The sequence below is a fragment of the Cervus elaphus genome, chromosome 20 (genome assembly GCF_910594005.1).
Source record: "Cervus elaphus chromosome 20, mCerEla1.1, whole genome shotgun sequence".
In the NCBI taxonomy this organism is placed as follows: domain Eukaryota; kingdom Metazoa; phylum Chordata; class Mammalia; order Artiodactyla; family Cervidae; genus Cervus; species Cervus elaphus.
The window spans coordinates 44,904,285-45,016,265 of NC_057834.1; the positions used below are offsets into that span (position 1 = coordinate 44,904,285).

Sequence of the window (111,981 nt, forward strand, 5' to 3'; positions counted from 1 at the left end):
TTGATTCATGGGGTCCATTATATATATTTTGGTAACTCTTCTGTGTGTCGTCCTCCTCTCAGTTACTCTGTGCAAAAATCCAAGATTCCTTGTTTTTTTGTTTGTTTTTTAACTCAACAGTTTTCCATGCCTTTTTTGTTTCTTCCCTGTGCCATATCCCAGAAATTGTCTCTAAGAAGAAAACTTAGGTATGGTAGGTTTCACCTTATTTCTTTCAGAGATCAGAGTTCAGAGCTTCCTGTTGCCCGATGTCTGAAAAGTTTTTTTCTATATTTTTTCCGGTTTTCTAATTGTCTATTCCGGCAGCATAATTCTGGACTCAGTTTCTGATCAGAAGCAGAAGATGTCTCCCAGTTTTTGGAGCTATTTCTCGTAAAGACCATCTAAGAACTTCCACCTATATTATTACTAGCCAGAACATGTTATTACATGGCTGTTTCTAACTGCAAAGTCCACTGGAATGTGTAATTGTTTAATTGAATAGATTACATGCACACACACATACATTCCCCAATAAAACAGTATTCTGTTACATGGAGAAAATAGAGGAAAGGAAGAATTAATATTTTGGCAACTAGTAGTTCCTGTTATAACTCTTTATCTTGTTTGTTTTTAGCAATAATATAAAGCTTTTAAATGGCTGCAAAATGTTTTACAATGTGAATATTATCATTTATATGTCCATCCCTCCTCTGTTAGTGGATACTTGTCTGTAGTTTGGGTTTTTTGTTTTGTTTTTGTTTGGTTTTTGTCACCACAAACCTAATTTACATACATACATACGTACTCTCTCTGTCATATATATACATGTATCTGAGATATTAGTGTCCAAACTTACAAACAACAAAATTCTTGCCTGGAGAATTCCATGGACAGATGAGCCTGGTGGGCTACAGTCCATGGGATCATAAAGAGTCGGACACAACTGAGCAACTAACACTTTCACTTAACTTTTACAGCAAAAAAGAAAAGGGATGATTTTCATGAAAATACTAATTACCAAGACCTTGACCTAAAAAGAAAGAAATAAAAAGCTAGAATAAACAGGACTAAGAAAGAAGAAAGAAAGAAAGATAGTGCTAAGTCATGTCCGACTCTTGCGATCCCATGAACTGTAGCCTGCAGGCTCCTCTTTCCATGGGATTCTCCAGGCAGGAATACTGGAGTGGGTTGCCATTTCCTTCTCCAAGACTAACAAGACTAGACCATAGGAAAAAAAGGTAAATAGAAAAAAGAGCAAGTCTAAGTGGTTAGCAAATACATAAAAAGTCTCTGCCAGCACTGTATGTGTGTGTGTGAGAGATGTGCAAACTGCTGGCAGTAGACAGGATCACTCTAATTTCTGGTGAGATTATCTTATAGTGTTAGTTGCTCAGTCATGTCTGACTCTTTGCGACCCAATGGACTGTAGCCTGCCACACTCCTCTGTCCATGGAATTCTCCAGGCAAAAATACTGGAGTGGGAAGCCATTACCTTCTCCAGGGGATCATGACGACCCAGGGCTTGAACCCGGTCTCCTGCTGTGCAGGCAGGTTGTTTACCATCTGAGCCACCAGGAAGATTTTACTGGGTGATGTTAGAAACAATAGTAATCAGTATGACATAAAACCCAACCAGCCAGAAGCTTTGCTAACTCTAATAGAATAGATACCAGATGTACACAAATGGTATGATCATTCTAGTGTTCAGTGACGAAAATCATCTGTGCATACACATATGTAAACATATCATTATGTATTTGTGCTCATATCTATGTAATCAGTTCCACGGATTGGGAACCTGCAGTATGTTGGGTGTGTGTACAGATGAGAAGTCTGACACAAGTCTCATCTTTTCATTTTAAGAACAGTTTGATTTTTCTCTTTGGGAATTTATAAGATTTACCTTTGTGCCTGGTGTTCAAGAATTTTAGCTCAGATGGTAAAGCATACACCTGCAATGCAGGAGACCCAGTTTCAATCCCTGAGTTGGGAAGATCCTCTGGAGAAGGAAATAGTAACCCACTCCAGTATCCTTGCCTGGAAAATTCCATGAACACAGAAGCCTGGCAGGCTACATTCCATGGGGTCGTGGAGTCGGACATCACTGAGCGACACACACACACACACACACACACACACACACACCCCTTTGTGCCTGGAGTTCAAGATTTTTATACTAGAATGTATGCCATCTTTTAATATAATACCTCGAGTTTGGAGTATTTCTTTCACTTGATCTTACAGGTCATCCTATCCTTTAGTCTCATCCTATCCTAAAATGTATTATAAAATTTCAGTCCAAAAACCATACTGTTAGTTCCAGGAAATATTTGGGGGGTATGCCATCTTTTAATATAATACCTCGAGTTTGGAGTATTTCTTTCACTTGATCTTACAGGTCATCCTATCCTTTAGTCTCATCCTATCCTAAAATGTATTATAAAATTTCAGTCCAAAAACCATACTGTTAGTTCCAGGAAATATTTGGGGGGTATTCTAATTATTTTTATGTTCAAATTGTTGTCTATCTCTTTTGGCTGTTGTAGTTAGTAAGGGGCTTATTCAGAATGTTTACTTATCATTCCCTCTCTCTGGCTGCTGGTCCCTCATAGGTGTGGTGTTACTTCTCTTGTCTCCTTAAATTAGCTGTGTTCATCTGCCTTAAGTGGTGGAATAGTAGAAGGCCTAAGAGTATCTGTCCCTGTGAGTCAGTAAGACAGGTTGTTTGTCTGATTCCAGTCAGGTTACTATGAGGAAGCCTCTTTACCTTGCTTTCCTTAAGCTTTCCAAGTCTTAGGTGTGGAAAGAAATCAGTAACTCAATCACTCCAATTCAATAGGCACTCAGCTCATTCTTCTTCATTAGTTGAACTAGTTTTTAAAAATTTTATAGCTGCATATTATTTCATTGTGTGGTTGTGCCATAATTTTTCATCCTGTATTCTATGTATGAATATTTAGGTGGCTTCAGTATTTTGCAATTAAAAATAATGATTAAATAAATCATGAGCATTTATATTTTCTTCAGACATATATATTCAGGGAATATTTCTAGAAGTGGGATGAATTGGTCAAAGAGTAAATGAATATGTAGTTTTGTTAGATATTGCCATATAAGGGGAATTTGTATTCCCACTAGCAAGATAATAATAGTGCCTATTTACTTATCTCTCTAAAAAAGCTTGTCAGTAAGCATTTGAATTTTTGCCAATCTGGTAAGTGAGAAATGGTTTATAAGGGAGTGTTGAATTTCACTAATCATGCATGAAGTTGGATATCTTTTAGGATTATTTTAATAAAATTCTTGTAAGTTGTCTGCTTATATCTCTTGTCCATTTTTTGCCATTTCTACCCTGGTATTTAAGTGTTTTTGGTATATGTCAGTCCTCTATTTCACAGGTATTAATAATATTTTTCTGCCACTTTATCCCTTGATTTTGCTTATTTTTTGTCATGAGTGGTTTTAAGTATTTGAATTTATCAATATTTATCACTTTTGGATTTTGAGCTATAGTTAGGCTTTTTCAAAACCCAGTTTACAGAGGAATTCTCTCAAATTTTTCTAGTGTTTATATATTTTCATTTTTTTCTAGTTTTATTAAGATATAATTGTTATATAACATTATATAAGTTTAAAGTGTTCAGGATAATGATTTGATTTACACATATCATGAAATGATTATCACAGTAAGTTTAATGAACAACTTTCACCTATTATAGATATAAAATTAAAGAAATAGTAAGTTTTCCTTGTGATGAGAACTCTTAGGATACACTCTGTTAACAACTTTCATGTATAGCATACAGCAATGTTAATTAAATTTATCATGTTGTACCTTACATCCATTGGAAACAAAAATATGCTGAATTAAAAGATGCCTGCTCCTTGGAAGGAAAGCTATGACAAACCTAGATAGCATATTAAAAAGCAGAGACATCACTTTGCTGACAAAGGTCCATATAGTCAAAGCTGTGGTTTTTCCAGTAGTCATGTAGGGATGTGAGAGTTGGACCATAAAGAAGGCTGAGTGCCAAAGATTTGATGCTTTTCAACTGTGTGGTGCTGGAGAAGACTCTTGAGAGTCCCTTGGACTGCAAGGAGATCAAACCAGTTAATTCTAAAGGAAATCAACCCAAAATATTCATTGGAAGGACTGATGCCAAATCTGAAACTCCAGTACTTTTTCCAGTGATGTGAAGGGCCAACTCATTGGAAAAGACATTAATGCTGGGATAGATTGAAGGCAAGAGGAGAAGGTGGTGGCAGAGGACAAGAGATGGTTAGATAACATCACTGATTCAATGGACATGAATTTGAGCAAACTCTGGGAGATAGTGGAGGACAAAGGAGACTGGTATGCAGTCCACGGGGTTATAGAGTTGGATACAACTTAGCAACTAAACAATAACCTTACATCCATAGTATTTATCTTATAACTGAAAGTATATCTTTTGACTCCCTTCACCCAATTCCCCCTTCCCTCACCCCCATCCTGCTATCCCTGCCTCTAGTAACCACAAATCTGATCTCTTTTTCTATGAGTCTGTTTTTGAAGTTTAAGTGACCTGTAGTACTATGTTAGTTCCTGTTATACTAGTGATTCGATTTCTACACATTTCAAAATTATCACTTTGATTTGTCACCATACATAGATATTATACAGTTATTCTGCACACTACATTCCATACCCATGACTCATTTATTTCATAACTGGAAATTTGTACATCTTAACCTCCCTCAACTATTTCTTTCCTTCTGTCACCCACCTTTCCCTCTGGCAAATCTGTTTGCCAGAGGGACGGGTTCTGCTTTGTTGTTTGTTCACTTGTTTTTTAGATCCCACATGTAAGTGAAATCATACAGTATTTGTCTTTTTCATCTAGATCTGATTTTTTTTTTCTTGAGTGAGATACGCTTCCAATTTTCTTTTTCCACGTGGTTACCTGGTTGTCTCAATACTATTTATTATAAAGTTCATCATTTCCAGTAAGTTGAGATTCTACTGTAATCATACACATTTTCATTATATTTCAAGGACCTATTTTTAGACTTTCAATTCAATTGTCCAGTAACAGTAGGACACTTATTTATAGAAACTTTATCCTATACTTTTAAATCTGCTTTTCTTATTTAGGGCTTCTTCACTAAGTACTGTGAAATTCAGTATGAAACTCTAGGTGAAAATACATGGTATTTTTATTTGGATTGCATTTAATTTCTCAGAGGACATTTTTCGTAAACCTGCATTTGGTAACTTAGATGGTAAAGAATCAGCCTGCAATGTGGGAGACCCAGGTTTGATCCCTGGGTCTGGAAGATCCCCTTGAGGAGGGCATGGCAAGCCACTCCAGTATTCTTCCCGTGGAGAACCCCATGGATAGAGAAGCCTAGAGGGCTACTGTGAGGTAGCCTGTGAGGTCACAAAGAGTTAGACATGACTGAAGTGACTTAGCATGCCTGCACCTATGCATAACTGAGTATTTAGGTAAACTCTCATAATACCTTTTAACATAGATAGTCTCACATCATCTTTTCCAATTCTTATGTCTCTAATTGTTTTTGCTTTCTAGTTACATTTTTTAATTGAAGTATAATTGCCTTACAGGGTTGTGTTTCTGCTATACAACAACATGAATCAGCTACGTATACAGATATTTCCTCCCTCTTGAGCCTCCCTCCCAGCCCTACTCCCTACTAGGTCATCACAGAGCACCAAGCTAAGCTATCTGTGATATACAGTAGCTTCCCACTAGCTATTTTACAAATGGTAGTGTTAAAGTGCTGTACTCAATATGCCAGCAAATTTGGAAAACTCATCAATGGCCACAGGACTGGAACCAATCAGTTTTCATTCCAATCCCAAAGAAGGGCAATGCCAAAGAATGTTGAAACTACTACACAATTGCACTCATTTCACATGCTAGCAAGGTCATGCTCAAAATCCTCAAATCTAGGCTTCAACAGTACATGAACCAAAAACTGTCAAATGTTTAATAAGCTGGACTTAGAAAAGGCAGAGGAACCAGAGATCAAATTGCAACCCCTGTTGGATCATAGAAAAAGCTAGAGAATTCCAGACAAAACATCTACTTCTGCTCATTGGCTTCTCTGATAGCTCTGTTGGTAAAGAATCCACCTGCAATGCAAGAGACCCTGGCTCGATTCCTGGGTTGGCAAGATCTCCTGGAGAAGGGAACAGCCACCCTCTCCAGTATTCTGGCCTGGAGAATTCCATGGACAGTTATAGTCCATGGGGTTGCAAAGAGTCGGACACGACTGAGCGCCCTTCACTTTCACTTTTCTGCTTCACTGACTTCGCTAAAGCCTTTGACTGTGTAGATCACAACAAAATGGAAAATTCTTAAAGAGATGGGAATACCAGACCACCTTACCTGCCTCCAGAGAAACCTGTATGCAGGTCAAGAAGCAACAGAACTGGACATGGAACCACTGGCTGGTGCAAAACTGTGAAAGGTGTACGTCAAGGCTGTATATTGTTACCTTGCTTATTTAACTTAAATGCAGAGTACATCGTGCGAAATGCTGGGCTGGATGAAGCACAGGCTGGAATCAAGATTGCCAGAAGAAATATTAATGACCTCAGATATGCAGATGATACCATCTTAATGGCAGAAAGCAAAGAGGAATGAAAGAACCTCTTGAGGAAGGTGAAAGAGGAGAGTGAAAAAGCTGGCTTAAAACTCGACATTCAAAAAAAGAAGATCATGACATCCAGTCTCATCACTTCAGGGTAAACAGATGGGGAAACAATGGAAACAGTGACAGACTTTATTTTCTCGGGCTCCAACATCACTATGGATGGTGACTGCAACAAGGAAATTAAAAGATGCTTGCTTCTTGGGAGAAAAGCTATGACCAACCTAGACAGCATATTAAAAAGCAGAGACATCCCTTTGTCAACAAAGTTTGGTATAGTCAAAGCTATAGTTTTTCCAGTAGTCATGATGGATGTGAGAGTTGGATCATAAAGAAGGCTGAACACTGAAGAATTGACACTTTCAAATTGTGCTGTTGGAAAAGACTCTTGAGAGTCCCTTGGACTGCAAGGAGATCAAACCAGTCAATCCTAAAGGAAATCAACCCTGGATATTCATTGGAAACACTGATGCTGAAAGCTGAAGCTCCAATAATTTGGCCACCTGATTTGAAGAGCTGACTCACTGGAAAAGACCTTGATGATGGGAAAGATAGAAGACAGGAGTGGAAGGGGACAACAGAGAATGAGATGGTTGAATGGCATCACCAACTCAATGGATGAGTTTGAGCAAGTTCCGGGAGATGGTGAAGGACAGGGAAACCTGGTGTACTGCAGTCCTTGGGGTCACAGAGTCAGACACAGTTGAGTTACCGAACAAAAACTACAACTATATATATATGTGTCGATACTACTCTCTCAATTTGCCCCACTTCCAGGACAATATTAAATAGTAGAGGGAGGAAATAGGTATCTTTCTTGGTTCTTGACCTTAGTAAAAATGGCTTAGTGTTTTCCCATTTAGTAAAATATTGGCTGTAGGAGTAAGGTGTATATATTTTATCATGTTCAGGCTGTATCTATCAGTTCTTAATTTGAGTATTTTAAGAGTCTCCTATTCTGTCCAGTGAGCTAGCAGGAAACACCCTAATTTGAGTATTTAAAAAAATCAGAATGAATAGTGAAGTTTGTTAAAGATTTTCTTGGGATCTCTGGTAATAATCTTATGTTTTTCTCCTTCAATATATTGTTGAAGGATATTCAATATTGTTAATATAGAGACAATAACCTCAATCTATGCCATATATATAATTTGGTATAGTTCATCTTATTTCATGTGATGTTAGGTTTCTCTTTTTAAAATTTTTACCTTATTGAAGTATACTTGACATAAAAACTATAATATATATTTATATAGATATAGCAAGAGAAATAATTTGAAATTATAGTTGTAAGTACAAAACAGTTAAGGACAGCTATATTTGTGTTACACCAATTATCAGTGTAGTTAGTTTTCTTTGATGCCTTTTCTTGAATACTATTCAATTTAAAATTAACATTTGCCAATCCCGATTCTTGCTATATTTCCTTGGCATGTATTTTCCATGTATTATTATCTTATATATGTAAGGGAGGTGGTTGGCCATTTAATGCATTGTTGTTCAGCACCTGTGCAGTTCTTGCTAACTGACAATCCAAATGTTAGTTGACTTTATTTCCATGTATGTGCAAATGATATTATGATTCTGGGATAAAATTTATGAGAGAGGTAGACACTTAATTTTCATCATATATACTATCTCAAGTGTTAAAATGAAATGGCCGTTTTCTCATTGTGTTTGTTAACATGGTTTTATTGGAGAATTATTGGTTTATAATGCTGTGTTAGTTTCTGCTGAACAATGAAGTGCATTGGATATATGTATACATATATATATTCCTTTTGTCTTGGACCTCTCTTCCCCATGCCACCCATCTAGGTCATCACAGAGCACTGAGCTGAGCTCCTTGTGCTATACAGCTGGTTCTTACTAGCTATCTGTTTTACACACAGTAGTGTATTTCTGTTAAATCTAATCTCCCAATTTATTCCACCCTACCTTTCCCACACTGTGTCCACATATCTGTTCTGTACACCTGCATCTCTAATCCTGCTCTGGAACTAGGTTTATCTGTACTATTATTCTAGAGTTCACATATATGCATTAATATATAGTATTTGTCTTTCTCTTTCTGACTTCACTCTCTGTGATGGCCACTAGATCCTTGCACATCTTGCCAAATGACCCAGTTTTAGTCCTTTTATGGCTAAGTAATAGTCCATTGTATATGTGTACTACATCTTTATCCATTCATCTATTGATGGACACTTCAGGTTGTTTCCATGTCCTGACTATTGTAAACAGTGCTGCAATGAACACTGGGGTACATGTGTCTTCTAGAATTATGGTTTTCTCAGAGTATATGCCCAGTAGTAGGATTGCTGGGTCATATGGTAGTTCTATTTTTAGTTTTTAAAGAAACTTCCATACTGTTCTCCATAGTGGCTATATCAATTTACATTTCCACCAACAGTGCAAGAGGGCTCCCTTTTCCCCACACTCTCGTTTTGATTTGCATTTCTCTAATAATCAGCAATGCTGAGCATCCTTTCATATGTCTTTTTGCCATCTGTATGTCTTCTTTGGAGAAATGTCTATTTAGATCTTCCACCCATTGATTGGTTGTTTTTTGATACTGAGCTGCATGAGCTGTTAGTGTATTTTGGAGATAATACCTTGTCAGTTGCTTTGTTTGCAAATATTTTCTCCCATTCTGAGGGTTGTCTTTGGGTTTCCTTTGCTGTGCAAAAGCCTTTAAGTTTAATTAGGTACATTTGTTTTTGCTTTTATTCTCATTACTCTAGGAAGTGGGTCAAAAAAGATCTTGCTGTGATTTATGTCAAAGAGTGTTCTTCCTATGTTTTCTTCTAAGAGTTTTATGGTTTTTAGTATTTTAGGTCTTTAATCCATTTTGGGTATATTTTTGTGTATGGTGTTAGAGAATGTTCTAATTTCATTCTTTTATATGTAGCTGTTCAGTTTTTTTTCCAGCACCACTTATTGAAGAGACTGTCTTTTCTCCATTGTATATCTGTGCCTCCTTTGTCATAGATTGGGTGACCATAGGTGTGTGGGTTTATCTCAGGGCTTTCTGTCCTGTTCCATTGATCTATATTTCTGTTTCTGTGCCATATTGTCTTGATTACTGTTAACTTTGTAGTATAGTCTGATGTCAGGGAACAGATACTGAAAAATCCTTGCATCCCTGGGATAAATCCCACTTGATCATGCTGAATTATCCTTTTAATGCAGAGTGTGCTGAACAAGAGGCTGCTATGGCAGGCCTCGCCCCTCCCTTCCGTCACAATGGGGCATCCGTGGTGGTGTCTTGCCCATGGTGAGCACACAAGGAGTGAGGCTCCTATGGTGGCCCCACCCCTCCCTCCACACCCCTTAACCTGTGTGCTTCCCTTTTATAGCAGGCATTGGCTTCTGTGTAGGCAGAACGAGATGTGCATCTCAGGCTGGGGAACTCAGGGCAGTAGCATGGAGCATCTATGCAGGTCTCTCTCTTTTCTGCCACAAACTGGCCGCTGTACTCTGTTTGAGCCTCTGAAGCTGTCTTGGCTGATCTCCCTACCTGTGAAGGGGCTTCTTAGGGTGCAGGAACCTTTCTTCTTTACCAGCTCCCTCCCAGTGGGGTAGGTCCCACCCGAATTCCTTTCTCTTTCATCTTATCCAGTTATGTGGAGATCATTCTTGCATCTTTGGGTGTCTGAGATATTCTGCCAGAGTTCAGTAGGTTTTCTATAAGAACTGTTCCATGTATTGGTGTATTTTTTGATGTATTTGCGGGAGGAGGTGAGTGCTACATCTTTCTATTCTGCCATCTTGATTCCTCCCTGTGATTATGAGAAAGTGGTCTCTATCATTTATTTATATTTAATTTTTACATTTATTTATTCTTCCATTTCCTTTTGGAAGAATTCCTCAGTTTGTCTAACTTTTTAAAAAAACTCTAAGTCATTCATCTGCTCTACTTATTCCACTATTTACCCAATCTTGAGTTCTTTTTTTCATCTATTTTTCATATGTAATATTTTCATTTGACTTCTTCAATATAATTTCAATTTCATATTGCTGATAATCTTCCTTGAGGTCTCTGATATTTCTATTTTGCTTATTATAAATTCTTAGTTTTTCTGTTCTAATAGTTTTTAAAGTATTTATTTAGTGGCACCAGGTCTTATTTGCAACATGCAGGATCTTTGATCTTCACTGTATCATGTGGAATCTTTAGTTGTGGCAGACAAACTTAGTTGTGGCATCTAGTCCCTTGACCAGGGCTCAAACCTGGGTCCCCTGCATTGGGAGCACAGAGTCTTAGCCACTGGACCACTAGACCACTAGCTAAGTCCCTGTTCTAATTTCCTTTAATGTTATGAATGTTTTCCACTAAGGCTGTTTAAACCCTCACATATGCAGTTATGAGCTATATTCCCCTAGGGATATTTGACTACTCTATATGTTAACATGCAGTGGAAAAGACTAGATGTCCAGCTCTCAGCCCAGAAGTTTAGATCCTTAAGAAGAGAGGAGGGAAATAAGCCCCAGGGCAGAGAGCCTCAGGCATCACAGATCCACGGTCATGCTTTAAAATTTTTTTAATTTTACCTAGTAGTTCCTTAAGTCTGAACTACATCTTTGAACTTCCATATAGAAAAACAGTATTGGGGGGAGGGAGCACTCCCTAGATTGTTCTCTACTAGCCCTGGAATTCAAAGGGAAAGGATAGATGAGTAGATACCCAAGGCTGTTCATTCCCAGTCTGTGGGCCCCAAGAGGTTTTTGCCCTGCCCTGATTTTACCCCAGTTGGGTATCTGGGTCCTTGTGTCAAATTTCTGCAGAGAGGTGTCAGGAAAAAATGGATCCAAGGCAAGGTCAGATTAGGAGGCTGGTGGCACGATTAGAACAGCTCTTCCTGAACAGCTTCCCACAACCACGCCAGTCATCAACTAACTACCCCTACACACCAGTTCAAAACACTTTCCACACCGCTGGGATTTTTTCAGGTCTATGTTGTTAGTTCTTAGATTCCATGCTTCCATTTTTAGTTCCTCCAGGGTTGATTCTGGAAGGTACCCAGGCTAATTTGACATTTTGGCAGGAACTAGTATGTCCTCTCTTTTCAGTCCAAATTGTTTGGAACTTTCAAATGATGGATTCATAATATTCATACTAAGTTATATTAAGGATTTGGGGTTTTACCCGAAGAACAATGAGAAGCCATAGTAAGTTTCAAGATGAGTGATGACAGGATAGATTTTATTTTGAGAAGACTATGCTGGCTGTGAACAGTCAGAGTGGAGAATTAAAGTCAACAGAAGGACAGAGTCAGAAAGCTTTTGTGGTTGTCCAGGTGAAGTATAATTGTTTACACTAAGGTGATGGTGGAGAAGGAGCAAAGTCGATGAATTCAATAGATACTTAGGAAGTTAAATTGCAGGATCTTGATGATAGGTTGAATTTATGGGGGATGAAGTATCAAAGGTCACCCTTACACGGAATAGATATATTTGTTTGGAAGAATGGGAAAGGACTGATATTAACTTGACTTGGGGTATGTAAATTTGTGGTGCCTTTGAAATATTCAGAAGAGATGTCAAGTAGGCAGCTGAGTATAATAGACTTGGAATTTAGAGGAAACAGCTGAGCTGGAGACCGGAGAAGCTAACTCACAGATCCAAGTGGATGAAATATCCTTGATAGAGAGTTCAGAATGGAGAGAGGAGAGTGGGGCCTGGGAATTAGCCTTGAGGAATTCCCATTTAACCACTGAGTGTTTTGGGCTAAACTGTGTCTTTCAAAATTCGTATGTTGAAGCCTTAATCCCCAGTACCTCAAAATATGACTATTTGTAGACAGTGCCTTTAAAGGGGCATTAAGTTAAAGTGAGGCTATTAAGATAGGCCCTAATCCAAACACACTCTTGGTGGAGTGAGGATGCAGAAAGTCAGAATGATCTGGGTTAAAGAGTGAATGGGAGGTGAAGAAATGAAAACACTGTAGATGAACAACTCTTTTAAGGTTTGGCTGTGATGGGGAGGGAATAAGGATTTAGGGAGTTCCTTTTAATGAGTGACTTGACCTTGTTTATAGTCAATGGAAACATTCTAAGTCAAAGAAGAAACAGTATGTAAGAGAAAGAGTAATTGGTAGGATAATATTATTGAGAAGGCTGGTGGGGACAGAATTCACAGAAGAGACGGGGTGGGCGTGTGAGGCAGTTGACCTTTTTGTTAACGTAAGGAAAGGATAGAAGGATGGCTGCTCATTTTCTAGCTGGTGAAGATCCTAGGTTTTTAAGCAATCTTTGTTTCCTAAAATGAAGTCGCAGTTCAGCTTTGCCTTATAACTGGTGTCACTTCCTCTCATATTCTGGCATTTGACTGGTTGGTTGGTTGGTTGTCTTATTTTCAGTGTGATTGTGAGTCTTCACCTTAATGCCATTGATATTTTAGTGGGAAGTTGGGAGAAGCTTCAAAGGGCAGTTGCTAGTCAGACACCCTAAAAATGACAAGTTTCTTTCTACATTCTCAAGTTTTACAGTTAAGTACTTAAGCCATCTGGAGTTTACAATGTATTCAGGAAGTCTAATATTCTTTCCAGTTGCTAGCCAGTTACATTCCACTTCAATTCAATATCTGAGTACTTACTAATTGATTTGTGTGATATGAAAAATAAATGAAAAAATCACTTTCTCAAAGGCCTTAGGATTTAGCTGAGAACTAAATAAATATACCAATGAGTAAAATATGAGGTTAACAAATTAAGTGCCACAAATCCAATTATCATTAGTAATTCAAGTACAGAGAGATTAGATTTTTCTGGATTCTTAAAGAATTAGACTGGACAGGGGACAATAGGGTGCTGGAGATAAGGGAAGAGGTTTAGAGGATAAAGATGGTCCAGAAAGGGACTAGAATGAGCAAAGGCCCAAGGAAGCAACTGTGGGATGTCTTTGGGAAATAAGATTAAGTTATGGAGGAAGACAAGTAATGCTAGAGTGAGTTTATTCTTCACTTAGTAGCAAGCAAAATACAGAAAATACATTGGCCCAGAGATGGGCTGGGCTCTAAAATGGCTGATTCAAGCTCTAATTCAAGGATTAATTAATAGAATGTAGTTTAGGTTGATGGAACAAAAACTAAAGTCACAGGCATGTTACAAAATGAAGGAAAGTTTATTAAAAATTGAGAAAATATATAAGATGGTACACACAGCAAATTTCAAAGTTAAGCTCCTCACTATCTCAATAAGCAGGGAATTTTATTGATGTTTAGGGTATAAACTTCTCCACAAAAGCTCACCAGGTGAACAAAATCTTATATTATCCTCATGGCCCTATCTTGGTCCCCTCAGAGGGGAGGGCCGGGTGGTGTCAAAGACATTGCAGAAGGAACGGAACAGAACCCTTAGGATAAAGTAGTAACTTCTCTCATTCTTCCTTCCCAGACAGTGACACCATCTGATGAGAAGAGCAAGGGGATTATGAGACAGGAAAGACATATAGAGATAAAGCAGAGCAGCATTTTTGACTCTGAGCTAGGAGAGGTCGAAAGGGAAACCAGGGGAGTGCCACTAACAGGGGGCCCATGTTTAAGGGAGTGAGTTTTCTGATCTACTTCTGTGTTGTCTCCTCCCTGCCCCCCTCAGGGAGCAGACAGTCATGGCCAGAGCCTTGATCCAGAGAAAAACCCCATGTGGCTAGAGCAAGGGGGACAGTATAGGGTGAAAAAGAAGCCCCTGTTTTTTCAAAATATCGCCTGTGTCCCTGAAAATGGTCAGCTATGCTCCCTTTGGGAGTGAGTTCCCTGCTCTGGTGCCCCTCTCAGATGCTCAAAAACCTCCATGGCTAGCCTTACACACTTTGCTATCTGAAGGAAGTACAGCTCTTCGGGAGGGTATACAGCTTTCAAATAAGTGTTTTCTTTGCATCTGCTTATACCTTACCTGTTTGGACTTTGGCTGCTTTTGAATACCAGGCAGCTTATTTGTGCATTAGGTTAAATTTCCCTATGTTCTCCCTCGTTGGAGTTCCAGTTCTCCTTCTAAGACTTAAGATGCCAGTCAAGAGGTTAAAGTTATCATAATCACCCAAGTGTCAAGGACTGGTGGTAAGAGTAATAGATTCTTGTTGTTTAGTTGCTAAGTCATGTCTGACTCTTTGCAAACCGCAAGGACTGCAGCACGCCAGGCTTCTCTGTCCTTCATGATCTCTTGGAATTTGCTCAAACTCATGTCCATTGATTTGGGGATGCCATCCATCCATCTCCTTCTTTGTCACTCCCTTCTCCTCCTGCCTTCAATATCTCCCAGTATCAGGGTCTTTTGCAATGAACTGGCTCTTTGTATCAGGTGGCCAAAGTGCTGGAGCTTCAGCTTCAGCATCAGTCCTTCTAGGGAATATTAGAGTTGGTTTCCTTTAGGAACTCCTAGTTGTCCTAGGGACTCTCAAGAATCTTCATCAGCACAGTTCAAAAGCATCAATTCTTTGGCTCTCAGCCTTTTTTATGGTCTAACTCTCACATTCATATATGACTGCTGCCAAAAACCATAGCTTTGACTGTATGGAGTAGAGTAAGAGTAATAGATAGGCAATAAAAATGAAACTAAAATATTTTAGGAAAAAAAAGGAATGGGGTGGTCCTAAGATGGCAGAGGAATAGGATGGCTGTGAACAGTCTTTCTGTTCACTTTCTCTCCCATAAATTCATTGAAAGATCATGTGAATGGTGAGCAAATACCACAAAACAACTTCTGAACACTGGCAGAGGACACCAGGCAGCCAGAAAAGGCAGCCCATTGTCTTCGAAAGGAGGTAGGACAAAATATAAAAGATAAAAAGAGAGACAAAAGAGTTAGGGATGGAGACCTGTCCCGGGGAGGGAGTCGTAAAAGAGAAGTTTCCAAACACCAGGAAACCCTCTCACCGGGTCTGTGGGGAGTTTTGGAATCTCAGAGGGCAACATAACCAGGAGGAAAAAAATAAATAAGTAAAACCCACAGATTATGCACCTAACTGCAACTCCCAGCAGAGAAGTAGTCCAGATGCTTGTGTCCACCACCAGCAAGCAAGGGCTGAATAGGGAGGTGTGGGCTGCATTGCTTAGGGTAAGGACCGGGCCTGAATGCCCTGAGGGCAATCTGAAGGAGCTAATGTGAGATAGCAACCCAAATCATGGGATAGCCAGAGAGGGGGGAAAAAAAAAGAGGAAAGAGAGAGAGAAAACTTTGCCTCGAAAAGCTCTAACCTAAGGCACTGCCGGCCCGCTCACAGAACAAAGGACTGACTAAATACCAGGGGAGAGCTAGCCAGCAGCGGACTGGCCCATACCCCGCCGAAGGCAGGGAGGCGGGCAGGCGACAGTCAGAGCCGGAAGGCAAGGGGCATCCTCTACCAAACTGTGAGCAGGCTCCTATTGGTCCTTTAATAATAATAATTGGAACCTTGTGGTCCGGAGTCAACGATAAGAAAGTAAGAGAGAGAAAGAGGGTGATATCCCCTGGTTTACGTGGAAGCCAATAGAGTCCTATTCTTAGGGCTCGCACTGCTGCACGTAGGCACCAGGCGCCCTCTCGAGTGGGTGAAGGCACAGTGTGCCTTCTCGAGAGAGTCTTAGAAGCCCGGGCAACAAAGTGAGCTCAGCGGGCCTCCGTGCTCCAAGGAATTAGCCAGAAATAGAGAGAGAAAGAATAGAAAGAAAGACACAGGGACTCAAGCTCTGATGGAGCAAAGGTGTTTTAATCAACGTGGCGTGTGCATATATACTGCCTTACAAGGTAGTTATTCTCAGCAAAGATAAAGATTAAAATTCCAGACTTAAAAAACATAAGATCCCTATCAAAGAGAGTTGCAAACAATCACCTTTTACCATATGGTTCATAAGAAGGAAGAGGGTACTTATCACCATAATGAAAAATGCCTGGATCCCTCAGCCCCGGGAAAGGCATGCCTCTCCTCTTAATTCCTGAATATTCAGGAATTAATAAGGGCCAGAGGGTTCCTGACAGATCCAAAACAGCACACAGGAAGCCTCTTGTTAAATGCTTCCTGACAGGCTCCCAGTTGCTAACCAAGTCTTCCTGGGATCCTGGATGGTTGACATCCGCCAGAAGGGTCACACTGGAGGAGAAACACAGCCCACCTGAGACGGCGCTCCTGTTGCGTACCCAGGAAACCAAGCGGCTGGGATGGGGGAGGTGATAAGACACACCGCACCTGGGGAGATTGTGCTGGCCAAGCACTTGGTCGCCTGAGCTGCTGGGACCTGGGAAGGGCACAAAACGCAGGCCCAACCAAATCTGCACCTCTGTGGAGTACCTGAGGACCTGAACCTGAGTGGCTTAGATCTGGGAAGTGCACGCAACCCAGGGCCCGCCTTAGACAGTGCCCCTGCAGAGCAGCCTGTAGCCCGAGCAGTGTAGACAGGGGAAAGCACACACGCCATGAGTGGGGCGAACACAGTGCGGCCCAGTCACTGCGAGCACTCCTCACACACACCAGTGACATCTGTTTGCAGTGTTCCTTCCTCCCTGCAGCACAACTGAACAAGTGACCCTAAATAAGTGACCACCTTTGTGTCAGGGCAGAAATTAGATACTGAAGAGACTTGCAAACCGAGGAAGCCAAAATAAACAAAGAGGGAACTGCTTTGAAAGTGACAGGTGCAACAGATTAAAACCCTGGAGTTAGCATTGGCTACACTGGAAGGGACATATAGACATTGAAAAGAAGTAAAAGCTGGAACAAGGAACTATCTAAACTGAACTGACCCCACACTGCCCTCAACAGTTCCAGAGAAATTCCTAGATGTATTTTACTATTATCATTTTTTAATTAAAAAAAAATTTTAATTTTTAAGTTATTACTTTTTCATTTTAAAACCTATTACGATGCAAAAAAGAAAAAGACCCTATTTTTAAAGCAAATTTCAAATTCTTTTTTATAACTTTTGCGATTTTGTACTTTTTAAAAATATTGTATTTTTGAGAGCCTAACCTCTATTCTAGATTTTTAATCTTTGCTTTTTGGTATTTGTTATCAGTTCTGTACCTTTAAGAATCCAATCTTCAGTACCCATTTTTACTTAGGAGTGTGATTACTGGCTTGACTGCTCTCTCCCATTTTGATTTTCCTTTCTCTCCCCCAGGTCACCTCTATCTCCTCCCTCCCCCTTCTCTTCTGTACTTAAGACTGTGAATTTCTTTGGGTGTTCTGGGCTGTGGAGAACACTTATGGAACTGATCACAGGCTAGATTGGTCTTTCTCCTTTTGACTCCCCCTCCTCACCTCCTGGTCACCTCAATCTCCTTCCTCCCTCTTCTCTTCCCTATGGAACTCTGTGAACCTCTCCAAGTGTTCCAGACTGTGGAGAGCAAATAGGGAATTGATTACTGGCTAGATTGCTCTCACCCCTTTTGATTCCCCCTCTTCTCCTTCTGGTCACCTCTTTCTCCCTCCTCCCTCTTCTCTTCTCCATGTAACTCTGTGAACCTCTCTGGGTGTCCCCCACTGTGGAGAAACTTTTCACCATTAACCTAGATGTTTTCTCATTGGTGTCATATTGATGGAGAAGTTTTGAGGCTACTGTAAGCATAAGGGTGAAAGCCAAAACTTGAGAACACCAGAAAACTCCCAACTCCAGGGAACATTAATCGACAAGAGCTTATCCAAAAGTCTCCATACCTACACTGAAACCAAGCTCCACCCAAGAGCCAACAAGTTTCAGACCAAGACATACCAAGCTAATTCTCCAGCAATGCAGAAAAATAACCCTGAGCATTAAAATACAGGCAGCCAAAAGTCACACCAAACCCCTAGACACCTCAAAACTCACTACTGGACACTCCATTGCACTCCAGAGAGAAGAGATCCAGCTCCACCCACCAGAACACCAACACAAGCTTCCCTAACCAGGAAACCTTGACAAGACACTCATCCAACCCCCCCCCCCCCACAGGGAGGAACCTCCACAATAAAGAGGAACCACAAACTACCAGCATACAGAAAGGCCACCCCAAACACAGCAACCTAAAAAAAGACGAAAAGGCAGAGAAATAGCCAGCAGGTAAAGGAACATGATAAAAGCCCACCAAACCAAACCAAAGAGGAGATATACGGAGTCTACCTGAAAAAGAATTCAGAATAATGATAGTAAAAATGATCCAAAATCTTGAAAACAAAATGGAGATAAATAGTCTGGAGATGAGGATTGAGAAGATGCAAGAAAAGTTTAACAAGGACCTAGAAGAAATAAAAAAGAGTCAACCAATAATGAATAATGCAATAACTGAGATCAAAAGCACTCTGGAGGGAACTAACAGTAGAATACCTGAGGCAGAAGATAGGATAAGTGAGGTGGAAGATAGAATGGTGGAAATAAATGAAGCAGAGAGGAAAAAAGAATCAAAAGAAATGAGGACAACCTTAGAGACCTCTCAGACAATGTTAAATGCCCCAACATTCAAATCATAGGAGTCCCAGAAGAAGAAGACAAAAAGAAAGGCCATGAGAAAATATTTGAGGAGGTAATAGTTGAAAACTTCCCTAAAATGGGGGAAGGAAATAGCCACTCAAGTCCAAGAAACCCAGAGCATCCCAAACAGGATAAACCCAAGGCAAAACACCCCAAGACAAATATTAGTCAAATTAAGGAAGATCAAACACAAAGAACAGATATTAAAAGCAGCAAGGGAAAAACAACAAATAACTCACAAGCAAATCCCCATAAGGATAACAGCTGATCTTTCAATAGAAACTCTTCAGGTGAGAAGGGAATGGCAGGACATACTTAAAGTGATGAAAGAGAAAAACTGACAACCTAATTTACTGTACCCAGCAAGGATCTCATTCAAATATGAAGGAGAAATCAAAAGCTTTACAGACAAGCAAAAGCTCAGAGAATTCAGCACCACCAAACCAGCTCTTCAACAAATGCTAAAGGACCTTCTCTAGACAGGAAACCCAGGAAAGGTTTATAAACTCAAACCCAAAACAACAAAGCAAATGGCAACGGGATCATACTTATCAAGAATTACCTTAAATGTAAATGGGTTGAATGCCCCAATCAAAAGACAAAGACCGGCTAAATGGATACAAAAACAAGACCCCTATATATGCTGTCTACAAGAGACCCACCTCAAACCTAGGGCCACATACAGACTGAAAGTGAAGGGCTGGAAAAAGATATTTCAGGCAAATGGAGACCAAAAGAAAGCAAAAGTAGCAATATTCTTATCAGATAAAGTAACTTTGAAGTAAAGGCTGTGAAAAGAGACAAAGAAGGACACTACATAATGATCAAAGGATCAATCCAAGAAGAAGATATAACAATTATAAATATATGCACCCAACATAGGAGCACCGCAATATGTAAGACAAATGCTACAGGTTGAAGGGGAAATTAACAGTAACACGATAATAGTGGGAGACTTTAATACCCCACTCACACCTATGGATAGATCAACTAAACAGAAAATTAGCAAGGAAACACAAACTTTAAATGATACAATGGACCAGTGAGACCTAATTGATATCTATAGGACATTTCACCCCAAAACAATGAATTTCACCCTTTTCTCAAGTGTACACGGAACCTTCTCCAGGACAGATCACATTATGGGCCATAAATCTAGCCTTGGTAAATAAAAAAAAACTGAAGTCATCTCAAGCATCTTTTGTGATCACAATGTAGTAAGATTAGATGTCAATTACAGGAAAAAAACTATTAAAAATACAAACATATGGAGGCTAAACAACATACTTCTGAATAACCAACAAATCACAGAAGAAAACAAAAAAGAAATCAAAATATGCATAGAAACAAGTGAAAATGAAAACACAACAATCCAAAACCTATGGGATTCAGTAGAAGTAGTGCTAAGGGGAAGGTTCATAGGAGTACAAGCCTACCTCAAGAAATAGGAGAGAAATCAAATAAATAACCTAACTCTACACCTAAAGCAACTAGAAAAAGAAGAAATTAAGCACCCCAGGGTTAGTAGGAGGAAAGAAATCATAAAAATTAAGGCAGAAATAAATGCAAAAGAAACAAAGGAGACCATAGCCAAAATCAACAAAGCTAAAGTTGGTTCTTTGAGAAGATAAATAAAATACACAAACCATTAGCCAGACTCATCAAAAAAAAGGGGGGGGGGGATCAAATCAACAAAATCAGAAATGAAAAAGGAGAAATCACAACAGACAACACAGAAATACAAAGGATCATAAGAGACTACTTATCAGCAACTGTATGTCAATAAAATGGACAACTTGGAAGAAATGGACAAATTCTTAGAAAAGTATAACTTTCCAAAACTGAACCAGGAAGAAATAGAAAATCTTAACAGACCCAAGACAAGCACAGAAATCGAAATTGTAATCAGAAATCTTTCAACAAACAAAAGCCCGGGACCAGACGGCTTCACAGCTGAATTCTACCAAAAATTTAGAGAAGAGCTAACATCTATCCTACTCAGACTCTTCCAGAAAATTGCAGAGGAAGGTAAGCTTCCAAACTCATTCTATGAGGCCACCATCACCCTAATACCAAAACCTGACAAAGATGCCACAAAAAAAGAAAACTACAGGCCAATATCACTGATGAACAGATGCAAAAATCCTTAACAAAATTCTAGCAAACAGAATCCAACAACATATTAAAAAGATCATACATCATGACCAAGTGGGCTTTATCCCAGGGATGCAAGGATTCTTCAATATTTGCAAATCAAACAATGTGACACACTACATTAACAAATTGAAAGATAAAAGCCATATGATTATCTCAATAGATGCAGAGAAAGCCTTTGACAAAATTCAACATCCATTTATGATAAAAACCCTCCAGAAAGCAGGCATAGAAGGAACATACCTCAACATAATAAAAGCCATATATGATAAACCCATAGCAAACATTTTCCTCAATGGTGAAAAATTGAAAGCATTTCCCCTAAAGTCAGGAACAAGACAAGGTTGCCCACTCTCACCACTACTATTCAACATAGTTTTGGAAGTTTTAGCCACAGCAACCAGAGAAGAAGAAGAATCCAGATTGGAAAAGAAGTAAAACTCTGTTTGCACATGACATGATCCTCTAGGTAGAAAACCCTAAAGACTTCACCAGAAAATTACTAGAGCTAATCAACGAATATAGTAAAGTTGCAGGATATAAAATCAACACAGAAATCCCTTGCATTCCTATATACTAACAATGAGAAAACAGAGAAATTAAGGAAACAATTCCATTCACCATTGCAACAAAAAGAATAAAATATTTAGGAAGAAATCTACCTAAAGAAACAAAAGACCTATATGTAGAAAACTATAAAACACTGGTGAAAGAAATCAGGACACAAATAGATGGAGAAATATACCATGTTCATGGATCGGAAGAATCAATATAGTGAAAATGAGTATACTACCCAAAGCAATCTATAGATTCAATGCAAACCCTATCAAGCTACCAACGGTATTCTTCAGAGGAGTAGAACAAATAATTTAACAATTTGTATGGAAATACAAAAAAGCTTGAATAGCCAAAGCAACCTTGAGAAAGAAGAATGGAATTGGAGGAATCAATCTGCCTGACTTCAGGCTATACTACAAAGCAAGTCATCAAGACATGGTACTGATGACAAGACAAGGTATGGTACTGGCACAAAAACAGAAACAGAGATCAATGGAACAAAATAAGAAGTTCAGAGATAAATCCATGCACCTAAGGACACTTTATCTTCAACAAAGGAGGCAAGAATATACAAAGGAGAAAAGACAATCTCTTTTAACAAGTGGTACTGGGAAAACTGGTCAACCACTTGTAAAAGACTGAAACTAGAACACTTTCTAACGCCATACACAAAAATGAACTCAAAATGGATTAAAGATCTAAATGTAAGACCAGAAACTATAAAACTCCTAGAGGAAAACATAGGCAAAACACTCTCTGACGTAAATCACAGCCAGATCCTCTATGACCCACCTCCCATAGTAATGGAAATAAAAGCAAAAATAAACAAATGGGACCTAATTAAGCTTAAAAGCTTTTGCACAATGAAGGAAACTATAAGCAAGGTGAAAAGACTGCCTTCAGGATGGGAGAGAATAATAGCAAATGAAGCAACTGACAAAGAATTAATCTCAAAAAAATACAAGCAATTCCTGCAGCTCAATTACAGAAAAATAGGCGACCCAATCAAAAAATGGGCCAAAGAACTAAACAGACATTTCTCCAAAGAAGACATACAGATGGCTAACAAACACATGAAAAGATGCTCAACATCATTCATTATCAGAGAAATGCAAATCAAAACCACAATGAGGTACCATCTCACGCCGGTCAGAATGGCTGCCATCAAAAAGTCTACAAACAATAAATGTTGGAGAGGGTGCGGAGAAAAAGGAACCCTCTTACACTGTTGGTGGCAATGGAAACTAATACAGCCACTATGGAGAAGAGTGTGGAGAATCCTTAAAAAACTGTAAATAGAACTGCCATACAACTCAGCAATACCACTACTGGACATACACACCAAGGAAACCAGAATTGAAAGAGCCACGTGTACTCCAATGTTCATCGCAGCACTGTTTACAATAGCCAGGACATGGAAGCAACCTAGATGCCCATCAGCAGATGAATGGATAAGAAAGCTGTGGTACACACACACAATGGAATATTACTCAGCTATTAAAAAGAATGCATTTGAATCAGTTCTAACGAGGTGTATGAAACTGGAGCCTATTATACAGAGCGAAGTAAGAAAGAAAAACACCAACACAGTACATTAACGTATATATATGGAATTTAGAAAGATGGTAACGATGACCCTATATGCGAGACAGCAAAAGAGACATAGATGTAAAGAACAGACTTTTGGACTCTGTGGGAGAAGGCGAGGGTGGGATGCTTTGAGAGAATAGCATTGAAATATGTATATTATCATATGTGAAATAGATCGCCAGTCCAGGTTGGATGCATGAGACAGTGTTCAGGGCTGATGCACTGGGATGACCCTGAGGGATGAGTTGGGGAGGGAGGAGGGAAGGAGGGTCATGGCTGATTCCTGTGAATGTATGGCAAAAACCACCACAATACTGTAAAGTAATTAGCCTCCAATTAAAATAAATTAAAAAAGAAAAAAAAGTTAAGGAATCATGAAATTAGTCTTCCAGCTAAATTGGTTTTCAACACAGATTCTAAATTGTTGACGGGTGAAGAGGCCAGGGAGGAAGTCAAATAGAACAGTACAACCCAGATGCTAACAGCATTGCTTTCCTTAGAAGGTCAAGGCCCCAGTTCTGAGACCCCCCAGGAGGAAAGGTTCCCTGAATCAAGGGCCCAGGCCTGAGGCCCAGGTATTAAGGGCCTCAAAGCAGCAGAAACCAGGTTGGTTGAGGACAGCCAGCCAAGACTGAGACTTCATGTATAAAAATGTGAAAAGTCGCAGCTTCTACAGTGTCTCCTCCTCCGACTCCTTCTCTGGTGGTTCTCAGCCCTCTGCCCTCCCCAGTCTGACATTTGCTGTCAGTTTTGTGCCACTTCCACAATTCCCTTCTTTTTATTTTTTTTAAATTCGTCTGTGCCAAGTCTTAGTTGCAGAACATGAGATCTTCCACCTTCGTTGTGGCATATAAACTCTTAGTTGTCGTACATGGGACGTGGTTCTCTGACAGAGATTGAACCTGAGCCCTCTGCATTGGGAGCACAGCGTCTTAGCCAGTGTACCACCAGAGAAATCCCCACAATCCCCTTATTTCTTGAAGCTGAACTGAATTTAATGGGAGGGGGAAAGCTGATCCTTGGTTTCTCTGAAGCCACATATGTTCCTCTGGATCTGAGTGCTGAACTGTATGAAGAGAAGGCAGGAGGGACTCTGGTTGTCTGGATCAGCAATCTCTCTTCTCAGTCTTTCCCCTAGAGACCTATCTTTCCAAGGCATGAACTGACTAAAGGCATTTCCTTCCCCCAGAACCAACCTGTTCTATTTCCCTTCCTTTCTCCTCAATGCACTTACCTTTCTCACCATAAAGAAATCAGTCTGAGAGGACGAAAACTAGATTGAGGAGAAAACAAGCAAAGACACCTTTAGAGAGAGAAAAGGTATTTATTATTATACAAATAGCTATGCATACTGGGGCACTGGCAAACTGCCAAAGAATTTTCCCAAATAACTTTTGCATAGCTGTATTACAGGTATTACTCATCAGTAACACATTCAGGAGAACAAAATTAGAATTCAGAAAACAGAGTCTCTCAGAGCCCCACCAGATTCTGATTCCTTGTTGAAATACTCTATTACAGTGGCTTTGAGCAACTAGCTTTTCTTTTCCCCCAGCTTTTTCAGCTGGTTGCTGAAGGCTGGATCTGATGCTGAGCTGATTGTTAAGATACTAGCTGTCCTGAGGATGAAGATGAGGCCTGTAGATGAAGGACAGCAGCTTTGTTTCTAGGAAAATAGTAGCTGAATAGGGCGGTCAAGGAATACTTTACATCACTTTAAAATCAACTGTACTAAAACTACTAGTTCTTTAGTAATTACTGAAATAATCACTCCAGAGGTGTATGCCTTAATTTCCTTTTACCATATAATAAATCTTTTCAATATTGTTAGTACTTATTACTGTAGAATTATGACGATATACTAAAACTCTTCTGAAACTGTCTGAATTGTGCAAATGTATAAAACCTAACTTCTGTGCTAAGTTTTAATAGTGATTTAAATAAACCCCCACCAAGTGAATTAATTTCAGTAATTGTCTAAGTAAAAGGAGGAAGTTTCTGTATAAGTATAGCACTTGGTAAATTCAGCTTCTTCTAATAATTCTGGACTCAGTATTGTGGTTCAAACAATGCTAACTTACAGCAAGCAGATCACTGGAAGAAAATACTAGTCTAGCAAAACTAGATTATACACTCATGGTCAAAATGAATTTCACACTGCTTAAGAATACACTGAATTGGTTCAGAAATAAAACAGGTCACTTGTTTGCTTGCTTATTTTAGTGAACAGAGTGAAGTTCTTAGAACTAGGCCTTGGTCTGTGGACCTAAAGGATCTCCAGAGAAGTGATGTGAAACAGATTCAACATGAGGGCAGACGGCAATTGTTCAATTAATTTCCCCTCTTCATGTATCTTTTAGCTGTTGGCACGTAGAAATGCTGGGGTGTGTTTATCTCCTTGGATATAAACATGGTAGAAAATGCTTCTTAGTTTTTTCTCATTGAAGTGGGGGCAGAGTGAAAAACATGGCAGAAGAGGACTTGGCCTTGGATTAAAAAATGGCATCAGAAAAATGCAAGACATTTTCCCCTTCTGAGCTGAAAGTGTACACCATTAAGATAATAAAAGGATACATGTAAGTTGGGATGCCTCTTGAGGCCAAGTGTTTCCTAATAAGTCGCTCAGTACCATACCAGTTAAAACCTTTCGTGGCATGTCCAATGCGTGGAAGATGGACACTTGCTGTTGAAAAAAAAAAGTTCATGATGTCGTCATCAAATTGAGTAATGTGTATAAGATATACATAGGAGATGATAGTGTATTCTGAGTCACTTTGCTGTTTCCAATGAATAAAATGTATATAATCTTGGTGAGTGACACTCAAATCATATGATTATTATATGAGGAGTGACTGTAACATGGGAAAACTAATTCTATAGAACACGAGGACCTACATACAGGCTCTGGTAATAAGTAGGTACAATGGGAACAGAATATGATTGATGATTGAGATGTAATTTAAAAAGCAAAGATTCTTTAACAAGTCAATCAGTTCGACAAACTCTGAGACATGCTGGGTTTGGAAACAAAATTAAACTCAGGTCTTTTGGCAGAGAACTGTCTGCTAATGCAGACTGTGACTCTCCGAGAGGGGACAGGATAAAAAGCGTTTCCCAACAGCGTGTGAGCGGTTTACCCCATATCTGGTCCTCTGCTTCCTTGTCTGTAAAATCATGATACAAATACCCAGAGGATGCAGGTGGTCCAGAGACAAAGGATACAAAAGTGATCAAGAAAGGAAAAGGGCTTTGAGAATACAAGATGACGAAAGTGTTACTTGTGTGGGCTCTCATATTGGGGCTTCCCTTCACCACACATACTGAATGGGATCTTGGCATTTCTCACCTCCCTTTAAAAATCACATCCTACGCTTGGAAACAGAAATTCATCTATTCCTGAGCACAAATGGAAGGACTTACCTTTCCTTTTCTTTGCTGCTAAAAATATCTTCTTCAGGGCCTCTTCTAGGGCTGCCATCTTAATGCCAGACAGGACATTGGTGCGATCTCGGTGCTGGGCCACAATCAAGGCCAACTACGAGGAACAATCATTTACTGAGTGGGAGCAGGAGCAGTTTCCAGAGGAGGTGATGGGAGTCAAAGTTTAGCTCCAACAAATTGATGTGGTTTTTTTCACTTACCAAATCTTGCCCTTCGTTTCTTGACTCTTTATCATCAATAGGAAATAAAAGGACACCTCCCAAACTCAAATCTGAGGTAAAACAAAAAGAAGCAACAGAAAGAACATAAAGTTCACTACAGAATGAGACCCCTGAGGAAGGGCTACTCTGAACCGTCCCTATGCTGTGCCTTTTCCAAAGCTACTCAGGTATATGTAACAGTGGTGCCCTATCTTGTTCCTGATATTAAAGGAAAAGTTTTCAGTTATGTGGAATATAATACATGCTGTGGGCTTGCTGTAAATAGCTTTTGGCTCAGTGGTAAAAGAATTGGCCTGCAATGCAGAAGATGCACAGGAGACTGGGGTTTGATCCCTGGGTCAGGAAGATCCCGTAGAGAAGGAAATGGCAATCCACTCCAGTATTCTTGCCTGGAGAATCTCATGGAAGAGGAGCCTGGTGGGTCCCAGGACACAACTTAGCAACTGAACAACGAAACAAAAAACGTACTGAGGTATGTTCCTTCTGTAACCAATCTGCAGAGGGTATGTCATCACGAATTTGTACTCTGTCAGATGCTGTCTCTACATCTATTGAGAGGATCACTTTTATCTTTCATTCTGTTAATGTGATATATAACATTTATTGATTTGTGTATGTTGAACCATCCCTACATCCCAGGGATAATTCCTACTTGGTCATGTGTGTAATCCTTTTAATAAGTTCCTGAATTAGGTCTGCTAATATTTTGTTGAGAACTTTTGCATTGAAGTTATCAAAGATATTGATCTATAGTTTTGTTTTCTTGTAGTGTCATCTGGCTTTGTTACCAGGCTGAAACTGGCCTCATAGAATGAATGAGTTTGGAAAGGTTCCCTCCTCTTCAATTTTTTGGAAGAGTTTGAGAAGGACTGGCGTTGATTCTTCTTGAAATGTTTGGTAGAATCAGCCAGTGAAGCCATCTGGTCCTGAAATTTCCTGTATTGGGAGGTTTTTAATTACTGAGTCAATCTCTTTGCTCATCACTGGTCTGTTCAGATTCTCTAGTTCTTACTGGCTCAGTCCTGACAGTTTGCAGATTCTATAAACTTATCCAGTTCTTCCAGGTTACCTAGTTTGGTGGTGTATGATTATCCATAGTAGTCTCTTATGATTCTATGTATTCCTGTAGGGTCAGTTATAATTTCTTTCCTGGTTTTATTTGGGTCTTCTCTTTTTTATTCTCACTAAAGATTTATCAATTTTATCTTTTTGAAAAACTCTTAGTTCTATTAATCTTTTCTATTGTTTTTTTTCTGTCTCTATTTCATTTATTTCTCCTCTGAACTTGATTTCCTTCCTTCTGCTAGCTTTGGGCTTAATTTGTTCCTCTTTTCTAGTTCCTTAAAGGCTAAAGTTAGGGTGATTATTTGTGATCTTTCTAGTTTCTTAATATTTGCATTTATTGCTGTAAGCCTCCCTCTTAGAACTGTTTCTGCAGGGCCCCATAGGTTTTGGGGTGTTGTGTTTCCATATTTTTTTTGAGATATTCTTTGCTTTCCCTTTAGGTTTATTCTTGACCATTGTTCAGGAGTATACTGTTTAGTTTCCACATCTTACAGATTTTCCAGTTTTCCTCACTTTATTTCTAGTTTCATGCCATTGTGAGCAGAAAAGATTACTTGGTATGATTTCAATTATCTTATTTTGCTAAGACCTGTTTTTTGCCCTATTGTATGATCTATTCTTGAAAATGTTCCATGTGCATTTAGAAGAAGTATATTCTACTGTTGTTGGATAGAATGTTCTATAGATGCTTGTTAGGTCCATTTGGTCTACTGTTTGGTTCAAGCCATCATTTCCTTGTTCATTTTCTGTCTGGATGATTTATGTACTGCTGAGAGTGGGATACTGAAGTCCCCTATTATTATTGTATTGTCTACTTCTCCCCTCATATGTATTAATATTTGCTTAATATATTTAGGTGCACCAATGTTGGGTGCACATATATTTACACTTGTTACAACTTCTTGATGAATTGATCCCTTTATCATTATATACTGACCTTCTTTGTCTCGTTACCATTTTTGGCTTCGAGTCTATTTCGTGTAATACAAATATAACTACTTCTGCTTTCTTTTGGTTTCTACTTGCATGGAATATGTTTTCCCATAATTGGGTCTTGTTTTTTATCCATCTAGACACTCTGTGCCTTTTGACTGATAAATTCAAACAATTTAAAGTAATTATATGTAAGGACTTACTAATGCCACTATGTGCATTCCAGTTGTTTTGTAATTCCACTGTTTCTTTTTCCCTGTTTCTGCCTACCTTTGTAAATAGATTATTTTCCATGGTGGTATACTCTGGTTCCCTTTTGTCTTTTGTGGATCTGATCTAGGTTTTTACTTTGTGGTTACTATGGGGCTTTACATGAAACATTTTATAGATAGAACAGTGTATTTTAGGAGGACAGCAACTTATAACCAATTGCCTATAAAAGCTCCACCCTTTTATTCCTCCCTTTTATATTATGCATGTCACAATTTACCTCTTAGTATGTTGTGTATTCATTAGCAATTTATAGTAGCTGTAGTTACTTTTACTATTTTCCTTTAAGCTTTATATTATAGTTGAGTGGTTCACAGACCATCTTAACACCAAGTTGGTTTTCTAAATCTTACTGTACATATTTTACCTTTACCAGTGTGTTGTATACTTTGACATGTGCTCATATCACTGATTAGTGCCTTTTCATTTTGACTTGAAGAACTCCTTTCAGCAAGTCTAGTGGTGGTGAACTCCCTCAGCTTTTGTTTGCTGGGAAAGCCTTTATTTCTCCTTCATAGCTGAAAGATAACTTTGGTGTATAAAGTATTCTTGGTTGGCAATTTTGATCTTTCAATACTTCAAATATGTCATTCTACTCTCAGGACCTGTTTCTGCTCAGAAATCTGCTGATAATCAAATAGGGGTTCCTTTGTACATTACATTCTTTTTTTCCCTAGCTTCCTTTAAGATTTTTTATCATTGAAAGTCTTGGAGAAGGTCTTTTAACATTGAGATAACAGGGTGACCTATTAGCTTCATGGACATGCATGTTTTGTCTTTCCCCAGATTGGGAAAGTTCTCAGCTACTGTTTCTTAAACTCTTTTTCCCCTTCTCTTTCTAGAAGCCTAATTACTCTGATTTGTGTTTTCTTGATTCAGTCTCATAGCTTACACAGGCTTACTTCACTCTCTTTAAATTTGTTATTTTAAAATTCCTATCTCCCACAAGTCACTTATTCTTTCTTCCATATGGTCTCCCCTGCTATACATGCATGCTCAGTCATGTCCAACTCTTTGTGACCCCATGGATGTTAGCCCACCAGGCTCCTCTGTCCATGGGATATTCCGGGCAAGAATACTAGAATGGATTGCCGTTTCCTACTCCAGAGAATCTTCCCAGCCCAGGGATTGAACCCACGTCTCTTGCATCTTCTGCACTGGCAGGTGGATTCTTTACCACTGCACTACCTGAGAAGCCTACCTTGTTCTCTATTGTATTCTTCATCTCATCCAGTGACTTCTTCAGCTCTACAATTTGTTTGGGTTTTTATTTTATTTTTCCTCTGTAAAATCTGTCTTTTTGGAATTTTTAAATTTCCATTAATTTATGTATAGCAAAATTAATCAATTTTAAGTGTGCAAGTTTGTCACATACACATAGTCATATAACCACTACCATTCAGTTCAAAATAATTTTTAATTTCTCTTATGACCTTTTTCTTTGACCTGTAGATAATTGAGAAAAGTATTGTTTAATTTTCAAATATTTAGAGATTTTCTAGATATCTATGGTTGAATTCTACTTTAATTTTATTGTTGTTAAAGAACATACTTTGTGATTTCATTCATTTTTAATTTAATGAGAATTTTTTAATGACCCAGAATATGATTCATCTTGCTGAATGTATATATTTGAAAAGAATGGGCAGTTTGATCATTTGATGGAGTATTAATAGGTAAAGTGAAAGTGAAGTGAAGTCGATCAGTCATGTCCGACTCTTTGCGACTCTATGGACTGTAGCCTACCAGGCTCCTCCCACCATGAGATTCTCCAGGCAGGAATACTGGAGTGGGTTGCCATTTCCTTCTCCATGTTTGGGTTTTTAAAATTTCAATCTCTTTGAAAAGAAGTCACTATGTTAACATATTTTCGTCTTGAATTTATTGAGTTGCTTTTCTGAATCTTTTTGTAATTCACTGAGTTTCTTCATAACTGCTATTCTGAATTCTTTGTCAGTTAGATCACAATATTCTGTGCCTTTGAGCATGGCTGCTGGAGAACTGTCATTTTCTTTCTGTGATGCCATATTTCCTGATTTCATATTCCTGGTACTTATGCTCTGGTGCTTTTGCATTTGAAGTAGCAGACATCTCCTTAACTCAGTGCTCATTACCTTTAGCAGCAGACAGGGTATTATGTTATATAGTATTGGTATCATCTCAGTTTTTCCTGTATGTTTGTGTTCCACTCTTCTTGCTCTGTCTTGTGGCCAAATTTTTAAGCTTTTGTGTATTCTCTGATTTTTACAATTCACCAGGCTGGCTGGATACCGTTTTTCCCAGAAGGTGGAGCTATAGCTCAAGTCTGTGGTTTCTTCCTTGCCTGCCAACATGACCTGTTTTGAGTAGGATCCTGGTCTACCAGAGTTCACTTTCATGGATACACCAGGGAGCCTGCACAGGGAGCTGACATCAGAGCTGAGGGAAGGTGTGGGTTTAACACTTAGCGTGTTGGGATTGCCACACACCTGCAGGGAAATTTTCAGGTACTTGTGCATGAACTTTCTACTGAGCACGTGTCTTTGACATCATTTGAAATTCTTACCTGCCTCTTTCCCAATATCCTTCCTCTGCCCAGGTGGGGAGCTACTACCTTAGTACTCCAGATGCTGGCAGACAGAAACAGGTTTTTCCAGCTGCATTCCACCTGGTGATGGTAGCTGCCAGAAAAATCAGCCCTTCGCAGTGTTTTCCTTGGCGGGCCAGGGCTGGGGCTGGGAAAGTTTCCCTTACCACCTATGCTGCAAAAAAACTCATATTTTTCTCTTTCCTCCAATGATGTGCCAGATCTCCCTTCAGGAAGGGTGGACTTCAGCAAGTTCCATGTATGAGTACCTGTGAGGGCAGCACTCACCTGTTTTTTCCCCTACTGCAGTGAGAGGGGTCTAGGCAGTTTCACAGGCTCTGCTGGTTCTTGCCTGTATGGAGATTTATCTGTGTCTTACCAGTTACAGTGGTGGGTGAGACTCCACTTGGAGTCTTTTAGAAGACCCACCAAGGCACTTTTGTTCAGGTGGGGATGTCTAATCCATGGGGTGAAAAAGAGGGATTAAAAGCAGGAATGTCTTTTGCTACCATGTCACCCCCTTCACTCCTCAATTTTTATGCTCTTCTACTTCAATTTTTATGCTCTTCTACTCCTCAAACATTGCCTATGAAGTATTCCTGTAGGCACTGGAGAGTGAATGCAAAACCCAGAAGTATCTGGGCTGGGAGCGGGTGGGTCACTATGAACTTAAAATTCCTTTACAAGAGTCTGATGTTTGTTTTAAATTATTCAAATACTGTATTCTACTATACATATTTGTATTTGTATATTTTCCTATCTCATCCAAATCAAATTCTCTACAGAAATGTGTTAATTCTAGACCTTGCATATTTCAGTTTGAACCTATTCTCCTCTCAATCCATCCTGCATACCCCAATCTTTTTAAGTCACTCTAAAATACTGGGCTGGCCAAAAAGGTTGTTCAGGTTTTTCCATATGATGATATAGAAAAACCTGAACAAACTTTTTGGCCAATCCAATATTTGCTCTCCCATGTCATTCTTCTACCCAAATCTCCCATGTCTAGCCATTAGAATGCCATCTCCCTGGACAAGCCATAAGTCATGTGCAGTCTTCTATAATGTGGCCCAAACCTCTCTTCTTTAAAACCTAACTTTATTCTTCAGCCTAAACTTTCTACTCCAGTCTGTCTGGCCTACACACCATTCCCCTAAAATATTCACTGTGTAACTACCTGGGTCATTCAATACCCCATACTGGGAATGGTGGGGTTACAGGAGATACCAAGAAGAATGAGATATGGTTATGGACTCTCCTACCCTTTCTCTCCACCTATTTAATCTTAACCTATCCTTCCAGGCCCAAGATAACTTTCACCACTTCCATCAAGCCCTTCCTGGTAATTCAAACCCACATTTCATCTACCCTGCTATACCCTATTCCAGTCCTCCTTCAGAAAAGAGTGCACACTCCCATCTGTTTCCTTACTGACCACTTACACCTTAACTCTATGCGGCCAGGTTTTACTTTCCACACTTTCTTCAAAATGCTCCAGGGTGATGTGACTGCCCTTGGGGGGAAAATCCAGTGGCCTTTTCCCAGTGCTCATCCTCACTTCAGTGTCTGACACTACAGACCACTTCTTGACACCTCTCCTCCCTTGTACCCCAAAATACTACATTGTCAAGGTTCTCTTATTTTTCTGACAATTCCTTCTTCCCTCTTCTCCTAAATGGAGGTGTGTTCTCTGTTCTGTTCTCTGCCCTCCCATTTCTCCATCCTCTCTCTTTCAGGGTTTTAAACAAGGATCCAAATGGAGACTCCTCAGTCTGTATCTCTAGCTCCAACCTCCCCTGAATTCTCTCCTTTTCAAACTGCCCAGTCAGTATCTAGATTGGGTTAATTATAGCAACACATATTAAGCCCTGTAATGCATTTTAGTAGACAGACCATTCACTCCAAGACCTTACATCCCTTTCTACGTTAAAGAAGTGAGCAAAAAAACCAATTTCGAAGAAATCTGAAGAGCTCTTCTCTATTGGACAAGATCCTTTAACCTCTCAAGTTCCACAGGAAATAATCACAATAATCATTTTACTCCTCTTGCCACTTTGTGATTTCACACATAAAAAGGAGGTGTCTGGCCCTTTCTCTCTGCCGAGAGAACACCATTCAGCCTTCAAGTTTCCCCAGACAGCTCTGCTTCCGTCTCCAGGGAGTGTTACACCCCAGTCTGTGCTAACTTCATAAAACAACCTCCTTCCTCTCAGCACCCAGCTCCTGTTAGCCCTTCAATGGCATATCTGATTTCTTTCCCACAGGTGTCTGACAGTTCCAGGAGATATTCCCTCAAGAAGAGAGTGTGAACTGGGTAAACAGTGAAATGAACTTCAAGCCAATACTTCAACATGCATGCAGCGATTGACATTTATCAAAATACTTACACGTTCATTATCCTCATTATAGTCCCATGAGGTGGATGGAAAAAGTATTATTTTCAAATTACAAATGAGAAGACAGGTACAGGGAGGGGGAAGGGATTGCCTCAAATTCACGTATCAACTAGTTTTAACTAATGACAGAATTCAGACTCCAACTAGCTCTTCTGACTCCTCATCTAGTGCTTTTTAACACATCTAATGTCCTCTCCCTCTTATTCCATCCTTAACCCTTCTCTCTGCGTTGCTCCTTACCTTTCATTTTCCCAGCCAACTCATATCTTTTTCTTGGCTCAGCAGATCTTGTTTCCAGAGCTGTGAATAAACCACCTCTGCCCCAGCGACCAGAGTCATCTGATAGGAGAAAGAGAAGATTTTCTTCTATAGGAGGCAAAATCAAGTCCACAATTAAAAAAAAAAAAGGTATGCCAAGTATACTTGATTTTTCAAAGGGCAAAAACAACTATCTAACCTCCAAGCATATTACACACTGGACTTGTCAAGTACGTTTAGGTTTTCTGGAGTATACCTGGCCATCATAATAGAAAAGCATCAAAAGAATCAGTGTTGTGAAAGAGCAGAAGCTCTGTAGTCCTTCTGTAATTCCTGGAAGATGGCTAAGGAAGGATGTAGAGTAGATGTAAAACCAGAAAGAGTTGAAGCATTGATAATACAACAGCTTACAGCTCCCATTTCATAGGTAAGAAAGTGGAAAGGTTAAATGACTTATTCAAGCTGGTACTAACACAGCTGGTTAATACTCTGTATTCAGTCATTCATTCCATCATACTATAAATATTTGTCAGTACTACATGTCAAGAACTCTTTTACGCTCTAGGGTTACACCAGTGGGGGGAGGGGGGAAATCACTGTTCCCATAAAGTTTTGTTTTCTAGTTCAGTGAAAGTATGAAAACTTAAGTGTTAGTCACTTAGTCGTGTCCAACTCTTTGCAGTCTCTTGGACTGCAGCCCATCAGGATCCTCTGTCCATGGAATTCTTCAGGCAAGAATACTAGAATGGGTTGCCATTTCCTATTCCAGGGGATCTTCCTGACCCAGGGATTGAGCCCAAGTCTCCTGCATTCTAGGTAGATTCTTTACAGTCTGGGCCACCAGGGAAGCCCAGTTCAATGAAACACCACATGATACATTATGTATATATTTGCTTGTTTCATTGAAACAAACAAGCAAATACATACATAATATGGCACGTGGTGATGTGTCATCAAGTAAAGTAAGGTAAGAAAGTAAATAGAGAAAAACAGGGGTGAGTACGGGGTGTGGGAAGTCAGGGGAGACCTCTCTCTGAGATGCAGACATCTGAACAAAGCTTGATGTGGCTAAGTGGGGAAAGAGCATTCCAGGAAGAGGAACTTGCCTGGAAAAAAAAAAGTGCAAAGGTCATGAGGGAAGAACATGTTTAGAGTTCTGTTTTTTCTCAAAGGATTCATTTGGCTTATAGATGTAGCCTCTGTGTGCTCTCTTAAAAAGTTTGTGCAGGGAACAAGGCAGGTATTATCCCATGACACAGATAAGGGAACTGAGGCCTGGAGAAGTTGGATTCGACTCTTACCTTTCTTCTTTACCTGGTTGGGCAACCCTAGTCTCCTGGTTCTAAAGTTCACACTCTTTTTGACCACACAAGGCTGCCCTAAGCCCATTAAGCACCCCTAAGACAGGGTTCTGCCTTGTCTTCCTTCCCCAGTTCTTGGCACCTTAAGGATTGAGGCCCCACCACTTCTACCTACCTACGCAGTGCACAATGACAGCATCCTCCGCCCCAGCCTGGGGGTGGGTGACGTCACCGCTGACATACTTGATGGAGGTTGAGTCTGGGTCCTCATACTCCAGTTGGGCAGAGCTCTCATCTTCCCCGTCCTCTGGTTCGCTCTCCTCAGAAGGCAGGCAGAAGGACTGGTAATTGTTGGACTCCCACCAGGCCATCCTTCGAGAAACCAGAGGGCAGAGGAATTAACTGGGCCTATCACCATTTCCCTCGAAGCACATCCTGGGCTGCGATTCACAAACGGTGAGTACCAAGTGAGATGCAATTAGAAACTCACCCTTGTCCTTCTGCCTGTTTGTAAATAAACAAGAAGCCTTACTGATTAGCCTAACTGCCTCCTGACTACACTTCAAAAATGAGCAGCCACCAGATGTCACTGTTTTTAAGAACACGTGACTAAAAGGAACTGTTCAAGTAAACTACTCTTGTCAGACAGCTGCAATCAAGTCCTAAAATGTTCTCGCTTCAGCTGAATGCATCTTCTCTGCCTGAGGCACTCGGGACTGTTCTCTTAAGTAGATGGACTGCTAAGGTGAAAGTTTAATCTTTATAAAAGTATTCTGTTACCAGTGGGAACTATCAGCATTACAGACACTTTCTGCAGTTTTAAAGTGATGTTTGACGGTGGGCTCACTATGCAGTAATGATCCCTTTACCAACTGTGACCTTCAGTTATATTAATAATACCAAAATAACACACACGTACTTTTTCTTATGTTCTGCTTCTTCCTTCTTCTTCCTCTTCTCCTCTAACAGTCTCTTTCTCTTGGCCGCTGCTTCTTGTCTTTTCTTCCTTCTGTCCTCCAGTTCTTCTGGGCTCAGAATCCGCTTCCTTTTGGTGGACCCCTCCACAAGGCCTGGGATAGGAACCTGCAGGAAGAACAAGCTCATAACCAGGGAACTGGGGTCTACCTGTTCCTTCATGAGTCTCATTCATCACCTTGATCAATGTGCTCAATATTTCACCATGGGTGGTGGGAAGTGCTGGCAAGATACTTCAGTTTACACATCTGGTAGGCATGGTAACCAGGATACTATGCTCTAAACTCAACCAAAGCACTGGCATGTCAGTATAGCAATATGTCGTTTTGATTAGTTTCATTAGGAATAAGGTACTTCAGAAAATAACTTGTTTTTTAATCGAAATGCCAATTTAGGTTTAACTAATTTTAATAGAAATATTCCCTAATGTATTTTATCCTTCAGTCTTAAACACAATATTCCAACATCATGATCACCTTAACAATAACTAGCATTTAATGTATCCAGACTAACTGCCAAATGCTATGGACGTTACAAACATCGTTTATGATTGCCATCCATCCTTAATGACATCGGGTCATGACTGTCAGCAGCAGGGTATGGAATTTTGATGTAAGACAGTGATCCCTTCAAGGGTGGCTTACTATCACCTGCATTAAATGGTAAAATATAACCTCCTTGTTATTATTTTTAGGCCATCTTCTTATACTTTTTTTTCAACAAATAGTTACATTCTTATTTCTTAACAAATCATTCTAAGCATCACTTTCTGTTCATTTTTGTTGAAACTTCGGAAGAATTTATCCTCACATAAATTAACAGTTCTTACACTGCCTTTATTTCGGAGTAACCGGCCCTCTTGACTAGTCTTCTCCAAAAGGGTTTTCTGAAGATTCACCAGTTGCTCAAATGATTCTCTGTCTTCTTTACTAGGCTCCTTAGAATAATCTTTACCTTCAAATAAGTACATGTGGTTTTCTAAAAACATAAAACACAGAGAGAAATGTTAGATACTAAAGAAAACTAGATTGATTCTAGCCAAAGCAATAAGGAGGGTAAACAAGAGAATGGTATGTATTCTAAATGGGCCAAGAATAGCTTGTGATGAAGGTACTGGATTCCCATCCCACTAATGCTGACGGATTTGGGATCCACCTGGGGATTTCATATATTTACTTTTTAAAGGAGCAAGCATGGTTAAAGCCCTTTTGGTCCATCTTCAGGTGATCTGTAAGTCTCAGTTTGATGCCTGCCAAGTCCTGGATCACTCATCACTCATTCATTCCACACTACTCCCCAGCACAAATCTCACTGACATTAAGATCACCTAACTAAGGGTAACCAACAGCGCATTTTTTTTAAATTACAAACAGACTTTTAATAACCACAAAAATAATCCCTTAGATTTACAACTTTCTTTGTAGAGCTCATGAAGCCTCTTCATGACCCTCACCACAGTTTTGGTATGATTAACCAAGAAAAAGAGAAAATTGAGGGCTTCCCTGGGGGCTCCATGGTAAAGAATCCACCTGCCAAAGCAGGAGGCACAGCTTTGATCCTTAGTCCAGAATCAGAGAGTAGCCCTCGCTTGCCACAACTGGAGAAAAGCCTGTTCAGCAACAATGACCCAGCACAACCAAAAATAGATAAAATTATAAAAAAACAACCCTGAGGTTCAGAGAGTTATTAAGCGCCTCCCCAGTTCAAATTGCTAATAAGTGAAGAAGACAGGATTTTCTGAGTCTGCTGTCAATGTGCTCTTTTCAGTATACAACTGTGTCTATAGAAGGATGGAAAGAGAACAGGCCAGCAAATAGAAACTACAGTAATAACACGAATGGTGATAGTGTGAACTTGAATAGCAGTTTATGCTGTCAGAGCACCTTTACATTTATAATCACGTCTGATTTTTGCAACTGTGTAAAAAGGTAAAGTATACACTACTAGCACCACTTTACAGATGAGGACACAAAGGCTCAAAGAGGTTGGGTAATTTGCCAACATCGTGAATCACATGCTAGAAGTCATAACAAGCCAAGCCTAGTGACCAGAGAGAGGTAAGACAACGATTCTAAATTGAAGCATATTTAACAGCACACGTTACCAAAGAATGTATTTTCACAGCATTATAAAATCAGCTATGAATATAAGTATGTTTTTCCCTAGAGAATACAGAAGCAAAACATTTTCATTCTCAAGAGATCAACTGCTTCACACTTGTACCCAAACCCAACCAGCTGTAATTCTAATTGGCATTTACTAATTAAATCAGCAGGGGGCTTTCAATGAGGTGCTCTATCAACAAGTAGGGAAAAAAGAGCCAAGAAGAGGCAAATACGATCACACATGTAGCTGCATGCGATTCTCAACTTACAAACGTGCTTTAAAAAAAGACCCTGGCATTCATGATAAAAGCCATCCTGCTTTTTAACTTTCGTAGGGGATGCTGTAGTTATGAGTCTTTCATGTTCATCTCTATTCTTTTAACCATGCTCTGTCTTCACTCTGCAGCCAAGAGAAGGTTGGAGACCACAGGCATGGACACTCATCTATATCCTGCCAATGGAACCACCTACCACAGACTAGACCTGTACTCACTGATCAAAGACAAAACTCCAAATTTTAATACAACTGGGAAATCTTTCCTGGCAGCTGGACTGCCTGAAAAAATATATATAATTTTTTTGGGCAGTTAGACTGACTGAAAAATATAATTATCTTTCTGGAAAACAGTGCAATTTTACTTTGTTCTACTAAACATTAGCAAAATAAGCTGAAATTAATCTAGATGAGTGCAGAAATGAGTGCAGGCTTCAGTACTTAATGTAATCAAAATGCAACTTAAAAACATACATCTATTTCTCCTCCCACCTAAAACCTACATGGCAGTAAAGGGAATTTTAAAAGATATATTACAGTGGACAAAAAGTTCAACAACTTTTTAGAAAATTGTAAGTGGCTCAAAGGATAACAGAATTAAAAGAACAGTGGAAGAAAAACACAGGTGCCTGGTCAAGGGATGATTATGAGAACAGAGACCCTTTCAATCCTCCAAAAGCTCAGAACTTCCACAGACAAGGAACCGCAGGGAGGGATAACTGAGAGAAAGTCTGCACACCCACCAAGTAACAGGAGCTAAAAGAAATATTGTACATTAATGCATATGTGCTTCTAGGAAGCACAGTGGTAAAGAATCTGTCTTCCAAGGCAGGAGATGCAAAAGGCACAGGCTCGATCCCTGGGTCAGGAAGATCCCCTGGAGAAGGAAATGGCAATCCACTCCAGTATTCTTGCCTGGAAAATTCCATGGACAGGAGCCTGGCGGGCTATAATCCATGGGGTTGTGACTCAGCACACACAACACATGTATGTGGAATCTAGAAAAAGGCCTAGATAATATGTATTTGCAAAGCAGAAATAGAGACAGAGATGTAGAGAAAAAACATATGGATACCAAGGGGTAAGGGGGTGGTGGTGGGATGGATTGGGATTGACATATATACACCACTACATATAAAATATTTAGATAACTAATGAAAACTGACTGTGTAATACAAGGAACTCAGTGCTCTGTGGTGACATAAATGGAAAGGAAATCTTAAAAAGAGGTGATATATGTATACATGTGGCTGATTTGCTTCACCCTAACAGAACACTGTAAAGCAACTATACTCCAATTTAAAAAAAAAAATAGCAGGAGCACCCTGAACCCCTTCATTCACGTTGTCTCCTCAATCTGAGCAAACAGGCTGCTGCTGCTGCTGCTGCTGCTAAGTCACTTCAGTTGTGTCCGACTCTGTGCGACCCCATAGACGGCAGCCCACCAGGCTCCCCTGTCCCTGGGATTCTCCAGGCAAGAACACTGGAGTGGGTTGCCATTTCCTTCTCCAATGCATGAAAGTGAAAACTGGAAGTGAAGTTGCTCAGTTGTGTCCGACTCTTAGCAACCCCATGGGCTGCAGCCTACCAGGCTCCTCCGTCCATGGGATTTTCCAGGCAAGAGTACTGGAGTGGGGTGCCATTGCCTTCTCTGAGCAAACAGGTTACTCCAGACCCTATTCATCTCTTACAGAAAGATATTGAAGGATTCATCTTTGGAGAAATGGAGTTGCCCAGAGAAAAGACTCCAAATACAGACATCTGGGAGGGCCCCTTCAGTGAGAAGGCCAGCTCACCAACCAGTGATGCTGGAATAAGACCCAGGAATCCACATACCTGCTCAGGCCAGACCTGCCCATCAGCTCTGCATTTCACCTGCATACATGAACAGACAGCCAGGGCACACCAGATATTTCAGAGAAACTACCAACAAGGACAAGACAAATACACAACACGGGGCATAAAGGAATACTTTTTTAAAAAGCTGTAATAAAAGTCCTCAGAGAGGATATTCTATTCCTGCAAACAGAACAAGACAATTAAAACAACAAGCAGAGAATCAGAAAGGGTTCTTGAAGAATAAAAATGGGATGCTAATATTCAAAAATGTAAAAGCTAAACAATGAGAAAAGTTAAAGAGCAGTGTCTTACAGAATAATGCCAGCTGTCTACATTCTGATCTTCCCAAACATCCTATAAAAACCATAGGGAATAACAAGGACAACAAAGCCACCCTGAACCCACACCTTCTAAAAAGCTAGGAGTCGGAGAGTACTACAAACTTCAATTTGCAGGAAGGTAGAGAAATGAACATCCCAAATGAGCTGAATTAGCTCCCACGTCCACAGTGGAGTCAGGCAGAGACTGCACGGAAAGGAGGCGGCAGGGTTCTAACATCAGACACAGATCAAATTTGTCCCCCGTGAGGAGGACACATTCCAAGTGGGAAAATAATGAGGAAAGGTCTGCAACCAGGAAGATCAGAGAAGCAACTGCTAAGGAACTGACAGGAAGGGACTAGAAAGTACTTGAAGCTAGCAATTTGGGAAGGCACTGCTTCCAGAGGTCGTGCCTTGACAGTTTGGTGGCAAAGGGAAAGAATGAAGCAGGTGATGGAAATTCAAGGTCCTATGGAAACGAAAAAGAATCACAAAACGAGAAGTCATGCCAGCCTACTCTCTGCTCAAAAAAACGAAGCTGCATCAGGTAAAGAAACTGCCCTTCTCTGCGTGAATGGAATAAAGTACTCTCGAATCAAGAAGCCTAGTAAGACTAGCAGACCTCTCAGCCCATTCCACACTGAATTTGTGCTGCCACTGGTACAGACAAATAAATTCATTACAAAATAACCCTAGGCCATCAAGGAACATCCTTACAAAGCTACCATGTGGAAAAAAACATTTCAAATCAGAAATCCAAATACTACAGAAACAGAAATGGGGACCTGCTCTAGCTTGGGGTGGCCAGGCCATTAGCTGTGTTCTCACCCACCACTTACTTCCTTCCTCTGGCTCTCTGCTTCCTTCTTCTGCTGTAGTAGGCAGGGCATCAGAGACCCAATGGCCATCTTCTGTTTCTCCCAGGATAGACTCCAGGTCTATTTCATCCATGGTGCTCCCCTCTGAGGACAGCAGTTTATCCAAACCAAATTTGAGTATCTCGCTCAACTTGAATGAAGAAAACAAAAAAGTCCAGTTGGCCCTCATGAAAACAAATACTGGGCACCAGTGATTTGCAAAGTGGCTTAGACACCAGGGGTACCCCTGTCCTGACGCTCAGCCTTTCTTCCCTCCCTGTGACAGATGACACCATCAGGGCTGTTCTGTAGTTGGCTGATGGATGAGCAGAGAGGTGATAAATGACAGTCAGCGCCTAACTTTGACAATTCTCAATAAACAGAAAATTTGACCCTCCAATCTTTATTCTGAAGAATAACAGTCACTTCTGGCATTATCTTAGCACTTCTCACAGAGTTTTTCACAGGCATCCTCAGCAGTCACGTGAGATGTCACAGACCCTGTTAGCTACTCTCCCACCCCTCCTACTGCCAAACTTCTTGGAATGAGAAGGCTACACAGCATATTTCTTAAGTGACTTTGCTTTGGCAGTTTTGTTCCTACCACAGTGCTCAGTGGAAACCATCTTCACTAAAGACCAGTGACAACTCCTGACCACTAGACGGGAGAGCCATTTCTCAATTCTAACGTTGCTTGCTGGACATGCCTCTGGCATTGCACTACCCTGCTTCTCTTTCCTGCTCTCTAACGAACCCTCAGCCTCTCCCTAGGCTTGTAGGAACCACCTAAAAAAGTTCAGATCATCTTTCCTGGCTGTAGTTTCCTCATTTCAATTGCATACTTCCCGAAGTGCTAACTCTGAGGCTCTGAACCAAGCTGCATTCACACTTTGGCTCATTTGCATCTTGTCTTTTTGGGTTAGCTATCTCTAGCTGGTTTATTTTGTGTGAAATCTTACGATACTCTGCAACAACTGGAAAAAAAATTTAGATAGATAGCTCACTGGAAGTTTAACCTTGATATATACAAAAAAGCGACTGACTGGCAACTGGCTTCCCCGATAGCTCAGTTGGTAAAGAAAAAATAGCGCTAAGTTGTATCCAACTCTTGCCATCCCATGAACTGTAACCTGCCAGGCTCCTCTGTCCATGGGATTCTCCAGGCAAGAATACTGGAGTGGGTTGCCATTTTCTTCTCCAGGGGATCTTCCCGACCCAGAAATTGAACCCAGGTCTCCTGCATTGCTGGCAGATGCTTTACCGACTAAGCTACATGGGAAGTTGGTAAATAATCAGCCTGCAATGCAGGAGACCCCGGTTTGATTTCTGGCTTGGGAAGATCCCCTGGAGAAGGGATAGGCTACCCACTCCAGTATTCTTGGGCTTCTCTGGTGGCTCGGCTGGTAAAGAATCCGCCTGCAATCTGGGAGACCCTGGTTCAATCCCTGGGTTGGGAAGATCCCCTGGAGAAGGGAAAGGCTACCCACTCCAGTATTCTGGCCTGGAAAATTCCATGGACTGTATAGTCCATGGGGTTGCAAAGAGTTGGACATGACTGAGCAACTTTCACTTCAGCAACTGGCACAAAGATAGAAGGCACTATTTATGAAAAAGACTGGTCCATACTGGTATACTCCCTTCAGTCTACCTTTCACTTGTGATGTGTCTCAGTTATCAAGGGACCACATGTATTTTTAGAGAAGAAATGTGTGTGCATGCTAAGTCCCTTCAGTTGTGTCTGACCCTTTCATGACGATACTATGGACTATAGCCCGCCAGGCTCCCCTGTCCATGGGATTCTCCAGGCAAGAATACTGGAGTGGGTTGCCATGCCCTCCTCCAGGGGATCTTCCCGACTGGGATCGAACCCACATCTCTTATGTCTCCTGCATTGGCAGGCGGGTTCTTTACCACTAGCACCACCTGGGAAGCCCATGAGAAGAAATATATTACAGTAATTAAAGGCAAGGGCATGTGCTTGGAGGTTACAGAGTCCTTGGATTAGAGTCTTAATGAATGAACATTCTTGGGCAAATTATTTGAAACGGGAATAAGGTGAGTGCCTACCTCATTCTTCTGTTATTCATATCACAGAAACAATTGGAAAGAAGCATTTCATATGATACTTAGCACACAGTGAGCATTCAATAAATGTTCACTCCATCTGTCTCTGCCTCTGCTTCTATTATGTTCTTCCTGCAGGATAATGAATCCGCTTCCTTCTTTGAGGATTTCATGATCCAGTACTTCTTAGATTTACTGAAACACAGTCACATCTTTGACTATCGGATTCTTTTTATTAGACAAACCCTGCTTTCTCTGGAGATAAGGGCACTGGGGTGTTATCTTTGCTTCTGGCAACCAGAGATAACTTGCAGAGGCTTGGTAGGTAAGAGGAAAATCAGAAGTAACCTTCTACTAACCACGAGCTGGGAGAGATTCTGATAGAGCCCCTCTCAAACAGCTGGGGGGGGGGGGGGTCTATGTTCCCATTAGGATCTGGCCCATGGCACAGAGACATGTTTACATAATCACACGGACACGCCCAGCAGCCTACGTCACAGGGACACCATCACTGAATCCCCTGAGCCCCTCCCCAACTGGGAGAGAGTTCAAGCTCCTTACTGACAACTCCCACACACCAAGGCTCAGCCATTCATTCCCCTCACCAGACCAATGAACTTGTCACTCACAGGTTCTACAGAGAACTCATGCTTGGAGAACTGTAAGAGTCTCTGCAGTCTGCCCATACCTTTCTCTCAAGCTGCCATCTTACATTTGTAACTGCCTCTTGGAAAATGTGAACACATATAAAATCTGCTTTGCCACCAGCATGGACAAGCGTGCACACACACACACACAAAACAGAAAAAGGGAAAAAAAAACCACACTTTGCACCTTAAGAGAAACAAGAACCAAACAAGTAAACATACAAAACCCAGGGTTACTTTCTAGTTCAAGTTCCAAAATAAATGAAACCTTGAGCTTTTCCCGTAAGTTACTGACTTCCTAACAAAATCAACGTGAGCCCTGTCTTCTGCAAAGCAGATGTGTAAAGATATGCACTGGTCTTTGTGGATATGATAACCATGTGAGAAAAACCAGACTAACCAAACACTTGGCAATTCCGCTTTTAATAGTAATTTTTCCTTTTAAATACTTGTTGTATTTTCTGTTTGATGAACTAGTCCCTTTAAAGTCTACTCTCTTACAAACTTTGGCAAATGAAATTTTTATCTCTGAGCTTTTCCTCTAACAGTAATTTTTTTAATACGTTTTTACTGCAAACTCTGTTGACTAAAGCCTAAATTATCTTCCCCTTCCTAAATCTCTACCTAACCTTCTTGCTTCCTAATTTCTATCCTCCTCATTATCCAGGCTGAAGACCTTACAGACATCTTTAAATTTTCCATTCTCCCTAGCTTCCCACCTCTAAGCAGCAGCTCCTGTCATTTCTTCTTCTGTAGTGTAGCTCACACCAGACCCTCCCATTGCTACTGCCTATGTCAGAGGTTTATAACTCATTTCATGCCTGGATCTTTCCAGCATCCTAGAAGTCAGTCTCTCTGCTTCCAGCCCCCTATCCCTGGGTCAAAATGGGAGGACCTGGGCTATATCATAATATGGATTCTAATTTAAACCCAAGGGCTGCTACAGAATATCTCCAAGTCCTCTTCCAGAAGAGTTTTCTCTAACATCTTCCAAGCCTGCATCTGCTTCCTAGCTGGTGTCTCCTCCTTTAAGTAATTAACTCTAGTTCTTTCATCTGTTTTTCCCATGGCATAATTCTGAATTCCTGATCTTGTCTACCCTCCCCTGAGTGTGAAGAAGGTGATGTAAAGCACTGATCAAAGGGTCTGGGGTTAAGATGGAGGTACAAGATAAATGATTATTTATTATGCTGAGTTGTTTATTTTACCTAATTCTCTTAAGGCCCCCTAATGGAACCTGTGGTATCCTCATTTTCAGAAAGCAAAGGTTAAGCTACCTGCTCAAAGCAACACAGCCAGTAAGAGACAAGGCTTGGATCTGAATCCAAGTAAAAGGGATCCAAAGTCCACCCTTATTCTGTATTCTGCTGCCTTTATTTATCATATTCATTTTCACTCCCACAGCAGCCTGCATGTAGTATAGATATTATCTGCATGCATGCTCAGTTGTGTCTGACTCTGTGACCCCATCGACTACAGCCCGCCAGGCTCCTCTGTCCATGGAATTTCCCAAGCAAGAATCCTGGAGAGGGTTGTCATTTCCTCCTCCAGGGGATCTTCCTATGGCAGGAAGGAATCTGGCCAGGGAACAAATGTGTAGCAGGAGAGAGTGGGTGGTTAATTCATCTACTTTCTCATCCATGAAAGCACTGACTAAAACCATGACATCTTCTAATATGAAGAACAGGGACTTCCCTGGTGGTCCAGGAGCTAAGACTCCATGTTTCCAATGCAGGGGCCCTGGGTTTGATCCCTGGTCAGGGAACTAGATCCCACATGCTGCAACTAAAAATTCCACATGCTGCAAACAAGACCCATTAAGGCCAAATAAATAAATAAGTTAAAAAAAAATAAATAAAAACAAAGTGAAGAACAGTGTGTCTTACCTGGAGGTTGGCATCCGCAGCAGGTTTCTGGGCTCCCAGAGTGAAATGGCCCCCTTCGATGATTATGTTGGTGAGCTGCAGTTTGGAGGCCGCTTTCCTATAGACAATCTCTTCCACAGTGTCTCGGCCAATCAGCCGAATAACTTTAACAGACCTGTAGAGAAATCACAGAAAGCTAATGTGCTAACATAGAAGGGTCTGCAAAGAAGCACGCAAGCATGCCAGGTCAAGACACAAAAAAGGAAACAAACCTAAAATGCCGTGTTCAGGGTACAACTAACGGGGGATTGTTGTACGTGAACCTGAGTTATTTGTTAGAGAGAATCTGGCCTCTAATTCTCACTGAACCTTTCCAAAAGAGTCAAGGGAGGGATGACAAGGTGGTCATGATTGGGGTTCCTTATCTGTGGTAGAGGAAAACCTCTGTTAGATCTAAATCATCACCAGGTCAGAGAGTAAGACTTATCTTTTTATTTTAGGTCCATAAACCCATAACTTCATTTTTAAACTGAATCACACCTTAACTCAGGAAGGATGTCAAATAATTTCTCAAAGTTCCTCCTAGTCCTTTCACAATTTGACTTTGCTTTTTACCAAAGCAAGTCCCAGCCCAGTACTACTCTGGAGTCAGCAACAGAGATGGGCTAAAACTTACTGGTCTCTCACCCTCCAGTCTAGAACTGTCACCAGCCCACATTCTTCACCTTCCCCCCAAACCCAGAACTACTGAAGAGCCAAGGAAGTGGAACCAGAGCTGTGCTTAAATCTCTCACTTGTTCTGGCCAATTCGGTGAGCCCGGGCAGCTGCTTGCAAGTCATTCTGAGGATTGAAATCACTGTCAAAAAAAATAACAGTATCTGCTGCCGTTAAGTTCATGCCAACTCCACCTGAAAACAATACAAAAAAGAATGTCAGCAGCAGTACATGGGCTAAGGACCAGACTATGATGACACAGGCCACAGCATTCAGACTGATAAACTGAAAGCAGCCAAAATGACTGGTTTCATCCTTCAAACTGACACCCCCATCCTCAACGCTAGACAGAGCTTTGTAGTGGTTAAAAGTCCTACCTGGGCTCTTATTGCCTGACTCAGGAAAGTTTAACAACTGCAAGTAACGGAAATGAGTGGAGCGGGGTAAGGAGCAAAAGTAGGTACTTAAGTTAGCACCCTGAATCCATTTTAAATCTCTTCTGTTTAAAAATCTTCATTGAACTTCATTTAGAATAGTCTGTGGAAAAGGACACATGCTCTTTCAGAAACAGTTTTAGATATGAGCGAGGTCTGGCTGTGGGCCCCAAGAGAAGACCTCTTAATGTCCACTGCAAGTTACAACCAGGCAGCACAGGCTCTGACACAAGTTAATGAGAAGAGGAGATGTCATGCATTACACCCCCAAGCGGAGCAGGGGGGCTACCTCCCTCTGATCGGAGAAGACTTTAGTAATTCTCTTCTGTTACTGTCTCCACATTAATTAAGGAGAAAGTAACAAAACCAACCAAAGGGCAAAAACACTCCCTGGGACAACTTCCCAGTCTTTCTTTAGGAAAAGGGCTGTGGAGGCTCCTTGGACTACAGGAATTAACGAGAAGAACTATGAAGGCAAATTACAGCCTTCTCTTTGATTAATGTGGAAACAAGCACAAAATGGACTCCCCCTTGCCAGGGTCATTACAGCTCGTTGCTGAAACAAGCAAGCCTGAAATGGCTTGTTCCTGGAGCCAGAACTAAGGACTAACTTCTGAGATGGGCTACTGCCTCTAAGCTGGATCTTAAGTCAGGCAGGAACATTCTAATTAAAGCCTTTATATAAAATTAAAGTCGGAATAAACAGATAATAAAGACTGATTACCGAGAGATGCTAATATGCTGAATAACAATGACAGCTACCCAGGTGCTACACTTTACTCTCTGCAGGCACCATTCTGAAGTGCTTTACATATATTAACTCCTGTAATCCTGGCAACAATCATGGGTATTCATTTTATAGATGTTGCAATGGAAGCACAGAGAGGTTAAAGGATGATTGGAAGCTGCAGAAAGAGCCAGATTCAGTACCACATGGTCTGGCTTCAGAGCCTATGTTTTTTACTCCATAATATTCCCAGGCACTTATTTCATTGAAGTGTTTTTAATTTTTTTATGAAATTTTTATTTCATAAAAGTTTTCTTCTTCTTCTTGGGTTACTGTTAAGTTCAGCTCTTCTTCATTAACGGGTGATATTTTATAAATAAGCTATAGCCAGACTTGTCTGAGACATATTCATGAGCTCTCACTGCCACCTGCTGGCAATATGACTCAATCAGAAATACCTAAAAGTTGGAAAGAAACTTGAATAAATGATAATGATGCAAATCAACAACTAAAATGTGACAGCAAACAGGACAGCTAGTGTTTGGAAAAGGCTCAGGACTGCTTTGGCTCCTATGAGATCCCTCTGTTCTGACTAATTCTGAGAACTCCAAAGAGATTAGTTGAAAAGCAGAGATCTTTCTTCCTAATTTCAGATGTTTCAAACAATGCTGCTGAGTATAACGGTGTTGAAATCAGTAAGGCATCAGTTCAGTTCAGTTCAGTTGCTCAGTTGTGTCTGACTCTTTGCAACCCCATGGAGTGCGGCACGCCAGGCCTCCCTGTCCATTGCCAACTCCCGGAGTCTACTCAAACTCATGTCCATTGAGTCAGTAATGACATCCAGCCATCTCATCCTCCATCATCCACTTCTCCTCCTGCCTTCAATCTTTCCCAGGATCAGGGTCTTTTCTAATGAGTCAGTTCTTCACATCAGGTGGCCAAAGTATTGGAGTTTCAGCTTCAGCATCAGTCCTTCCAATGAATATTCAGGACTGATTTCCATTAGGATGGACTGGTTGGATCTCCTTCTAAGATCACAGACTGCACCCTTGATCTCAGCCACTTACTCAGCAACTTATTATCAGGTTACCTAATCAGTCTCTCCTAAGACTACCCCAAGACAACTGCAACATGAATAAGGGGCTGAGATCGAGGGTGCAGTCTATGATCTTAGAAGCAAGCAGGACCAAATGAATTTCACTATATCTCTGTAATACAGAGATGAGACATACACAGGTAAAACAATCTCCTTATGGTCAAGGATTATATTCAACACTCCATTTTAATACCGTATAGTACCAGGCACTTAATAAATACTTAGTAAATAAGACTGAACTCTCTTCTCGTAAATATACTGATCTCTCTTTACAATAGAGGACATACATCCCTTTAGAGCTCCTAATTCTATTCCATCAAATTTAGGTCTACCAAGAAAAGAGAGAGAGAAAAAAAGAAACTTAAGATTCTGTGAATTCAAAATTAATTTAAGGTCTGCTTGTTCCATGACATGAGAATAATTTCATCTCCAAGAGCTGACACTATTTAAGTAAAGGACAGTATTCCATAAGTGGTATGGAACTACAAATGTCATATAAAATATTTATGACTTAAGTCATATACAGACAATGTTACAATTAATTCTAAAGAGCTGGAAATTTCATTACAATCACACTTTTTAAAAGCAGATTTTTTACTAAGTTTTCACAACACTTTCAGAGCTACCTGTCAGAAGGACAACTAGTAGGCAGGTTGCTATCTCATTTCCCAAATTCATGGTTGGGAAGGACAGCTGTCTCTATTGAACATGACTAAAACTAAAATTTCTATACAAAAGTATAGAAATCTTTCAGGATGATCCCAGGTCATTGGTCAAAAGAGATCCGAATTACTTTCCAACAACCCCAGGTTTTAGCCTTACTTCTCTGAAGAGATGAAAGCTTAAATCAGTTTGACAGAAACGAGTACCATGCTAGTCTAGTACAATGATAAACTGATGTAACCTACCTCAATTCCCTCCACCCCTTTTTTTACACTCCTCAGTAAAAACCTCGCCCTTCAGTGAATTAAGGAAAAACATTCTAATGATTAGGATTTAAATGTACTGTTTCACCCTTTAATTTGTCTGCTTTCATCAATAGGGATGTGGCCTACCTGCCCTGGTACTCAAGAGAAAAGTAAAGATGGGCTGCTGTCCAAAGTTCTTAATGGCCAAGTGTCTCTCTTCTCCTCTCACAGAACCATCCACACGCTCATAGCTGTAGCCTTCACACACAGAGGGAGAAAACAGAGAAATAGAAAGCATTTTCAATTACTCACTGTGGAGTAAAACACTGTCTGCTCAAAACCAAACATGAATTTTGTCTCTTCTCATATACAGGCATGCCCCTGCTGTAAGCTATCTTCCTTTGATTCTGAATAATATTCTTACACTGTTGTTCTCTGTAACATCCCCACACCCCAGATAATTCTTCACGGGCCCATCTGGACTGTTAAGTCTAAAAGTCTTGAGTAATGTAATGAATGGCCAAGGGATGTCACCTCTATAATCCAGGTAGTCTTGGAGAATATCCAACATCTGGGTCATCTGGGAGAAAAGTAAAACTCGATGGCCTCTGGCAAGAAAAAGAAAAGGAAAAACTGCCAACTCCAATAGTATATAGGGTGGATTTCCTGCAGGTGAAACTTAGCAAAGAATGCAAGTTTACAAAGAAATGAAATCCTGAAGAAGAAACATAAGCATCATAAACATTTACAGAGCCTTCTTCAGTAATGTGAAATGTTTTATATAAGGATGTAACTGCACCGGTAGCTGAGTCCTTACAGCACTTCTCACTAGTGTTGGGATATTCCCAGGAGTCTGTGTCAACGCACCAGAGGGTATAAGAAGCCCTAGATAACCAAGGTGCTTCTTTCCAGGATGGCAATTACTAAATGGAAAGAAACATACAGTTTTAACAGCAAAATAAAAGATATGTGAAGAGAAAAATGCAAAATTCAAATGTACAAAAAAATGAAACAAAAACTGATGACCCTAAAGAGCTTGTGGCTGGCACTCCATAGCTCTTCTCTACTTTGGGGTGAAAGTCACTATCCTTTCAATTACAGCTCTATTGGTTGAAAATTTTGAGAAGCATCACTTTAGAGAAGCAAGAGGCAGGTGGCATTTCATATCCATATGATACATGAGAAAACTTACGCAGGGAAAGGCGAGAAGAAAGGAGGTGGCAAAATGGATTAGGTCAAGGACAAATTCAAGGGAATTCCCTGGTGGTCCAGTTATTAGGGCTCTGCACTTTTCTCTGTCAAGGGCCAGGTTCAAGCAAAAGCTTCACGGTATGGCCGAAAAAAAAAAAAAATTCAAACCTACAGCCCCATGGTTATCAGCTATTAAGTTTTCATAAACAAAGAAGTACTGTACGGCACTGTCTAAACAACATTCTAGTAGGAAAGCTAATTTAATCTGGGTTTGCGATAGGTGCAGATGAACAATTATGAAAAACTCCTTTAAGACTCTAGCCTCAAATTGGTAGAAAAGGTATTGAACTTAAAATCTAATCCTCATCTAATCCCTTTAGATTAGAACCTCATCTAATCCCATTTCTGTCATTTGCTGGCTGTAGTGGCCTCAGACAATCCACTCAGCCTCTCTGGGCCTGTTTCATCACCTGTGAAATGAAAAGGTCGAAGAGAAGCTATTTATGGGTCCTTCTGCAACACTAGGACACTTAGAGGAGATACATCATAGCCTATAAAATACAATCAGGCATGCAGTTGTCTGACTTGCACATTCCTACTGTTGGACACTTTTGCCAAATCTGAGGTTCTAGGTTGGTTCAGGCCTTCCTGGGTCAGTTGTCCCTAAGGGACAACTTAGAAATCCTTGGGAAACTGGGATGTTTTTCTAGACTGCTCTGTCCCTCCGAGGACCAGAGGATCAGATACAGGCCGGACACCAGGCCACTGAATACTTAGCTAAATCTTTATAGGCCCCCAAAGTGGCTTATTCTTCCAATACCCAACTTGCATCTCAGGGAGAGTCCCGAGTTCTCCCTGAGTTCAAATCAAGCCCCACAAGTTAACAAGAGTAAATATTTGCTAAGTACTTAATACGTGCCAATTCAAAGCAAGGTACACCAGCAGGCCTTTTAAAAAGAAATGTTTGATGGTATCTTTGTCTCTGTAGAACTAAAGAATACAGCTGGAGTGACATGGTTTATATAGCAATTAACCAGATAGCAGATTAAGGCAGTACATTGCCAAGTGCTGGATTAGGATCCTAAGTGCTGTAGGAATTCAGGAAAGGAAAGGATGATCATAGAGGGGATGGCATGGGATGAAGGGTGTACCTGCAGAAAAGGCAGAACCTGAATCAGGGTCTTGGAAAAAAGGAGAACTGGGATTAGTCTCAAGAAATCAGTGAGTTGCTCATTATTCTGGTTTTAACAATCACCAGCTCAGAGTAGAAAATATGAACCTATCACCTACTTGGAATACAGGAATGCCAACAGTTTATCCAGCAGGTGAAGTTTCCCGCTAGCCTCAATCAGGTGGTCTCCAATTTCAAAAGGCTCTGGTTCCACACCTGGAAAAGAAAGGACCCACTCCCAGTAAATGTATTCCCGTTGGGGCAGACTCTGAATGGAGAAGCTGACGGCAAGGCTACAGAGAAGCCAAGATCCTTCTGACTGATAATGGGCCAAAGTCTCATATCTCTTTGAGGCATTTCATAATTATTTGTTTATATTATGATATCAGCGCTACCCAACATCAACCACAGAGTCTGGCACATCCAATATGTCTCAGAAATGTTTATCCAAGGAACAAATCTACTCTTTGGGAAACTGAAATACAGGGAGATGCTAAAGACCAGACACACCCAAAACTGAAACCTTCAGGTTCTCACTCTAGAAAACAAATCAAGACATAGGGTTAGATATAAATTAGTCATTCTCATGCTGAGGATAGCAAAATAACCTGGAAGGCTTCTTTCGAAATCTACATGTTCCCAACAACTCTTCACATAAAAGAAAAGCTCTGACATGTACCTCATTAAGATTCTGCAACATTTTTAAACAATTCATACGGCTTCTTGCCGTATTGCATTGATCATATCAATACTAGAGCCCTCACAGCATAAAACACCTGGAACTGTCGGCTACCCATCAGAGTGAATTAAAAAAACAAAACCAAAACCAATTTGAATGAAAATGAAAACACTACATATCATGTGTAGAATGCAGCTAAATTAGTACTTAAAGGGAAATTTACAGACATCCATGAGATGAAATTCCCTCAGCAAAGGAGGCAGAGAAAGAGAAGACATAAGGCAGATGGAAAAGCAAAAGTATTGTCTCAAAAGCCAAAGGAAAAAGGTGTTTCAAGGAGTGATCAATTCTGCCAAAGGTTTTGAGAGATTAATTTAAAAAAAGTGAACTGATAACATCAGTTGAGCCACACAGCGACCACTGATGAACTAGGAATGGTGATGACAAAAAAGGTTCACTGAGTGGGTTAAGACAAAGAGATATCCAATCATAAAAAAATTCAGAGTATGAGACATCCCATAAAACATATAGCCATGATTCTTCCAAACTGTCAATTTAATGAAAAAGTTAAAAAAAAAAACCAAAAACTGAGGAGTATTTCTAGATGATAGAAGAATAAAGAGACACGACAAATGCGCTGTAAGATCTCTGACTGGATCTTGAATTTGAAAAGAACAAAGATGGACACAAGCAGATTCACAGGAGAGAAGTATTCACATGATTTCCCGTAAGTTTCATGTGACACAGGAAGCTCTCCAAAATAAATGAAGACCCAGAAAAGTGGCAAAATTTAAATGCTTTTCTATCATAATGAAATCAAGATTGCCAGGAGAAATATCAACAACCTCAGATATGCAGATGATACCACTCCAGTGGCAGAAAATGAAGAGGAACTAAAGAGCCTCTGGATGACGGTGAAAAAGGAGAGTGAAAAATCTGGCTTAAAACTCAACATTCAAAAAAATGAAGATCATGGCATCTGGTCCTATCACTCACTTCATGGCAAACAGAAGGGAAAAAAGTGGAAACAGTGACAGATTTTATTTTCTTGGCCTCCAAAATCACTGTGGATGGTGACTGTAGCCACAAAATTAAAAGACACTTGCTCCTTGGAAGAAAAGCTATGACAAGTATAGACAGCGTATTGAAAAGTAGAGACATCACTTTGCTGACAAAGGTCCGTATGGTCAAAGCTATGGTTTTTCCAATAGTCACGTACAGATGTGAGAGTCAGACCATAAAGAAAGCTGAGAGCCAAAGAATTGATGCTTTTGAACTGTGGTGTTGGAGAAGACTCTTGAGAGTCCCTTGGACTGTTAAGAGATCAAAACAGTCAATCCTAAAGGAAATCAATCCTGAATATTCATTGGAACGATTGATGCTGAAGCTCCAATACTTTGGTCACCTGATGCAAAGAGCTGACTCACTGGGAAAGACCCTGATGCTGGGGAAGATTGAGGGCAGGAGGAGAAGGGGGCAAGAGAAAGGAGATGGTTGGATGGCATCACTGACTCAATGGACATGAGTTTGAGCAAGCTCCGGGCGTGAACTATAGGGAAGCAGGAGAGCTGCAGTCCGTGGGGTCACAAAGAGTCAGATATGACTTAGTGACTGAACGATGAACAATTATACTGAACAAAGAGAAGCAGTTGTGGAAAAGGAACTACAGTATGTGAGGAGGCTGAGTAAAATGAGAATTATGTTTAACAAGGTCTGTTCATGTGCTCAGCCACTCAGTCATATCCAACTCTTAACGAGGTCTACTTATATAGAATTCTCTGTCTCCAGTTTCTGCCCTTGAGGATAAACATGTCACTCCTTCCAGCAGAGGGAGGAGATCTTCATGGTGGGAGTGGATGGGGGAATGGATATGCTATCATTTCTGGACCTGTGGTTTTGGGGGTTGTAGTGTTTTGTTTTTGCTATTGTTTCTTTTTTAAGTGTCCATAGCTCAAAATGATAACAAAATGTAGATCAGATCCTATCAGTCCCCTGATTAAAAATTCTCCTGTGTTTTCCCATTGTATCTAAAATAAAAATAAACTTACTTTAAAAAGATTTTTTTAAAAAGTCATAAGGGACTTTTAAAACTGAAGAAATCTGAATATGAACAATACATTAGATAATCAACACAAAAAATTAACAACAGAAGATGGGGAAAAATAGATAGTAAATATAGGCAAATCTTTTGAAGAACTTTTCTATGAGGTTGGCCATAAAACGACAACAAAAAGTAATGCTGAGAAAAAAGGGCACTGTCTTACCATCAAACAAATACGGGTGATCCACACACTTCCGAAGCTGGGACAGGACATTCTGAAGTTTAACTTTCTTCGCCATCTCATTTTCAAATGCATCTGAAATTTAAAAAAGAGAGAGAGAGATGGATTACTGAACAAAAACAAAAAACCCTGCAAGTTTCCATACATAACCTTACTCATTTCAATAATGTATCTTTCAAATCTATATTAACCTCCCAAATTTCACTGAAGTGCATTAAGAACAGCACACTGATAAGAAGTTTTCTTAACCATCAGCTTGTTTTAAGACAGAAAAGTAAAAGTGTTAGCTGCTCAGTCGTGTCCAACTCTTTGCGACCCTAATGTAGCCTGCCAAGCTCCTCTGACCATGAAACTCTCAGCAAGAATACTGGAGTGGGTTGCCATTCCCTTCTCCAGGGGATCTTCCCAATCCTGGAATCAAACCCGGGTTTCCTGCATTGCAGGTGGATTCTTTATCATCTGAGCTACCAGGGGAAGCCCTTTAAGGAAAACCAGGAGTCGGGGGATGGGGAGGAAGTCTCACAAAGTCAACGAACAACAAAGTCATAGTTACACTTTGACTGGCAAAGATACTCTGCCAGTTTCACTCTAGTTGACCTGACTACTATTCAGAATAAAAAATCCCATCCCGTATTCTTGCTATACAAACTGAGTGTGATTATAAAATATTTCCTTGCATGAAAATCACAGCCTGATTAGTTTCTAAATGGACAAGTACCCTCTGATTACCTAGGTCTTTCATCAGAATGGCCTTGTAGTATTTTTTCTGCAGTGCTGACATGCCGTGGTATATCACTACTTCCGTCTTCCTGGGAAGCTCTGTGGCTACCTCAGCCTTTACTCGCCTCAGCAGAAATGGCTGCAAGAGTTTGTATAGCTCACTTGCTGTACACGGAAAGAAAAAAACACACACAAGTGGTGTGGGACAAAAGCAAAACCAAGGCAATGAACTATTAGAGAGTATACCACAGTTTACTTTTGCTTCTCATTTTCATACCAATTCTGCCTTCTAGGCCAGCAAGGTGATTGTTCACAGTATTTTGTCCTTCCTTGGATTCTTCTTTCCAACTTCTTCTGTTTCTAACAATCTCATTTGCATAGAGCTATTCTTTTTCCAAGATACTTCTGCATTTGATCAGCATAGCAGCTCAGAAATGTAGGCAAGTTGCTAACATTGTCCCTATTTGTATAACTAAGTGAAGTTCAGAGAGGTTAAATCCCTTATCCAAAGTCACACAGCTGGCTGCTAAAGGTGCTAGTACTCACACTATGTTCTTTGACTTCCATACCCTTTTTCCCTCCTGAGCTGTCGGAAACTTTGAAAACTAGCCTAAACTGGAATTACACTGCAAGCAGGATTGCCAGATACAGAAAATAAAAATACAAGTGCCAGTTAAATTTGAATTTGATAAACAAATAACTTTTAAAAGATCAGTATGTCCTGTGTAATATTTGACTTGGCATATTTTATATAGCAACCTTAAACATGGGAACAATCAGAGCAGGTTCCCCGGGTAAAATTCAATCTGTGGTATGGAGACTTCTGCTGTGAGAAGCCTTTCCAACTCATCCTCAGCTAGTACATACAGACCCACTAGTTGGCATGTCTATCAATTATTTTGAATAATGATCCTGGGATAATATCACATAGACAGACAATTTTATGAGGCAGAGGAGCAAAGGTATGAGAGGAAAACTATGAATGACCATTGTACAAACCAGAATGGCTTCCTCCTTTACTTCTACCACCATCCAGCACAGACTTTTGGTTATTACGCACTGATAAAAAGTGTTAAAAGAAACACCAGTGCTAAGGAACCCCGAATGACAGTTTCAGACTATGGCACACACATATTTCTCTGCCTCAAGAAGTACCATGGGAAGTTATCCAAGTCCTCACAGAAATTACATGTTGGAAAAAAAAAAAGTCTGCAAACCAGCAGACACTCTTTCTTCTGATAATGACCCAAATAAGCACTATTACAGTGTCACGTGACAAATAAGAGCCTCATGAATAGCAGGCACCAGGAACAAAAGGGGGGCTCTGACATCACCTCATCTTTGTGCGGCTCTTTATTTCCCCAGCAGGGATTCTCTGATTATGGGTTCTCCTTCTTTTCTATCTATAATCCTTAAGCCCTAGGGAAGTTGCTGGGCCCAGACCTCTTGGACATGATTTCTAAGACGGGAACTTGCCTGACTCAGACTCTTTCTCAATGTCCTGGTAACGCTGAACAAAATCTTCCACCTGCTCCTTGGAAAAGAGATCAGGCTCCACAAAACTGAGGAGTGCGTAGAGCTCCTGGAGGCTGTTCTGGATGGGTGTTCCAGTCAGCAGGAGGCTGAAGACAACTGAGAACTCAGATACAGAAATGAATAAAGTGAAAATCTGTAATGCTGGAAAGCAAGACTGAGTGACCCATTACAACCTTTACAGAGAGAGGCATGATTCAGTGAAATGAATTCAGGGACATGAAATCAGAAAGCTCAGGTTCTAAATGTACATAGCTGTTTGACGTAGGAAATAATACCTCTTCAGTTTCAACTATAAGAAGGGGATAATAATCCTCTGAAGGAGATACCATTTATAAAGTAAAATCACTTTGTGAATGCTAATGTACTGATGAGTATTCAAAATGGTTACTGTTATGCAACCCATGTGGAAATTCAAGCACAGAGTAAATACTCATGCAGTTTGAGAAGCCCAAAATTACAGCAGCAGGACCCACCACTACAAGAAAGAAGATATGTTTTTTAAAAACATCCTTTTGTAAAACTTAACATGTGTAGCCAATGCAAGACATCAAGAATTCTGGACATTTTTGGACTATATACCACCCAAAATGGAAAGACACTTGTTAAATTTTGAGCAGAGGAATAAGAACACCATGAATAACAGACTAATGAAGTAAAAGGTTAGGAAAAACAGTAACAACATTTGTTAGGTCAAGCAAAGGACAATCTCTTAGCTAACTTAACAAGACCTTATACTATTTGAGTTAAATAATACAGAACAAAGAGAAAGCTATATCCTGTGTGTATATATATATATATATTAAACATGGAAATACATTATGTGTGTATATATGCACATATATATGCATATATATACTGAATTCTGATATTTAATATATTTTTATTTTTTTAACAATGTTGGAGAAGGAAATGGCAACCCATTCCAGTATTCTTGCCTAGAGAATCTCATGGACAGAGGAGCCTAGAGGGCAACAGTCCACGGGGTTGCAAAGAGTCAGACACGACTGAACCAACTTAGCATGCACACATATATATATTTAGGTTTGGGTGTACACATGCGCTGCAAAGAACATGGCAGCATATATAACAAATACTAATATACACAGTGGAATAGGATTATTGGCGGCTTTTACTCTTCCTCTTGTGTTTCTATACTTTGATTTGGGAGGGGGTCATAAGAAGATATCAAAGGTGATACAATCAATGAAAAACTGTTTTCAAAATCTTTTGGGGGAGCACTTTCACTTGGTTTGTTTCTTTTTAAATTGTCTAATCAATGCCCACCCACTCATGCCTTCTTGTAGTGCAACATAGTCACAATATTTCAAGTATGGAAAATGGTTAACAGTGAATGTTTCCAATAACTAAATCACATTTTTACAACATGTTCAAAGAACTAAAGTGGCCAAAAAATATGAAGTCAACAAGGATAACCAAGGTTGTCAATCACTAAAATGAAATTACACTATCACATGGATTAACATTTTAATTCAAAGCAGTGTTCATTTCAGCATCAAAACTTATAACTGGGAAAAAAGAAGCCTAGAGACAATCTCTGCTTGTATAGAAAACTTTGGAAACTTTTTTGTAGAAAATACTTTGCAAATATTTTATACATTATTAAATATTCTTCTACACAATTTTTCATGGCAGCCTTACTCTGTAAATATATTGTATATATACCACAAATTGTACAGTATAATCGATTCCTATGTTGACATTTAGGTTTCTTCCAAATTTTACAAACTAGCTGAAAACAGTATTTGGAAGAAGAGAAAATAAAAGGCAGTACCCTTCTGCCCACCTCTCAGCCCAATCAATAAATGTGTTTTTTTTCCTGACCAACTAGCTGTCTGCAGTTCAAATCTGACCTAAAAACGAATACTCAGATAACATAGAACAACCTCCTCTGAGCCTGTTTCCTTACGAATAAGAAGAAAAGGCTCTGGAGCCAGCAACAGACTTTAGCTTCCCCACTCCAAACACAGACTTCCTTTACTACACCTGCTTCTCTTCCCCACTATAAATCAATAAACCGGCATAGCAGTTGATGAAGCCCTATCTTACAGTCTCTTGGGTGCCGGGTATGACAATCTCTTGGGAAAGAGACAGTGTTAGGCAGTCCTTAAAAAGAAGGCAAAGCCCACCATAGAGCAGGGGGGGGCCCTACTAGGGGACAGCAACCTTTGAGATCGGGGTAATAATAATAATAATAGTGGCCATATCTGCACTTAAACACTAAAAACTGTAACTTTTAACCAGTAAATAAAGAATTCAAATCTAAGGCTTTCCTCCAAATGACCTCTAAATTCATTAATTGATCTATTATAGGAAAGGGACCAAAAGTCAATGACGATCCCAGAAATTTGCACACGAGGTCGCAGGAATGAACAAGCCTTTACTAGGTCAACAACAAGCAGGGCACTTCATACTCATAAGCTGTTCCACTGGCTCCTCAGAAAAGAGGGCAAATCTAAGGCTACGATGCCATTTCTCATCTGCTTTGCCAGAATGATTCCAGAGAAGTAAATGGAGTAAGATCAACGGTTTCATACTTATTCAATGGCATGAAATTAGTCTCTTCATGACTCTGAATTATCAAATTTTTTAAACAGGTAAATGGGGGAGTGGTACAATAAATATGTCAGATATGTTTGTTATTGCAGACAGAAAAACTACAGTAAGATTATTTTTAAAGAAACTAAAGCTCAAAAAGACAGTTGGAACATTTCCAAAAATACAACGTATTATCCTGGGGTAGAGTCCTATTCATTTGACAACCAGATTTTTAATAAACATTATCTCCTATGTAAAAGGCAAGAGAAATTAGGCCATGTTAAGTATTACTTCTGTCACCATAAAATGTTCATTGAACCCTGCAGAAATCTCACTGAAAAAAATGTGCCAATTTAATTGGCTCTATATGGGACCAAACTAATATTAACATTTTTTTAAAAGGGAGTGATATACAACCTAAAAGTATCCGATGAGTTTACCTCTGAAAGAGTCTTATGCAGCAAGGAGCTTTGGTTTTTCAACCTGTGAGCTTCATCCACAACAAGAACACTCCAAGGGAAGCTGTGAGGGAAAAGTCCATATTTTCAGTTTTGTATAACTCAAACACATATCTCACACTCAAAAGTCTAACTACAAAACTAAGACTCTGGGAAGACTAATATCAAGCCATTCTGTTAGAAACACACCCAAATTGCCTTCTCCAAGAGCCGACCAAGTACATCAGGCAGTATCTGGATAATGTAGTAAAATTAAGGGAATTTATTTTCTGAGATGGGAAAGTTCTATGCATTGAAGGTAGAAAAGAAGGCGCTGGAGACAGAAAGCAAAAGGAAACACTAATGACCACTTACTATGTGCCACTTTAACATACCTAAAGCTTGGGGCTTTAGGTATGTTATTTAACCCCCAAAAATAAAATGAGTAGACATACTGTGCCCTTTTTACTAACATGGATACTAAAGCTCAGAAAGGCAGATGACTCGGTCAAGGTCATAAAGTTAGTATGAGGCAGGACTAAGATACAGACCCAGAAGAAAAGTCAAGACACAATGATGTCACAGTAGCTAAAAAAACAGTGTGATTTTAACATGGGGACATGGTAGACTTCCCAGGTGGTACAATGGAAAAGAATCTGCCTGCCAGTGCAGGGAACACAGGTTCAGTCCCTGGTCTGGGAAGATCCCACGTGCTGCAGAGCAAGTAAGCTCCCACACCACAACCACTGAGCACACAGCCTCGAGCTCACGAGTCACAGTCTCTGAAGTCCACGTGCCCAGAGCCTGCGCTCTGCGACAGGAGAAGCCACGGCAACGAGAAGCCTGTGCCCCGCAATGAAGAGCAGCTCCTGCTCGCCACTACTAGAGAAAGCCGTCAAGCAGCAAGGAATACCCAGTGCCACCAATAAACAAATAAATTATTAAAAAATGCGGACGTGGTGAACAGATCAAATGTTACAACAGGAAGATACATCACTGGCTCTGTTAATGGAAGTCACTGGTGGCTATGCCATAATAGTTATGACCACAAATTCCCAAGAAGACATCCTCTGTATACACTCCTGCGAAGCTGTTTTGCCCACAAAAAAATTTAAAATATGTATGTATTAATATGTTCAAAGCTGCATTATTTAAAACAGCAAAAACCTGAAAATAATAATAGGTCCAATGATGGGTGATGAAACATAGCATTTAAAATGATAAATATGATTATGTTATAATTTAAAAGGCCTATGTAACTAAAAAAGATATAAATATTATATATATATTTATATAACATATATTTAATAAAACCCATGCAAAAGATAATAAAGTGGAAGTTATAAGGCTCTTATCTCATTTGTAAATATTCTCTAATCCCATTACATTATTCTTATACTTAAAAAACTAAATGTAGGGGACTCCCCTAATGGTTCAGCAGTTAAGAATCCACCTTCCAACGCAGGGGACGCAGGTTTAATCCCTGGGCGAGGAACTAAGATCCCACGTGCTGCAGGACAACTAAGTCCATGGTCCACAACTACTGAGCCTGTGCACCTCAACTAGAGACCCCAAGGGCCGCAAACTACAGAGCTTACACACTCTGAAGCCTGTGAGTCACACCTAGAGAGAAGCCTGAGCATCGCAACAAAAAGCCCATGCACCAGCACACCACAATGAAAGATCCAGCAGGCTGCAACCAAGACCCTGACACAGCCAAAAACACATTTATACTCACAAATTAAAAACAACTAAATGTACATGCAAGTAAAGCAGAACACTGGAAAGATATATGGAAATTAAAATCCCTCAAATATTAGAGGAAGATCTTGAGCAGAGGTTGGCCTTAAAAGAGGAGGAAGCCTTCTTCCTCTGAGGCCACAGAGAAAATCCAGAAAATGGGTACAGAAACAGACACCTAGGCCCATTCACCTACTGAGTGGTGCAGACAGAGGGAAGAACTGGGTCCAAGAGAGGGTGCAGGAATCAGGATCATTCCTGCCGGGTAGCAGGAGTTGCACTGAAGGATCATGAGGAGTAAGAGTCCAACTGATCTTGGACACTGGTCATGGCATGACAAGTGTGTGAGCCCTTTTCAAGGGGCTACAGGAGAGTGCCTGGCTCCTGTTTAAATTGCCATTCAACATAGATTAGGTATTAATCTATTAAGATCATTACAGTATTATTATGGCATTAAGAGCTATATATTCAGATTTTTAAAAATTTCTAGTCTTTTAATTTATTTTGCCACACAGTGTGGCATGTGGGATCTTAGTTCCCCAACCAGGGATCAAACCCATGCCCCTGCAATGGAGGCATCAGTTGTTCCTAACCACTGGACCACCAAGCAAGTCTCAATATTCAGGTTTTTACATACAGAAGCAACCAATAAAAAGTGTGTTTAATGAATCAGACTATAAGGAGGTGGATTTGGACTCAGTGACAGAGGTCATCAAATTACTCTCTAAAGGACATGCCAAGGGATGCTCCCTGGAGAGGAAGAGGTGGAGGGAATTCCAGGACTGAATGGAAAGTGGGAAAAGTAATTTCTAATCCTCTTGATCCAAAGATTTTGTAAGTTTATTGTCAAAAAATTTTCCTATTTTTCATATTGTTACATGCACAGTCTCAACCCTCCCTAATAAGCCTCTTTAGGGCTGAGATTGCATTACACTTTCAGGCTGTTCTCAGTATGCAGTACAGTAATACACAGTATAACCTTGCCAAAAACATCAAAAGAACACAATTGTGTTCTTAGGGGTCATACTGAGTAAACATTATAAATGTCCCTTTACTACTTAGTTTCTTAAATTCACTAGGAATGGATTCACAATAATGATCTAATATAGAAAGATTATATTTCTACTGAAAAAGTGAAACTCCAGTGCACCTAGATACTTTGGAAAGTTCTCTTTAAAAAAATCTCTACAACAAAGTGGGTTTGGATGTCTGCTTTGCCATTTACTAGCAACGTGCCCTGGGATGGGTCACACCTAATCTCTTACCATTCTCATCTATTAAATGGATGACGATACCTACTTATTAGGGTTTTCATGCAGGTTCAATAGGATAATTTATGGAAAGTACCCAATATCATCTATGTCCTAATCTTCTTGCCTTTTGAGACTTTCCATATATTGCCTAATATTATGGATATCTGTACACTTCTTATTAACTCTACTGGAGTTTATGTTCTCCTGGGGATCACCATATGGTTTACTTTCCTGGTATTGCTGGTAACTCCCAGAACAATGTCTTTCCAGAGGAGAGATCTTTAATACATATAAAGTTGGCTATTGACAATAAAAAAGAAGTGAGAGGGAAAGCACATCCTTTTCTTAAGAAAAGTAAAGTAATACGCTTACTTAAATGAAACATGAATGAAACAAAACACTACATGGAAGTCATGAAATCTATGACTGAGTCTTTAGTGTTTCAAAATAAGATGAAAATAAAGATCCAACTCAGAAGAGCCTGGGTATGAAATAACATTTATAATATTGATAAAGCACTCTGTAAAGGTTCTGAATATTAAAGAAACAAATCCCACCTAACCATAAGTACACATGCTATGAGAATGAAACTGTCAATGTATCTTATTATTCACCCAAAACTGAGCTCTTGTTTAATGTATAAGGTAACTGTTGGCTTAACCACACACTACAACACAGCATCCCTCCCATCGTAAGTACCAGGTAGTATCAGGGGTTACACCTAAGTTTCCTGCACTTTATGAGCTGATTTGAGACCTGTTAGCCAATAACTAGAAAGAAATTTACTTAAAAATTCCTTTCTAAAAAGCTAATTTTAGGGCTTCCCTGGTGACTCAGTGGTAAAGAATCCACCTGCCAATGACGGAGACACAGCTTTGATCCCTGGCCAGGAAGGTCCCACATGCTGCAGAGCAACTAAGCCCGTGCACCACAGCTCTTAAGCCTGGGCTCCGCAACAAGAGAGGCCGCCACAGTGAGAGGTCTGTGCACCACAACCAGAGAGTACCTTCTACTTGTTGCAACTGGAGAAAAGAAAAAGCCTGTGCAGCAACGAAGACGTAGTACAGCCAAAATAAATCAATAAAATTATTTAAAAAATAAAAAGTTAACTTTATAGCGCTGATGGCTATTTTAGGGTATTTCCAGAAAACAGCTCTAATAATTCCCCTCCTATGTTGTAGCAGAATTTCCATGCAGCAGTCCTGACAGGCATCTATACAAATTGTGATGCAAAGAATCTGGTATCTACTAATCGCCCACCATATACAGCTTATCTCACTCAAATATACAGCTTATCTCACTCAATCCTCACAGCAGCGGTCCTCATTTTACAGATAAAGAAGCTGAGGTTCACAGAGGTTAAGTTAGGGAATCTACGCATACACAGCTAAGGAGTAGGGGCTTGGGCTGTAAGACTCCTGCCATACCACACACCCAGTAAGACTCAGGGATAACAAACCAGGGGAAAAAATGGGAAGGAAAGACATAACTCACATGACACATTCAGGACAAATTCAGGAAGTAGTGCAACATACTCACGACTTTAGAAAAGATGCATCTTTCAAGCAAATCTGAAAAATTAAGGAAAACACATTGTAAAGGCTGATATTGATATACTTCTGACATTAATAAGCTAGTCTTTTATTAACTCCTAAACTATCGGATTTAGCGGTCTCATTCACCGACTATGTACGAGTTCCGAGCATAACCTCTAGGTGGCAGCATCTTACAGACAAAGGGATGCATGAACGTGTGGAAGGTCTTGCTTATAGGAGTCTGGACATTCTTGGCTTGAAGAATGAGAACAGAGACGGGAACTAAGTATCTTCACCTTCCTTTCCCATCCTCTAGTAACAGATGATGCCTCAGCCCATCCTACCTTTTTCTACTCATCGGCCAAGAGACAGCTCAAGTGCTGCCTCCCTGGGAAGCCCTCCCCCTTGATCCACCAAGAAAGAGGGAGAGATATCGAACTAACCGTTTTTCACTCCCCTTGCTCACAGGACCTTTGTGAGAATCAAATGAAAACAGACTTTCCTCCTAGAATAACATTAGCCCTCAAAAAAAACTAAATATAATCCCAGAGGATTCTACAACTTCTAAGGTCCCAGGTTAAGAATTCTGGCTGTAGAAAAACAAACAGATACCTCATAGGTAGTTAGCAACACATGAAAACGCGACTCCTGCTTCAGGTCTTGCTGTAGGCAGGCTCTCTTGTCCTTGTCACCGGCATATACTACACAGGAAAGACCTGGAGCAAGTCTGAATCCAAGAAAAGAGGTAGATGAACACACAGAGCCATGGACAAGGGGTGCATGTCTGGAAAATGACATTTCATGGAAGGATTGCAGATGTACAGATCCCAGGATGCTCTGCAGCCAGAACAAGTCCTGAGACCCTGAAACCTCAACTAGAGTAATGGGTAAACCTAAGGGTGACTAAGTCCCCATGTAAAGAGGGAGAAGGGTCAGATGAACATCTGAAAGGACCTTGTATTAATTCTTAAAAGAAAAAATATTTTTCCACATTCATTACTTCCTATGAAATGTCACTGTATCACTATGAAAAGGATGGTTTCTCCTTCAGTTCAGCAAAATTTACTAAAAATGAGTACTGACCTTCAAACTGCCAAAAGGCAACAAAAACATCCATTGGACCCTCCCTCATCTGATCCTCATTCTCTATCTACACTGCCTCAGGTCAGAGTTTTCTGGAAAAAATAAACTCATTGCTTAGGACAATATGTTGTTTTATCATATTTCACATAGTACCCAGAAAAAAAAGTAAAAAAAAATTTCAACTACATCTACTCTGTACCTCTCCATCTCTTCTTTCCAGTTGCTCAAAACAGACAAGGGACAAAGAATCAGAAATGGTCCTTCATCATTTAATCTTCCCGCCAAATAAATGAAGAGTGCAATAGTCTGGAACACATAAAAAGAAGGCAGTTTTGATCACCTTTCCACATGAGAAATAATTATAAAGTTCCCACAGCCTTGCAGAGACAATTATAATTGCATCAAAAAGAATAAAGTACAAACACAATCTATTAAACAAGACTGGCTTTACAAACAAATAATGTGCAATCTTCCACACATTAGGAGAGTCATCCATTCCAAGAGTGAAATCAGGTAAGCCTTGATACAACTGCCGAAGACATTTATGGTACTCAATTACATCAACAGTCAACAAGCAATAGTGCTCAAAACTTAAGTAACTGAACCTTTCATACGAAGGAAAGCATCAGGAACAGACAACAGAAATCAATGAAAACAATGCAAATGAGGCACAAAGTTAGGAATGCTCTAAAAACATATGCTAAGAAGAATCAAGATATGACTGTGAAGATGACCAACCACACGCTGGTCTCTTCTGTTGGCCAGGTCTCCTAAAGGAGGATATTTTCCCTCCTTCCTAACTTCCCACCACATGGATTTATGCTAAGCTGCATCGGTCTATCCAACTCAGCAACACCATGGACTGTAGTCTGCCAGGCTCCTCTGTCCGTGGGATTCTCCTGGCAAGAATACTGGAGTGAGTTTCTGTGCCCTCCTCCAGGGGATCTTCCTGACCCAGGGATCGGACCCACATCTCTTTATGTCTACCTACACTGGTAGGGAGGTTCTTTACCACTAGCATGAAGAGGGCATGGCAACCCACTCCAGTATTCTTGCCTGGAGAATTCCATGGACAGAGGAGGCCTGGTGGGCTACAGTCCATGGGCTCGCAAAGAGTCGACCACAACTGAGTGACTAAGCATCGCATTACCACTAGCACTACCTGGGAATCCCGTGCACTAATGGAGTACCCTCTATCCACCAGGCTCTACTCTGAACTCTGGTGTAGAACAGTTAACAAAACAAACAAAACTCCTAGCTCTCCTGGGGCACACATTCCAGTGAAGAAAACAAACAATAAATAATGCTTCATAAACTCAGGTCGGGGTCTAAATTGAAAATCTCTGTAAAGCCTAATAGCCTATTTTAAGACACGGCTGTACACATTTTTGACTAGAGAAGTTTCTTTAAAAGCTTGCCATGATAAATGGATACTGCACAGGAGACTACGTGGAGGGCTCTGTACCTGAATATAACAGTCCATTGGCCTGCCTCCCAGAAACACTGGGATACTTAGCTTTGTTCCATAGCTCTCAGTTCAGGAATATACTAGAACCAGGATTACTGCCTGAGACATCTGAGGGTGATAAATAGCTACCTTGGGGAACCATGCTCAGAGGTCATACTGTATCCTGAATAACCCCAAGATTGATGAGATACATCTAGATTAAGGCATTGCCAACATGGTCAGGGGCCTCCTTGATAGCTCAGTTGGTAAAGAATCCACCTGCAATGCAGGAGACCCTGGTTCGATTCCTGGGTCAGGAAGATCTGCTGGAGAAGAGATAGGCCACCCACTCCAGTATTCTTGGGCTTCCCTTGTGGCTCAGCCAGAAAAGAATCCACCTGTAATGCAGGAGACCTGGGTTTGATCCCTGGGTTGAGAAGATCCCCTGGAGAAGGGAAAGGCTACCCACTCCAGTATTCTGGCCCGGAGAATTCCATGGACTGTATAGTTCATGGGGTCGCAAAGAGTTGGACACGACTAAGCAACATTCACTTTCACTTTCAACATGGTCAGGCTAGACTCTGAGCAGAATTGCTCCAGCTTGATGTTTACTATGTGACGTCAGACTTAAGGGGGGAGGTTAGTCCTTCTAAAAGGACTAATGGGAACTTCACTCACTCTGTGGGTTCAATGATGAAACCTTTGGAATCAAGAAACTTATGCTTCCATGGTTTCTGCTCAATTGCCTCTGCTGTATACTCTGACTGCACTGACTTTCTTTGGTACACTACAGAGGAATAAACCTTGTGTGATGAACCCAAGGGGTATCTGTGTCTGGACTTTCCATCAATCCAAGACTACCACTGACCTCTGTCAACATGAGCTGTACTGGTGATTATCCTACCGGCAGGATCAATCTCAAGACAAAACCTGGTAATCCATGCCCAAGGAAGTCACATCTGATTCTATCCAAGGAGGTAGGTCTGACTCCTAACACTGGAAGGCCAGGTCATTTTAGAAAACAGAGTACCTCCTCTGTAATTCTCTAGCATGGTGGAGAAATGGGAAGTAGCCCCACCATCCACTGAGGGAGACTGACATTAAAGTGATCCAGTTAACTAGTAAAGTATTACTTAAGAGGGAAGAAACAATTTGATCCCTGGGACAGGCATATTTGCTTTATATAGAAAATCCTGCCCATTAATTGTAATTCTATATGTCAAGGGTTAGATTAAAACAAAGGTAATGACAGTTCAAAACTACCCCCATAATGAGAAAAGCCAAGTCCAAGGTCATGATCTCATAACAAAGGCTCAGGTATAAAAATACTTGTATATCTCCTAGTATAAAAATACATACCAATAGTTGGCAGCTAAAAACAGGAATGAGTTGTAAGGAGGTATTTCAGCAGAGGTAAACAGTACTCGCTCCACACTAACATACCTGGCAGGTCTTACCCAAGCCCATCTCATCCCCCAGGATGCAGCCATTCTGACAGTGGAAGCACTGGGCTAGCCAGTTGACTCCCTGCAGCTGATAAGGGCGTAGATGTATCCCTAGAAATTTTAAAAAAAAAAAGAAACAAAAAACAGCAAGTCAGAAGAGCAGACATTTCAGCACACACACAAGCTATGTTCAAGACCTTCAACCAAAGAACACAGCCTAATTGCCCATACCCCAAGCCTTACTGGCCGTATCTTTTGCTGAGAAGTTACAGATATGCAGAATCTTGCTGACTTCCAAGCTATTTTTGAATGAACTTTGCCACCACTATAGTCAAAGCCCTAAAACAGCCTGTCAGTGTTACAGGATCCGCTTGACAGATGAGAAAATCAACCTGGGATCTGGCCTCTGACTGCCTGAGTCTCATGCCAGTGTCCATTCTAGGGAATGAGGTTTTACTGATGCAACGTAATAGCAAACAACAACACACGGGTGATACACGTGTCTGCTTGCTTAACTGCAACCACTTAAACCTGCCACCAGATGCTAAAGAAAAAAAAAAATCAAGACAGGCAGGACTAGATTAAATCAAGTTTGAATCAAGAAGCAGTGCTCTTAAGAATGGAAACAGTGTTGCACAGGAGCTGTTTACCAATGTACAAGGACAGCAGAAAATAGATGTCTGAAATCCATAGAGCTCCTGCTGCCTCTCGTTCTCTGGGGTCGGGGTGAGGGGAAATCCAGTTTCAGAGACTAGCCATATCTTCTGAAGGGGGGAAACCCCAAACATACTTTATAGAAAAACTATTAACAAAAGTAAAACTCTGGTTTGAACTCGTCACCTTTAAAAAGAAACTGGGCAACATACAATTGTGAAACATTTAAAAGATTAACAAGTTATTTTTTATGTAGGTATATAATTATAATTTTTATCTAAAGATATTTACTTTATATATGTAATTTTTATTTAGAAAATAATAATAGATTAAAAAAAACCTCCATAAAAATAAAAGGCAGACCTTCCTGGTAGTCCAGTGGTTAAGGATACACCTGCCAATACCAGGGACATGGGTTCAATCTCTGGTCTGAGGAGATTCCACATGGTGCAGAGCAACTAAACTCCTGCGCCACAGCTACTGAGCCTGCACTCCAGGGAGCACTCTGGTGCTGCCAACTACTGAAGCCCACACACCCCAGGGCCTGTGCTCTGCACAAGAGAAGTCACTGCACTAAGAGGCGCGCACCACAACGAGACAGTGCACTGCAACTAGAGAAAATCTGCACGCGGCAACGATGACCCAGTGCGAACAAAAATAAATAATTTTTTTAAACAGCAAATGACAAATGAAAAAAAGACACTGATGGCAAGTAAGGCAGATAAAGGAGTACTATTTTTGATATTATGCACTTACTAAATACCAGAGAGAGTAGTAAACAATGTACATTAATTTACCCAATTTAAAGCTAGTAACAATCCCATGCTGGGTATTATCCCCATACTGTATGTGGGAAAATCCAGAAAATTTAAAGAAGATTAAAATATGAACCTTGGAGACTTCTGCTTTTGGGAAGATAGAGATGTTCTTTTCACCATTCCTCTTGATAATACAACTAAAAATTCTGAATATTACAAAGAAAATGAACATAAGATGACTCTGAAAAGGTGGGGCCAAAGAAGGCAGACTGGTCAGTAACCTTGGGAGCCACCAAACAACAGTTATGAGTTCCCTGGGTTTCTTTTTGCCTCATATAGCCCAGACTTAGAGGTGAAGAAACTGACCACCCAGAAATGCCAATGTACACAGCAAAGAAAAGTTTAACAAAAGCCTGTTTCCATAGCCAAAGAAAAAAGACAGCCTAGAGAGACAGAACTTTTAAACTTTTGGACAATAACCACTCTAGTTAAGCTAAACACTTAAGGAAAAATCTGTGGCCCTACCCACATCAGCAAAGGCCAAATGGGAGCCTCCACCCTCAAGAGATTCAATGAAGTTCCCATCACCCCTAGCAGGAAGGTACCACAGACAGCTAAGCAGGCAGTCAGGATCTTCATCCCATTCACCAATAATGAAGCCGTCCCACTTCACTTTTCCCTCCCCTGCAGCGTCAGGGAGCCCACATAGGGAGCCTGAACTTACACTCCTACTAGATCATATGAGCCCCCTCCCCAACGGGCCCTACAAACAGCATTAAAGGAGGCCTAGTGGAGACTCAGGATTTTTATCACTGCCTAGGTTAATGGGACCACCCCAGCACAGTGTCCATGGGGACCAGACTAGGAGCCAGTACTTTCATTCTCACCCGGAAGTAAGGAGAAATCCCCTCCCTATCCCCAGGTATTAAGAAAAGCTCAATATTCTTTTTTTTTAAAAAATGTATCAGTTCAGTTCAGTTCAGTTGCTGGACTATTTTCTAGTTTTTTTAATTGTTTTTAAATTTATTTTTGGAAATCAAGATGTAAAATAAAATAAAACATAAATCTCTGTTCAGATAAAAAAAAAAAAAAAAAGATAACCTCAGGGGGAGTCTGATATCTATTTCCACCTGGTAGCAACAAGGCAGCAACCACCTTCCCCTGCTAGAGTAGCATAGACAACTCAACAAAAGGTTTAAATGAGACCTTGAGTCTCAACACGTAAAGTAAGAACTTCCCTGGTGGTCCAGGGGATAAGACTTCACGCTCCCAATGCAGGGAGCCCAGGTTCAATCCCTGATGAGGAAACTAAGCAAGATTCCACATACTGAAACTTAATCTGCACATTGCAACTAGGGAAGCCCATGTGCCACAATGAAGACCCTGTGCAGCTAAAATAAATTTAAAAAAAAAAAGGATTTAAAAAAAAAAGTCCAGTTTTAATAAACATTGATTATACCAAGAACCAGGAAGATTTCAAATTGAATGAAAAAAGACAATCCATAGATGCCAACATCTAGATGACACAGGTGTTACATTTATTTTAAACCAGCAATGACAAAAGTGCCTCAACAAGCAACTATGAACATACTTATTAAAATAACTGAAAAAAAAAAATAGAAAGCATCAGTAAAGAAATAGAAAGTACAAAGAAAGATAATATACTAACAAATACAATAACCAAAGCAAAAAACTCAGAAGATGGACTTAGTGGCAGAATAGAATAGAGAAAAGAATCAGTGAACTGGAAGGCAGAACCACAGAAGTTACTCAATCTGAACCGAGAGAAAACATACTGAAAACAGAGCTTCAAGGAACTGCAAGTCTCTAACAAAAGATCTGCATTCATCCATTGGCATGCCAGAAAGAGCTGAGAGATGGGACAGGGTTAAAAAAGTAAGAATGGCCGAAAAATTTCCACAGTTTGGCAAAAGATCTATAGTTTCAAAAAGCTGAATGAACTTCAAATAGAATAAAAAAACAAACCCAAAGAAATATATACCAAAACACATCATAATTAGGTTTCTGAAAACTTAAAAGAAAGTATCTTAAAAGCAGTCAGAGGAAAATGACATAAATTACCAGAAGGAAAAAATCAGGATGCCAACTGTCAGCTTTCTGCATATTCAAAAAAAAAAAAAAAAAAAGAAAAATGCAATCCAAACACATCTTTATTTGCTTATTTAAGTCAGTAATTAAGAACCTGGAATAAAAACTAGACTCTCAAAAGCACAGTGTAAAAATATGGATTTATTTCAAAAATAAGTTTTTTGTTTTTTTTTTAGAAAGGTGAAAGTAAGCTATAAAAAAAGCTAAAGGAGTAATAAAGAACTGTATTAGGACAGTATGAGGGGAAATAAGAAAAATAAGAGGGGAAGAAAAAAAAATCTTATTTTTGAAATAAGTTCCATATTTTTACAGTGTGCTTTTGAGAGTCTAATTTTTATTCCAGGTTCTTAATTTTTGCTTTTCTACCTTTTGTTATTAATTTTGTATCTTTAAGAGCCTAATTTTTAGTACCCATTTTCACTTAGGGATTTGGTTATTGGCTTGACCGCGCTTCCCTTTTGACTCCTTTTTTCTCCTCCTGGTCACCTCTCTCCTTCCTCCCTATTCTCTTCTCTTTATAAACTCTGTGACTCCCTTTGGGGTTCCTGGCTGTGGAGAGTTGTTTCATCATTAACCTACGGGGTTTGTCTTTTGTGCTGTGTGGATGGAGAAGTCCTGATGCTACTGTAAGATGTCAGGACTGAAACCCAGAGGCAGGAGGCTCAACTCCAGAACTTCTGAACATCATAAAACTCCTGACAACAGAAAACATTAATACATAAGAGTCCACCCAAAACCCTCCGTACCTACACTGAGTCTAAGCTCCACCCAAGAGCCAGCAAGCTCCAGGGCAAGACATCCCAAGCCAATCCTCCAGCAAAACAGAACACAATCTGTAACATTAACAGCCAGGCTCCCCAGAGCCACAGCAAATCCACAGATACCCCAAAACTCTCTACTGGACACCGCACTGCCCTCCAGAGAGATGAGATCCAGCTCCATCGACCAGAACACACACACAAGTTCACCCAATCAGGAAATCTTCACAAGCCACTGGTCCAACCCTACCCACAGGGAGCAGACTCCACAACTAAGAGGAGCTACAACCCTCCAGGCAGAAGAAAGGAGACCCCAAACATAGCAAACAAAATGAAAAGCCAGAGAAATACCCAGCAGGTGAAGGAACATGTAAAAACCCACCAAACCAAACCAAAGAGGAGATAGAGTCTATCTGAAAAAGAATTCAGAATAATGACCGTAAATATGACTCAAAATCTTGAAAACACAATGGAGACACAGACAAGCACACTAGACACGTGGATTGAGAAGATGGAAGAAATGTTTAGCGAGGATCTAGGAGAAATAAGGAGCAGTCAATCAGTGATGAGCAATGCAATAACTGAGATGAAAAACACTCTGGAGGGAACCAACAGTAGAGTACCTGAGGCAGAGGAAAGGGTAAGTGAGCTGGAGGACAGAATGGTGGAGATAAATGAAGCAGAGTGGGAAAAAAAGAAAAAAGAATAGGAAGAAATGAGGATAGTCACAGAGACCTCTGGGACAATGTTAAGCACCCCAACATTTGAATCATAAGCACCCCAGGAGAAGAAGACAAAAGGAAAGGGCATGAGAAAATATTTGAGGAAGTAATAGTTGAAAACTTCCCTAAAATGGGGATGGAAATAGCCACCGAAGTCCAAGAAGCCCAGAGAATCCCATACAGCACAAACCCAAGGAGAACATGCCAAGATACATATTAATCAAACTAACAAAATTAAATACAAAGAAAAAATATTAAAAGCAGCAAGGGAAAAGCAGCAAACAACATGCAAGTAGACTCCCATAAGGATAACAGTCAATCTTTCAACAAAAACTCTGCAGGCCAGAAGGGAATGGCAGGATATACTTAAAGTGATGAAAGGGAAAAACATACAACCAGGATTACTCTACCCAGCAAGGATCTCAATCAGATTCAAAGGAGAAATCAAAAGCTTTCAGACAGAAAAAGAAGAAGAACAACAACAAAAAACCCAAAGTTAGTAGAAGGAAATAAACCATAAAACTCAGAATAGAAATAATGAAAAGGAAATGAAGGAGACCAAAGCAAAGATCAATAAAACTAAAAGCTGGTTCTTTGAGAAGATAAACAAAATACACAAACTGTTAACCAGACTTGTCAAGAAAAAGACTCAAATCAATGAAATTAGAAAGGAAAGTGGAGAAATTAAGACAGACAACACAGAAATACAAAAGATCATAAGAGACTACTATCAGTAACTATATGCCAATAAAATGGACAACTTGGAAGAAATGGACAAATTCTTAGAAAAGTATAACCTTCCAAAACTGAACCAGGAAGAAATGGAAAATATGAACAGACCAATCACAAGCATGAAAATCGAAACTATAATCAAAAAATCTTCCAACAAACAAAAGCCCAGGACCAGATGGCTTCACAGCTGAATTCTACCAAAAATTTAGAGAAGAGCTAACACCTATTCTACTCAAACTCTTCCAGAAAATTGCAGAGGAAGGAAAACTCCCAAACTCATTCTATGAGGCCACCATCACCCTGATACCAAAACCAGACAAAGATGCCACAAAAAAAGAAAACTACAGGCCAATATCACTGATGAACATAAAAGCAAAAATCCTCAAAAAAATTCTAGCAAACAGAATCCAACAACATATTAAAAAGATCATATAGCATGATCAAGTGGGCTTTATTCCAGTGCAAGGATTCTTCAATATTTGCAAATTAATCAATGTGATACACCACCTTAACAAATTTAAAGATAAAAACCATATGCTTATTTCAGTAAATGCAGAGAAAGCCTTTGACAAAATTCAACACCCATTTATGATAAAAATTCTCCAGAAAGTAGGCATGGAAGGAACATACCTCAACATAATAAAAGTCAGATATGATAAACACACAGCAAACATTATCCTCAATGGTAAAAACATTGAAAGCATTTCTTCTAAAAGCAGGAACAAGACAAAGGTGCCCACTCTCACTACTACTATTCAACACAGTTTTGGAAGTCCTAGCCACAGCTATCAGAGAAGGAAAATAAAAGGAACACACATTGGAAAAGAACTGACTCTCACTGCAGATGACATGATCCTCTACATAGAAAACCCTAAAGATGCCACTGGAAAATTACTAAAACTAACCAATGAATATAGTAAAGTCACAGGATATAAAGTTAATACACAGAAATCCCTTGCATTCCTATACTCTAACATTGAAAAATCATAAAGAGAAATTAAGAAAACAATCCCACTCACCATTGCACTGAAATGAATAAAATACTTAAGAATAAATTTACCTAAAGAGACAAAAGACTCATATACAGAAAACTAAAACAGTGATGAAAGAAATCAAAGATGATACAGAGAAATATACCATGTTTTGCATTAGAAGAATCAATATAATGAAAATGAGTATACTACTCAAAGCAATGTACAGATTCAATGCAATCCCTATCAAAACTACCAATGGTATTTTTCACAGAACTGGAACAAATAACTTCACAATTTGTATGGAAACACAAAAGACCCTGAACAACCAAAGCAATCTTGAGAAAGAATGGAACTGGAGGAATCAACCTTCCCGACTTAAGACTATACAACAAAACTACAGCTATCAAAACAGTATGGTACTAGCACAAAGACAGAAAATAGATCAATGGAACAAACTAGAAAGTCCAGAGCTAAATCCACTTGCCTATGAAGAGCTTACCTTTGACAAAGGAGGCAAAAATACATAATGGAGAAAAGATAGCCTCTTCAACAAATGGTCCTGGGAAAACTGGACAACTACATGTAAAAGAATGAAACTAGAACACTTTTTAACACTATACACAAAAATAAAATGCAAAATGGATTAAAGACCTAAATGCAAGACCAGAAACTATAAAACTCTTCAAGGAAAACACAGGCAGAACACTCTCCATCATAAATCACAGCAAGATCCTCTATGATCCACCTCCCAGAGTAATGGAAATAAAAACAAAAATAAACAAATGGGACCTAATTAAACTTAAAAGCTTTTGCACAATGAAGGAAACTATAAGCAAGGTGAAAAGACAGCCCTCAGAATGGGAGAAAATAATAGCAAACTAAACAAGTGACAATCTCCAAAATATACAAGCAGCTCATGCAGCTCAATACCTGAAAAGCAAACAACCCAGTCAAAAGGTGGACAAAAGACCTAAACAGACATTTTTCCAAAGTCGTCATATAGATGGCTAATAAACATGAAAAGATGTTTAACGTCACTCATTATTAGAGAAATGAAAATCAAAACCACAGTGAGGTATTGTCTCAAGCTGGTCAGAATGGCCATCATCAAAAAGTCTACAAACAATAAATGCTGGAGAGGGTGTGATGAAAAGGGAACCCTCTTACACTGTTGGTGGGAATGAAAACTAGTATAGCCACTATACAGAACAGTGTGGAGATTCCTTAAAAAACTCGGAATAAAACAGCTATATGACCTGGCAATCCCACTGCTGGGAGTATACCCTGAGGAAATCAGAATTGAAAGAGACACATGTACCCCAATGTTCACTGCAGCACTATTTACAATAGCTAGGACATGGAAGCAATCTAGGTACCTACTGGCAGATGAATGGATGAGAAAGTTGTGGTACACATACACAATGGAATATTACTCAGCTATAAAAAGAATGCATTTGAGTCAGTTCTAATGAGATGGATGAACTTAGAGCCTATTATAGAGTGAAATAAGCCAGAAAGAGAAAGACAAATACTGTATACTAATGCATATATATATATATATATATGGAATTTAGAAAGATGGTACTGACAATCCTACATACAGGGCAGCAAAGGAGACACAGACGTAAAGAACAGACTTTTGGACTTGGTGGGAAAAGGAGAGTGAAGGATGATTTGAGAGAATGGCACTGAAATGTATAGATTACCATATGTAGAAGAGATGACCAGTGCGAGTCTGATGCATGAAGCAGGGCACCCAAAGCCAGTGGTGGAGTGGGTATGGGGGTAGGAGGGGGGTCAGGACTGGGGGGACATGTGTGTAATGTACCTATGGCCAACTCACGTTGATGTATGGCAGACACCATCACAATATTGTAATTATCTTCCAATTAAAATAAATAAAAATGAAATTAAAAAAATACACTTCAGTTCAGTTCAGTCGCTCAGTCGTGTCTGACTCTTTGCGACCCCATGAATCGCAGCACACCAGGCTTCCCTGTGCATCACCAACTCCCGGAGTTTACTCAAACTCATGTCCATTGAGTTGGTGATGCCATCCAGCCATCTCATCCTGTCATCCCCTTCTCCTCCTGCCCCTAATCCCTCCCAGCATCAGGGTCTTTTCCAATGAGTCAACTCTTCGCATGAGGTGGCCAAAGTATTGGAGTTTCAGCTTCAGCATCAGTCCTTCCAATGAACACCCAGGACTGATCTCCTTTAGGATGGACTGATTGGATCTCCTTGCAGTCCAAGGGACTCTCAAGAGTCTTCTCCAACACCACAGTTCAAAAGCATCAATTCCTCGGCGCTCAGCTTTCTTCACAGTCCAACTCTCACATCCATACATGACCACTGGAAAAACCATAGCCTTGTCTAGACAGACCTTTGTTGGCAAAGTAATGTCTCTGCTTTTTAATATGCTATCTAGGTTGGTCATAACTTTCCTTCCAAGGAGTAAGCGTCTTTTAATTTCATGGCTGCAATCACCATCTGCAGTGATTTTGGAGCCCCCCCCCAAAATAGAATCAATAGCAGGACAACTGAGACAGGAGAATGAATAAGTGAGCTAAAAGGTAGAATAGTGGAAATAACTGCAAAGGAGCAGAATAAAGAAAAAGAACAGAAAGAAATGAGGAGAGTCTCAGAGACATTAAACTCACCAACGTTCAAATGACAGCGATTCCAGAAGAAATAAGAGAAAGAGAAAGGGTCTGAGAAAATATTTGAAGAGATTATAGCCAAAAAATCCCCTAACATGGGAAAAGAAATAGCCACCCAAGTTCAAGAAGCACAGTCCCATACAGGATAAACCCAAGGAGAAACATGGCAAGACATATATTAGTCAAACAAACAAATACTAAATTCAAAGAAAAAATACTAATGCAAAGGAAATGCAAAAAAATAACATACAAGGGAATCTCCACAAAGTTATCAGTTGATTTTTCAGAGGAAATTTGGCAGGCCAGAAGAGACTGGCAGGATATATTTAAAACAATGAAAGGGAAAAACCTACTTTACTCTACCTAGCAAGGATCTCATTCAGATTCAAAGGATAAATTTTTACAGACAAGCAAAAGCTAACAGAATTCAGCACTACTAAATCAGCTTTACAGCAAATGCTAAAGGAACTTCTCTAGGCAGGAAACACAAGAAAACAAAAAGACCTACAAAAACACACCCAGAATAACAAAGAAAATGGCAATAGGAACATGTATATTGATAATTACCTTAAATGTAAATGGATTAAATGCTCCAACCAAAAGAAACAGACTGGCTGAATGGATACAAAAACAAGACCTGAATGTATGGTTCATCCATGGTGGCTCAGATGGTAAAGAATCTGCCTGCAATGCTGGAGACCTGGGTTTGATCCCTGGGTTGGGAAGATCCCCTGGAGAAGGAAATGGCAACCCATTCCAGTATTCTTGCCTGAAGAATTCCATGGACAGAGGAGCCTGGCAGGCTACAGTCCACGTGATCGCAAAGAGTTGGACACGACTGATCAACTCAGCACACAGCACACTAGAGACTTACTTCAGACCTAAAAACACATACAGGCTGAAAGTGAGGGGATGGAAAAAGACATGCCATGCAAATGGAAATCAAAAGAAAGCTGGAATAGCAATACTTATATCAGATAAAACAGACTTAAAGACTTACAAGAGTCAAGGAAGGTCACTACATAATGATCAAGGGATAAATCCAAGAAGATATAACACATAAATATTTATGCACCTCAATACATAATGAAAATGCTAACAGCCATAAAAAGGAAAACTGACAGGAACACAATAATAGTGGGGGACTTTAACACCCAACTTACACAAATGGAAACATCACCTAGACAGAAAATAAGGAAACACAGCTTTAAATGCCAATATAGACCAGGCAGGTTTAATTGCTATTTATAGGACATTCTACCCAGAAGCAGCATATTACACTTTCTTCTCAAGTGCACATGGAACATTCTCAAGGATAGATAACATCATGGGTCATAAGTTAAGCCTCAGTAAATTTTTAAAAACTGAGATCATATCAAGTGTCTTTTCTGACCACAACATTGAGACCAGAAGTCAATGACAGGGGGGGAAAATGTTAAAAAACAAACAAACAAAAAACACAAGGAAGCTAAACAATATGATACAAAATAACCAAGACATCACTGAAGAAATCAAAGAGCAAATTTAAAAATACATAGAAACAAATGAAAATAGAATGACCCAAAATCTAAGTATGAAGCAAAAGAAGTTCTAAGAAGGAAGTTTATAGCAATTCAATCCTACCTCAAGAAACAAGGAAAAACTCAAACAACCTAACCTTATACATAAAGCAATCATAAAAATCAGAGCAGAAATAAATGAAATACTGAGTTGGCCAAAGAATTCCTTTGAGTCTGTCCATAAGATGTTATGGGAAAACTTATATTAACTTTTTGGCCAACCCAGTAGAAATAAAACAACAGCAAAAATCAATGAAACTACAGCTGGCTATTGATAAACCTTTAGCCAGACTCATCAAGAAAAAAAGGGACAAGATTCATCAAAAAAATTAGAAATGAAAATGGAGAAATTACAACTGACACCACAGAAATACCAAGGATCAAAAGAGACTACTTAAAGCAACTATTTGCCAATAAAATGGACAACATGGAAGAAATGGACAAATTCTTAGAAAGGTACCATCTTCCAAGACTGAACCAAGACTAAACCAATAGAAGATACAAACAGACCAATCACCAGTAATGAAATTGAAACTATAATTAAAAGTCTTCCAACAAACAAAAGTCCAGGACCAGAATGGCTTCACAGGCGAATTCTAACAAACATTTAGAGACGAGCTAACACTCATCCTTCTCAAACTCTTCCAAAAAATTGCAGAGGAAGGAACACTCCCAAGCTCAATTTACAAGGCCACCATCACCCTAATACCAAACCAGACAAAGATATCACAAAAAACAAAATTACAGACCATATCACTGATGAACACAGACACAAAAATCCTCAACAAAATCCGAACAAACAAAATACAACAACATATTAAAAGGATCATACATCATGATCAAGTGGGCTTTATCCCAGTGATGCAGGGATTCTTCAACAAATGAAAATCAACATGATATACCATGTTAACAAATTAAAGAATAAAAACCATATGGTCACCTCAATAGATGCAGAAAAAGCTTTTGACAAAATTCAGAACCTATTTATGATAAAAATCCTCCAGAAAGTAGGCATAGAGGGAATCTACCTCAACATAATAAAGGTCATATGTGAAAAACCCACCACAAACATCATTCTCAATGGTGAAAAACTAAAAGCATTTCCTCTAAGATCAGGAATAAGACAAGGATATCCACTCTCACCACTATTATTCAACATAGTTTTGGAAGTCCTAGCCATTGCAGTCTGACAAGAAAAAGAAATAAAAGGAATCCAAACTGGAGATGAAGAAGCAAAAGTGTCACTGTTCACAGATGACATGAAACTATACACAGAAAATCCTAAAGATGCCAGCAGAAAACACTAGAGCCAATCAATGAATCTGGTAAAGCTGCAGTATACAAAATTAATGCACAGAAATTTCTGTTACTTCTACACACTAACAACAAAATATAGGAAAGAGAAAAAAAAAATCCCATTTACCACTGCAACAAAAGAAATAAAATATCTAGGAATAAACTGACCTAAGGAGGTAAAAGACCTGTACTCAGAAAACTATTATGAAACTGATGATAGAAATCGAAGATGACACAAACAGGTGAAAGAAAGATATGTTCTTAGAAGAATCAATACTACCCAAAGCAACCTACAGATTCAATGCAATCCCTATCAAATTACCAATGGCATTTTCCATAGAATTAAAAGAAAAAATGTTTACAGTTTGTACGGAAACACAAAAGACCCCACATAGCCAAAGCAATCTTGAGAAAACAAAATGGAGCTGGAGGCATCAGATCTCTGGCTTCAGACTATACTACAAAGCAAGAGTAATCAAGACAGTATGGTACTGACATAAGAACAGAAATATAGATCAATGCAACAGGATAGAAAGCCCAGAGATAAAGCCACATTCCTAAGGTCACCTAATCTATGACAAAGGAAGCATGTAAGTACAATGGAGAAAAGACAGTCTCTTCAATAAGCAATGCTGGGAAACTGGACAGCTACATGTAAAAGAATGAATTAGAACACTCCCTAACACCACACACAAAAATAAACTTAAAATGGATTGAAGATCAAATACTATAAAAGTTTTAGAGGAAAACATAGGAAGAACACTCTGACATAAATCACGGCAAGATCTTTTTTGACCTACCTTCTACAGTAATGAAAATAAGAACAAAAATAAACAAACGGGACCTAGTTAAACTTAAAAGCTTTTGTACAGCAAAGAAAACCATAAATGAGATGAAACAACAACCCTCAAAATGGAAGAAAATATTTGCAAACGAAATAAATGACAAGAGGTTAATCTCCAAAATAAAAATAAAAAATGAAAAAAATCAGCCTGTACCTACTAAATATGTAACCCACGCCAGTGTTCTTGCCTGGAGAATCCCATAGACAGAGGAGCCTGGCGGGCTACAATCCACAGAGTCGCAAAGAGTTGGATATGACTGAAGCGACTTAGAACACATGTACACACTAAATATATTGAAGAAGACTAAATGACAATAAGGAAAAAATTTATGGTTTCAGAAAAATGAAACCCCATTTTTGCACTTCTCCCTCAGTCCTGGCCCCATCCTGGAAAAGAAAGAGAAAAAGAAATTGTATATACAAACATATGCATGCATGCAAAGGCCAAGGACTGGCAGGAAACATAATAGTATGTCATAGAATTATGTATATTACTGTTCTTCTTTATGCATAGAATATTACCCTAAATGTTTTACAGAAAATATGTACTACTTCTGTTAAAAAAGGAAAAAATCAGAAGGAAAAAAACACACAATTTTTTAAAATACAAAAATTAAAAAAATAAAAATTCAGTAGGCATTTTTAACCAACTCACAAAGAATAGTTTCTCAGAACATTAATTTATTCAAATAGAAATAGGAATTTCAAGTTAGAATATTAAATGGTTATTCCTCTGAGTATACTTATTTTCTGCTTTTTCCTTTCTCCACACTACGCACTTATCCACGCCCACCACCAAACTTACGTATTTGTCTATTTAACTCTTCATTCACTCACTCTAATTATCCAGGCAAACCTGCTATCTCGTACCTATCTTCTCAACTTTACTATAACAGCACTGGTCCATGTGTATATTTCTCCAGGTGTATTATCAACAGTCCAGTATCAATGTGCACATTTGATCTAGCCTTCTCTAAAACATCGTATCATACCCAAAAACACATACAAGGAAATAGACACATAATCACGTATAAACTTTGGCTTTATAAACTGATAAACTTTACACCGAACACATAAGCATCAGACCAAAAATTCACATTTAAGATGGATAAACACTTCTTACGAGCTTCCCGGGTGGCTCAGTAGTAGAGTAACCGGCTGCCAAAGCAGGAGACGCAAGAGACATGGGTTCGATATCTGGGTTGGGAAGGTCCCCTAGAGAAAATGGCAACCCACTCCAGTATTCTTGCCTGGGAAGTCCCACGGACAGAGGAGCCTGGCGGGCTACAGTCCAGGGGGTCTCAAAAGAATAAGGTACGACTTAGCGACTAAACAACAACAAACGACAACACCATCCTGAGGGCTCCATCCAGAAACGCGCTCCGCCTCCCTGCCTGAAGACCTCAAGGGGATGCAAGCTTTGCTCTTCTAAGATTCTAGGGAAGGGCTAGTACAAATAAAATAGTTACACGCAGAAAAGCGCTGATGAACTTTGCTTAGCTGCATATTTCAAGTTATAACGTTGGAGGAGAATTAACCCGTGGAGAACTATCAAAGAACTATGCGAGCCGGGTAAACGAAGAAGAGAACTGAAGCTCGGAGACGAGTTCTGATCGTTTTGCAGAAGCAACCAATTAAACGCCCCAAGCTAGGCCTCCAAACCCACCGGAACACAAACTTGAAACCCAAACCCTTGGGGCGCCAGGACGGTCTCCGCCTCTTGAGAGAGAGGAACGTCTTACCTTTGGGACAGGGGCCTCAATAAGTTCCCCATCCCCAGGGCCGGCGCGCCGGGTAGCGGGAGCCGCGGGCTTCCGCTCTGGGAATCCCATTTCTTCCGCGTCCGCCAGCCGCGCGCGCTGCGCAGGCGGGGCAATGGCCACCCGGCACCAGGCGGGGTTCCTCTCCGCCCAGCCTCGCCGCAAGGGCGGGAAGGGAAGGCTCTGCTGCCGTAGGTTTGAAACCGACGGAAGGTCCACCCGCGGCGCCGCCAGACCGTTCCTGGCACCGGATACAGGGGCCCGGGCGAGCAGAGTCCCAAAGAGTCGGCCGGCGTGGGCCGAAGTTCGCCTGAAGCCACTGACCTGTGAGGCCCCACTGCCGCAAGTCCTGCTCCTGCACCCGCGCCCGCGGCGCCTCGGCTCGGCTCTCGCTCTGAAGAGCCAGAAGAAAGCCGGGCATGTCGCCCTCGGGGGTCGCGGCGCCCGCACGCTCCATTCAGCCGGGCGAAGCGCCGCCCCGCGCCGCCGCCCCGCCCCTCGAGCTTCCTTCCCGACTCTCTCGGCCCGAACCCCCGGACGCCGCCGCCGCCAGAGGGCGCTCCTGCTCTGAGTTCTGGGTGCCGAGGGTGCTCGAAGGTCCCCTACCCCTCTGTTGAATGCTTGCAGCCGGGTGCACGTGGGCCCGCTCACACTTGTGCCTCTGGCTGAGCTTTCGTCCGTTCTAGGCGACTGACCACCTGAAACGCTCGTCATTCACTTGTTATTTAATTAACATTGAATGTGCTTTGCTGGACTCTGGGGTTTTGGCTCTTCTCCCCAGCGATTTTCGGCAATATTGTAAAGTTCAGTTTACAGTATTAATAAATTGGTTTGGGCCCTGAAATCCGTACTTACTCCCTGTAGTCTGTGGGCCGGAACCTCTGAGTGGTAGTAAGTTTATGAAGAATGTCATGGCCACAATGGATTTCTCAAGTGAATTGCTGCTGCTGCTAAGTCACTTCAGTCTGTCCGACTCTGTGTGACCCCATAGACGACAGCCCACCAGGCTCCCCCGTCCCTGGGATTCTCCAGGCAAGAATACTGGAGTGGGTTGCCATTTCCTTCTCCAATGCATGAAAGTGAAAAGTGAAAGTGAAGTCGCTCAGTCGTGTCCAACTCTTAGCCACCCCATGGACTGCAGCTTACCAGGCTCCTCTGTCCATGGGATTTTCCAGGCAAGAGTACTGGAGTGGGGTGCCATTGCCTTCTCCTCACAAGTGAATTACAGGGAGCAAACTGAAGCTATGTGTTAGATTGAGAGTCACCATGACTCAGCATCAGCTTTGATTGAATTTAAGGTGTAATAATGTATAATTAGTAGTGTACAAACAAGTTGCTGCATTTATTGATGCAGTTAGAGTTACTCCCCTAAGGGCTTTCTGTGATTTTCTTATGTAACACACCCAATAACCCTATTGTTATCCCTGATGTCCGAATCCCCGAGCGGGAAGAGAGAAGGCTTCCAAGACAATGCAACTCACAAAAAAAGGGAAGTTTATTGCTGACTCGAGTCAGGGCTCACTGCCACAACCAACGCAGTGGTGCAGGGTCAGAAAGCGCTGAGCCCGAGCTGTTACCCAATTTATAAGGTGTGCATAAGCAGTTGGTAGCTGGCTTAAGTGGATTGGTTACATGTTTGCAAAGTAATCTTATTGGCTCAAACCTTCCAGGGCTTTTCGGCTTTCCCCTGATAGGTTCCCTTTTCCTTACTGGGCGCATATTGATTGGCTGGCTCCAGGTGGCCTGATAATCATGTTACCCTGGAAAACCAGGCCTACTTCTGATCTAGGCTGCCTGTCATGGCGCAGCCTCACACCTATGAATAGGTACCATAATTGTCCCTACATGACAGCTGAGGAAACTGACTTGGAATGGTAATTGAACAAAGCTGAGCAGGACCCATAGGAGAAGGCAATGGCAACCCACTCCAGTGTTCTTGCCTGGAGAATCCCAGGGATGGGGGAGCCTTGGTGGGCTGCTGTCTATGGGGTCACACAGAGTCAGACATGACTGAAGCGACTTAGCAGCAGCAGCAGAGCAGGACCCATATACTATTCTCTGGGTAATATAAAAATACTAAATTCCCGTTTAGGTTAATCTTGGCGCTTCCACCTTCAGTAAACACAGATTAAAGTTGCACTCCCCACATCTTCACCCCCTTTAAATAAAGGGTGAAAATTGCTACAAAAGACATGCCTTCTAGTTGATTTATTCATAAAAATACTCAAAGCATTGCAAAGCTAATGTTGAGTCTTGAGTCATTCTGTCTCAAAGATGTCTGATTGAACATCTTTGTGCCAAGAACTCTTTTGGCCCTGGAGACAGAGGCCACTAATTTCATCTATAGAACATTTAAGTAAATTATATTGTTTATATTTTAAATTAGGGTTATGTTTTAAAAGGAGATAAGTGATAAGCAAATAAAATCAGGTAGTGATAAATGTTAAGTTGAAAGAGAAACAGAGTTGAAGGAGTCTTTGGGCCTAGAAAAGAAAACAAGGGTCTCAAAGGCCCTTGCTGAATCATCTAACTTCGGAGAAAACAAAACCGAACTTTAAGTCCCACCCTGATGCTCCAGGCCTGTTGCATCTACCTGGGACTTATCATCCCCTGCCCAGAAACCTCCCACCTCCTACATCTGCCTGGGACTTATCACCCCCTGCCCAGGGGACTTATCACCCCCTGCCCAAAACCTCCCACCCCCTGTTCAATTACAAATGTCATCTCAACCAAAGATTACTCAAAATGTCCCACCTGACTAATGTTTCCCTTATCGCTTCCACAAACCTCCCTTTAAATATGAAGCCTCCCTGATCCCTCTCATGCTCAGCCTGGTCCTTAGGCTGACTGTCACCCCTCCTTGCCTGAATAAAGGTATCCTACCTCCGTTGAGATCATCTCTCCTTTTCTGCCTAGGCCTGAACTATATCTAACAAGAGCCACCTGATGGGTCTACATTGATTTCCTAATTGGGTATTTTCTCAAAACCTTAACACAGACTTGTATCCTCCAGCTTCCCTGGAGGAACTTCTGTCCTATGTGGTTACTCCTGAGTGGTTTTTGCATCCTGGTTTCTGTGTTTGACTTATTTTTTGCCCTCCAGATTCTGTGGATAAACTTATCCACTAAAGCTGCAGTAACAACCACCTGCAGCTCAAACAAAAGGGTGTTTGTTATTTTTAACTTAAAGTACATTCATTTTCTTATAATACCAGAGATAGGATACTAGCTATAAGCTAAGTGTTCTGTTGGTATATTGAATCTGGCATCTAAAATACAGCTAGGTAACTGTATAAAGGTAGCTGCGAGACTCTAAGTCATCTAGTGAGATGACACCTATTAAGTTCTACTCTGAATGCTGTATGAAAAGTCTATAGAAGAGGGCAGCGTGGCTGCAGAGAGACTAGTTAGGAAACTATTGCAGGAGTCTGGGCAAGAGATGATAGTTGTTGGGTCAGGGTGGTGAAGGCAGTGGAATAATGAGGAGTGGTGACATCCTAGGTATGTTGAAAAGGCAGAGCCTATAAAATATGTTGAGTATCTGAGAGAAGAAGAGGAATAAAGGGTGATTTCAGGGATTTGGTCAAAGAAAATGATAGAATGGATTTTCCATTTATGGAGGAGAGAAGACTGATAATGAGATTTGAGGAACATGAATTCATTTTTGGACATAGTAGCATGAAATGGTTATTAGATATTCAGGTGTAGGTTTGGACTAGATAATCAGATTAGTCTGGAATTCAAAGGAGAGATTGGAACTGAATATATAATATAAATATGGAAGTCCTCATTTTAGGATAGACCTTATGCCTTGATACTAGATACGTCCCCCTAAGAGACGACTGAAGCTGTAAAAGAGACTAAGCCTTGGACAACTAATATTTAGAAGTCAAAAGATGAGGCAGAACCAGCAGAAGAGAGTAAGAACAGTCTGGGACATGGTATAGGAACTAAGAATGTGGTGTCCCTGAGCCAAATGAAGAGGAGTTTCAAGAAGAAGTGATTGTGTCAAATGCAGCTAAAAGCTGGAGTAAAAATAGGAGAGAAAAATAAGCATTGGACTGGGAGATATAGTGGACATTGATGACCTTGACAAGAATGATTTCTGTACATTGAAGTGGACTTTTAAAAAGGAAATAGGAGAAAAAGTGGAGACAAAATGTCTCAAGCCTCTTTGGTTTGTTTTGCTTCAGTGGTTCTTTTAAAGAATTCAAGATGTAGTCCACAGGTTGGTAGCTAACACCAATTTGTCAGGTACTTCGCCTAGTACAAATCAAGCATCAAAGTTAAAGGAAAGACGTGAATTTATAATAGCATTTATTAAATGAATCTCACCAGTCCCGGGGAAAGCACCTTCATCTGGCTCTCAGCAGCTGGTCAGTGCACCAGAGGGAGCAGCTGGTCAGTGCTCCCCAGAGGGAGCACCATCCACTACATACATCCATGCGTGGAGGGGACCTTGCCATGAGTATGGGGGTCTGCGATTTTGTTCCTTACAATGTTCTTTGTTCTCAAAGGAGTTCAAAGAGTTTGTGCATGAGGGTAGTGGAAAATAATCTGGTCCCCCCCTTTGACTAGCCAGATCAAAGAAGGAAAACAGTATTCCCCAAATCCTTACTGTTTCTGATCTTTATCTACTTGATACCTTTCCCCCTTTCTTGGCAGATGTTTTCATGATGTTCTCATTCTTTATTGTGTTTAAGTACACAGTTGTTTAAGTATAAGTAATGTTTAAGTATATAAGTTGTTTGGGTGCAAGCAATGAACACAATATATCAGGTCACCATCTGGTGAATGCTTCATCAAAATGGTGACCGAATAGTGCAGTAACATTAAGTTATTAACCATAGCATTACACTCTTCCAAAGAGTTTTGCTGTAAAGGGGAACAGAAAACAGGGAGCAATAACTGAAAGAGGACATTGTACAGGAGGCTGGGATCAAGACCATCCTCAAGAAAAAGAAATGCAAAAAGGCAAAATGGTTGTCTGAGGAGGCCTTAAAAATAGCTGGGTAAAGAAGAGATGCAAAAGGCAAAGGAGAAAAGGAAAGATATACCCAACTGAATGCAGATTCTAAAGAATAGCAAGGAGAGATAAAAAGCCTTCCTAAGTGAACAATGCAAAGAAATAGAGGAAAACAATAGAATGGGAAAGATCTCTTCAAGAAAACCAGAGATGCCAAGGGAACATTTTGGGCAAAGATGGGCACAATAAAGCACAGAAACGGTATGGACATAATACAAGCAGAAGATATTAAGAAGTGGCAAGAATACACAGAAGAATTATACAAAAAATATCTTAATGACCCAATAACCACAATGGTGTGATCACTCACCAAGAGCCAGACATCCTGGATTTGCAAGTCAAGTGGGCCTTAGGAGGCATCACTACAAACAAAACTAGTGGAGGTGATGTAATTCCAGATAAGCTATTTCAAATCCTTAAAGATGATGCTGTGAAAGTGCTGCACTCAATATGCCAGCAAACTTGGAAAACTCAGTAATGGCCACAGGACTGGAAAAGTTCAGTTTTCATTCAAATCCCAAACAAGGTCAATGCCAAACAATGTTCACACTATGACAAAACTGCACTCATTTCACATGCTAGCAAGATAATGTTCAAAATCCTTCAAGTTATGCTTCAGCAGTATATGAACTGAGAAATTCCAGATGTACAAGCTACATTTAGAAGAGGGAGAAGAACCAGAGATCAAATTACCAACATCCTTTGGATTATAGAAAAAGTAAGAGAATTCCAGGAAAACATCTACTTCTGCTTCATTGACTATGTTAAAGCCTTTGATCATGTGGAACACAAGAAACAATGGAAAATTCTTCAAGAGATGGGAATATACCAGAACACCTGACCTGCCTCCTGAGAAACCAGTATGCAGGTCAAGAAGCAACAGTTAGAACTGGACATGGAACAAAGGACAGTTCAAAATTGGGAAAGGAGTACGCCAAGTTGCTTATTGTCATGCTGTTTATTTAACTTATATGCAGAGTACATCATGCGAAATGCCGGGCTGGATGAAGCTCAAGCTGGAATTGAGATTGCTGGCAGAAATGTCAATAACCTCAGATATGCAGATAATACCACCTTTATGGCAGAAGGCAAAGAGGAAATAAAGAGCTTCTTGATGAAGGTGAAAGAGGAGCGTGAAAAAGCTGGCTTAAAACTCAACCATTCAAAAAACTAAACCCATGGCATCTTAGTTTTCTTGGGCTCCAAAATCACTGCAGATGGTGACTGCAGCCATGAAATTGAAAAATGCTTGCTCCTTGGAAGAAAAGGTATGACAAACCTAGACAGCATATTAAAAAGCAGAGACATTACTTTTCCAACAAAGATCCATATAGTCAAACCTATGATTTTTCCAGTAGTCATGTACAGATGTATGAGTTGGACTGTAAAGATGGCTGAGGGCTGAAGAATTGATGCTTTTGAACTGTGGTCTTGGAGAAGACTCTGGAGAGTTCCTTGGACTGCAAGGAGATCAAACTAGTTGATCCGAAACCAAATCAAACCTGAATATTCATTGGAATGACTTATGCTGAAGCTGAAGCTCCGATACTTTGGCCCCCTGATGGGAAGAGCCAACTCACTGGAAACGACCGTGATGCTGGGAAAGACTGATGGCAGGAGAAGGGGACGAGAGGACCAGATGGTTGGATGGCATCATTGACTCAATGGACATGAGTTTGAGCAAACTCTGGGAAATAGTGAAGGACAGGGAATACTGGCATGCTGCAGTCCATGGGGTCGCAAGGAGTTGGACATGACTGAGCGACTGAACAATGACGACAGCAAAGGGAGAAAATGTACCTGCACTTAGAGAGCTTAGATTCTGTGATGGAGACATACAAAATGGGGGCTACAAATGAGTTATCAGGTAGTATTAGTGCTAACAAGATGGTTAAGAAAACAGGTAATGAAATTAAGAGCAGGGCTGAGGAGCAGCTCTGTATAGGAAGGGTTGAAGAACATGTCACTAACAAGATGACATTTGGGCTAAGATCTGAATGATGAGAAGCCAGCTCTGTGAAGTCAGGAAGGGCCATGTTCAAGGCAGAGAGACCACAAGGGCTAAGACATTGAGGTGGGGTTAGCAAGGGAGTAAGATTTTTTTAATTGGTGAGGGTACACTTGAGAGGACTATCATTGACTGGATAGAGGACAGAGGGAAAGAGAAACATTGAGACTGACTCCCAGGCCTTTCTGTCTCAGGCAACTGGATGGATGTCAGTGCCACCCCCGAGACAGAAAATAGATGAGATAGAAGCTAGTTTGAGGAAGAGAAGATAATGATATCACTTTTGGATATGTTAAAAATTCAACTGTACCTAGAAGAGTGTCTAGCACAAAAGAATGTTTGAATGAGGTGCCTGTTCTAAAAGCCAGGGCCTAGGGTTGCTATCCCCTGGAAAAGAGCATGGCAACCCACTCAAGTGTTCGTGCCCGAGAATCCCTGGCCTGAGCCTGGTGGGCTACAGTCCATGGGATTGCTGCAACTTTGAGGTGTACAGAGGATCTTTCACAATGGGCAAACTAAAGCTCACGGAGTTTGGGCAACTTGTGCAATGTTTCCCAGTGAGTCAGTGTTGACTTCCAGAATAAAGTGTAATCCCAGTTTCTGTTCCATCCGAGTTACATAAGTTCAGGTTCTGTAAACATGGTGTTCTTATTAATGCTTTGTTTGTTTGTTTAAACCATGGAGGCACAACCTCTGGTAACAGCAAACCAATAAAGATTAATGATATTCAAACCATGCCAGTTATGGATTTTGGCCTATGCCAACCCTACTAAAACATGTTTGATCAAATACAGGTTGTGAAAAAGTTGTGTCTGCTGTCTGATATGTCCCTGCTCTGTTGGATCACAGTAGTACACCAGCTGGCAGCATCTAATGAGTCCGATGTGCAGCTTGAGTGAAAGTTGTGATCCTGGGTGAATATCTGGATAGATTTCTTCCTGAGCACATGGATTTAGACCTTTGGGTCCAGGTTAGGATTAGGTCAGTGAGTAACTAAGAAATAAATAAAAATCACTGCACTAGGATGAAAGAAACTGGGTTTCCTTTCTCCCTTGAAAGGAAATACCGTATTTTGCTTTTCAATGTAATTATACAACTTTGGGATCAAAGGTGTGTGTGTTAGTGGCTTAGTCATGCCCGGCTCTTTGCAATTCCACAGACTGTGCCCACCAGGCTCCTATGTCCGTGAAATTCTCCAGGCAAGAATCCCGGAATGGGTTGCCAATTCCTTCTCCAGGGGATCTTCCCAACCCAGGGATTGAACCCAGGTCTCCTGCACTGTAGGCAGATTCTTTACCATCTGAGCTTTACCATCATATAACACATAGTAAACAAAAAAATCCAGAATATCACTCAGCCATTAAAAAGAATGAAGTAATGTTATTTGCAGCAACATGGATGGACGTAGAGTGTCATACTCAGTGAGGTAAGTCAGACGGAGAAGGAGAAACATCCTATGACATCCCTTTTATGTGGAATCTAAAAAGAAATGATAACAATGAACTTACAAAACAGAAAGAGACTCAGAGACTTACAGAATGAACTTAAGGTTGCTGGGAGGAGGATGGGGGGAAGGGACAGTTAGAGAGTTTGTGATGGACATGTATACACTGCTATATTTAAAATGGATAGCCAACAAGGACCTACTGTATAGCACACAGAACTCTGCTCACTGTTCTGTGGCAGCCTGGATGGGAGGGGAATTTGGGGGAGAATGGATATGTGTATAAGTATGAGTCCCTTCCCTGTCCACCCGAAACTATCACAACATTGTTAATTGGCTATACCCCAATGCAAAATTAAAAGTTAGAAAAGTAAATAAATAAAATTTAAAAAATAAAATCCAGAATTCCAGGGGGAGAAATAAATTAAAAACACTTCACATTTTAGCGTATCAACAAAGTAAGTCTTCTTTACAAGACTCTTGCCCAGTCCACTTCAGAAAATTGTTGGTAGCCTTTACCATCAAGGGTAAGGTCATAATAACACTGAAATATTATTAAGGAAATCTTTGAGAACAAAATATAAAGGTTGTGAACTTGAGCCATGCACTAAAATTTGCCCACAGATCTTTTGTTGACAGGACTGTGTTTATTTTCCTTTTTATTTATTTATAAATGTCTTTTGACTGTCATGCCTTGCCATCAAATTAGTCACATGTGATTTCACTCTTCCTGTTCTTCACCCAGCAGTACAATGTTTATGCATAGCTAATCCCCCCAGTCTTTCAAGTTTTCCAACCCTGGAACTTAACTTTTGTGACATTTCCACAGAAGGATCAAGAAATCTCAATAATAAAATCATGATGTCGAATGTTTCTCATGACTCAGCCTACATTGAGTAACTTTAGACAAGGTGGACTTGGTACCTGAAGCTGTAGTCCTAAGAACCACCTTCTGCTGTGGTTGACAAGAACCCAGAGCCATCTCATGCCCTCACCCCACAAAGCTGGGTCTTAGGTTTGAAAAATAAGCACACCTGTTGGACACATATCTGTATTCTGAGACACTGTTGTAACCTTGATGCAAGGGAGTTCTCCCACCCCTCAAAACTGCATGTGAACTCTTAGTTATGACAGCTGAAATCTAGTTCCCCAACCAGGGATCAAACTGGGGCCCCCTGTATTGGGAATGCAGAGTCTTAGCCACTGGGCCACCAGGAAGTTCCTGAATTCCTTATTTAGTACTATTTATATACTGAAGTTTTGAATTTGCACATGTAAGACTTTTACTTCACTATTCTTAGATTTTTGTGTCTTATTTATGAATGCTTTTCTTTTCTCCCAGGTTATACAAATATTTTCCTATATTTTCTCCTATTTTTCTCTAGTTTTGTGTTCTATGTCTATCTCTGGAATTTGATACAGTGCAAAATCAGGACCTAACTTTTCCCCCAAATAGATAATACACATTATTTATTGATAATTTATTTTTTCTTACAATGATTAGAAATAGCATTTTTATTGAAACTAAATTCCTTTTTATGCACGAGGCTATCTTTTTATATAACTAATACAACACTGCTTCAATCACTATAATGTTAGTTTGCTTTTAAATATTTCTTTTCAGTTTTTGTCTTTCTCTTAATTTTTTCAAATATTTTCTTTTCCAATATTCAATATAAATTTGAGAATCAACTCATCAAGGTCCATGAAAAATTCCACTGAAATTTTGACTGGGTTGCCTTGACATTACCAATTAATGCTGACAGACAAACAATAATTTTTATAATACTAAGACTCCCTATCTGGGAACAAGTCATATTGAAGTCATATTTTATGACTGACATATTTTATCCTGACTGGCGTGTCAGGTTTACTGTTTACTTCACATAGATCTTGCATATTACTTTTTGGTTTATTCTTAGGAGGTGTTTAGTTTTTCTTGCTAGTGTTAATGGAATCTTTTATTCTCTTACTTTTCCTAATTGATGCATAGGAAAAATACCAATTTGTAAATGTTGATCTTATATTTTGCCCCTTTATTGAACTCTTTTTAGAACAAATTGTTATTCAGTTGGTTCTTCTAGATTTTTTGCAGGGAGCCGGCTTGAACGTACAGGCCCGTTACGGCCCTAAGAGAGAACAAAGGGTCTCTCTTTGTCCTGCCACCCCTTCTTGTTAAAGTATAGACTGGCATTTGTCTCCTTCAGGGAAAAAACACCCCGGTGACCTTTTGCCTGTTTTCCTGGTGCTGATAAACTCATCATGCTCGAAACCTGTTTTCCATCTAGATAATGTTCTATTGATGAAGCCTGTTTTCTATCTAATGTTCTATTGATCTTAATCATGTTGGGCGCTAGGGTAATTAATGCTTTACTGATCTTGAGTGTGGGAATTTAAAACATCTATAGCTCTGCACGTATGCAAACCCTCGATCTATTCTTAGTAACTCCTGTTAGTATATATATAGGCTTGGTATTCTTCAATAAAGTTGGCGGAGTCAGATGCAAGCGGATTCCGTCCCTCTCAACCCCATCTTTCTGAGTCTTATTTTTCCTAGGTACTCTGGTAATTGCGTTCTCAACCAGTTCGTTTGCCGGCAGGCTCCGGCAATTTTTAAAATTACCACTAATGTCCATCAACAGATGAATGGATAAAGAAGCTGTGCTGTGGTACAAATCTACAATGGAATATTACTCAGCCATAAAAAGAACACATTTGAGTCAGTCCTAATGAGGTGGATGAACCTAGAGCCTGTTATACAGAGTGAAGTAAGCCAGAAAGAGGAAAACAAGTATCATATATTAATGCATATATAAGGAACCTAGGAGATGGTACTGATGAACCTATTTGCAGGGCAGGACAGAGGAGCCGGGTAGGCTACAGTCCATTGGATCGCAAAGAGTCGCACATGACTCAGCAACTTCACTTCTTGAATGGAGACACAGATGTGGAAAACAGACCTGTGGACATGTTAGAGGAAAATGAAGTTGGGGCAAATTGAGAGGAGCATGGAAACATATACACCCCCATATGTAAAACAGATAGCCAGTGGGAATTTGTGGTATGACCCAGGGAACTCAAACCAGGGCTCTGTGACAACCTAGAGGGTGGGATAGGGTGGGAGGTGTGAGGGAGGTTTGAGAGACAGGGGACATGTGTATACCCAAGGCTGATTCATGCTGATGTATGGCAAAAACCAACACAATATTGAAAAGCAATTATCCTTCAATTAAAAATGAATTTTTTAAAATTCCACTTATAAAAATATTATGGCATGTTAGTGTGACCTTTATTATATGGTTTAAAAGGTAAACTAAGTTTGTTTTCAGAGTGAGAATATGTCAGCTATGACTAACAGAACTATAGATAATGAATAAAAGATATGGGCGCACGTGGGCCACAATATATGGATAAATAGCAACTATCATATTTTATTGCACTACCACTCATTAAACTGTAGGTTACGTAGACTTTCAGTTTGACCCAAGATGAGTCCAACCTCTAGTATATTTCAACTTATTTATCTATTAATTGTTTTAAAGTTTACATGTAGCTAATTCACTCTTTTTGTTTCTATATGTTTGTATATGTTTATCTTATATTTTGCCCCTTTATTGAACTCGTTTTAGTACAAATAGTCATTCAGTTGGTTCTTCTAGATTTTTAAAATTACCACTTATGTCCACCAACAGATGAATGGATAAAGATTTTTGTTTTGTTTATTGTTTTTTGAGTTTTAATAATACATAGATTCTTATAACTACCACCACCACAAGCAGAATAAGAACAAGTCTAACACTCCTTAATCCGTTTCTTAACCCAACCCTAATCCCTAGAAACTATTGATCTGTTTGTTATTACTATACTTTTATCTTTTCCAAAATATCATATAAATGGAAATATACATTAAGTAACTTTTTGAGACTGGCTTCTTTCACTTAGCATAATGCATTTCAGATTTATCCATGGTGTTTGTGTATTAATAGCTAATTTCTTTTTAGTGATGAGTAGCACTCCATTGTATGACAATTCCACAGTTTATCTTTTTGTCTGTTGATGGACATTTTGAGTTGTCTTCAGTTTTTGGTAGTTATGAATAGTGGTGCTATGAACCTGTGTACAAGTTTTTGTGTGGATATGTGTTTTCATTTCTCTAGAATAAATACTTATTAATAGAAGTAGGAATTCTGGGTAACATCGCAGGTATTTGTTTAATTTTTTAAAAACTATCAACCTATTTTCCAGAATCATTATTCTATTTTGCATTCTCACAAGCTAGGTAGGAGAGTTCAAGTTGTTATAGATCCTCACCAGCACTGGGTATTGTCATTTTTTAAAAAATTTAGCCATTATAATAGGTGTGCAAGAGTTTCCCATTTGGTTTCAATTTTCATTTATGTAATGACTAATGGGTTCATCATGTGTTTTTTGTCATCCATGTATCTCCTCTGGTGAAAGTGGATGAGTTAAAGTCACTCAGTCATGTCCGACTCTTTGCGACCCCACGGGCTATACAGTCTATGGAATTCTCTGGGCCAGAATACTGGAGTGGGTAGCCTTTCCCTTTTGTAGGGGATCTTCCCAACCCAGGGTTGAACCCAGGTCTCCTGCATTCCGGGCAGATTCTTTACCAGCTGAGCCACAGGGAAGCCCAAGAATACTGGAGTGGGTTGCCTATCCCTTCTCCAGCGGATCTTCCCGACCTAGGAATCAAAACAGAGTCTCCTGCATTGCAGGCAGATTCTTTACCAACTGAGCTATCAGGAAAGCCCTCTGGTGAAGTATCTGTTCAAATCTTTTGCCCTCTTTTTTTTAATTGTATTTTTTTCAAGTTTTAAAAGTTGTTTATGTATTCCATGTAAAAGTTCTTTGTCAAGTGGATGATCAGTAAATTTTCTCCCAATCCATGGCTTTTCATTCTCTTAATGTCTTTTGAAGAGAAAAAGTTTTAACAAAGTCTAATTTATCAATTTGTTCTTCTATGGATCATGCTTTTGGTTTTGTATCCCAGAAATGTTTGCCCTATCCAAAGTCATGAAGATTTTCTTTGATATTTTCTTCTAAGAGTTTTATATCTTATACCTTGTCTACTATCCATTTTGAATTCATTTTCTATATAACTTATGAGACATAGGTCAAGGTTCACTTTTTTTTTTTTTTTTTGGCATATGGATGCCTCATTTTTCCAGGATCATTTGTGCAAAAGACTGTCTTTTCTCCATTGAATTGCCCCTGTACCTTCACTAAAAATCAATAAACTGAATTTACAAAGGTTGTGGCCGTAAAGGTCCAGGAGTGAGCAATGAGAATGAAAACAACACGAAATCTGGTGCAATGGGTCGGGGGGCCTGCAGCCTCTATTGGACTGAGGTGCAGAGTCCACTGTGAATCCAGCTTTTATTCCTAATTGCAGACTACAAAACTTTCTTTGATCTATCTTTCCCAAGACACTACATTGACATAGTCCAGATCTCCTTGTTTTTATCCCAGGCTGTTTCCTTCTGGGATAGTCTCAGGAACAATCAGCAAGTGCGTAGGCAGTGTTCATACCTAACGCCAACTCGGTGTTCCAAGCTCCATGCTTTCATGATCCCCATCATACTCCCTTCTGGGTCTGGCCTTGGGGTCTGTAACAAGGCTATTATTCTAAGAAAAACATGAAAAATAATCATCAATACAGTTTCTTGATATATGCTGTTTTTCCAGGTGTTATTTCTATGATATTTCTCAAGGCTGTGAAAGTATATTATTAGAAATTCCCACTACAAAAGGTCAAATTCTGGAATCTATTCTGCTCCACTAATCTATGTGTCTATCCTCTTACCAATACCACTGTCTTCTCTATTTAGATTCATGATATATCTTAATGTGAGTCTTCCAACTGTGTTCTTGCTTTTCAAAATTGTTTTGACTACTTTAGTTTCTTCACATTTCCATATGCATTTTAGAATTATCTTTTGTAAAGATTTGCAAAAAATCTGCTGGGATTTTAATTGGGATTGCATTAAATCATTATATCAACTTAGGGAGAATTGACATCTTAACTATACTGAATGTTTCAATCATTGAAAATGGTATGCCTCAATGTCTCACCATTCATTAAGTTCTTCTGATTTATTTCATCAATGTTTTTTGATTTTCAAAATAAAGATCCTGTATATCCTATTATAATTATACCTGTTTCATTTATGAAGAGCTATTGGTGCTGTTTTTGACTTTGGGATTCCAATCATTTATAAACAAAAAATCAACTTGCATTTCTATATATTTATATGTTGACCTTTTTAATACTGTGACCTTGATAATCACTTGTAAGTTCTAGTAGCTTTTTGTGTAGATTCCTTGGAATCTTCTACATGGACAAATGTATTCTCTGCAAGTAGGGACATTTCCTCCTTCCAGTTTAAATATCTCTCATTTATTTTTCTTATTTTGTTACACCATCTAGGATTTCTAATACATTTATGTCTATAAATTGGAATCAATATTTTATAGAATATGAAATAAGAATCAAGTTTTGTGGGTATTTTCCACACAGCACCATTTATTGATAGCTACTTTTCCAATTGCTTTGCAGTGATAACTTCATCATAAATCAAATGTCTTTATGTGCATGAACCAGTTTCTGGATTCTCTATGGTGTCCTATTCAACTATTTGGCTATTCTTATACCAACACAACATAACTGTAGCTTAGTACAACATGTCTTCTTTTTAAACAGAACTAATGAAAAAAAAATTTAAGATTCCATTTTTCCAGACTTTACTTTTTTAGAGCAGCTTTAGCTTCATAGCTAAACTGATAAGAGGTAAAGAGATTTCCCTTATACTCCCAGCTCCCACACAAGCATAGCCTACTTCATCATCAGCATCCCCAGAGTGGTACATTTGTTACAATCAAAGAATCTGCATTGACACATCATTATCATCCAAAGTCCATAGTTTACATTAGGGCTCACTCTTGGTGTTGTATATTCTATACATTTGAAGAACTATATGATGACATGGATAATTATAGTATCACACGGAGTATTTTCACTGCCTTAAATCTCTGTGCTTCACCCATTCATCCCTTTTCCCCTCAAACCCCTGACAACCACAGATCATTTAAGTATCTTCATAGTTTTACATTTCCCAGAATGTTATATAGTCAGAATCATATAGTATGTAGCTTTTTTAGTCAGGGTTCTCCATAGAAACAGAACTAATAGTATGTATGTAATGTACATATATATGTATGTATGTGTGCACATATATGTGTATACATATATATATAGAGAAAGAGAGAGTAAGAGACTTATAATGAGGGATTGGTTCACTGACTATAGAATTTGAGAAATCCCAATGTCTGCCATATGCAAGTTGGAGCATAGGAAAGCCAGTGGTGTAGTTCTAAACTTGAAAGCCTGAGAACCAGGGAAGCCCCAGTGATTTAAATCATAGTGCAGTCCAAGAGCCGAAGAACAAGAAGCACCTGTGTGTGAGGGCAAGAAAAGATGGATATTCCAGCTCAAGGAGAGAGCAAATTTGCCCTTCCTTCACCTTTTTGTTTTATTCAGGATCTCAGTGAATTGGATAATGCCCACCCACATGGGTAAGGGGTGATATTCTTTACTCAGTCTGCCAATTCAAATGCTAATCCCATCTAGAAACACCCTCACACTCAGAAATAATGTTTTACCAGCTATCTGGGTATACCTTATTTAACCCAGTCAAGTTGACACATAAAGTTAACCATCACAGTAATCTTTTTCATTTTAGTTTCACTTAGTAAGATGCATTTCAGTTTCCTCCATGTCTTTTTTATGGCTTGGTAGTTAATTTCCTCTTAACATTAAATAATATTCTGATGTCCAGATGCACTACAATTTATCCATTTGCCTACTGAAAGACATCCAAGTTGCTTCCAAGTTTCAGCAACTACAAGTAAAGCTGCTATAAACACTTGTATCCACAAAAGACTCCAAATAGCCAAAACAACCTTGAGGAAAAAGAACAAAGCTGGAGGAATTACACTTCCTGATTTCAAACTATATTAAAAAACCTGCAGCAATCAAAACACAATGGTAGTGGCATAAAAACAGACACATAGACCAGTGGAAGAGCATAGACAGCTAGAAATAAACTCACATATACACAGTTAACTAATCTTTGACATGGGTGCCCAGAACATAAAATGGGAAATGGATACTCTCTTCAATAAATGGTGCTGGGAAAGCTAGATATCCACATTGCAAAAGAATGAAATTGGACTCCTATCTTATATCACTCACAAAACTAACTTGAAATGGATTCAAGACTGAAATGTAAGATCTGAAATCATAAAACTCTTAGAAAAAAATATAGGGAAAATCTCCTTGATATTGGTCTTGGCAATGATTTTTTAGATAATCCAAAAGTGCAAGCAACAAAAGCAAAAATAAGCAACTGGGACTACATCAAACCAAAAAGCTGTACAGCAAAGAAATAACCAAGAAATGAGAAGACAAGAGACAGAATGTGTGAAAATATTTGCAAACCATGTGTTTGATAAGGGGTTGATATCTAAAATATATAAGAAACTGGTGCAACTCAATAGCAAGGAAACAAACAATCTGATTTTAAAAATAGTCAAAGAGCCTGAGTAGACATTTTTCCAAAGAAAATATACAAATGGTCAACAGATACATAAAAAGGTGCTCATTACCAGAAACCGTCAGGGAAATGCAAATCAAAACCATAATGAGATATCACCTCATACCTGTTATAATGGCTATTATAAAAAGAAATATATGTAAGAAATAACAAATGTTGGCAAGGTTGTGGAAAAAGGGAATTCTTGTACATTGTTGGTGGGAATGTAAATTTATACTGCTATTATGGAAAACAGTATGGAAGCTCCTCAAGAAATTAAAAATAGAACTATGATAAGATCCAGAAATTCTACTTTTGCATATGTATCCAAAGGAAGTAAAATCAGTATCTAGAAGAGACATGCACACTCATATTCATTATAACATTATTCACCATATGCCAGGTATGAAAACAACCTAAGTGTCTGCTGACATACTAATGGAGAAACTATGTTATATACACATAACAACAGAGTATTATTTAACCACAAAAAGGGAATCCTGTCATTTGTGACAACACAGATGAACCTAGAAGGCATTATACTAGGTGCAATACACCAGAAGGGAAAGATAAATATTGTATGCTATCACACACAGTGTGATATGGAATTATTATATGTGGAACCTTAAAAAAAAAAGTTGAGCTCATACATATAGAATAGAATGGTGGTTACCAGGGGTTAGAACATAGAGGAAATGAAAAGATGTTCAGGGGGAGGAGCCAAGATGGCGGAGGAGTAGGACGGGGAGACCACTTTCTCTCCTACAAATTCATCAAAAGAATAACTGAACGCAGAGCAAACTTCGCAAAACAACTTCTGATCGCTCGCTGAGGTCATCAGGCGCCCAGAAAAGCAGCCCATTGTCTCCGAAAGGAGGTAGGACAAAATATAAAAGACAAAAAGTGAGACAAAAGAGCTAAGGACGGACATCCGTCCCGGGAAGGGAGTCTTAGGCGGCATTGCTTGGGGTACGGTCGGGGCCTGAGTGCCCTGAGGACAATCGGAGGGAGCTTCTGTGAGTTCCCAACTTGAACTGTGGGAGACCAAAAGAGAGAGAGTAAATTAACCGGCCCGAACACACTGCCGGCCGTTCGCAGAACAAAGAGACCGAGAAAATCCAGAGAAGAGCTCGCAGGCTGCGGACCGACCCAGCCCCGCAGAAGGCAGGAGGCAGCGGGGAGGGGAAGGTCGCGGAGGGACACAGGGAGCAGGCACCCGACCGGCGCGGGCGGCGACTGGGGCTGGGGACGCGGAGGGCAGAAGGCGCAGGCACCCAATTGGCGCCAGAGGAAACTGAAACTGGGACCGTGGAAGGGAGTGGGCGTGCCACACCTGGGGAGAGTGCGCCCACCAAGCCCCTGGCTGCCTGGACCGCTCTGACGGGGAAGGCACAGAGAGCAGGCGCAGCTTTTCGTTCTGCGCTTTTGTGGAACACCCGAGGGCTGGAACCCCGCGCAGCGCGGGGCGCGCTCCATATAGAACAGCCGGGAGCCTGAGCAGCGCAGACGGAGAAAGCGGCGTCGGCCCCTCCCGGCAGCGCCAGCCCGTCCCCATAGTGCCAGCCCCTCCCGGCAGCGCCAGCCCGTCCCTGCGGCGCAAGCCCGTCCCCATAGCGCCAGCCCCTCCCTGCAGCGTCAGCCCCTCCCCTCAGAGCGACGGAACTAGCTACCTGAATAAGAGTCCACCTCCGCCCGCCTGTGTCAGGGCGGAAATGAGGCTCTGAAGAGACCGGCAAACAGAAGCCAAATAAACAAAGGGAACCGCTTCAGAAGGGACTGGTGCAACAGATTAAAATCCCTCTAGAAAACACCGACTACATCGGAAGGGGCCTGTAGATATCGAGAAGTGTAGGCTGGAACGAGGAGCTATCAGAAACTGAGCCGAACCCACACTGACCGCAACAGCTCCAGAGAAACTCCTGGATATAATTTTACTTTTTTCTCTTTTTTTTCTTTTTTTATTTTTTCTCTTTTATTATCCTTTAAAATCCCCTATTACTCCCCCATTACTCCTTAACTTTCATTTCCATAGATTTTTATGATTTTTTTAATTAGGGAGAAAAAAAAATTTTTTTTCTTTATTTTTTTTTCTTTTTTCTTCTTTTTTTTCTTTCCTTTTTCTTTTCTATTTTCTATTTTTCTTTTTCTCTTATTTCTTTTAAAGTCCTATAGTACTCCTCCTCTACTACTCCTTAATTTTCATTTTCAATACACTATAACCTTACAAAAAAAAAAAAAAAAAAAAAAGAAGCCCTATTTTTAAACCGAAGATTATTCTCTCCCAATCTTGACTTTCTGTTTTCTACCTCAGAACACCTCTATTTCCTCCTTTCCGCTTCTCTTCCCAATCCAGTTCTGTGAATCTTTGTAGGTGACTGGGCTACAGAGAACACTCTGGGAACAGACAGCTGCGTAGATCTGTCTCTCTCCTCTTGAGTCCCCCCTTTTCTCCTCCTGGTCATCTCTATCTCCCTCCTCCCTCTCCTCTTCTTCATGTAACTCTGTGAACCTCTCTGGGTGTCCCTAACGGGGGAGAATCTTTTCACCATTAACCTAGAAGTTTTCTTATCAGTGCTGTATACTTGGAGAAGTCCTGAGACTACAGGAAGAATAAAACTGAAATCCAGAGGCAGGAGACTTAAGCCCATAACCTGAGAACACCAGAAAACTCCTGACTACATGGAACTTTAAGTAATAAGTGACCATCCAAAAGCCTCCATACCTACACTGAAACCAACCACCACCCAAGAGCCAATAAGTTTTAGAGCAAGACATACCATGCAAATTCTCCAGCAACGCAGGAACATAGCCCTGAACGTCAACATACAGGCTGCCCAAGGTCATACCTAACACATAGACCCATCTCAAAACTCATTACTGGGCACTCCATTGCTCTCCAAAGAGAAGAAATCAAATTCCACGCACCAGAACACTGACACTAGCTTCCCTAACCAGGAAACCTTGACAAGCCAATCGTCTAACCCCACCCATTGGGTAAATCCTCCACAATAAAAAGGAACCACAGACCTCCAGAATACAGAAAGCCCACTCCAGACACAGCAATCTAAACAAGATGAAAAGGCAAAGAAATACCCAACAGGTAAAGGAACATGAAAAATGCCCACCAAGTCAAACAAAAGAGGAGGAGATAGGGAATCTACCTGAAAAAGAATTTAGAATAATGATAATAAAAATGATCCAAAATCTTGAAAACAAAATGGAGTTACAGATAAATAGCCTGGAAACAAAGATTGAAAAGATACAAGAAATGTTTAATAAAGACCTAGAAGAAATAAAAAAGAGTCAATTAAAAATGAATAATGCAATGAATGAGATCAAAAACACTTTGGAGGGAACCAAGAGTAGAATAACGGAGGCAGAAGATAGGATAAGTGAGGTAGAAGATAAAATGGTGGAAATAAATGAAGCAGAGAGGAAAAAAGAAAAAAGGATCAAAAGAAATGAGGACAACCTCAGGGACCTCTGGGACAATGTGAAACGCCCCAACATTCGAATCATAGGAATCCCAGAAGAAGAAGACAAAAAGAAAGGCCATGAGAAAATACTCGAGGAGATAATAGCTGAAAACTTCCCTAAAATGGGGAAGGAAATAGCCACCCAAGTCCAAGAAACCCAGAGAGTCCCAAACAGGATAAACCCAAGGCGAAACACCCCAAGACACATACTAATCAAATTAACAAAGATCAAACACAAAGAACAAATATTAAAAGCAGCAAGGGAGAAACAACAAATAACACACAAAGGGATCCCCATAAGGATAACAGCTGATCTATCAATAGAAACCCTCCAGGCCAGAAGGGAGTGGCAGGACATACTGAAAGTAATGAAAGAGAATAACCTACAACCTAGATTACTGTATCCAGCAAGGATCTCATTCAGATATGAAGGAGAATTCAAAAGCTTTACAGATAAACAAAAGCTGAGCGAATTCAGCACCACCAAACCAGCTCTTCAACAAATGCTAAAGAATCTTCTCTAGACAGGAAATGCAGAAAGGTTGTATAAACGTGAACCCAAAACAACAAAGTAAATGGCAACGGGACCACACCTATCAATAATTACCCTAAATGTAAATGGGTTGAATGCCCCAACCAAAAGACAAAGATTGGCTGAATGGATACAAAAACAAGACCCCTATATATGCTGTCTACAAGAGACCCACCTCAAAACAAGAGACACATACAGACTAAAAGTGAAGGGCTGGAAAAAAATATTTCATGCAAACGGAGACCAAAAGAAAGCAGGAGTCGCAATACTCATATCAGATAAAATAGACTTTAAAATAAAGGATGCGAAAAGAGACAAAGAAGGACACTACATAATGATCAAAGGATCAATCCAAGAAGAAGATATAACAATTATAAATATATATGCATCCAACATAGGAGCACCGCAATATGTACGGCAAACACTAACGAGTATGAAAGAGGAAATTAATAGTAACACAATAATAGTGGGAGACTTTAATACCCCACTCACAACTATGGATAGATCAACTAAACAGAAAATTAACAAGGAAACACAAACCTTAAATGACACAATGGACCAGCTAGACCTAATTGATATCTATAGGACATTTCACCCCAAAACAATCAACTTCACCTTTTTCTCAAGTGCACACGGAACATTCTCCAGAATAGATCACATCCTGGGCCATAAATCTGGTCTTGGAAAATTCAAAAAAATTGAAATCATTCCAGTCATCTTTTCTGACCACAGTGCAGTAAGATTAGATCTCAATTACAGGAAAAGAATTGTTAAAAATTCAAACATATGGAGGCTAAATAACACGCTTCTGAATAACCAACAAATCATAGAAGAAATCAAAAAAGAAATCAAAATATGTATAGAAATGAATGAAAATGAAAACACAACAACCCAAAACCTATGGGACACTGTAAAAGCAGTGCTAAGGGGAAGGTTCATAGCATTACAGGCTCACATCAAGAAACAAGAAAAAAGCCAAATAAATAACCTAACTCTACACCTAAAGCAATTAGAGAAGGAAGAAATGAAGAACCCCAGGGTTAGCAGAAGGAAAGAAATCTTAAAAATCAGGGCAGAAATAAATGCAAAAGAAACTAAAGAGACTATAGCAAAAATCAACAAAGCTAAAAGCTGGTTTTTTGAAAAAATAAACAAAATTGACAAACCATTAGCAAGACTCATTAAGAAGCAAAGAGAGAAGAACCAAATTAACAAAATTAGAAATGAAAATGGAGAGATCACAACAGACAACACTGAAATACAAAGGATCATCAGAGACTACTACCAGCAGCTCTATGCCAATAAAATGGACAACTTGGATGAAATGGACAAATTCTTAGAAAAGTATAACTTTCTAAAACTGAACCAGGAAGAAATAGAAGATCTTAACAGACCCATCACAAAAAAGGAAATTGAAACTGTAATAAAAAATCTTCCAGCAAACAAAAGCCCAGGACCAGATGGCTTCACAGCTGAATTCTACCAAAAATTTAGAGAAGAGCTAACACCTATCTTACTCAAACTCTTCCAGAAAATTGCAGAGGAAGGTAAGCTTCCAAACTCATTCTATAAGGCCACCATCACCCTAATTCCAAAACCAGACAAAGATGCCACAAAAAAGGAAAATTACAGGCCAATGTCACTGATGAACATAGATGCAAAAATCCTTAACAAAATTCTAGCAAACAGAATCCAACAACATATTAAAAAAATCATACACCATGACCAAGTGGGCTTTATCCCAGGGATGCAAGGATTCTTTAATATCCACAAATCAATCAATGTAATACACCACATTAACAAATTGAAAGATAAAAACCATATGATTATCTCAATAGATGCAGAGAAAGCCTTTGACAAAATTCAACACTCATTTATGATTAAAACTCTCCAGAAAGCAGGAATAGAAGGAACATACCTCAACATAATAAAAGCTATATATGACAAACCCACAGCAAGCATCACCCTCAATGGTGAAAAATTGAAAGCATTTCCCCTGAAATCAGGAACAAGACAAGGGTGCCCACTCTCACCACTACTATTCAACATAGTGTTGGAAGTTTTGGCCACGGCAATCAGAGCAGAAAAAGAAGTAAAAGGAATCCAGATAGGAAAAGAAGAAGTGAAACTCTCACTGTTTGCAGATGACATGATCCTCTACATAGAAAACCCTAAAGACTCTACCAGAAAATTACTAGAGCTAATCAATGAATATAGTAAAGTTGCAGGATATAAAATTAACACACAGAAATCCCTTGCATTCCTATATACTAACAATGAAAAAACAGAAAGAGAACTTAAGGAAACAATACCATTCACCATTGCAACAAAAAGAATAAAATACTTAGGAGTATATCTACCTAAAGAAACAAAAGACCTATACATAGAAAACTATAAAACACTGATGAAAGAAATCAAAGAGGACACAAACAGATGGAGAAACATACCGTGTTCATGGATTGGAAGAATCAATATTGTCAAAATGGCTATTCTACCCAAAGCAATCTATAGATTCAATGCAATCCCTATCAAGCTACCAACGGTATTTTTCACAGAACTAGACCAAAGAATTTCACAATTTGTATGGAAATACAAAAAACCTTGAATAGCCAAAGTAATCTTGAGAAAGAAGAATGGAACTGGAGGAATCAACCTGCCTGACTTCAGACTCTACTACAAAGCCACAGTCATCAAGACAGTATGGTACTGGCACAAAGACAGAAGTATAGATCAATGGAACAGAATAGAAAGCCCAGAGATAAATCCACGAACCTATGGACACCTTATCTTTGACAAAGGAGGCAAGGATATACAATGGAAAAAAGACAACCTCTTTAACAAGTGGTGCTGGGAAAACTGGTCAACCACTTGTAAAAGAATGAAACTAGAACACTTTCTAACACCATACACAAAAATAAACTCAAAATGGATTAAAGATCTAAATGTCAGACCAGAAACTATAAAACTCCTAGAGGAGAACATAGGCAAAACACTCTCCGACATAAATCACAGCAAGATCCTCTATGACCCACCTCCCAGAATATTGGAAATAAAAGCAAAACTAAACAAATGGGACCTAATGAAACTTAAAAGCTTTTGCACTACAAAGGAAACTATAAGTAAGGTGAAAAGACAGCCCTCAGATTGGGAGAAAATAATAGCAAATGAAGAAACAGACAAAGGATTAATCTCAAAAATATACAAGCAACTCTTGAAGCTCAATTCCAGAAAGATAAATGACCCAATCAAAAAATGGGCCAAGGAACTAAACAGACATTTCTCCAAGGAAGACATACAGATGGCTAACAAACACATGAAAAGATGCTCAACATCACTCATTATTAGAGAAATGCAAATCAAAACCACAGTGAGGTACCATTACACACCAGTCAGGATGGCTGCTATCCAAAAGTCTACAAGCAATAAATGCTGGAGAGGGTGTGGAGAAAAGGGAACCCTCTTACACTATTGGTGGGAACGCAAACTAGTACAGCCGCTATGGAAAACAGTGTGGAGATTTCTTTAAAAACTGGAAATAGACCTGCCATATGACCCAGCAATACCACTTCTGGGCATACACACTGAGGAAACCAAATCTGAAAGAGACACGTGCACCCCAATGTTCATCGCAGCACTGTTTATAATAGCCAGGACATGGAAGCAACCTAGATGCCCATCAGCAGATGAATGGATAAGGAAGCTGTGGTACATATACACCATGGAATATTACTCAGCCGTTAAAAAGAATTCATTTGAACCAGTTCTAATGAGATGGATGAAACTGGAGCCCCTTATACAGAGTGAAGTAAGCCAGAAAGATAAAGAACATTACAGCATACTAACACATATATATGGAATTTAGAAAGATGGTAACGATAACCCTATATGCAAACCAGAAAAAGAGACACAGAAATACAGAACAGACTTTTGAACTCTGTGGGAGAATGTGAGGGTGGGATATTTCAAAAGAACAGCATGTATACTATCTATGGTGAAACAGATCACCAGCCCAGGTGGGATGCATGAGACAAGTGCTCGGGCCTGGTGCACTGGGAAGACCCAGAGGAATCGGGTGGAGAGGGAGGTGGGAGGAGGGATCGGGATGGGGAATACGTGTAAATCTATGGCTGATTCATATCAATGTATGACAAAACCCACTGAAATGTTGTGAAGTAATTAGCCTCCAACTAATAAAAAAAGAAAAAAAAAAAAGATATTCATCAAAGGGTATAAACGTTCAGTTATAAGATGAATACGTTCTGAGGATCTAACATGCAGCATGGTGTGTGTGTGTGTATATATATATATATATATATATATGTAATCATTAATAATTCTGTATTGGATACTTGAAATTTGCTAAGGAAGTAACTGTAAAGCATTCTTCACCACACACACACAAAGTAACTATGTTAGGTGATGGAGGTATGAATCAACTTGATTGTGGTAATCATCTCAACAATGTATAAATACAGCAAATCATCATGGTATACCCTTTAAATATGTATAATTTTGGATTTGTCAATTATACCTCAATTGCTTGGTGATTCAGACGGTAAAGAACCCACATGCAATGCAAGAGACCTGGGTACAATTCCTGGGTGGGGAAGATCTCATGGAGGAGGGCATGGCAACCCACTCCAGTAGTTTTGCCTGGAGAATCCCCAGGGACAGAGGACCCTGGTGGGCTACAGTCCACTGGGTGGCAAAGAGTCCAACATGACTATGTAAATAAGTACACACACATACCTCAATTAGGCTGAGGGCGCAGCATGGAAATCTGAGTGCAAGTTTACTTATGGATGAAAGTTTTCACCTCCTTCAAGTAAATGGTGAGACTCATAATTGCCAGACACATGGTAAGAATATGCATAGTTTGTAGGAAACCTGCAGTGTGGCTGTACCATATTACATTCCCATCAGCAATGAAAGAGTATCTGTAGCACTGTAGACTTGCCAGCATTTGATGTCATCAATGTTTTTGGGTTTTGGCCATCCTCATAGATGTGTAGTATTACCTTAACGTGATTTCAATTTGCATTAGCCTGATGACATATGACACCTTTTCATATACTTATGTGACATCTGAGTTTGATCCCTGGGTCAGAAAAATCCCCTGGAGAAGGAAATGGCAATTCACTTCAGTATTCTTGCCTGGGAAATCCCATGAACAGAGGAGACTGTGGGCTACAGTCCTTGGGTTGCGAAGAGTTGGACACGACTGAGCAACTGAGCACTCAACTCACACCATAACTTCTTTGGTGAGCCTTGCTCTTTTTGAGGTGCCTAGGCTAAGTTTTTGTTTGTTTGTTTGTTTTTTCTTTTAGTACAGAAATTAACTTGTGTTTTATTGTTATTGATTTTTCATCCAGCTTTATTGAGATAAAACTGACACACAACACTATAAGTTTAAGGTGTACAGCATAACGATTTGACTTACAGGTCATGATTATCACAGTTAAAATCAGCTACACACACACAAACACTTCCACACCTTGAGATTCTGATTGGAACTGCTTTGAATCTGAAGACTGAATTGCAGTGACCTGACATCCTTCCAATATTGACTCATAACACGGCATCTCACGCCACTAATTTAGGTCTCTGTAGTTTCTTCCAATATTTTTTCCACTTTCTGCATAGAAGATTTGTATGTCTTTTGTTAGGTTTATTCCCAGGAATTTGGTATTTTCATATGGTATAAATGGTAACATTTCAAATTTTTCACTTCATACTCTTTTGAAAAGACTATTTGCTGCATAAAACAATACCTTCAATATATTATGGGGTTCATAACAGGTTGACATAACATATATGACATTGATGACACAATATTCAGGAAAGATAAAATTATAATTATACTATTGTAAGGCTTTAGTACACTGACAAATGATTAAGTACTATTTCAACATAGAAAGAAAGAAAGGATGCATGTTGTAATCATTAGAGTAACTACTAAGTATATATTGTATGTAAAAATACAATAAAAGAGGGAAAATGGAGAACTAAAACATACTTGACTAACCTGAAAGCAAGCTGAAAAGGAGAAACAACAACAACAAAAGTAACAGATGGAAAAAATTAAAACACAAATATGGTATACTTTAAGCCAACCATATCAGTAATCACAAATTTAAATAGACTAATTGCTCTTTAGGACGTCCCAAATGGCTCAGTGGTAAAAGAACCTGCCTGCCAGTACAGGAGAAATAGGTCAGGGAGATTCCCTGGAGAAGGAAATGCCAACCCACTCCAGTATTCTTTTTTTTTTTTTTCCATTTATTTTTATTAGTTGGAGGCTAATTACTTTACAATATTGTAGTGGTTTTTGTCATACATTGACA

At 39.9% G+C, this 111,981-nt stretch overlaps 1 protein-coding gene across 4 annotated transcripts; it reads right to left on the minus strand.

The window, feature by feature from the left end:
- Positions 1–13,801: 13,801 nt before the first annotated feature.
- On the minus strand, positions 13,802–85,011 carry CHD1L (chromodomain helicase DNA binding protein 1 like). Of its 4 annotated transcripts, none has more exons than XM_043876468.1 (23): positions 84,864–85,011; positions 69,712–69,824; positions 67,021–67,127; positions 66,351–66,465; positions 65,743–65,774; positions 61,214–61,295; positions 58,158–58,320; positions 56,691–56,846; positions 55,944–56,036; positions 53,120–53,216; positions 51,173–51,246; positions 50,786–50,896; positions 47,553–47,667; positions 46,780–46,933; positions 42,165–42,333; positions 37,617–37,765; positions 36,732–36,895; positions 35,988–36,184; positions 34,494–34,592; positions 27,003–27,073; positions 26,782–26,896; positions 24,596–24,634; positions 13,802–14,048 (listed from the first exon to the last, which is right to left on the minus strand). In XM_043876468.1, exons 1-22 carry the CDS (start codon positions 84,994–84,996, stop codon positions 24,615–24,617), a joined length of 2,529 nt encoding a protein of 842 aa, XP_043732403.1. In that variant the 5' UTR covers positions 84,997–85,011; the 3' UTR covers positions 13,802–14,048; positions 24,596–24,614. The 4 variants fall into 4 exon arrangements, with proteins under 4 accessions (XP_043732403.1, XP_043732402.1, XP_043732404.1 ...); XM_043876467.1 differs by lacking the exons at positions 13,802–14,048; positions 24,596–24,634 and adding exons at positions 24,666–25,042; positions 25,936–26,044; XM_043876469.1 differs by lacking the exons at positions 13,802–14,048; positions 24,596–24,634; positions 84,864–85,011 and adding exons at positions 24,666–25,042; positions 25,936–26,044; positions 84,522–84,758.
- Positions 85,012–111,981: the final 26,970 nt, after the last annotated feature.

Excerpts from the sequence above, each read along its gene's own strand:
- CHD1L (XM_043876467.1), bottom strand. The coding sequence starts at position 84,996 with ATGGAGCGTGCGGGCGCCGCGACCCCCGAGGGCGACATGCCCGGCTTT. Across the intron at positions 42,334-46,779 it reads CTGCGGATGCCAACCTCCAG|TTGAGCGAGATACTCAAATT; the intron begins GTAAGACACACT and ends TCTTCATTCAAG. Across the intron at positions 26,045-26,781 it reads AGCAGCAAAGAAAAGGAAAG|CAAGTGTCCATCTTCCACGC; the intron begins GTAAGTCCTTCC and ends TTTTTTCAACAG.